Genomic DNA, 109,463 nt, shown 5'->3' on the forward strand with positions numbered 1-109,463 from the left:
TTTATCAACCGCTGACCCCCTCGTGACCAGTGAACAACATGAGTAATGTCACTATATCGAAATTATAATCCAAATCTAACCCGCCGCCTAACAAATTAAGCCAAGAAATGTCGTTTCCCACGGCAGTCGAGATACAGGAATTAAGCGCAACCTTTTATTCAAAGGGTGCTGGAATTTAAGATAATAAATTAATAATCAGAACTGTAGCTCATTTATTTGGGAGGTTGCCCAGAGAAAAACTGCATTCACTATTACAACCAGGGTTATCAAGGGAGGTAATCCTGGACTTTGGCTGATGTGCATTCTGAGGAATAGTGAGTGACTTAACATTTAAATCACATCAGCAATGTTGGAACTGCAACCATATCGTGACGAGTTTGAATATAAATATTTGATATAGTCAGGAAGAATAAATGGTGGTTGGAAGGTGTGTATGCGGTGCAGGGTGAATTGGCCGTTGAGGCAAGATTGTAGAAACGGCAGTATGGGGCTGTACATCTCCAGCAAATGAAGGTGAATCCTACATACTAGGGACCATGGGACTTACCGGTACCCTTGCAACCATGGACCTAAGCTGGATTTACCACAATGCCTTTAGTCGGTGGCGATTGGCCTCGAATTTAGCCGTCACTTAAAGAACAAATAAACGTCGATTAAAACTGGTAGATACAAACGTATCCTTGAGACATGGACTTACATACCTCTCTAGGGGAACAATAATTTGTGGTACTTCATCCCCTGTCGAGGGAGCATCGCCATGAACAATTTCGGTTAATAATCACATGTGTATGGAAACTGAATAAGAGCTTCACATACGTCAAAATTTATCAATTCAATCGATTTCAGTTAAAAGTGATTTAATGTGAACTAATACAATTAAAATAGAAGCTTCATTTGAAGATGAAATATTGACCCTTGTGATGGAAAATCAATAGTCAAGTAGAGATTATTCTGAGTGTAAACTGGATTTTGTCATGACTTGCATGCGGAAAAGGCTGAAGATGATTCAAAGGTATTGAAAATTGAAAATACATAGATATTCAGAACGAATTTACAATGTACGACGTTTCCCTTTATTGCTTATGTTACGCACTATCTACAGGTTTCAACGAAACCTCGGTATATGCATAAAGCTTCATCAAATAAACATATCTACCTGGAACTTCCAACAGAGACACACCTATAGACGTAACTATTGAGAACAACTTTTTTAGAAAGAAGTAGCCTTGGTAAACCGTATGCCACTTTAGAAGTAGAAAACCGGAAAACAAGATGAAGAAAGTACGGAACATTATTTAACGAAACATAATGCTAAAACGTGTTACGATGGGACGCTTGATATGCTATAAATTTTAAACCAATAAAGATTACTAAAGTCTTCCTTTGACTATTTCAGACACATTGCCTAATTGATGGGATGATATCGGCAGCTCCGTGATGCCCCATGGCAAAAGCTTACATTGTACGCTTATACCAATGAATTCATTGGCATTGCAAATAAAACTGACCTTCCTCCAAATTATCCTGTACCTCATCAAAACGAAAGCATTCATTTGATTTACCGTGATAAGATACCTAGGAGGATTTATTAGAGCAATATAAAGAAAAAACGAAGAAAATTCTAAACTACGTTCGGTAAGCAAACGTTTGATAGAAACATCAGCAAATGGTGCTTCTCAATTATTTTCTATAGTTAACGCATTACATTATTATTGTAAAGGTAAATATATTTCAAATGGACTTTTCCTTAACACATAGTGACAACAGTGTTGCGGGACCATTATCACGTTCAATAGTCACACAGTCGTGATGCTATTTGTTGACGTAATTTGGAATAACGGAGTTACAGCATTTGTAGATTACTGACATATAATATCGGCCTTTCAATGACATAGAGCATTATTACTGTTCATTGAAGAGATGATAACACGAATGGCGACTCTTCATTAATTATACCTGAGTCCAATCTACCACGTATTAATGAATGATAGGATACCACTGTAATAAAAAGTGAAAAACTGGATTTAATCTCCCATTGAAAAGGCGGCACTAACATTGCATAGCGTCGTAACAATGGTCACTCTTCTCTTTATAATTTACTTCAACATACGTCCCGAGTGGGTACGTAAGTCCCAAAACTTTCAAAGTTAAATTTAAGCTGACCCAGATTTTTAAACGGAAGTAAAAATTCGGCTAAACTTTCCCTACAATCGCCAGTGGCTGAAGGGATGGGTGTATATCCAAGTAGGGTCAATGCAGGTAGTAAAGGCACTGTAAGTCCCCATGGACCTTACCGTATGGCGATCTCTGCTTCAGTTGCTTGCGATCATTGCCAGGTGAAAGCATTTTAGATTTAATTACTAGTATTCGGTATATATCTGTGATAGTTTAGTTGGTTTTTTACTGTCCTTTTCGTCGACAGCTATTTAAATTGATTACCTTTGTTTCATCGCTAAATGGCTGTAGTGTTGCTGATGCGATGTAACATTCTAACTCTACCTCCTCACTCTCTTCAACATACATTATGGGCGTACAACCTAAATACATATATTTATTTTGCTGGTATAATTCAAATTAATTATCGCATGATCAGTCTCTCTGTTGGGATATCGTTTTGTTTCAACTTTTAACGATGCATTACAAGCTTTTGATACAGACATACCTGATAACATAATGTCGCTGTATTTTCCTTATGTGTAACTACGATCTCCCTGTCGCCTTGTTCTTTGTCATGCGTAAAGTCGACTGACGAATTAACATCCTTGTCATTGTCAGTGAGGGAAAATACCCTGTCAGAACGAGGAAAAGGTATAGTTTTACATCTCACAATATTGTTCCTCCTTTGTTCTGATATTGTAAACAAGGTCATCGCCCACTACAAAAACTATTGTGGTGCTGAGAGGCGTTGTGACGGTGCCTAGTACATGCATTTATGTATTTGAGAAACCACAACTCCGAGGGTGTGGTAGAGATTGTGAACCCTTCTCTCCGAGGTCAGGGTTTAACCGACGATCAAGGGTTTTATAATCCCTACCACACCCGATGATGAGTGGTTTATCCAGCTTATCAACCTCCAAGGACAGGGTATAAGATAGAGGTATATCATAATAAATCAGCATTGCATGTCATTTCATTCGTAACAACTCGTGTCAATCCGGTCAACCGGTCTCGACAGGTGCCGATTTGCACTGCGGAACGCACGAGGCGATAATAGATTTTCATTCGCCTTTTACGGTCATGGAGGAGACAACATGGACTTAGATAGCGACAGAGACCTATTCGTAACATTATTGCAGAATTTTTAGAAAAGATTCCGGAGGATCTTTTGTAAGATAAATAGTAATAAATAAAATTAATAATCGGATAGCATTTATATAGCGCTAATCTCCGAAAGGACTTTGCGCATTTCTCTCACAAACATGGGACGGAAAGTACACATTAAAAGAAAGCTTGTTTAAATAAGAATGTTTTAAACCGGTCTGAATGAACTTAGAGAAGCGGAATTCGGCGGAGTTCATTTGGGAGAGCGATTCCAAACTGAGGGCGCACTGTAGTTGAAAGTGCACTGTCCTAAACTTGACTTTAAGTTGTACTTTGGGATTTTAACAACTTCCCACTGGAAGAGCGGAGTGTTTCATGGAGCTTTCCAGTAGGCACATCAACGTTGTTTCAACGTTGAAAACAGATTGAAAATAGGTTGTATATGAAGTTTTTGACGCGTAGATATCCGAGCGTGGAATCAACGTTGAAGTTTGACCGATTATCAACGTTGAGAAAAGGTATGTATGAAAAGATTTTCAGACGTAGATATCCGACGTGGAATCAACGTTGAAGTTTGACCGATTATCAACGCTGAAAAAGGTTGTATATGAAAGTTTTAGACGTAGATATCCGACGTGGAATCAACGTTGAAGTCTGGACATATTATTAACGCTGAAAAGGGTTGTTCCGGGTGGTTGTGTCTGGGATTACGCTTTCCTGTAAATAGACTCGCACTTCATCTTTAAACTACACTAAAGTAGCAACCAAACTCCTGCATCCCAGCTAAAATACTCCAAAAGCTACCTGCAATAAACAGTGTTCAAACAGAAAATTGCAGTAAAAATATTTTACCTGATAAATATTTGGTTAAAATTCCACATTCAATATAATGTTCATTTTAAGTTTTAGCATCAGTTGGACGTATAATAATGCAGTAAAGAAGAAAGGAGTATTCCAAATTAAGAAAAACTATTTACTGTTGTATTATTTATCTTGAAAGGTAGGAAATTGTCCCGAAGAAGACATTTCGTCTGAGTTTCAGCTATTAGACAGACCCTGAATGAAACACAATGCAATTATTTTCACAATGAAAGGGATCCAAGATGACCAGGAACTATACCTTAAAACAGCACATAAAACAAAGTCACTTTTCACTTGAAATCTTTATGAACACTTTTGCTTTTAACAGTGAAACGTAATGCATAATGCTGAGAACATCACGCACATGACATAGTCTGTAGGGTGAAGGCTGATCTGTGTTATTATAACACAATATCATCTGCATATAGCATCAAAGTGGACATTTACGCCACCAACCTCAATACCACAGTTCAGATTTTGCCAAACACAATTTACAACCCAAAAACATTAATTATCAGCTCCTCTTCTTTTCACCATACCTCCCAGCCTGGCGGTCAGGTGGAATTACTTTCAGAAACTGTCCCTATCTCTTGCTTGAAATTTGCTTCGGATGTATTCCCATCTCACATTCCCATGAGATAGGACACATTCTGAAATTTTATATTTTAAATACATGAATAGGACGCTAACTGGAAGATACTTATTTATCTTGAAATAATTCAAGTATTTGTTTAATCGAAATCACACTTGAAAGGTTCATTTCACTGCCTTAGTAACCCAGCATGTAACATACATAGCGAACACAGCATCAATACAAACTGTTTTTCAACCGAAGGAATGGAAGTTTTCTTAAACATTTCAAAGAAAATCTCTCTTTCTATGTACATTTGCATACTTTCCAATGCATTCTATTTATGCAAATATACATAGAAAAGTATACTAAACGTACATAGACGATATTATGACAAATAATGACGAGTAAGAGTCAGGTACTATCTGATTATTATTTACCACAATACTGAAGTTAATATAATTTGTAATAATGGAGTAATCGGAATTTAACTATACGTGGTACAATGCATGGGCATACATCGGGAGATATTTAAGGCTTCCGTACTTTAGGCTTCCGTTTTGAGTAGAATAGGTGTTTACTGGGAACACAAGATGTCTGCTCTTTAAATAAATGGTATGTGTAATTACAGTAAACAAAGGTCACACAGATACAACTGTAGATATACAATGTGAGTTTACAGTAAATATGGCAGGAGCAGGTTTCATCAAAGCGACAATATCAACATGGCTATTGTTCATACCTGTATATACCAAAGGTACACTATGGGTAGCTCCATACAAACACAATAAAAACATAGAGCTGTCCTGCAGCTAAAACGTGAGTATATAAGGACAAACAAGTACTAAGACAAACAAGTACCAAGTATTGAAACAACTGACAATATGTAAGGTTGATGGACAGAAGGTTGTACAATCTAGTCACTGTCAGAGCCAGGATCTTCAGGATAAGTAGGTGCATAAAAACAGTCAGTCTTAACGTGTCTCAATCCGCATCACACGCTAATGCCGTATCTGAAGTTATCCAGCTACATCACTGACTGTTGCATGAACAAATTAATGAAATAGGTAAATCAGATGTTTTGGTAGTCCGGAGTAGTTGTTGATCCATGTGTAGTATCTTCTTGAGATCTGTTCTATACTGGTAGAGTTGTTGACAGCAGCTCCAGCTGACAGACCGGAGTAAGTGGGGTGGTCAACAGACGCTGGCGTGTCTCTTTGTTTCTTCGGAGTCAGATCGTACCGACGCCTGCAAGGACAGATAACGTTTCATGTGAATTTCTTTTAAGCATTTTTAGGCAAACATCCTTTTGCGATTCCAATCTTTGATAAACAGTATAATCCCATTCTTGGTGTTCTCTATTGTGATTTTTCATCATGGACTTGCAAAAGTATAGTCACTCAAACACATCCCAAATGAGATAGACGTTTTGATGGACATCTTTTACGTATATCCTTCACTTGATGAACCCGGAAGAGTGAATGTGCTTTCCAATATACCTGATAACGAGGACATACACTGCAAGACCGATCAGGATGACAATAACAGCTCCGGCAGCCACCCCTCCCATAAACACATCAGCTGAAACAGCCACTGTGTATTGAGCAGAGATCAACTATAGTACTCTTTACTGACATTTGATTAAAGTAACATTTAACACAGGCCAGAACATGAGTCTTTTCTATGAACGTGATCATCAGTGTTTTTACTTCACAAGGCCAGCACTTTCATTATCTACAAAACAATCTTCAACTTTGTACATAGCTAAATCAAGTTGAGGTATGAAAACGCACATGTTATATTTTCAGTTGAATGCATTAACTATCTTCATGAAATTAACTTATTAACATTAGAATGCAGCCATTTGTCAAAAGTCTTAAACCACTGTGTATAGGTTTCCATACAGTGAATAATGCATACGTGGGAATCGTGAAGAGGTGGATATGGGAAGCCCATCCTTATTTGGCCGAGTTGTGTTCTCCCCTGTGGAAAATACATTTATTTCTATTCAAACTGTAACCAATATACAAATATATCAAATGTATCATAAAATGTAAATAGCAAATTACAAAAAATATTTATTTAAAACACGCCTTGTCACATCATACTTTGAATAATAAGTACCATGAATGTCATGTGATATCTACAAGAAAGTATGTGAGATTTCAGGACAGGCAAGATACACTGTACTATCTGTCCGAGGATTTGCAACGAGACTGCTTTGCAAGAGAATGCGTACCTCTCTTTTCTGTTGAACAGTTATGTTAGAAATCATGAGGTAAATACTACATACTTGGTGTTTTTGAAGGGGTGGATGCAGGAGACCTTATATTAGTTGATTCAGTGGTGATTCCTCCTGTGAAAAAGCGGACACATCTAAATGCCCTTTCTTGTTCAGCAATATGAGTATAAACTAGCGATAGAAAGCACACCAATATATAAGCTTTTATATGGAATAAACATTACGTACTGCATTATGCACATATTTGATGAGCTATTTATACACTAACAATCACATTTTGTGCCACCACAAGAGCAAGATCTTCAATAAAGCTGACCGTTGTAGGTGACAATGTAAATTTAGTCTTTGGACACAAAATGTGCTCCAGAGCAAGTTACTGAAGAAACAAAGTACTGGGGATTATCATGATAAAACATATTTTTGGGGTGTGCCCGATTGTTTTGGCCCAAATCCCGAAAAATCCAAGATGGCGTTAAAAAATCAAGGATTCCCAAATCTAACACTACGTGACTTTTCCCAGCTGGATCAAAGCAGAAAACCTCTCACAGTGTTAGGGAACTTCATGATAAAACATATTTGGGGGCTCCGACTTTGTGGGCCTTTTTTTCCAAAAATCCAAGACGGCCGCCAAAAATCACCCAGAATGGTCGCCGACTATAAAACATCTTTATTTGGTGCAATATGTGAGATATATTCGGCGTTCAAAGGGCAATTTCTAATACTTTCAAGAATTCTACGAAACAAGATTTATGTTTTGGTAGTCAAAGATATAATTCATCATCCAATTAATGAAAAGTTGCTGTTTTGATCAGTCATGTGACATCATTTTGTCAAACATCGATCTCTGTGATTCTGAAGTCTCCTTTAACAGTTCCCATTGCAGTCACAGAGCGATGTGCATAGCAGTTGAGAAGATTTACAAATGCACTTCTTTGAACATAGAAGTTGAGACTTGCAGAAACATTTGATAAAGTTGTTGATAATGGTACCAGCAGAAAACCTATTGGTGTTATTACTTGTATCATTGCACTTTTGATCTTTAGACAATTTCAAACCTGTTTTTAAAAAACGGGATTGATTAATTAAGTTTATCAATACACGAATTTGACTTTGTCTTGAACAACTCAAGAAATATATAAAATGGTGAACAACTCATGTGTTCGCTATCAATATGGCTGGAGGGCGGTGGGGTAGCCTAGTGATTAAGGCGTTCCCTCGTCACGATGAAGACCCGGGTTCGATTCCCCACATACGTACAATGTGTGAAGCCCAATGATCGAGATGGCTGACAGAGTCAAGCAGAGACAACTCGAATTCGGGTCTGCTCTTCCAAGTCGCAAACGAGTCTACAGAGAAATAGACAACATGGTCATGAGGCTCGAAGACAGGCTAAGTCGCGGAGAGTAGACTCCACTTCAGTACCTTGATGCGTTGGCCAACCTCATAAAACTTTCATAAATGGACATCAACTATATGATGCCAATTGAAAGCTACTGTACTACCCACTGATACTGTGCTACTACGTATTGTTACTGTTTAATTAAAGATAAATTATATCTACAAATATAGGTAAAATATTTCGATTGAAAAGTTGTATCAACTGGAAGCTATTGTAACTCCATTATACCGTGTTATTTGAAAAATATTATGTTAATCTTGTCATCAAATAAATATTTACTTGGCATTAGATATTTTTCTTGTGGTTTTCTATTTGGGTTATTCCATTTTAATGTGTAGGTAACAGGTAGTAGCTAATCTGTTCATTGAACCGTAAATGTTGTTGTTTTAAGGCGTCTGCGAACTACCTGTCTGCGTTATGGGAGGATACCATTTAGTTGTAAAGATGAAGGAAAACCACTGTTTATGGATAGTCAACTTCTTAATAGCAATAAATGCGACGTTTCGGTGAAGATGCTAACACCGTTATCAAGCAAATTACTTGCTTGATAACGGTGTGATTATTCTTTCTACACCGGACTGAGTGAGTGAGTTAATATTTAGCGTCACATCGGCAATAAAGTAGCCATATCGTGACGAGATCAATTTAATTCATGTCAATATTAAAATCAATAAGTTTAGAATGTAAAAACCTGTCATCGAATGACAGTAAAAATACTAGAGCATCTCAGATATGAATATGAAACTAGCATGTAAAACTAAAACATTTTAAACATAGAAGACAATTGAAGGTAGATCACCATACTATGGACAATGGCTTTCTACACCGGTGTAAGTATTCTTTACACTGTTAGTATTCTTTCTGCAATACAGAAGTTGACCGTCCACATTCAAGTCTGAGAAGGAGACCCATATATCAGAACAGAGAATGCAATAAATGCATCTTACTGGAAAGTTAACAACCATCAGAGCGTGGGAATGACAAGTCGTTATAGATGCATATACCGTTTTCAAGCATATCGAAAACGGTATAAGCATCTATACCGAAACGTCGCTATTATACAATAAAGGAGATGATCATGCATCATTCCTATTACTCGCAACTTCTAGAATGCCTCTAAAACAGTTCATCTGAGAGTGTTTTGTGTCTGTCTTAGCCAGTCAGGTTTGTATGCACATGATCAGTTTTGTAAAATGCTGATAGATACGGACACATTTACAACATAATAGATACCCTTGACACATTCATAAGAAATCTCTGCTAAAAGCAGAGTCGATTGCTCAATTGTGACTATGAGCATATATTTGTTTAAAGAGGTTTGATACCGTGGTTTGTGCGCATACCGTATGAGACGGGATGTGACAGTAGGAGCGCGTATTTGTGTTACGCAGTTATTTCCCTTTATCTTTTCTTCTAATTATACTTCATGATATTTTGGCCACACAAGCATTTATCCTGAGGTAAACCAGGGCAAGAGTTATCCCCCCTTATCAAATTTCATTTGGGTATGCTGCTTTAATTGGTGATAATGTTGATTCCCTCTGGTAACATATTTTTTTTAATTTTTGAATATTAATCTAGTGTGAATTTAGCATCTAAAAATTCATTTTATAAAAAAACCTTGTTATTATAAAAATCTTTTTTTCATTCATGAATCAATTTTTTTGGTTAAATTCCTGCTTTTTTTAGAAGTTAATTAATGTGTCAAATCCTACATAAATTGATTTTCCTGCTTTATTTCATATCAATACTGTAATATCTTCATAAAAAAACACATATTGAACTTTTATTGACATATTATCTTTTACAGACGGTGCAACAAGGGAGCACATCTTGTCAAACAAATGCCGTGGTGACTTGCTAAGTTTTATTACATAATTATATTCGGGATACATTTTGTATACAAAATGATACCACATTTAGCAATTTCTTGACATTTTGATATTTTGAATCCAACCTCCTTAAGCAACATTACAGCTGTATGATGTTGTTTGTAACACAGGAATAGATTTGATGGATTTGTGTTCCACAACCTTGTCTCCGTCCACGTATACTTACATCTTTTCAGTATAATAAAACTAATAACAAAGACAAGATTTTAGTCCAAACTGTACTATATACTTACCTTCAATACACTGGTATTTCACAACAGAGAATGTACCAGTTGCACCTCGCCCGGGAGCACGATACACGCACTGACTCTTTGTTGAACAGGTTTTGTAGAGGGAAACCAGCTCGGTGTTGTTGAACCTGTGATATCCATGTTCTGTGACACTGACTGGATTGAAATTGCCGCAGCTAGAGAGACCTGTCTGTGTACACTCGGTGTTGTCAGTGTAGTAGGCGTCATAGATGGCGATCTTCTGGGTGGAGTTGCAACTGAGGTCATGCCGAGTACAGACTAGATCCATAGCAGGCCTTACTGGTGTATGTTGTACCTACACGAACAAGAAACATCACAGATTCAATGTATGAAGATTTACAGTCGAGTTATTTACGATTGTACTATCAGTTACCTCGTAGTCCATAACGCGTCGTTTTCATAACGCACATATCGGATGTTTCATACATATGTCAGTACAATTTGGGAAAATGTAATGGACAATGAACAAATACATCCCTGACACTTATCCTATCGGTCTGGTAGTTGACAATGGAACCTCCTCATCCACATGAGAAATACGGAGCCAACCATGATACTATGGGACGAGGAGAAACTATGGAATCTATATCACTACCGGGGGTCTGGCAGGAGATCGACTAAACATCATGGAGAATCATATTAAACTGCAAGTACTGGGAAGTTAGACCTTTCATTTCTGTACATTGGTAATACTGAAATCAAATTCTTCATGGAAACGGGTAAGAAAAGATCTTAAGTAACCCATGCTTGTTTTTAGAGGCGACTAATGAGATCGGGTAGTCGCACTCGCTAACTTGGTTGACACATGTAATCGTATCACGATTGCACAGACCGATGCTCATGGTGTCAATCACTTAAATGCCTCGTTATTTATTGGTTACAGGCCGCCGTCATATATGTGGGATATTGCTGACAAAATTTAGTCATCAAGTTTGTATGATATTTGTTGGCGATTCAAAGAGCCTCAATTTGGAGTCATGGTTGGGGTTTTACTATTCTAGACTACATCCTATATCAGAGTTCATTCTACCCAAGTTCGTTGCACGTCTATTCCTTCTATTACCGATATTTGTATAATATATACGAACTACACATTAGATCTACTGCCAATAGCATATTAACATATACGTGTCTACTAGAACGAATACATGTTTATATTACTGTGTCGACTGTAGTTCATTAAACCTTTTCAGGGACACTCGGTGTCATCATTAATGTCCAGGTGTCCATTCATACAGTTTTCAAAAGTATTTTGCCCATAACACCAAAAGGAATCTGTTTTAAGGCTGTTATTATAATTTGTTGACTGGTCACGAGGGGGACATTGGTTGATGTACCCTCAATGTAAACAAACATCGAGGGTACATCAACCCTTGGGCCCCAAGGGACCAGTGAACAACGTATTTATCTTACCGCACACCTTAATGTTAATTTTGAATTGTTTGAAGCACGGGTACAAATCTTTTTGTAGCCATCGCTAGATTTTGCTGACAAGGAGAACAGATTTAGAGTTATCTCCCTTCCATCGATTTGCATTCGCAAAACATCGGTAATTTCCGTACATCATACGTGATTCAATGTTATTCGAGGTAAAGAATTACTACCACGAAGTACCAAGTGAGTTGCCATTGACAGCGGGGTACATTGAAAATAATAGATGAGCGCTCAGCCAATCAGAAAGCGACATTTATGTGTGAGGTAAGATAATCTCTGTTATACCATGGAATAATATAATGAATAATAATAATGTACACATGAAAGTCTTAACTGTATAAACTGGCTGAAGAATATAGCCGAAAATGATGAAACACTTCCAAACGTTCACAGACCTCGTCATAATGAAACTTCAACTAATGCTGAGCTAACCTTGACAGATACAAAATGGACGTCAAATAACTTACTTCCTACTTACATACCTCGTGTACATCTAGGTCATGTTTTACAGGTATACACGATATACATAATATATGTGTGGTGAAAGGTATTCTGCTTAGAGAGAATAATCCTACAGGACAAATTAGCACGAAATTTGTACGGTTGAGTCACGCACAAATACAAAACACCTTAACCTCCACATCAAGTTACGCAGTGCATTGTGTATATTTACGTAAACATGTTAATTTCCACCTCTCAGCTACGCATCAGACACCGGGGAGAAGATCTACCGTGCGAAATGTCGACCAGTTTCGACAATGTCCTTGTTACAGATATAAGACTACCTTGTTTAATTAACCATACGTAAAGGGACAAAACAATTGACCACCTTGTATTTACATGGATACGATAAATATCGATATAAATCGATAGGTTGCGCATGGACTCCATGTTACCTGTCGCGTTAAACTACATTCAGATTATCAACAAGGAAGTAAATTTGGCGTTCGCTCAGGTCGCCTTGTTGAACCTGGTTTATCATTGTCCCTCAGGGCTGTTTGTCCCTGGCGATTATGCAAACTCCACAGGTAATCAAGGGTCATAATGGTTTTTGTGACTTGAGAAATATATTACTGCAGTGCAAAACCCCCAAAGAAGGAAATCTACAGGTAATTCTGAAGTTCAGAATCTCTGACTTCACGTTCCTTCTATCAAAATGATAACATATTTTAACTACTCGTTAGTCAATAGAATCTCTTTCGTTTGAGTCCTTTAAGCATCATGATACGTGAATGTTACAGAGCTCTACATAGAAAATGAAGAATGTTTTCCTCCTGAATGGTGGCAGTTTAAAGTTACCACATTGCTGTGTTTCACATACTTGTTAGCGAAGTGAATAGCGGTTAGTAAAAGTAAACCGCTGGTCGTCGATCACAATACACTTAACTGCATATACAATACAGACAAAGTGAACTCCGCTTTCTTTGCTGTTACAGATGTTCTTCGTTATTCGACATTGTATTTCTTGTTTCTCTATCACTGATTGTCAGTTATCAACGTGTCAGGTATTTCATTTAAACTAATCATGTTCATGATTTCATTGCTAAGATTATAATTAAACATTTCAACGAGGTTTCAAGAGTAGTCTGACTTTATCCCTCAACGGTGTGTATTGGCAAATGTTTGTAAGTATTAAGTTGTCATTTTGACATTCGTTTGTAGCCTCTTTAGTTGTCGTGTACGGCGTTAGGTTAGCAGATATTGACGCCTAATATGTGTCTACTGGCAAAATATGACACTGTACACGACAACTGAATACACCGTAATGAGTATCCTTTTACGACATGACAACGCCAAATCCCAAACAGCCCGAATAGTATTGAAATTCCTTGCAGGAAACAACGTTAACGTGTTGCCATGGCTTGTACACTCCCCAGACAAGTCGCCCAAAGAACACTTTTGACATGCTATGAATCGTCATGTTCTACATTCTTGTCACTATATGGCTGATATATTGTCGAGGTGACGTTAAATATTATCAGTCACTCACTCATGTTTTACATTGATCATAATTATCTTCCAGTTAACTGACTGAGTTTGGTTTTACGCCGCTTTTAGCAATATCCCAGCAACATCACGGCGGGGGACACCAGAAATGGGCTTCACACATTGTACCCATGTGGGGATTCGAACCCGGGTCTTCGGCGTGACGAGCCAACGCTTTAACCACTAGGCTACCCCACCGCCCCTCCAGTTAACTGACACGAATAGAACAGTTGCAGGCCCACCAAGAAGGATGGAGACATCCTACCAGACGTCATCAGACAGATGACTTTATTCTGTGCACCAGGACATTTTGCATGTCCTGCAGCAGGATTGGCCACATACGCTATGAAAGTAAAGAGTTATTTCACTTGAACGATTTTAGATGTGTGTGACCCTTGGCCTTTACGTTGAAAGCTTGTTTTTGTCGCTCCACCTCAGTTTGCTCAACTGGCACACATCGGTTGTTTTATGTCATTGTAAATATTTATGTCGTTGAGATTGTGATCAATACATTTGACTTCAGACGTCACCTTTATGTGTTTTAAAAGAAGGGTGATTTAAAAGTAAAGGTTAAGTTCGTGTTTGGTGTTTAACGCAGCACTCCGCAAAATTACTTATAAATACAATCCAGTTACTTTGACACACCACACTTTGTCACCACACCCAAACCACAGACCCATCATGTCGACTTTTACGACCAGAATGACATAAGCCTTTTATGTCCAGACATAACTGATAGCTTGTACAGAAGGAAGAGCATCTATTCTTTTTGAGTAAGTATTTATCCTCAAAACCTTAAAAAATGTTCAATAAAATACCTGCAACATCTATATGTGCAGTATATGGGTTAAAAGTTAAAAAGCAAAATGTGAATAGACCTTACATATCAACAAGTCATATAATCACATAAGCAGCCATGTAACTGGATATTTCCCAGATTCCTCCTAGCCGCATGTTAGCATTCATGAATAGTATGCACATTCATCGAATCATTTTAGTTTTGGCACAACCTGAAACTGTTCATTCACATCGTGAGCTCCTTACATTACAAATGAAAAAAGGAAACATCTCCAGCCTTCTCATTTCAAGTCCTCTAAAAACGAAAATGATGACTGTGAATGATATCGGAAGGAGACGTGACTGTGTAAAATTGAAACACATTGTAACATAAAGAATTCAACTTATCAACTGTGGTTATATATGATATGAAATGCCGTGTTGAACAAAGGCACAACAGATGGTTGTTTCACATGGATTACATCAATACAAAAGTGAACTAGTCTAGATGCTGAAGTAGTCAGAAAGGCTTATACATTGTCTAAACATCCTGTGACGCCTGATTAAAATCGTTTCAAAGAAGGATTCAATCATCTGTCTGTGAGTGACCAGCATTTCAGTCCTTGGATATCACGCGAAACTGTGATGATCAGATAAGCATTGGTTTCAGACGTATGGTCAAAATGTGCTTCCCCTCATATATGAAAGTTTCAAACATTTATTTCTGATATAAAACCAATTAATGTGATAAGGAACACTGTAAAGGTATCTGATATTTAGTAACATGTACCTATACTACCTCCATGTGAAATACGTTAATTTCATTGTTCAATGACACTTTAACAAGCTTCCTACCGGTTCGGGTTATACTGCTACAAAGAGGCGTACATCAGACCGTATTACCCACGAGAGAAGCATACAATTGCAACTTATAGTGTTCCATAGGAAGCAGAACATACGCACATATTCCAATTTCGGGATATGCTCATTTCATTTTTCCTGCAACAGAATAATCAGGGTTATTTTCCACTCCCGATGTAGTACCATACGGCGAGCTAACAGTGTCAGAAGCATTGGTTCCCCTATGAAAATGGTCATAGTCGTCTTCATCTGTGTTCCTTTCGGTCGTACTGATTTCGGCCACTGCCTTAGTTGCAGAGGCAGCAGTGTCGTAGTCATTCTGGTGTGTCTGAGTGTTGGCTTTCTTTTGGAAGTGATTGTAACCATAATTATCTTCTCCAACATTTTCTTGCTGGGCTATTGAAGCTGTTGTGTCGTAGTCACTGATCTGAAGGGATGGCGTGTCTCCAATGTGATTATAGTCACCTTCAGCTGCAGAGACTGTTGAATTGTCTCTTACAGTTTGATTCCCAGCAGGTTCGATGGTGAAGTAAGTATTTGTAGTTGGAGGAAGACCCATGACATCCGCGGTAGCGTAGTCATGGTCACAGTTCTGTGTCTTCAGGTCCTGGATTTCATGGTAGTTGTTCTGTTGGATCTTACCGGCCAAACTGTAGGTCATGTCTGACTTTACATCTATAGAAGATGTCTTCGCTTTCGATTCGCTGTTCGCTCGTCTGGAAGTCAATTTAGAGACTTTAATGATAATAAAAGTACAATAATAGTTCATTGCAGTCATAAAGCTGGTAAGCAATTCAATTCTGTCTGTGTGTACACTTGTCAGAGGGGTACACACAGTACGTGGTCTACAGTACCAGTTGTCCGATTTTCATTTTTGTGGAAGCCACGGTGGCTGAGAGGGTTAGTCGGCTGTGCTTGCGATTAGGTACCTGACTCTGAGGGTGTGGGTTCGAATCGCAGATGGGACTCAACCCAACAAAAGTACTGGAATCTGTACCTTACTGAGAAACTGTAATCCCAAATATAACGTATGTTACATTTGCCAACTTTCTAAATGGCATTGTGTATTCATATATTTACAAATATGTAAAATGGAATGCATCAGTACTAACCTCTGCCGTATGATCCACGCTGACACCAGTGTTACAACCAGTACAGCTACGACTGTGGCCACAACTCCACCAGCTATTGCACCAGTGTTATTTCCCGTCTGTCCTAATATCAAAGCAAACATTATGTTAACGTAGTTATCATATATTTTGGCGGCCAGACAATCAACAATCTGAATTTGTAAATTAATGCTGGACGAGTTAAGTCAGTGATATATATTCATCGTTGCTTCAGCCACCCGTGCTTGTCGTAAGCGACGACTGAGTGTTGCTGCATTTTATTGTATCCCTGTTGCGGATATATTCTTATGGGTGTGGAAAGGGCATTGTACGTCCAGACTCGAGTATTTAGAGACTGTCGTCATATAGATGGAATATTTCGGTAACCGACATGGATATTTCCTCTTGCACCTCTTGTAGACACAGCTGAAAAGAACGTTACTACGATGGTCTGATAATTGTTTTCCTGGCCAACAAAATACACTGGAATGTTATGTAGCGGAGCCTTAGAAGTTCGTAGGAACTTGATTATAGTTTAAAGAATTTGGTCGAAAGAATTATTCTTCAAATACTAATTTATGTCCTAGGAAAAGGATCAAAGAAGTCTTTTGAAGTCACCAACCCCTCCACATGTTCCTAGCTGCATGCAACACCTACACTACTGCCTAAAAGGTCATTCCACTTAGACGCGCGTGCAACGCGTGACGCAACCCGTGTGAGTCGCGTTGGTCACTCATATGGAACACATGAGCCACGCGTATGACACCCGTGTGACGGGTTGGTCACTCGTGTGCAAACCGTGACACACGCATTTCGGAGGAACACCGTTTTGACCAAAGGAGGACCCATGTTAACCTAAAATTGAAGGTCGTAAAAGAGAGATCAATTCTGAATTTTTCGATCTTGCCTTTTTCACACACACACACACACACACACACACACACACACACACACACACACACACACACACACACACACACACACACACACACACACACACACACACACACACACACACACACACACACACACACACACACACACACACATACATACATAATGATGAAATTCACTTCAGGTGTCGGCATTGGTTACTCATATATCATCTATGTTCATATACAGCTTTGTGTGTATATAACTGAGCCTCCCACAAACATACGGTGTATCAAATGTATCATGCAAATACATATTTGTTACAAGCTCTTAGGTTAAAGGAAGCTGAAAAGTAGGATGTTTGCCTTTCGATGAATTTCCTCAAAATTGGGATTATCATTCGCAATTAGATATAAATTTGTGAGAGGGGATATTACAATACAAGGTGCTGGACTGAGGAAATGTGGTGAAATCGATATGAGTGATACTGACTCCACTAATTGTCCATAGTAAAGCATTTACATTACCTGGTGAAGTGGTGTTTTTTGTTGAGAAAACTGTATTGACGGTTGACCCCGTGCTTGTAACTGTTTGAGGAGAGATAGACTGTATATTGAGAGTCACAAGTTCCAATGACAATGGAACATGATAGAAGTGATCATACATCAACTACATGTGGGCAACATAATGGAAATATTCAATGGTTACGTACATGTGGTTGTCAGAACCTCAGTTTCACACCCTATACTGAACGGGTCTGCAGCTATTATGTTTTGACACAGTTACGCATCTATCATAATTCTGTTGAAAACAAACAGCGGTTGAAAGTGCGCAAAAACTAAGCTATTGTCCACCGACATTTACCTTGAACATTTTGACGCAGGGACTAGTGTTGTGTAAGCTTTATCTTCAATGTCAATACAGTTACTTTTCCTACATGATATGTAGAGAAGTTACGTACACATTATGTGTAGAAGAGAGTATCTGCAGTGTATGAAATAAGCCAAAAACCCAGCCAGAGATCAGGGCTGGTAACTTCAAAATGTCACCAGCCCAAATTGGATTTAACCAGACCAGACAATCCAAAGGGAAGAAATCAATTGTTAGTTACAATGAAAAATTTAATGAATCTGAGTCATGTATTTATTGTCTAACAATCTATTCACAGCAGTCATTTTCAGAGAAATCAGACTAAAATTTTATCTAACTTTTTTACCAGACCATCAAGCTGGCTAGCTGTATATTCAGACCGTCCGTCAGAAATCTAGCCTGTCTTGGTCGGTCGGAGGGGCCTTATTTCATACACTGGTATCTGTTGTCACTATTCATTCTTACCGTTGATCAGAAGCCAATTTGAACACCGCTGTGACAAATCTAAGTATATCGGAAGCTCGATTGTCACGTTAAGTCTCTCAAACGGTTCAAACACAGTCGAACAATTAGTCGTTGTGACATGGGTTCCATGTAGAACAGACAGCTGTGATACGCATTGTCCTGGAGGTCACATACGCATTTGAATTATAGAACAATCCATGACAGTAAAACCTTTATATGGAATGGTCTATGTTCCGACACAGCAGAAGCTTGAGAGTAAGCATTTTGCCCATTGCATGTCCTTTGTTAGTGGACAGCGAATGGAACCAAAAACCCAGTATTCAAAGCGCTTGCATTGTTACTTCACGAAGCCGATGCATGCATGGAGATCCGCATCTAATGATCACTTCTAAAATCGCTAAGTAGCATACGTTTGTTATCAACAGATAAAGCAATAAATGTCCCTTACAAATAGCGAATCGCTCTGTTTGCCTCACCAAATTAGTCATTGGCTGATAAATCAGTTCGTAAAACGGATGTAAATGACGACAGATATATTGATATATACTGAGCACATATGCATGATTGTAGTGACCACAACATTCTGAACACGTTATCGTAAGATTAAATCTGTCTCTAAATATAGAAATAAAGACAGCCTCTTATTCAGCTCAAACAACATACACTTACCTTCAATACACTGATATTTGACAACAGAGAATGCAAGAGCAGCACTCCGCCGGGGAGCAGGATAGCTACACTTTGTCTTTCTGGAGCAGTTGCTGTAAAGGGGGACAAGCTCGGTGTTGCTGAAATTGTGATAACCATGTTCTGTCACATTCGCTGGATTCACGGTGCCGCAGTTGGAGATACCTGCACCACACTCTGTATTGTTAGTGTAGTAGGCGTCATAGATGGCGATCTTCTGGGTAGAGTTGCAGCTGACGTCATGCCGAACACAGAACAGACCACCGGATCCATAGCATGCCTTACTGTTGTATGTTGTACCTACATGAACGACAAGACGCATGAATGAACATTTGCTGTGGAATGAAATGCAGTTTGAATGCAGTGTTTCGGATTATTATGCTCTTGTCCTTTTTGTCCCTAACAAATGCGCTTATGTCTTTCTATACTAGCCACATTAAGAAACTGTGCATTGTCAAAATATTATCCCAGTTGATTAGTACGAGTACAATGTCAAAGGTACATATAAACTTTAATGGAGGGATCATGAGACCATAACAAGTCGGGAGAATTTCAATTGAAAAGTCAATCACAATGACGTCACGAATCCACAAGCCGGGCAGGGGTCAAACGACCATGTCACAAGCTCAATAACGGGTATGTCCACCATCGGCATTGAGAACAGCAGTGCATCTACGACGCAGAGAGCCTATCAAACGTGCAAGGAAGGCTTGTGGGATGTCACTCTAGATTCTCTTAAGTTCTGTTGCAAGGTCAAGGACGGTATCTAGCGGACGAGGAAGACGGCGTAGACGTTGATCCATCTCGTCTCAAACATGCTTTATCGGGGAAAGATCCGGTGAATTTGCAGGCCAAGGCAGTAAGTCAACGTTGTGGTGTTGCAAGAAATCCATAGCAACCCTTGCCGTATGAGGGCGGGCATTGTCCTGTTGGAATGTTAACCCAGGGCCATGACGTTGCAGAAAAGGAAATGCCACAGGTCGAAGAATCTGATCCCTGTAGCCCACACCGGTTAAGTTGCCCTGAACAATCACCAAAGGAGTTCTTTGGCGTGCTGTTATTCGATCCCAAATCATCACGAAACCACCACCAAAGCGATTCCTCTCCAAAACACAGGCCTGTGCATAACGTTCTCCCACGTGTCTATAGGCACGTTGACGTCCATCTCTATGGGAAATGTTAAACCTGGACTCGACCAAAACAAGGGTCTGTGGACATGATTTCGGCACCACATTCGGCGAGCTTGTCGATGACGTTGTGTCAGAATAGGCCGTATGGCGGGACGTCGTGGTCTGATCCCGTGATGACGTAATCGTTGTCGAACTGTGTTCGGGTGGATACGCGAAGTCCTGGGATGGGTTGGGCAGTCATCACTGCAGTCTGAAACCTGTGGCGAAGATGGGTCACCCTTATCCATCTGTCCTGTCTTGGCGTTGTTACACGTGGACGTCCAGAACGTGGCCGATCGATGACGCAATTTGTGTTCTGGTAGCGTCTCACCAGTGCAGAAATGGTGTTCCGGTGGCAGTGGAAATGTGCAGCCACTTGTCAATGAGACATTCCCCACGGACCATCCCAATGGCCTCATGACGTTGTGCAGACGTGAGCCTTGGCATGCTATGCGTTTCAATAGCCGTTGAATTTTTTGAACGATCGCAAGGGCAGGGGTTGAGCTTTCCAAAGTGACAGTATTGTGTGGCATTCATTTGCTCTGTTTCTCTTTCCCGTGCACGTGCAACAACGTATTGCACGTCTCAAGGACGAACCCACTGACGTCACGGAACGTGGCACGTGCATGCATGTTGGATACATGGCACTAATCTCTGAGTTTAAATCCTTATGTGTCTACACAGGTTTGATAAATCTAGATTATAAATTTTTGTATACACAGTTTCTTTATGTGCCTAGTATAGATATGCTCATATGCACCACAGATACAGCTCTATGTACAATACATTTCCAAGCTTGAGATTCTGAATGCTGTTTATTAGACTATTTAATGGCGGCCTGATAATCGAAACTGTCAGTAATAATCATCGATTCAGTATTTCGGCCAAATGGTACACAATAACTAGCTTCACAGAACTAAGACTCGCTAAGATACATATATACGTGTTAAAATATAACACTCGTTTAATTAAGTTAGATAATTCGATGATGAAAACTTTGCCTTGACTGTTGAACTCATTACAGGATATATGCGTATAGGCTATCCTTAAGAATAGTCATAGTCGTTTTAAGCCAAGTTATATCTTAACACACATTACACTTTGGACTAAAAAAATGCACGGTCTTGCACAATTGCTGCTATTCACGAGAACAGTGACGTCTATGTTGAAGATTTGTTTTGGGGTTTATCTTATGATATCCAAGTTTATTATACCCAAAGTCGACACGCTTCTATAATTAAATAGAATCTAAGTATTCTATATTGTGATATGGATTTGTGTCAGTGGTAATCATGATAAAACCGTCGAAGAAGTTGTTGTTCGAACTGCAAGAAAAATGCAGGAAGCATTGCATTTTCGAGGGAAATGACCAGCTTTGTTCACTTAAAAAAAGGACTGAGAACTAGACACTTATAATTTCAATGCACTCAGTGCAGCCTTGAGAGCAGTAAAAGTGCAGATGTCAGGAAAAGACTATTCATTCTGGAACTAGTTCGGCATACCACGAAAATGACCAACGGATAGGTATATGACTGCTTCAGTGTGATACCTTGTAGTGTGACTTTGGAAACACCGTCCACAGAACGTCCATAAAAACTCAGTTTAGCTGTTTAGACATTTTCAGCAAAACTTTCACATTATAGGCCGTCTTGATAGTGGCAGCCCACCATAAACAACCCCACGTCAAGACAGATTCACCTCCAACACCACAGGCAAATGAGGGCTATCTAAGGAGAATAGTTCGATGACGTCTACGTTATCCATGTGGTGTCCTAGACACCCAGCCCAAGTCAAGACATCGACGTCGACGTCTCCGGTGGAACAGACTGCACTTGTGATGGAAAGTGTTCTGTTCACTGATGAGGCACGTTTCCCTTTTCACTGAGCTGACGGCAGGACACGTGTCTACAGACGCACTGGTGACCGTTTCATCAAGATAAGTGTTCTCGACTGGGATCGTTTTAGAGGTCAGGTTATTTCGATCTGAAGCGGGACAACAGTTTCAGCAAGGACGCCAATGCTGTGACGTTCCGCGACGAGATTGTACAAATAGCCACTTTACTATTTTTGCAACAGAATGGAGGCGGAGTCAAGTTTTAACACACGCACAGCACACATTTCAACACGGTCATATGTTGCTCCGCGGTTTCTATATCAGTAGTAACTTAGTCATGTTAATGTTAATGTGTTATCCGTCCCCAGCAAGATCCCCTTGACAAGATTTGTCACCCACTGAACATGTCTGGGATGAAATAGAGAGACGTCATCCGAATCCTCCAACTTCAGGAACTCCACGAAATCCTTTCTCGGATATGTAATGATCTTCGCGAGGACTTCCATGGACGTCTAGTGGCTTCATTGAGACGGGATTCCAGGCCTGCATCAATGTACAGGATGGACACACTCGTTATGATTCTGGGAACTTGCTTGTGAATCCATATTTGTGTTTTCGCTCATTTGTATATGCTCGGGTTGTAATTCCATCAACACTGCATTTGCGGCTGTAAAAGTGTGACACTTATTCTGTTTCTTGTTTTGGGTCTCAATACCTTTGGCCTTTGGGTATAGATCTTAGGTAGCAGTTGACAGATATACATTGCATGTACTTGCACCAAGAGAAAAGTATGCGTTCCAAATGTCGCTCCCAGTATATCTACGCGAAACGCAAAATAAGGTTACTGTTCCTGTATCTCCTAGAATAGTTGCTATACTTGCAGGTATCTGCATAAAAGTACCTATGCATAAATGCATCAACAACATCCCTGTCTGTTCTTATCCATACACGGAAAGCTCTACTATTTTCGTATGCTCACCATTCGTTCCATATGTCCATATACATGTATATCTTACCTGTACGCACTGGCTGAAGAATGCAGCTTAAATAGGTGACATATATCAAAACGACCACAGACTTTCCCATGACGTTGACTCTTGAACTCGTTGCATTAGCACGAAACGTTCTTCCTGGTTAAACACCGCCTGCACATGAAGGACATGCAATACAGATAACTATGCACAGGTGACGTGGTACAGGTGAGTATCAGCACGATATGAATGCTGCCAACTTTATAATGCGAGAGACAGGCTGGAGTGAGAGGTAGCCCGCTTAATGAAAATATATTCCACACGACTTGTTTTCTACTTGTTTGGATGGGACGTTAAAACGATATAAAAGCTATGAAATTGTTAGTACTACTAATCAATCTCTTTTGGAAAAGTCTAGTGGTCAGAACCGCGCTCGTTATACTCGAGACCCGGCTTCGATTCCCCAGAGGTATATTATTATTATGCTTACATTTGCATAGCGGCGATATCAAGCTCAGCTGAGCTGCCCAAAGGCGCTTTCTTTTACCCTCGATCACTGGATGTCAGTCTCAACGGCACGTCGTATTATCAATCTCAGCTCCCATGGGAGCATGCAACTCTTGCAGCCACTAGACGCACCGAGTTAGTGTGGCTTTCTCATCACTGCGAGGTACCCATTCACAGCTGGGTGGACTGGGATAGATAGTCACACTAGGGTCTGCACACAAAATTGACTCCAATGTTTTTTACACCCGGTCATAGGTGGGCTCGATCCCGTCACCTCAAGCTCGCTGGATCACCAGCCTGGCGCCATAGCCAGCTCGCCCACCACGCCCGCAGGCATATAATCGGTATAATGTGTAAAGTCAAACATGATATTCAGAGAAGATTGCCAGAAAAATAACTCTTCACTCACCAGTTGTTGTGTTGTGTATCATCTAGAGGCTTGTTCTATCTCATCCTACCAAATATCCCTTGGCTGTTGTGTGAGCTAGTACATATTGCGAACAGGTCACTTGTCAAAGAGGACACCACTTTGTACGGTTCCCTATTCACCAGCTTTGTGCGACCTAAGTTGTTGGATATACACTGTAGTTTGACTGTTGTTGCTGTACACAGTCTTCACAGACTCTAGACTAGTAAGAGTTATCAAAGTATTCATCTCAAACGTTATCTGTGTGGAATGTGTTCAGGTTGCCTACAAGGAAGTTGTGGGGCGTTTGTGAAAGCCATATTGATGTCATACTGTGTGAAACACTGTCGCCTGACTGATCATCCTCAACGACACAATAATCTGTACAGTGATTCGTTGTTACCACCTTAGTACACGACCACATTGCATGGTTGTAACTACTGCACTAACTAAAACTCTTAGAGATCTAATGTTACACGAAATCATTCTGGAAAACACCTTCTAGCTATAGACTACTATTTGACGGACAGTGGTAAAACGGATAGGTCATATTGGATGGATATTAACTACAACGCAAGCAAGCGTGATAACAGATCCACCTCAAACTCAAAGCTCTGTATCTATCGTCTTTGTTAATGGGGATTTGGCGGAGGACGTCTGGACGTGTGTTCATATTCATTTAGCAGGGCAAATTTGTATGATTTACACTCTCTTGATACATCTACATATAAAGACAGGGTGTTAATGCTTTTCAAAATAATAATTGAACCCTATGTATTCCGTCTTTAGTAATTAGTGCCTTTTTGAAGAACGTCGGATGACTCGAGATATTTACGCAGGTCCATTCAGCTTCGACACAACGGTGGTTGACTGCAGGTCAGTATATCATGTCGTCTAAGTTGCCGGATATTGTTGTGCAGAGTTGAGCCAACATTTAACTATGATCAAGGGTTGCGTGTAATAATATACCTGTGCGGGTGAGTATCACTAATGAGGTAAAAATCTAGGGTCCGCAACACTTCGGACTTCACTCCTCCATTACGCAGGCCCTTAATACAGAGTCCTTCTGACACAAGTGAGAAATCAAATACATTGGCTGCTGATGTAAATTTTCCGATAGAAACTCAAAATTCAAATTTCGAGATAATTTTGAAAATATTCTGATTGTAACAACCTGTTTTGAATATACCCGTGGAGCCGATATAGAATAGCAATTTGTATCAGGTGTCATTTTCCTCAGATAATAAGTTCCGAACACGTGGCAAAATGAAAAACAAAATCGTTTACTTTCATAAATGATTGTAAAGGAAAGCTGAAGTTATTCTAACTGAAATAGTGCGATTATCGCTGAGATAGTAAAGAAGTTGTAGTATTACTGAACTTGTTAATATAACATAACCGTTGACGTGGATCACTCTAATTTCTCATAAATTCTATTCTGTACAAAGGTTCTTGGAAGAGATATACACAAACCATCACAGACAGTAATCAAGTGGTATTTGATTTTAATTAACAACATAAATGAAATTAATATCATTTGAATTAACGGAGTAAACAGAATGACACCATACATGAAACACTGCATGGACATACGATATTATAGGAGTAATAGTTGTTAAGTGGGAATACAGTCTCTGCTCGTCAAAGGAAAGACATGCAAATTTACAGAAGGGCCACATAGATACAACTGTAGGGATAACATTTGGCTTGATATTACATATTGCAGTTTTCATATCAAAGCGACAATATCGATCTGAGTAATTTACACAGTAAAATGTACACATGTATCTGTTATTCCTATGCACGCCTAAGAATAGTTCTATCGAAGTAACAGAAAAGCAGGTATGGACCTCAAAGATAAAATATGGAAAATAAAGTGCTGAAAGATTCGTGCTGTTTGTTGTTTAGCAAAACGACAGGTATATAACAGCGCGGTATGTTAAAGGTCGAGTGTAGATCAGACAATCCAGTGATTAACTTCATGAATATTGACCAACGGAATTGTCAACCATGTCAGCGAGCGTGACCATCCGATCCCGATAGTGGCCCATTACGACAAGCATGGGTTGCTGAAGATCAATTCAACTAACAGGGAATATGTAATCGTCGGTAGACACTAAATTGTATGAGATCTGGCCACTGTCAGAGTCAACACATTCAGGAAAGTATGCATCAGGAGCAAGTTTATCGTCATCGTTATCGTCGCCGTCGCCATCGCCATCGCCGTTGTCATCTTCATCAGAGTCACAGTCTGAAGCCGCACCACTCACCAGTTTTGGATCCGTTATCCAACTACATCACTGGGATGGCTATAAGATAATAATCACGATTTTCGATCATGTTCTTTTTACATTTACAAATTCGTGACTGATAAAATGGATGAAAGAGGTAAATCAAATGTTTTGGTAATCTGTGGTAGCCGTTGACCCATGTGTAGTATCCTCTTGAGATCTTGAGGTCTGCTCGATAATGGCATAGTTGTTGACATCAGCGTTTGCAGCCAGGCCGGAGTAAGTGGGGTGTTCAACAGAAGCTGGCGTGTCTCCTTGTTTCTTTGCTGTTAGATCGTACCAACGTCTGAAAAGACAGATAATTTGTCCTGTAAATGTCTTTTCTTTGGTAAATAATCTAATCCCATTCTTAGTTTTTCTGTACTTTGGTTTGATAGGATGGATTTCCGAAGTCATTCATACACATCCCAAATGAGATAAACGTTATGACAGACATTTTGTGAATGCTTTCCAATATACCTGATAACGAGGACGTACACTGCAAGACCGACCAGGATGACAATAACAGCTCCCGCAGCCACCCCTCCCATAAACACACCAGCTGAAACAGAAAACTGCCACTGTTTATTGTGCAGAGATCAACTAGAGCACTCTTTACTTATATTTGAGTAAAATAACATTTAACACAGGCCAGAACATGAGTCTTTTCCATAAACTTAATGGTCGGTGTTTTGACTTCACAAGGCCAACACCACTTGAAATAGAGAACAATTTTGTACATAGCTAAAACAAGTTGAGGTATGAACACGCAAATGTCATATTTTCACTTGAATGAATTAAGCTATATTCACGAAAGCAACTTGTTAACATTAGAATGTAGCCATCTGTCTGCAGATTTAACCACTGTGTATAGGTTCCCATACAGTGAATAATGCGTACGTGGGAGTCGTGATATGGGGAGCACATCCTTATTTGGCAAAGTTGTGATCTCCCCTGTGGAAAAAACACGAATATTTTTATCAAAACAGTAACCAAAATACATATATAAAAAAAATGATCATGCAATCGTAACGGAGGAACAAGTCAATGTCAATAGTAAATCACACGCACACACAAAAAAAATGAAAGGACCCTTTTCACATCACAATTTTAATGATAAATACTATTGATATTATGCGATGACTACAAGGAAGTATGTGAGATTTAACGACATGACAAGCAGCATTGTATGATCCGTCCCGGGATTTACAACGAGACTGCTTTGCAAGAGAGTGAGTACATCATTTTCCCTTGAACAGTTATGTTAGAAATCTTGCTGTAAATACTACATGCCTGAGATTTGTTGAGGCGTGGCTGCAGGAGACCTGTCATTAGTTGATTCAGTAGTGAATCCTCCTGTGAAAAAGCGGACACATTTAAATGTACTTTCGTGTTCAGCAGTGAGTATAAACAAACGATATAAAGCACACAGATATATAAGCCTGTACATAGAATACGAAATTAGGCATTGCTTTGTGAACATGTTTAAAAGCTATTTATACACCAAAAAACACATTTGTGGCACCACAGGAGCAAGATCTTCAATAAAGATAAGAAAAGATCAAGTTAATAGGTCATAGACTCTGGGCACAAATGTCTTCCAATGCAGGTTAAATAAGACATGTTCATTTTTTTATATTTTGCAAATATACGTTTTGATTTTAGAAATTCCTACTCAGTAATGGTTCCCATGTGGGTTCTCTAACCTGGTCCTAGGTTCATCGCGCATCCAAAACATTAACTACGTCAATAACATCTACATGAAAGGACATATAGAGGGAAATAGCTATGAGATTTGTATGAGTGGATAACCGAAAATCAGTGATGACACCAGGTGTTTAATCCGTTGCATCAGAAGGTTGTAGGGAGATAATCCACAATACTGAGTTTAGTTTACGTCGGCGGGGAACACCAGAAATGGGCTTCACACATTGTGCCCATGTGGGGAATCGAACCCGGGTCTTTGGCGTTACGAGCAAACGCTTTAACCACTAGGCTACCCCATCGCCCATAAATCCACAATATGATATAACAAGTTAGTATTCAAATGCAACATTGGCAATACCTGTGTATACACTTTTGATTTCATTTTTCAGCTACATACAGCACTTGTTCTGATATCATAAGAAATTTAATCGAGAAACTCTTTGGAATACCAAAGAGGACATGTGATACACTTCAATAGCACTTCTGTACATTAATCTCTTCCAAGGACTGCATTGAAGATGTATATAGTGCATCTAGTTTGAGCATCTAGTTTGAGAAACTTATATGGTGAACTTCTGAAGATGTTATATGGTGAACTTCTGAAGATTGCCTACCTGTGCTGGTCACTGGTTGACATCTTACATCAAAAGGGTCGGATGCTGCAATATGAAACACACGTATTGCCATACAGTTATCTCACAAACGTAGCTCTTAATATAACTGAAATATGTCAAGGAACGACTGGGAGTTTCGTATTTCATATTTTGCTAAAGACAATACTATAATCCATTTTGTGTGTAACTTCCTACATTCAACGCACACATCGTTGAAAGTGCATAGTTACTGTGAATTTCATGTTTGCTCAATAACATATCATATGATAGATCCCATTCGCACCTTTACTCGGAAGCCAAATGAAGGCTTATGACGATGAAGTTTCTGCTGTTTAACACAGTACATTGGGTGTACCGCTGAAAACTTGTTGTCCGTGTACATTCTTACCATTGATCAGGAGCCAAATTAACGTTGAAGACACACTTGGGATAGCTAAGTAGATAGATATCGGGAGCTTCGCTGTAACGTTGAGTCTCTCAAACGGATGGAACACAGTTGAACAATTATTCACTGTTATGTAGTTTGCAGGTAGGACAGTGAACTGTGATAAGCACTGCCCTGGAGTTCGTCGTCTGATTCTCACGTCAAGAGAATACACTGATACAATTGTGGTTGGGTCATCAGATTTGAAGCTGCACACGTAGGTGTTGTTTTGTATTGTAGAATTAGCCATCGCTCCAACTGTATTGAATAGTGAGACTTGAGATAATCCCTCTGCAGAACTCCCACTGATGTTCAAAGACGCGTCGTCTGCAAAATGAGTTTCAGTTGTTAAAAGATTCAGACTTGAATGTCTTCCGATCCCGATGTGCTTACCACGTCAGGAGAGCGGTTGTTAAGAGCAATTCTAGATTCAAGTGCAGTTTCTAAACTGGCAAGTTCAGTATACATTCTACAATTGTCAAGTAACGCACATTTCTTTGAGAGGCAATTTAGAGGTTAGATCCTAATTGACAGACTCGCTTGAGAAAAGGGGAGGTGCACAATTCATTTTTACCGGAGTTCAATGGTCATTTAATTAACTTTCAGGACAAGAGGGGGGGGGGATGGGGTAGGGGAGTGCGCACCTCAGCACCCCCGCCCACTTCTGGATCCGCCAATGAACCGCACGCTAAGTCTCCACTTCTGTACCTTGATGCGTTGGCAAACCTCACAAAACTTGGATAACTGAATATGATGTTCGTATATATACTGAGTCCAAAAAGAAACTTCACAACATGTAATTTGAAAAATAATGAATAATTTTTCTCTGATGATACATCTATGTATCCGAAATGGGATCCCTATCTTTCGACTCTAGAAAAAACGTTAGCAAAACCCACTCAAACCCATCCATTCCTCGTGCAAATGACGTTAGTGCCAAATCAGCTTTTGCACGTGCAGTCGATCACGTGATCTTCGCATCGAAGTTTTCTTCATATGCACGTGTTTGCATTGGCCTCAAGAATTGAAAAAACACTTTTAAACCACAGTTCTAATGGTACTTGAAATGCCACGATTGTTAAATGTGCAACGCGAACGTGCCGTTGGCATGTTGCAAGCGGGAAGATCAGTTATTGACGTCGCAAGAGGAATGGGATGCAGCCGTCGTACTGTGTATGACTTGCGAGGTCGTCTACAACAAACTGGCACCACTTCTGATCGCCAAAGGTCGGGTCGTCCACGTGTGACGTCACGAGCAGAAGACCGTCAAATCGTCCTTCGTCACCTACGTGACAGATTTCTGCCGGCTACACGAACCAGGGCTGAGATGTTTAGAGGTCGACTGTCCTCACAGACCATTCGAAATCGGTTGCGGGCTGCCAATCTCAATTCTCAACGTCCATATCGTGGGCCAATATTGATGCCGTTTCATCAACGTCAACGTCTGCTGTGGGCCCAACGTCACCTCCGATGGACCCAGAGAGACTGGAATCGAGTCGTCTTTAGCGATGAATCCAGGTTTACCCTCAGATTCGCGGACGGCAGGCATAGAGTCTGGAGACGACGTCGTGAACGGTATGCCCAATGTTGTGTACAGGAAGTCGACAGATTCGGGGGCGGAAGTTGCATGGTGTGGGGTGATTTCTGTGGGAACAACCGTTCCCGACTTCTGGTCATCCGTGGAAACCTCACAGCTGCTGCTTACCGCGACCAGGTGCTCACCCTTGAACTCGTTCCTTTCATGGCGGCTCATGGCCCAGGTCTACAGTTCCAGCACGATAATGCTCCGCCGCATACCGCGATGCTGACACGAAATTTCCTTCAAAACGCTGGAATCAACGTCATGGACTGGCCATCGAGGTCCCCTGACCATAATGCAATAGAGCACGTTTGGGATGCACTTGGGAGAAGGCTTCGTGGTCTTAGGAACCAACTTCAGAATTTGCAGGAACTTGGCGCTGCCTTGCAAGAGCAATGGCGCAGAATCCCCAACCACGTGTTCACAAGCATCAGGCAGTCGATGGGGAGACGGTGTTTGGCAGTGGTGAATGTGCGGACGGCCATACAGATATTGAACTGAGAAATTTCGCATTTTTATTCTTGTGACTTGACATTCTGTATACCCATGTTTTGGAACGGCGGTGTAGCCTCATGGAACTGATTATGGCACTGTCAGTGTATCGAGTACATCACACAGATCTCAGCTATGAAATAATAACAATTTAGCCATCTTACACTCTCTTGTTCTTTTATAGTGCCCTGAAGAAAGAATGTGAAGTTTCTTTTTTGACTTTTATGATGACAATTAATAGATACTGTGCCTACCTACTGATACTGTTAGTGCTTTAATTAAACTATAAGATAAATTACATCTATGAATATAGGTGTAATATTTCGATGAAAAAGATATATTTACTGGAAGCTACTGCACCTCCATTATACCGTGTTATTTGAAAAATATCATGTTATTCTTGTCATGAAATAAATATCTACTCGGCATTAGATATTTTCCTTGTGGTTTTGGTTGGGCTATTCTGTTATCATGTGTAGGTAACAGGTAGTACCTAATCTGTTCATTGAACCGTAAATGTAGTTGTTTCAAGGCGTCTGCAAACTACCTGTCTGCACAATGGGAGGATACCATTTTAGAAGTTGTAAAGATGAAGGAATACCAAGTTCTATGGATAGTCAACTTCTTTACTGCAGTGAATGCCACGTATTATCATGCAATATGGCGGTGTTAGTATTCTTTCTACACCGGTGTTAGTATTCCTTACGGTGTTAGTGTTCTTACTGCACCGAAACGTCGCTTTCATTGCAATAAAGAAATTGACATTCCATGGAACTTGCTTTTCATTTAACGGACACTTGTTATTGACAGAAAGTGTATTTCTATATTTAAGTCTGAGAAGAAGACACATATTTCAGAACAGAGAATACAATGCATATTATTGGAAAGTGAACAACACCTGAGAATGTTTTGTGTCTTAGCCAGTCAGGTTCGTATTCACATGATCAGTTTGTACTATGTTGATAGATATGGACACATACCGCATAAACACATAGGAATAGCTTTGATGATGTTAGGTGCGACAATCTCAGAGTCCATCTTTTCAATATAACGACAGTGATCATTAAGTGCAATGTTAAGTCTAAACTACACTGTTACCTTCAGTACACCGATACTTCACAACAGAGAATGTCCGATGAGCACTCCGCCGAGGAGCAACATCACACCGACTCTTTGTTGAACAGTTGTTGTAGAAGGAGACCAGCTCAGTGTTGCTGAACCTGTGATAGCCATGTTCTGTCACACTGTCCGGTTTCACACCGACGCAGTTAGCGACACCTGTACCACACTCTGTGTTGTTAGTGTAGTAGGCGTCATAGATGGCGATCTTCTGGGTAGAGTTGCAGCTGAGGTCATGACGTGTGTACAGCGGGGATTGTTTCCATAGCAAGCCTTACTGGTGTATGTTGTACCTACATGAACAAGACACATCACAGATTCAATGTATGAACAATTACCGCTGTGTTATTTACGATTGTAATATCAGTTACCTTGTCGTCCATAACGCATCGTTTTCATAACGCACAGATCGGATGTTCCATACATATGTCAGTACAATATGGGACAATGTTATGGACGATGAACAAATACATCACTAACACTTATGTTATCGGGTCTGGTGGATGACAGACGACGCTCGTCATCCACATGGGAAACTATGGAATCTGTTTAGATCACTGCCGGGGTCTGTCAAGGGCTCGACTAAACATCATGGAGAATCTCTGAAATATTGAACTACATGTACTGGCAAGTTAGAGCTTTCGCTTCTGCACATTGGTGATACTGAAATCAAATTCTTCATGGTTTCTGTATATTTATAGGAGATACATGATATGCTTAGAGATACATGATATGCTCTGTTATAGTCTAAACCATCAACTTTGGTCCCAACCGTGAAGATATGGGTAAAGAATATCTTCAATAACTCATGCATGTCCTTAGAGGCGACTTATGAGATCAGGTTGCCAGGCTCGATGACTTCATTGACACAAATTATCGTATTGCAATTGCGCAGACAGATGCTCATGATGTCAATCACTGAATTGCCTCGTTATTTACTGGTTACAGGCAGCCGTCATTTAGCTGGAATATTGCTGATTCCGGCGTAAACTAAACAAAACTTTGGTCATCAAGTTTGTCTGATGTGGGTTTTTTTATACAAAGAGCCTCAATTTGGAATCTTGGTTAAGGTTTTAATATTTAGATTATATCCTAATGATATCCGAGTTTGTTATATCCAAGTTATTTGTACTTCCATTACCGACCTATTGGTGATTTTGAATACAATGTATAATATATACGAATTACACATTAGATCTACTGCCAATAGCATATCAACATATACATGTCTACTAGAACGCATACATGTCTATGCTACTTCATCGACTGTAGTTCACTGAACCTTTTCAGGAACACCTGGTGTCATCCTTAATGTTCTGGTGTCCATTCATACAGTTGTCACAGCTATTTTGTCCATAGCACCAAACGGAATCTGTCTTAAGGCTGTTATTCTCTTGCATGGATGAATTGTATCATCGAATAATATTATCAATAATAATACTAATGTACACATTGATGTCTTACCTGCACAAACTGGCTGAAGAATATAGCCGAAACCTATGAAACACTTCCAAACGTTCACAGACCTCGTCATAATGAAACTTCAACTGATGATGTGCTCACTTCGAAAGATGCAACATGGGCGAGGTTTGCAACAATACGTCAAACAATTTACTTCCTTCTTACATACCGCGTGCACATCAAGGACACATGATACAGGTGAGTATCAAAACGAAATCGATGCTGACAATACTGTTACTGAATACTGAATGTCAACACAATATAAACGCTATCGATACGCTATCATGAGAAACATGAGTGTCTGTGGTGAAAGGTATTAAGGACAAAATAGCACGAGGCCTGCCAGACTTCACAAATGAATACAAAATACCTTGACCCCTTGGGATAACAGGAATGACCACCTTGCATTTATACGGACATTATACGCATATAAATCGATATGTTGTACTAGGGCTTCATGTTGCCTGTCGCGACAAACTGCATACAGATGTCAGCAAGGAAGTAAATTGAACGTTCGCTCAGGTCGCCGTGTTGAACTTGGTTTTTCATTGAGTCTCATGGCTGTTTATTCTTTGGGATAGTGCAAACGCACAACAAGCCAAGGCTTGATTCGTTCAGTCTTGCTTCCTCTGTAGACAACGGTATTATATGTTCGCGATGTCCTACTTTTGTAATGCATATGCACCTGTGTGATGCACTGGCGAGAAATCTAATACCATTTATGCATAGCAAGATGCAGATGGCATATGAAAATTATTAACCATTCAGGAGGTAAATAGTCTTGTAATCTGACACAGGACTTACCCGCACTCCCTTACATTCTATCCAGTCTCGACCGGGCATGTGAGGTGAGGTGGGGTGAGGAAAGAAGGAACTCTGCAACTAATTCTGAAGTTCAGAAACTCCGACTTCACTTCACCTACTTTCCTTCAGTCAAAATAACAACACCTTTTTAGCGTCAGTCAATAGGAACAATATTCGTATGAGAATGCTGTATGAAACAAACAAAACACGCTATTAATTTTGTTCTAAAATGACCAAGCTTTCACAAACAATGCAAATAACTATACACTGTTTTATATTGACTTGCGCTGCCACGAAACAATATTTATCTCAAATAATGACCACATAATAAAAAGCATTTGATCATCGTTTTGAAGAGGAATTTAGGTTTTGATCATTTATGATATATTTGTGCGGCACACGTATAGGTCTATCATATACATATAAGGGGTAAAACAAAACTGATGCAAACGTCCATTGATTAAGTTCATACAGCGCATATATTATCGGTGGTTCCTCAAGTCCAGTCGTAAACTATTCACTAAAATAGGTAACCTGACACTGGCATCAAATGCTACCAAGTCATTATCTTAACTCCATATCATCGCGTTTATGTTTTTCGACGGCTGAATGAAGCAAAGATATGCATTCTATTGAGATATGCATACTTGTGCTGTATGTGTATCAGGTAATACAAACCTGCAATCTAGAAATAACCAGTCTTGATTATTTCACTTGGGATGACCGGCTTAATAGAGGTGACACCAGGTGTTCGATAAAGGATAGACATGACCCACCAGCTGAACATTTGCTTTGAAAGTCTTTTAAGCATTGTAATACGTAAATGTTACAGAGCTCTAAATAGAAAATGAAGAATGTCTTCCTCCTGAATGGTGGCAGTTTAAAGTTACCACAGTGTTGTGTTTCACATCCTTGTTAGCGAAGTGAATATCGGTTAGTAAAAGTAAACGCTGGTCGTCGCTCATAATACAATTAACTGAATATACAATACAACCAGAATGAACTCCGTTTTTTTTTCTTCTGTAGACATTCGTTATTCGACATTGGTTGTCTTGTTTTTTTTTTTACACTGAATGTGACGTGTCACGTAACTGCATATACAATACAGACAAAGTGAACTCCGCTTTCTTTGCTGTTACAGATGTTATTCGTTAATTCATTACTAAGATTCTTATTGAACATTTTATTGAGGCTTCAAGAGTAGTCTTACTTTATCCATCAACGGTGTATATTAGCAACTATATATAAGTGTAAAGTTGTAGTTTTGACATTCGTTTTGTGGCATCTTTAGTTGTCGTGTACGGCGTTACGTCACCGGACGCCTAATGTGTCTACTGGCCTAATATGACACTGTACACGGCAAATGCATTCACCGTAACGAGTGTCCTTTGACAACGCCAAATCCTAAAAAGCCCGAGCAGTATTGAACTTCCTTGCAGGAAACAATGTTAACCTGTTGCCGTGGAATGCACACTCCCCACAAATGTCGCATATAGGACACTTCTGACATGGCATTAACCGCCATGATCTACAATCTCGTCACTATATGGCTGGAATATTGCCTAGGTGACATTAAATATAATGTCACTCACTCACTCACTTACTCATGTTCTACAGGGACCACATCTCCCAGTCAACTGGTAAGAACAGATCCAGACCCGCCAAGAAGAATGGAGACATCCTTCTAGACGTCATCAGACAAGTGACTATTCTTTGCACCAGGGCATTTTGCATGTCTTTCAGCAGGTTTGGTCACATACGCCATTATAAAGTAAAGTGTCATTGCAGTTGAACGATTTTAAATGTGTGTGTCCATTGGCCTTTAAGGTAAAAGGTTGTTTTTGCCGCTCCACCTCTGTTTGCTCAACCGTCACACATCGGTTGTTGTATAAATTTATTTAGATGAGCTTGTGATCGATACATTTGACTTTAGGCTTCATCCTCAACTGTTTTCAAAGAAGGGTGATTTGAAATTAAATGTGTATTTTCGTGTTTGTTGCTTAACGCAGCACTCCGCAAGTTACTTATAAATACAAATCAGTTTTTTTGTGCCAAGTACCAATAGCCAAGTCACCACGTCCAAACCACCGATCCATCATGTGGACCTTTTTGACACATAACATAGATTGTACAGCAGGAAGAGGGAACGTATATTCTTTGTTAGTACAATTTCAGATAATCCGTCACCATCACCTTCAGTACATTACCTGCAACATCTACATGTGCAATGTTAGGGTTAAAGTTAAGAAGCGAAATGTGAATATAATTCATGAAAATAAAAAAACCCAACAAATATCCGAATAATCTTTTCCCACTGTTTTCCTCTGACGTTTCGTCTTTATTTACACACAGGCAGGTAACTACTATCACATATCAGCAAGACAAATGATCACAAAATCAACCATGTAACTGATATATCGAAGTTTCCTCCAAGCCGCATGTTAGCATTCACGAATAGTATGCACATTCATCGAATTAGTTTAATTCTCGCGAGCTTCTTCCTTTACAAATAAACAAAGGAAACAATTTCAGTCATCTTATTTCAAGTCTTTATTCAGGAAAATTATGAATGTGTGTGATATAGGGGAGGAAACGTAACGGTGTAGAATTGAAACACAACATAAAGAATTCAACTTAAAAATATATAGTTAACGAACAACAAAACTTTCACCTGGAAATAACTGGCCACAATGTGTGTTACGTAAATTGTGTAATATATGTGGTGGTTGTACTATCAATGTGAATAATCTAGTTTACATAAAGACATACTAATTGTAAAACCTCGACACAACCTGATGCACCTGTCAAGACAACAAGTAAAATGTCTACGAGGGGATACGTTGAGTCTAATCATCGACTACACCAAAACCAAAACAATTACTTACAGAAATAAATCAAGAGATAAGTTCATATCTGTCACGATAACTCATTTCCAGCAGAATGGTATATCCTGTTGACGGATGCACATTCAGTTTGAGTTGGAAAACTGCCTAACAGAATACATGTAAACATAATTATGTATAGTAATGCACATCAGTTGACTGACGAAGAGCCAACCACGGACAGCACGGACAACAGCCTTGCCTTTGATATGGGTTTCTTAATGTGATGACTCAAAACCAATCAACTCAGACTATAAATGTGAAATATACGATGTGAAATTATGTACATGTAAACATAATTATGTGTAGTAATGCACATCAGTTGACTGACGAAGAGCCAACCATGGACTGACAAGAGACAGCAGCCTTGCCTTGGACATGGGTTTCTTAATGTGATGACTATAAATGTGAAATATACGATGTGAAATCCTGTGTTGAACAAAGGCATAACTATACAACAAAACATTGATTGCTGATAAACAGGAAAGGATGTGATAAGGAATATTGTTCAGTGGCCCAAATGAGGGCATTGTCAAGTTCAAGGTATCTTGTTAATTACATACGTGGACATGTACAATACGAACCAGAACACACAAACACAATTCATTTTCGGGATATGCTTATTTCAAGTGTCATGCAACAGAATAATCAGAGTTATCTTCTACTCCTGATGTAGTATCGTACGGCGAGCTAACAGTCTCAGAACCATTGGTTCCCCTATGAAAATGGTCATAGTCGTCTTCATCTGTGTTCCTTTCGGTCGAAATGATTTGAGCAACTGCCTTAGATGCAGAGGCAGCAGTGTCGTAGTCATTCTGATGTGTCTGAGTGTTGACTTTCTTTTGGAAGTGATTGTAACCATAGTCTTCTTCTCCAATATGTCCTGGTTGAGCGACCGAGGTTGTTGTATCGTAGTCACTGGTCTGTTGGGATGGTTTGTCTCCAATGTGATCATACTCGCCTTCAGCTGCAGAGGCTGCTGAATTGTCTCTTGCAGTTTGCTTCCCAGCAGGTTCGATGGTGAAGTAAGTGTTTGTAGTTGGAGGAAGGCCCATGCCATCCGCAGTAGCGTAGTCATAGTCACTGTTCTGTGTCTTCAGTTCCTGGATTTCATGGTAGTTGTTCTGTGGGATCTTACCGGCCAAACTGTAGGTCATGTCAGGCTTTGCATCTGTAGGAGAGGTCTTCTCCTTCTCCTTCAATTCGTTCTTCGCTCGTCTGTAAGTCAATTTAGAGATTTTGATGATAATAAAAGTACAGTATAGTAGTATTGTGAACACATTTCATTGCAGTCTTAAAGCTGATAATCAATTCAATTCTGTGTGTGTTTATTTGTGGATATTTAAATGACGTTCAAAGCCAACTTTAGACTTAAAATGTTGCCATGTGAAATTCTAAAGGATTTCAACATGTTGCATAAAAAATACAATGTATAACTGTTTGAACGGGAATGCGCATCATCAGCAGTGTAACCGGTTTCAAACGTAAGCAAGGTAATGTATAGTGTAGTCGAAAGAGAAAGTGTATTGACAGTTTGTCTCTCTCACGTTTTCACATTTAGTAAAATTGGTAGTTGAAGAGCAATGCAGATTTTAGTACTCTTGTTGGGTTGAGTCCCATCCGAGATTCGAACCCACACTCTCAGAGTCAGGCAACGAATTGCCAGCACACAAAGTCAGCCGCCTTACCCGATCACCAAAGTGTACAAATATATGAAATGGAATACATCAATACTTACCGCTGCCGTATGATCCACACTGATACCAATGTTACAATCAGTACAACTAAGACTGTGGCCACAACTCCACCAGCTATTGCACCAGTGTTATTTATCGTCTGTCCTAATATCAAACCAAACATTATGTTTTACGTAGTTATCATATATTTGGGCGGCCAGACAATAAAGAGTCTGAATAGGTAAATTAATGTTGGACGAGTTAAGTCAATATTACAAATTCACTGTTGCTTCAGCCACCCGTGCTTGTCGTGAGAGACGACTGAGTGTTCATGCACGGTATCAGCAAAGGTACTGTAAGTCCCCATGGTCCCTAGTATGGTGAACTACCCTCAGTTGCAGGTGATCTATAGCCTATTTATATATTGTGTTGTCTTCTATAGTTAAAATGTTTTAAATGTAATTACTAGTTTTACATTTATGTCTGTGATATTCTAGTTGTTATACTGTCCTTCGTTGACATGATTTTATACTTTATCTTTAATTATTGTTAATATATATGTTGTTTTAGTCACGATATGGCTGAAATATTGCCACAGTGACTTTAAATTTTAACTCACTCACTCACTCATATATGGTATCGTACCGCTGTTGCTGTTATTCATGACACTTTCATAATCAAACAATCGAGCAAGCAGAGATTTCTCATGGATGTGTAAAAGGTTTTGTCCATTGGTATTTAGAGACTGGAATATTAGCTTTCGGTAATCGACATAGATATTTTCAATTCTCTGTGCTCTTGTTTTTGTGTTTTATATTTTACAACAGTTACAATGTAAAATGTTCCCATCAGAACAACTTTTGGACTACACCTCTTGCAGACACAGCTGACAAGAACTGAACTACGTTGTTCTAATAATTGTTTTTTCTTGCCAACAACATACACTGGTATGTTATGTATCGGAGCCTTAGAAGCTAAGGGGAACTCGACTATACTTTATACCCTTTGGTCGTAAGATGTATTCTTGAAATACCAAGTAATGTCCGAGGAAAAGGATCAAAGAAGAATCCATTGTAATTCAGTAACTCACATACATGTGCCTACTTGCATGCAACACATACCTACAACAGTCAATGCATAATACCTGCTTTATGCGTATTGATGTCCTTAGTCCTTGTTGAATCTACATCACGGGTCTTTAATGCAGTAGTGCAATGCACGCAAATATTTAGCTAGAAGGAGGTGCTATTTGTACAATATTTAATTGTGTTTTGTCATCAAAATGAAAAGATGTGGCGGTATTGGATACGCATATATCATCTATGTTCATATATAGCTTTGTGTGTATATACTGAACCTCTCACAAACTTACAGTTGTATCTATCAATTTAACGTGCAAATAAATATTAATTACAAGCTCCTCTGTTAAAGGTAGCTGACAAGTAGGATGTTTGCGTTTCGATGAATTTCCTCAAAAGTGGGATTATCCTTCACAATTAGATATGAATTTGAGAGTGCGGATATTACATGATTAGAAGGTGCTGGACTAAGTACATATAGTGAAATCGATTTGAGTGATACTGACTCCTCTAATTTTCTCTATGAAGAATGTACATTACCTGGTGATGTGATGTCTTTTGTTGAGAAAACATTATCGACTATTGATTCCGTGTTTGTAACTGTTTGAGGAGAGACACACTATATATTGTGATTCACAATTTGCAAGACAATGGAGCATGGTAGACTGACTGACTGAGTTTAGTTTTACGCCGCTTTTAGCAATATTCCAGCAATATCACGGCGGGGGACACCAGAAATGGGCTTAACACATTGTGCCCATTTGGGGAATCGAACCCGGGCCTTCGGCGTGACGAGCCAACGCTTTAACCACTAGGCTACCCCACCGCCCCGAGCATGGTAGAAGTAGTCATACATCAACTATATGTGGGCAACATAATGGAAATATATAATGGTTACGTACTTGTGGTTGATAGATCCTCAGTGTCACACCCCATACTAAACGGGTCTGATGCTGCAAAACATAATACAGTTAAGCATCTCTCATACACCCTCTTACATAAAAATAAACAGCGGTTGAAAGTTCGGAAAAATTGTACACCAACATTTACCCTGAATCTTTTGATCTTTTTTACTTAGGGACTTGTGTAAGCATTATCTTCAATGTCAATACAGTTACTTTTATTACATGATGTTTACATAAATTATGTGTAGAATAGCGAAGGTGTTGTCAGTGCATATTCTTACCATTGATCAGAAGCCAAACTGAAGACCTCTGTGGCAAATTTAAGTATATCGGGAGTTCAGTTGTTACGTTAAGTCTCTCACACGGTTCGAAAACAGTGGAACAATTAGTCGTTGTGATGTGGTTCCCAGGTAGGACATACAGCTGTACCAAGCATTTTTCTCTCAATCTCCCGTCAAGGGCATACATTGATAAGCCACAAGTTTGGTTGACAGACTGGAACGTGCACACACGTAAGTGTTGTTTTGGATTGTACAATTAGACATCACTCTGTCGCCCTTGGAGAGTAGGACGTCTCCCCTTGCATTGATCCTCGATAAATCAAGCTCTGCAAAATCCACAGTTTCGGTCATAATAAACATTCAGATAAACATGAGTGTCGCGAGGGTACTATGTCCTAGTGCTCTTTGTTTTCACATCAGGGGAGTTACAAGTCTTATTGTCGAGTGATATTTTCGTTCTTTCCAGAATTAGGTGTAGATCTTTTTGTTCTTTGCCCTGCATCGTATGTCCTTATTGCTAATGTACCTTTAGAATACAGCACCACAAACTTTACAAATTACATCACAATACCGTATGACATAATTTGTGAAACTTTGTTACCATAAACAATGCTCGGTTCAGATTGTTGCTGGATTATCGCGTATTCGTAAGCTCCTCTCAGAGGTCTGTCCAAGCCAACCTTCGTAATTGTCCGAGACCTATTCGACACTTTCCGTTCATATTCGTATCGTCACAGGAATGACAAGATAAATTTGCATATTGTGTAACAATGTGGACGTAGCTCAGTCGGTTAGCTGTTGGGCTAATAATCCGAAGGTCGCGGGTTCGCGTCCGACGGATTCTCACAATACTGGTTGCTTGTCTTTGTGACACGTGAGCTACGAAAGAGACCGTAGATCTAAGGATGCTCGAACTTTAGAGAATTACCTTTGCATTAGAAAAACGTATAATGCAGTTTGTAAACAAAAACGAAGTGAATTTTTGATATTGATGCAACAATGTTAACAGTGTTAACAATTCTAAACAGTTTTGGTCTTCGCTGAAAAAATTGAATGGGAAAGCCATACAAACAAATGAGATTGAGATTAACGAATGGTATTCTTTTTTTAGATAATTGTTTTCTACATCTGAAATTAATGATGCCATGAATAACTATACAGCCAGCCAGTGCGATAAAAATAATCATCAAAGATGTGATATAAATCACTCAGTGACAAATGACATACATGATGCTCCAATAACTCGAGAAGAGATCTGAAATACTAGTAGACAATTGAAGCTGAACAAATCAGGAATAGATGATACTATCTCCGAATTTTTCTTACACTTATCAGATATTATACCCTCATATCTTCAATTATTGTTTAATGTCATTCTTGGAAATGGGGCTGCTTTGCCACATTCATGGTCGATTGGTATCATTGTACCTATTCATATGCATGGTGATAAAAATCAAACTGAAGCTTATAGAGGCATTTTTCTTCTAATATTCACTGCTATCATAAATAAACGTTTAGTATTCTGGGCAGAATCCTTTGATAAGATAACCGAATACCAAGCTGGTTTTAGAAAAGGATATACATGTACTACTACTCACAACATATTTGTTGTACATTCACTTATACAGAAATACTCAAAAAAGGTACCAAAGTCTTTGTTCTATCTATCTATATCTATATATGTAGATTTTGCAAGGGTTTTCGACTCTGTTCAAAGAGAAAAGTTATGGAATCTTCTAGATAATCATTCCTTAAGCAGTAAACTGAGTAAACTTTTAAGAAGTATTTATGATACCGTAAAGATGTGTGTGAAAAACAATAATTAAATACCTGAAACTGTTGAGAATCAAATAGGAGTAAGACAAGGTTGTAACTTGAGCCCATTTATTTTCTTTCTCTGTCAATGAACTAGCAATACAGATTCATGAAAACTTCTCAAAAATGGTATTAAGTTACATCCAGATATAGTACAGCTATTTCTTCTATTATTTGCTGATGATATCATACTTTTCTCTAGCACTATTCGCGGATTACAAGCAGAAATGAATGAATTAGAAAAATGCTATAACGAATGGAAACTAACGGTAAATAGAGATAAAAACTAAAATAATTGTGTTCACGAATGGAGGTAAACTTGCTGCAAAAGAGAAATGGTGTTATCAAGGTGAAATGATAGAAACAACTACGTCTTACAAATACTTAGGAGTTTACTTTACAAACCACCTATCGTAATCCTTACATGTCAGAAATGCATCGATGCAAGCAAAGAAAATACTACTTGGCATTAGTAGATATATTTTATTTTAGGTGACTTGTCAGACAAATGATTTTTTTAGAATCTTTGATGCTAAGATTAGTCCCATACTTCTATATGGCTCTGGGATTCGTGGACTCCAAAAATTTGATACACTACAAAAAGTACATTTGTATTCAATTAAAAGATTCTGCGGTGTGAAAGTTACCACTTCAAATATAATGGTTTATGATGAATGTGGAGGGATTTCTATTATTTGTTGAATCAAAAATGAAAGTAGTAAAATATTGGTTACAAATCTTAAATATGCCATCTTACAGATTACCCCCAAAATGTTTTGTACGATAGAAATGGAAAACGTAATTGGGCCACAGATGCTAAACATTTACATTTTCTACTGGTTTCGGTAATATATGGCTAGAATAGTGCACAGACTCGCATCCAAATTGTCTCATATCCATTAAACAAAGGTTACAAGATATACTGAGTCAAAAAAGAAACTTCACATTCTTTCTTCAGGGCACTATAAAAGAACAAGAGATGGTAAGATGGTTAAATTGTTATTATTTCATTGCTGAGATCTGTGTGATGTACTCGATACACTGACAGTGCCATAATCAGTTCCATTAGGTTACACCGCCATTCCAAAATATGGGTATACAGAATGTCAAGTCACAAGAATAAAAATGCGAAATTTCTCAGTTCAATATCGTGTATGGCCGCCCCGCGCATTCACCACTGCCAAACACCGTCTCCTCATCGACTGCCTGATGCTTGTGAACACGTGGTTGGGGATTCTGCGCCATTGCTCTTGCAAGGCAGCGACACGTTCCTGCAAATTCTGAGGTTGGTTCCTAAGACCACGAAGCCTTCTCCCAAGTGCATCCCAAACGTGCTGTATTGGATTAAGGTCAGGGGACCTCGATGGCCAGTCCATGACGTTGATTCCAGCGTTTTGAAGGAAATATCGTGTCAACATCGCGGTATGCGGCCGAGGATTATCATGCTGGAACTGTAGACCTGGGCCATGAGCCGCCATGAAAGGAACGAGTTCAGGGGTGAGCACCTGGTCGCGGTAAGCAGCAGCTGTGAGGTTTCCTCGGATGACCAGAAGTCGGGAACGGTTGTTCCCACAGAAAGCACCCCACACCATGCAATCTGTCGACTTCCTGTACACAACATTGGGCATACCGTTCACGACGTCGTCTCCAGACTCTATGCCTGCCGCCCGCGAATCTGAGGGTAAACCTGGATTCATCGCTAAAGACAACTCGATTCCAGTCCCTCTGGGTCCATCGGAGGTGACGTTGGACCCACAGCAGACGTTGACGTTGATGAAACGGCGTCAATATTGGCCCACGATATGGACGTCGAGAATGGAGATTGGGAGCCCGCAACCGATTTCGAATGGTCTGTGAGGACAGTCGACCTCTAAACATCTCAGCCCTGGTTCGTGTAGCCTGAAGAAATCTGTCACGTGGGCGACGTAGGACGATTTGACGGTCTTCTGCTCGTGACGTCACACATGGACGACCCGACCTTGGGCGATCAGAAGTGATGCCAGTTTGTTGTAGACGACCTCGCAAGTCATGCACAGTATGACGGCTGCATCCCATTGCTCTTGCGACGTCAATAACTGATCTTCCCGCTTGCAACATGCCAACGGCACGTTCACGTTGCACATTTGACAATCGTGGCATTTCAAGTACCGTTAGAACTGTGGTTTAAAAGTGTTTTTTCAATTCTTGAGGCCAATGCAAACACGTGCATATGAGGAAAACTTCGATGCGAAGATCACGTGATCGACAGCACGTGCAAAACCTGATTTGGCACTAACATCATTTGCACGAGGAATGGATGGGTTTGAGTAGGTTTTGCTAACGTTTTTCTAGAGTCGAAAGATAGGGATCCCACTTTGGATACATGGATGTATCATCAGAGAAAAATTATTCATTATTTTTCAAATTACATTTTGTGAAGTTTCTTTTTTGACTCAGTATATTTATATCTAGACTTGGCTTGGCCAATTATCTGTATAAAAAAATGGTTTTTTTACAGAACGTTTAAGCAATCTATATATACTGAAAGCCATTAAAATGCAATTTGACATTCATACTTTCTTTACTCACACTAATTTCAACATTTATAAACCTAACTGGCAGATATGTTTTAAGTGAACATCTGTGAATAATTTCATCTGAAAATGTCCAGTCAACAACAACATCAGTGACGCAACAACGACATCACACAAAGGAGGAGTCACTTGCAGTCAATATCGTGTGTGTCCACCGTGCGCTGCAAGACATGCTCGCAGTCTTTGGGGCAATGAAAGACACACATTTCTCAGGAACAGCTGTTGGATGGTCTGCAGCCTCTGATGGTCTGTGGTCTGATCATGACATCACCCCCTCCAAAACGATCATGTTCAAGGACACAGTTTGGCGCAAGTCTTTCTCCTTTACGTCGATAAATCTGTTGACGTCCATCTGCAAAGGATAAGTTAAACCTGGATTCATCTTAAAAAATGACATCTGGCAATGTCCTGTTGCCAAGATAGGCCCCATTTGCTGCCCATCGCTGTCTGGCAAGTCTATGGCGATGCAATAAGGTTGGACCACGATACGGGTGACGACACCAGATGTTGAAGGCAGCAAGGCGTGAAATGACGTTGAATTGTCCCAATTGTCCTCCGTGCCTAATCATCAGCTGTTTGGAACTGATTTCTCAAGTGTGATACTCGGATATTGCAGTTTTGTCGAGCTGTTATCACAGGTGGTGCACCAGGTCGCGGTCGATCAGCAACACTTCCGGTAGCCCGAAAACATTGTCTCAGTCGAATTACAGTGGATGGATGCACATTAAAGTGCCTGGCAATCATCACATCTGAAGCACCTTGGCTGACCATACCGATAACCTGATTCCTTTCGTCTTGTGTCAAGTGTGGTATTTTCTCAAAGTGATTGAGTTCCACAATTCCTTGTGCTTTTACAGGGCCTGGGTGCAGGTAATGCATGTACACAAAGTGTTTCATGAATGTGGTTGTGTTTACGAGAAATGTCAAAGGTTCAGTTTTAAGTATCAAAGTTCATGTGAGAGGAATGCTCCGGGACTCGAACTCGAAATGGGCCAGAATAACAGCCTTTTATCCCTGCATCCTCTGTATCGCAGGAAAAGATCTTCAATAGAACTTTTGTAAGTTACAGGACAACAAATACCAATTTCGTTTTTAATGGCTTTCAGTATACAATGAAACATATTTATCATCTTTAAATGTTAGGATCATGCTTACAAAATTTCGTTGCTCCTCCCATGATTGTTAATAGAAACAGGTAGATATAGTAGAATAAAAAAAAGCTTGGATTAAGCACTTACTTTCAATACACCGGTATTTGACAACAGAGAAGGTATAAGCATCAACACGCCGGGGAGCACGGTACCGACATTGAGGCTTTCTGGAACAGTTCTTGTAAAGCGAGAACACCTCATTGATGCTAAACCTGTGATAACCACGTTCCGTCACACTGTCCGGATTCACAGTGTGGCAGTTAGCAAGACCTGTCTGTCCACATTCAGTGTTGTTTGTGTAGTAGGCGTCAACGATGGCGATCTTCTGGGTGTCACTGCAGTTGATGCCATGCTGAATACAGTGGCGACCGGATCCATAACATACCTTACTAGTGTATATTATGCCTGCATGAAAGACAAGTCACAACTTGAATGCATGTCATTCACTATGCGATGACGTGCAGTTTTGAATGACTGAAATTTCGAATGATGTTTAAGCATGCAAATGACCACACTCACTCATGCAAATGTAACATGAACTTCCGAGTCAGTATAAGGGTCTGAGGGTGTATGTGGACATACACATATAGTATATGTGCATGTAGATAGTTGATGCAATACTGAATACAGTTGTCTTCCAAAGATTGTGAGTAGTGATTTAGTCCGTAGTATTACGCTATTTAATCTTCATATATATACTAGCGTATAAGTAACTGTTGAAAATGTCTGGCAAAGTGTCAAACAATAACGTGTTCACACGCCATTTCCTCCTCCAAATGAGGAATGGAGTGGAGGAGGAGAAAGGATTACCAATGCCGAGGAAGAATTATAACTTTTAAAGATACTATTACTATTAAAGATAACTAGAACTTTATATTGATCGTTACACTTATTCCAGGGTATATGTTATATAGAATTGTGTGTATGTTCTTCTTTAGGCAGATTACATCTTTTTCTAACTGGACACATATTTAACTTGGAACTTGAACTGCAAGGTAGCGGTCACCCAGTCCGTCATATACAGTCTCTGTTATCCACAGGAACAATGGCGTATATGTTGAAGATCTGTTTTGGGTTCGTTTTATCAGACACATCCCTTTTCCACGTTTGTTATACTCAAAGTTGACAAAGTATTACGAATGACACATATTGCTATTCTGAATCTAATGTAGTCTAGTCGTGCACTGGTAGGGGAGAACTTATTCAGCCATTGAATATTGCCTGTGAACCTTTTCGCGTTGGGTAATTTAAATATACTTTTTCTCCTCATGTGAATATATTCGTACAAAGGATACATATGTATAATTGCATACACTACATCCTTGTTATTATGCATACAAGGAAATTTGTACTGTTTTTATGTGTTCATTATTTATTCCGCATGTCTATATAAATGTATGTGTTACCTGTACAAACTGGCTGAAGAAGGCAGCAAAGACATGTGATATATATCCAAACGCTCACAGATTTCGTCATGACGTTGACACTTCACTTCAGAATAAGCCAACCTTGAAAGATCACAATGATGAAAGTTTGCATTATCAGAAATAACTTACTTCCTGGTTTAACATGCATATGCAGGTCACGCCATACAGATGACTATGTACAGGTCAAGTAGTATACACGACAGGGGTACGAGATCACTTCCAACAGAAGACTCTGTGAAGCTATATTTAATAAATAGAGCTTTTATCAGGCCCTTTTCTTTCTCCGCTAGTGTTCATACCACTTTTGAATCCCCAGCCAACTTCCTGGTCACTATGACCGCGAATTGGCACTTTCCTGGTCACTCGGTTATGTTGTTTTCATGTCAGTTATATAATGTTGATATGGTTTTATATAAAATGTCGACTTTTGAAATCCTTATCGTGTGTATTTTTATCTCGCTATGTTTTGTGTGCATCGGGTATTATATTATCAGAATTAAAAATCACTGGTTACATTATAAGATAGAGTGCAACGAACTGCTCGAACAAATGTTGGTGTCGCCGGATGATAAGAGCGATGACAAGCGAGATAGACTGGTGCCGCTGGCGGTCGGTGGCAAAGCCAAACAATACTTCAGTACGATAAAATTCAGAAAATGCCTCCCGATGAGATCGGTAAGCTGTACGCGAGATACGAAACCCGGCTCGGGGCCGAGATGACAAAAACTATAGGGTCGACCATGATGCAGATCTACACCGGTTTAGTGCCGTACTTCCTTCCCATTCCCCCGGAACGTCGACTTTACCTTTGGGAAGATCTCGAGAATGGTCCGTTCATCGAACACGCTTTGAGCGACGTCAGCTGTGTGTTGTACCACAAATATGGTATGTTTTTAGCTCCAGTGACGGCGGCGATCATCACAGCAAAGCATTGCCAATTTAAAGAGGGAAATAATAATAATAATAGTATACAAGATGGAAACTGCCCAGCAAGAGATGACTCCGACTCCAACACAGGAGCAGGGGAAGGAAATACTGACACAAGTCACCAAGAAGAAGAACCCTAAAAGGGTCGCCGCCGGTAGAAAAGGTGGTTTAGCTAAGCACCACGAAAAAAATTATACTCTGTGGATTGCAGGCACAGCTGCTGCTGCCTTGACAACATGATTTATGTTATATAATAAACCACAACCAGCACCAAAATCCACACCGCAACCACAATTAGAGGTCAACCCCCATATTATGTTATAATTAAAAATATATTTTATATTATATATATAATGTTTGAAGGAAAAACATTCGTTAACGATGCATACCACGCAACCGTGGTCGCCAGTCTAGCTGTAGGGTACGCTCGTTTAACCAAAATGGTTCTCAAACAACCGACGATCAAACTCGATTTCGACCTGCAGGATATGGCCATGCTCATCATGAATTTAGGGATGGCGATGGCCAGCAAGGACGTCCTCGTAAAACAAGGAATCATACCAGAAAATATTTTAAAGTAATATATAACATATATAGAATGGCTATGATCGCTATGATGGTCGGCGGGGCTTTAGTCAATGCCTGGCATTTTCCGGGAGTAATTACCCGTTCTCGAAATTACGGGAGTCGAACACGGCCGAGGTAGAAGTGGAACGAAAATGGCACGATATAGCCGTGGAGAAATTACAAGCCGTGCAAACCGAGTACGCGAAAAAACGCATCCAGAGACTCGATGTCATTAACGATCAACTCGAGCGTGAAAACCATGCCTTTCGAACGTTGAAGAATATCGATGATGCCGCGAAAGAATATTACCTACTAACCGGTAAACATCTTGAACCACGCGATGAACCCACACTCTCCCAGTATTATGAGCCTTCCCCGGAACAAAAAAATCGAGAACTGATCTTTGTCTCACTGGGCCTAGCAGCGACCGTGTTAATTGTGAAAAAATTAGACTAGATATTCATATGGATATAACAAAGATGAGACCCGCTTGTGGTAGGAAATGCAGGACCGAGGGGTACTGTTGTTTTCATATGAGGAGTATAAGAAATGGTTTGTGAACTACACGTACTCCGTGTTTGGTATTGGAGTGAAATGCCATTACTGTTGTTTATGTAGAGCCCAGGGGCGAACGTGGTCCGAAACCAACTTATTTATGACAAGAAAAAAGATTATTTGAACGAACGTAAGCGCCTCCTCAGAATGGAAATTTTTAAAGGCTTAATTTTTTTGCCTGGCAGATAAGGCTGACGGAGTTACCTCCCTTACATAACTGGAGGCACAATTAGAGATTGGCTTGCATCTAAGTATAATAATGACCGACCTACAGTTTGCGCGATCAGGTAGAACCTCGAAAGGTTATCTGAGCAGCTGGCGGATGAAAGTAGCCAAAATTATACCCGTCACCGATATCAAACCTCTGATCACTAGCAAACTAGAAGAGGAACTGAACGACCTGAGAAGGTAGACGCGTCCATCGACACCTCTTTGCAAACACTATGAGAATACCTGGAATGCTACATGCACAGTGGTTAGTGGGTGGGTCGTGGACAGAATCGATAAGGTCTATCTAGACATAGCTAACTACATACCGTTCAAAGGCGGATCGTATCTAGACTTGCCCCCCTACTACAAGAAAAAACAAGCCATGGTCAACGTCAAAAACAGAGGTAATAATTGTTTGAGGTTAGCGATCAGATCCACATTGTTTCCGGCCGATGTTAATTCGAACAGACCTTCGAGCTACCCCGAAGATGACGGACTGAACTGGGACGGTATAGACAAACCCACCCCCATATCTCAGATCATCAAAATCGAAAAACAGAACCCCATAGCCATCAACGTCTTTGGGCACGAAGGCAACAAAACGATCGTGCCTAGGGTCAGCCCAGTGACCGAGGGCCACGTGATCAATATTTTCATGATCCAGCCAGGTGACAAGTACCACTACGCGTGGATAAAACACTTCAGCAGGCTGTTGTACTACCAATAGAAATACAGAGAGAAAAAAACACTTCTGCGAACGGTGCCTGCACGGCTTCACCCGGGCCGACCTGCTGGAATCACACCGGGAGGATTGCCTAGGGGTGGGACAGACTGCCATACGAATCGACAGGCCCAAGGAAGGCGACAACACACTAAAATTTGACAACCACAAGAGCCTGATGCCTGTACCTTACATCATTAATGCCGACTTCGAAGCCCTCGTCAAACCCGTTGACATCGGGCCGTCCATGGACAAAAACACGTATAAAACGCAGGAGCACGAGGCCTGTGGGTTCGGGTACGTGGTCGTCCCATCGCGGCCGAACTATTTCTCATGCGTTTGCAACAGGAAGAGAAAACCATCAGGAAAAGGCTGCATACCGCCGCTCCCATGAGTATGACTCAAGCCGCCCGGCGAGCTCACGACAGCACTCACGTATGCCACGTGTGCGATGAACCGCTGAACGGCGATTCGGTGAGAGATCACTGTCACATCACTGGTGAGTACAGAGGTGCAGCCCACAAGGCGTGCATCCTCAAGCTCAGAATCAACCCCAAAACAATCAATATCCCCGTGGAAAGGGTATGACTCTAACTTGATCATGCAGGCCATCGTGAAGGTCGACAGAAACCTGACGTGCATCCCCAACAACATGGAGAGATACATCTCCTTCTCCTTGAACGACCTGAGGTTCATCAATTCCATTCAGTTCCTGCTGTCGTCTCTCGACAGTCTGATGAAGGCCAACGGTACCTTCCACATCACCAATCGATACACCGACGCCGAGACTCGGCCCCCTGCTAATGAGAAAGGGTGTTTACCCCTACGAGTACATGGACAGCTGGACCAAGTTCGACGAGACCCGACTGCCCCCCATCAACCGATTTTACAGCCACCTGACCGACTCGTCCATCTCTCAGGACGATTATGACCACGCCCAGAACGTGTGGGAGAAACTGGGCTGCAGGAACCTGGGTGATTACCACGACCTGTACTTGAGAACGGACGTGCTCCTGCTGGCCGACGTGTTCGAGACGTTCAGAAAGACGTGTTTCAAGCAGTATCAACTCGATCCCGCATGGTACTACACCAGCCCTGGTCTATCGTGGGATGCACTGCTGAAGAAAACCGGAGTTCAGCTGGAACTCCTCACTGATTACGACATGCACCTGTTCATCGAGAAAGGCTTGCGAGAGGCGGGATTTCCATGGTTTCCAAACGCTACTTGAAAGCCAACAACGAGTACATGAAGGGCTGTGACCCTAGCAAGACCACCACCCACATCCTCTACCTCAATGCCAACAACCTGTACGGCTGGGCCATGAGCCGGTATCTACCCTCCGGGGGGTTCGAGTGGGTGCCTGAGATAGACGTCATGAGTATACCGCCGGATTCGGGGAAGGGTTCCATACTCGAAGTGGACTTGGAGTATCCAGCAGCATTACACAAGTCACACAACGGCTTACCCTGGCTCCAGAACGTTTGATGGTGGACCCAGACTGGATGTCTGACTAACAACAGAACTTGCCGGGTGGTAATAAGCCGGCCAACGTCGAAAAACTCGTACCCAACTTGATGAACAAGACCAAGTACATCGTTCACTATCGCAACCTGCAGCTGTACCTGTCACTGGGTATGAGGCTGACTAAAATTTATGGGGTGCTCAAGTTCGACCAAAGCCCCTGGATGGAGCCCTACATTAGAATGAACACCGAACTGAGAAAGCTGGCCACCAGTGACTTTGAGAAGAACCTCTACAAGCTCATGAACAACTTGGTGTTTGGCAATACAAAGGAGAACCTGAGGAAACGTGTGACTGTGAAGCTGGTCCGGTCGAAAGAGGAAGACAAGCTCAGGAAACTGATAGCCAGCCCGGCATTCAACTGGAGCAAGATATTCACCGACGATCTGGTGGCCCTGCACATGAGGAAGAGCCACATCAAATTCAACCTGCCAGCACCACGCCACGTGCCTAGACGAAAGTTCGGCATTGATGTACCCAATAGCCTCCACCAGGCCGACCTCCTGTTCCTACTCCACGACAGGAGGTACAAGTATGCCCTAACTATTGTTGACGTTGCCAGCCGCTACAAAGAAGCCAAGCCCTTAACCGCGAAAGATTCGACCCAGGTAGCCTGTGGGTTCGAGCGCATATACAAACGCAGTCTGCTGACGTGGCCCACAGAGCTGCCAGTCTACCCAAGATGGGAGTTCATGGGTGCCGTGTCACAACTGATAACCAAGGTCAGGCGTGGCACGGCCGGGGCTCATAGCAGCCCAGCCATCATTGAGAGATTCAATAGTACTTTGGCTGAGCGTTTATTCGGACATCACTATGTGAGAGTAATGGCCAACCCGGGGAGATGATCGACGGAAAAGGTAGCGCTTCGATCCCAGATCAGTTGCATGCGGGAAACCATCGATTGAATCCTCTACCAAGGCACCACGTTGGCTGACAGGATCCGAATTTTGTTTCGAGAGCAAGGGATCACCATCGCAAGCGTTCTCACGGCATTGGGCTTCATCATATTGACTGGCGGCAGTGGCATACCAACACCAACACCAACACCAGGTGGTGACGTCAGAGACTGGGTAAAAAAACTCTGGGAAGCCCTGGCTAAACTTGCGAGTAGGCCGCCGAAGCCCTGCCCGGCATCCTGGGTAGCGTCGTCTCGTGGTTACTGACTACGCTGTCAAAAACTGTCACGTGGCTCAGTCAAAACCTGTGGGCGTTCATCATTGCTATGGCCGGGCTGGTGTACGTGGCCGCTAAGGAATTTTTAACCAAATGAGGCAAAAGCCGACCGCGATCCCAACCACTAGTGCTGTTTTACGATCGTGGTGTTCTTTATTTTTAGCCACCTTGTGTGGTGGAAGGGGCTGTGGGGGTGCTGGTCGAACCCTTGGCTCCGGGGATGACGCCACTATACCCGTTTCACCGGTACTCATTGGTGTGACGTTCAAGACGTTGATACCCGGGTTGATACCCAACTTTTGATCGGTGGTGGCGATGACTATTTCGTTGTTGTAACCCACCACTTTATGGATTCTCAGTTGCATTTCGTTCGGGGCCATGTACGGTCCCACTCCGAACACGTAGTCGACTTTCGACCGTGCATATTCCAACACGTTTTGGTAGCGTTGGATAGCACTCGGTAGATCAACTGGATCATTGATAGCATCCTCAATGTTTGACACGAATTGTTTCTGCGCGTCATAAGCCGTCCCTTTACACATGATGTCGGAACGCGTTTTCGTCTGCGCTCCCAGCAGCGCCCACACATACATTCGAATCGAGTCGTTCAAGCATTCGGTGCCGGCACGAGTGAACCCTCTCGATGTGCCCAGCATGAACATTTTCCAATCGTCCACGGAGTCTTTGGGCTGCTCCACTTTCTGGACAGTGAAAGCAACCCCACCTTTAAAGTTCATACGATCATCTCGCCATTCATTTCTCGACAAAGCAAAGTCCTGACGTAGTAAATCTCGTTTTAGTAGATCATCACTTACTTCTTTCACGGATCGCACCCCATCGTATTGAATACCCAACCTGTGGTTCGGCCCCGGCAAACGCCAAATCCGTCTTCAGGTCGAGTTCGAATTCGTTGCAAACGCGTTCGTATGCCCGTCGGTCGTACGGATTGTTTACCGCATCCCATGCTTTGTCCTGTGGGAGCGGAGCGCTGATCTCTTTGAGGATACGCCTGACTTGGTACTACACGTGGAGCGTGAACACAGACCGACCCAGCAGGCCACGCAGAGTGTCGCTCAACGTCACACCGCACCCCGTTGTAGCGCACCACACGACAAAATTGAATTGATTCTGCCAGAACTGCATCGGGTTGTTAAACCAAGCGTGTACCGTCTTAAGGTACTGAAAACTTGTAATTTTTAAACACATCGATAAATGGTGCTTTGAAATGCAACCCATCTGCAACCACGATCTTCATGTGTGTGAAATCGGAAGTATTGCTTTTACAATAAAACACTCCCGGTTTGTACATGTTGAATTGTTATATAATATATACTATATACTTCCAATATGTACGTGACGCTTCTGGGAATAACGAGCGATGAGGCCGTTCAACTGCTGCACGTGATTGATAACACGTCCGGCCAACTCGAAGTCGCACTCTGCGATGTCACCTACTACCCGCAATGGACCAACATCAACAGCAAAAACAACAGGCTGTTTGTCAATAACGCCCGCAACCAAATAACTGACGGCTACTACAGCGTGTGCTCGCTCAACGAAGAAATCTCCAAACTCGTGGGAGCCGAACTCAAAATGAACGACTCGAACGGCACAGTCATGTTAGCCAACAATGGGGGAAAACGACTTGAGACTCAGTAAGCCATTGACTTAAACGCTTGGGTTTACTTCGAACGACATTCTGCCAAAAAACACTGTGACCGGCACAAAACTACCAGATCTTGTTCCGTACCGTGAACTGTCCATTCATCTCGATCAGCTGAGCACGACTGGCAACGTTCAAGGTGAACGCCCTTCCACGCGGTTGAGAGTCGTACCCGTGACAACGGAAAAGTATAACGATGGCAAAACCAATTCGTTTTCGTCAAGGCAGTACAAGAAATTAACCCAAGGCACCATCTCGGAAACAAAAGTATCTGTTTTAGATATAAAACATAATCATGTGAATATAGGATACCTCAGCTTGACGCTGCACATATGATAATAACTAGCGCCCAAGGTCCCGGAATACGATTGAAAAAATGCGTTAATATAGCGGTCTCCGACCTCGGGGACACGCGCGGAATCGACGAACCAGGAATAGACGGTAAACTGTATGCCTTGCAACTGAAAAACAATATTTACAAACGCGTTGAAGTCCCCACCGTCGGCGGCGGCAGTAACTTAGACGATATCGTCGATACATCAAGAGCTGTCAGCAACACTCGGTACGACCTAGTCCACAATGACGAGGATGAATGGATGATATACCCACCGTTCGGCGGCGGCAAGCTGTTCGACTTAAACGACGTCGAGACCACGGTCGTCGTTCAAAAGAAGCAGTATGCCCTCATCTTCACCGACGACAACAAATGGGTTTTGACACAATCTCGAGTCGACTGGTTTCTCAACATCACGCTCGGCTCTAAGACCACTACCTAAACAAAAACGTGAACAACGGAACCCTGCTCGTGGCTTACGTCCCGACGCATAGGGGCAGTGTAATCATCAGTCCACTCTCGAGTATGGCAGCCCACATGCTATCGAGTACGGTAAACCCGGGGAGCAAAACGTGGGGTTGCAGGTGGTGTCTGATTCCACGCAGGTCTTCCAAGCCTACCACGGTGAACCATCATCACCAGTCGAAATCGTGAAAGGAATCAAAATCCGGTGGACCAAACAACAACAATACAACGTTTGCTCTGTTTACGTGCGGGTGAACGTCGATTCCCACACCAGTCTGCAGTGAGTCACTGTTACCGTGGATGACACGATATCACTCACCAAAATTTTCCTACCCGACAACATACATCTCATGGGGTTGAAGTGCACACCTGAGAAATTATCAGACAAACAATTGGAAACTATTTTATAACATTTTTACAAAGACGATGAACAATCATCAACCCAGGTCACGCTCGGTGATCTAGGGGACACGGAGGGATTCGATCTGCCTGGGGAGGAAAACACCTTGTACATCCTACACTTGAAAGACAACGTGTACGAGCGGGTGCCGCTAGCAGACTTTAAAGAGCCCGAATCAACATAACCCTCTCCGCACCTTACATCTCTTTAAACGAATATAGGCATGTATCCGAAATTAAGAACAATGGTGCCCTTCTTGCGTCTTTCATTCCGGATTCTGATTATGTAAGAGTTCTCCAAACACCAATTGGCACGAGAAACATATTATTTTCACCCGCGTCTTCAAAATTAAGGGTCGACTTACCCGATTACGAATTGTGTTATATAACTATGAAACCAGACGCCACACTCTTCATAGAAGTCTTTCTCAGAGCCCCTGAAGAGGGTTCAGGCCGACAACTTTTACCTGGGTTGACAATACATTGGGATGCCATGCAAACAGCCGCACGTTGTCCTATCGTCATACAACTGGGATCAGAACCCTTACTGAGATTTACACCACCCTCAACACCCCTCCATGGGTTTCGTATCGTCCAAGATTTACCTATTAAAATCTCACCTATTTTCCTCTACGATAATCTCAACTTATAAGGCTCAAATACATTAATAAGAAATTAACGAAAAACCAATTGAATTTTATCTTATAACATATAATGCACTAACACAGGATGGGGCTGTACCAAGTCATAGAAGAAGTAGCAAAAACAATGGAAACTGTAGAAGGGTTTCGTTTGAGACAGCTATGCGACATAAAACGTCAACTAGAACAAGATCAAGACATACGGACAGCATTATGTAAGAAATACCATAAAGCTTTCAATTTCGTGGATGGGGCTGATACCACCCTTATGGCAACCAGCATGGGATTAGGAGCAGATGGTGTCGGTTTGTTGACCACCATCATAGCCGCGCCCTGTGGCTAGGTATTGAAATAACAGCTGGGGTGTCAGGGTTGGTGGGGTTGGTGTTTAAGTTTGCATCCCGCAGATCGTAAAGCATTGAAACAGGACGAAATTAGGATTCTAGCCAAAGCAAAGTTAAACACAATAGACGACCGTATTTCCACTACACTCACTGACAGTAAAATCTCAGAGGAAGAATTTCGTTTGGTCCTCTCTGAACTCGCAAAATATCACAGAATGAAACAAGATATTCGGTCCAAGTCTCGTAAAAGCACTGCCATCAGTGAAGACGAGAAAAAAAAGTACATAGAACAAGGGATACAACAAGCCCAACAAGCTTTCATTATGAAAACCAAAGAAATCATAGGAGATTCACATAAAATTGTTTCGCGGAGATCAACATTATATAGGTTGATCACAACAGTGTCACGTGACCAGGGAAGTGTTGGTTTGCGGTCATAGTGACCAGGAAGTTGGCTGGGGATTCAAAAGTGGTATGCACACTAGCGGAGAGAGATAAGGGCATGAAAAACAGAGTATTTTGTTGGAAGTGATCTCGTACCCCTGTTGTGTATACTACTGGTCACATTGTACGGGTGGGTATCAACACGATATGAATACTGCCAACTGTCTAGCATTAGGCAGTGAGAGATGTGGAGGCCCAATGTGAATTTATCCATCACGAATTGCTGTCTACTTGCCTGGAAAAATAAAATCACAAGCAAGACAAGACTATTGAGATAACCACAACATGACAGTAACCGAAATGTATCACAGTGACCTGAAATCAGAATACCACTGCGCTTGGTGTCTCCAGCCAATGCTTGGGGTTTAGTCTCAGTTTTCATAACTTCCAGACAATTTTCCCCTTGCCAACTGATTAATCAGTTCTTTTCAAAACAAACCAAATTGCTGCTGCTACAACTACTACTACTCTTACATTCCCGTGAAAATCCGGGTTAGAATTGATTTTCAGTTAGCCATGCTTGTCGTGAGAGGCGACTAACAGGATCGGGTGGTCAGGCTAGCTGACTTGGTTGACACATGTCATCGTTTCCCAGTTGCATAGATCGATGCTCATGATGTTGATCACTGGATTGTCTGGTCCAAACTCTGGTTATTTACAGACAGTCGCCATATAGCTGGAATATTGCTGAGTGTGGCGTAAAACTAAACTCACTCACTACTCATACAACTACCACTACTTCTACTACTCTGCTCTGAACGCTCACTCAATCCCTCACCAGTTGTACTGCGTCCTTCCATATTAGATATTAACGAGAAGATTGACACCCAAGTACCTGTCATTCTACCAGGTATCTAATCGCTGTTGTGTGAGCATGTACATATTCCGAACTTGTCACTTGTTTAAGAGGACAGCGCACAGTACGATTCCATATCCAACAGCTTACCGCGACCTCAGTTGTTAAATGTCGACTGATAGATGACTTTTGTGCTGTACACAGCATCACCTGTCTCCACAAACTCTATGCTGGTAATAGTCATCAAAGTATTCAACTGAAACCTTATCTGTGTGGAATGCATTCAGGTTGTCAACGAGGAAGTAGTGGGGCGTTTGTGAAAGCCAGCTTGTCGTCATACTCTGTGACACTGACGCTTGACTAATCATTCACAACGACACAATAATCCGTATTGTGCTTCTTTGTTACTACTTTAGTACACGACCATATTTCATGGTAACTGTAAGTACTGCACTAACTAATACTGACAGAGACTTAATGTTACACGATATATGTCTGGACAACGCCTGTGCATATAAGCCACTTCTAGACTTTATCTGTTGGACCATGGTCACACGGAGAGGTCTATTGGATGGTATTAACACCAAAGTCAATTAAAACCTGCCGCGCAAATGCATCTACAGCGCATGCATGTGTGATAACTGACACAACCTCAAACTGAAACATTTGTCAATATTTTCGTCGTAATTGAGGATTTGGCACGGGACGTTTGGAGGTGTGTTCATATTCATTTAACAGGTGGAATTTGTATCACTTACACTTTGTTACTGCATCTACATACAAAGTTAGGGTTTTGATGTACGTGTATCTCCACATAATAATTGAGCCCTGAGAATTCCTTCTTTAGTCATCGTTGTGTGTTTGTGAAGAACGTCAGATAACTCGAGGTATTTACACAGTTCTCTTCAGCTTCGACACTATGGTGTTTGACTGCAGATCACTATATCAGGGACCATGTCGTCTAAGGTGTCGAATAGGATTGTGCAGATTTGCGCCAATATGGCATATGACAATGGTTATCTTTGATCGTGGTTTGCAATCCGAAATTTGCCTGAAATATACCTGGGTATAGCCAATGTGGTAAAAATTTAGGGTCTGCAACACTTCGGACTTCACTCCCCCATTAAGCAGACCCGAAGTGATGTGACCCGAAGTGTCTTTAATACAGATTGTTTCTGATGCAAGTGAGAACTTTAATGTGAAATGAAATACAGCATCGCTTCACAATAGGCAGCCGATGTACATATAGAAACTGAATGAGTGAGTTCGTGAGTTAATATCTAACGTCACATCGGCAATATCTCAGCCATATCGTGACGAAAACAATTTATACAATGAAAAATGAAAACATTTGGAGAGTAAAACCTGTCGACGATGGACAGTAAAAATACTAGAATATCACATATATGAACATAATACTAACATGTCAAACTAAAAGATTTTAATTAAAGAAGACAATACAATATAGAACACGGCTATAGATCGCCAACAACTGAAGGTAGATCACCATACTAGGAACCATAGGGACTTACATTACTTTTGTTTCCTGCATAGACCCTAGCTAGATTTACACTATCCCTTCAGCCGCCGGCGATGTATGAAGATTTAGCCGAATATCAAAATAACAGAAATACTACATGACACACTACATGGACATACCAGGTATGGACACACCAGTTGCTAAGTGGGAATACAGAGTCTCTGCTCGTCAAAGGACGAACATGTAAATGTAAAGAAGAAAGGCCATACAGATACAACTGTAGAGATAATATTTGGCTTGGCATTACATATTGCAGGAGCAGTTTTCATAACATAGCGACAATAACGATCTGAGTAATTTACACATTAAAATGTAAACATATATCTGTTATTCTTATGCATAGCTATGGATAGTTCTATGGATCTAAAGATAAGGCATGATAAGATATGGAAAATTATGTGCCGGGGTATTGAGTAATTCGTGTTTGTGCGTTGTTGAACAAAACGACAGGTATGTAACAGCGTGGTATGTAATATATCGACGAGTACAGTTTATAATCATATTAAAGATCAATAAAGTTAGAAATTAAAAACCTGTTGACGAAGAACAGTAAAACTACTAGTGTATCACATATATCTATTTAAAACTAGCAATTAAATCTAAAATATTTGAGTGAGTGAGTGACAATACAATATAAAAAACAGGCTATAGATTGCCAACGACTGAAGGTAGATCACCATACAGGGGACGGCCACTCTCAGAGCCAACACTTTCAGGTTAGTATGCATCAGGTGCAGGTTTATTGTCATCATAATCGTCGTCGTCGCAGTTGTCGTCATCATTAGAGTCACCGTCTGAAGGTGTGGCCGCATCACTCACCAATTCCGTATCTGAAGTGATCTAGCTACATCACTGGGATGGCTATAAGACGATTTCCAATTGAAAGATATCTGTCTTGGCTGTGTTGCATTTACAAATTCGCGACTGATGAAATGGATTAAAAAGATAAATCACATGTTTTGGTAATCTGGGGTAGCTGCTGACCCATGTGCAGTATCCTCTTGAGATGATGAGGTGAGTTCGATACTGGTATAATTGTTGACATCACCTCCAGCTGACAGGCCAGAGTAAGTGGGGTGTTCAACAGACGCTGGCCTGTCTCCTTGTTTCTTCGGAGTCAGATCGTACCGACGCCTGAAAGGACAGATAACGTGTCATGTGAATTGCCTTAATTAAGCAAATATCCTATTGCGATTTAAATCGATGGTAAATACGTTAACCCATTCTTGTTGTTTCTCTGTTGTTATTTGCTTGGATGGATTTGCAAAAGTATAGTCATTCACACACATCCCAAATGAGATAGACGTTATGATGGACATCTTTGAAATATATTGGTCGCTAGAAAATCCGGAAGAGTGAACGTGCTTTCCAATATACCTGATAACGAGGACATACACTGCAAGATTGACCAGGATGACAATTACTGCTCCGGCAGCCACCCCTCCCATAAACACACCAGCTGAAACAGAAAACAGCCACTGTGTGTTGAGCAGAGATCAATTAGAGTATTCATTACTGACATTTCATAAAACTAACATTTAGCACAGTCCAAAACAAGACATACACAACTTGATCTACAGAACAATCTTCAATTGTGTACATAGCTAAAACAAGTTGAGGTTTGAAAACGCACATGTTATATTTTCAGTTTAATACATTAAGCTATCTTCACGAAAGCAACTTATTAACATTAGAATGTAGTCATCTGTCTGAAATATCAAACCACTGTGTAAAGGTTCCCATACAGTGAATAATGCATACGTGGGAATCGTGAAGAGGTGGGCATGGGAATTTCGTCCTTATATGGCCGAGTTGTGATGTCCCCTGTGGAAAAACGTTTATTTCTATTGAAACAGTAATCAATATACAAATATAAAGCATGTATCATGCAATTGTAACTGATGAACAAGTCAATGTAAATAGTAGTAGTATATACAGTAGCGGTACGAGATCAAGTCCAACCAGAGACTCTGTAAAGCTTCATTTATGAAATAAAGCTTTTGTCAGGCCCTTATCTCTCTCCGCTATTGTATATATACCAGGTTTGAACCCCCAGTTAACTTCCTGGTCACTATGACCGCAAACCAACACTTTCCTGATCACGTGACACTATGATAGCTCTATGTCGTGTTGACCTCGAGGAAACAGTTTAATGTGACAGGATACTATTGGGTTCACTCGACAAGGTAAGTGTGAAATATTTTGCTTGGGGGGTAACATTGTGCCGTATGGTATGATCAATAATTCCTCTGAGGAAACCTCTCTCTGGCCTATCTTTCAAGTAGTACAAGTTCGGCTCGTCTGCTTTGATGTCCACTTTATCTATGTTGTAAGTTTTGACTGACCATGTCGGATCCGTGGCTCGTTTCCGAGTGTCCCCTTCGTGTTCCCCCGGCTGGTAGAGGTACCTCACGAGGGCCCTATCGGGGATCTGTTTCTCCTTCCCACGCGATGGTGCAGCCGGTTCGGCTATCACTAATTTCAGTTTGATAGCGTCGGCCGGTTTCTTGCCGGTGAGACGGGTGGTTTCGTGGTTCATAGCCGACACCACCTGAGGTAGCCGCGTCGATCGTTTTTCTGGGTCTACCATCTCTCTCGCATACTGGTGTCCGAATAAGCGTTCGGCCAAAGTCCGATTGAATCTCTCTACTATGGCTTGACTGCAATGAGCCCTGGCCGCGCCACGTCTGACTTGGACGTCGTGCTTGGCTAGCAGTTGTGACACGGCACCCATGAACTCCCGCCCAGGGTCGACTTGCAGCTCTCAGGCCCATGTTAGCGTACTGCGTTTGTATATGCAATCGAATCCGCGGGCTACTTGGGCCGCATCTTTCGCGGTTAAGGGCTCGGCTTCCTTGTAGCGGCTGGCAACGTCAACAACGGTTAGAGCATACTTGTACCTCCTGTCCTGGGGTAGGAACAGGAGGTCGGCCTGGACGCTATTGGGTACGGCAATGCCGAACTTTCTTCGAGGCATGTAGCGTGGTGCCGGTAAATAGATCTGCCACAGGGCTTGTTTTTCAAGCCACGCTTTGGCCTCGTCTGGGGGTACTCTCGCCATTTTGGCAAGCTTGTGTATGGCGCTAGCTCCTTTCCAGTACCCACGCTGGTTGTAGTAAATAGCCTCAAACTTTCTTTGGTTCCGTGACATCGTATATATTCACCTATGTTCTTGGTTCAATTTTCTCATGCCTGTACGCGTACGTGTTTATCCCGTCAATGGCTATCCAACGCTTCGTGTCCATCAGTGATAGGGACGTCTTGTTTATCGTCAGTCCGTATATCTTGTGTCCATCGCTTCTCAGCGTTTTCATCTGATGCCTGAAGGTACGGGTCTTGTACAGGGCTTCCTTGAATCTGGCGTGCTTGATTTGTTGTTTCACCACGTACTTCTTGACACCCTTCGCCTTTCGGATCTCACCATTGTCGGCCTTCAGGATAGAGTACACATTAGGCCTCAAGCCTATGTACTCGGCGATCGGAGTGCCGGCACACTCGTCCTTCATCTTACCGAGGACCTTTTTGTTAACCGTGCTGTGCATGGCATGGCCCTTGGGGTAGTCACTGGTGTCGTATAAATGGATGTGTTTTGCCATGTCCTCGTACACGTCTTCGGTTCGAATCTCGAAGACACTGGTGGCCAGCTTTCGCAGGTCTGTGTTCATTCTGATGTAGGGCTCCATCCAGGGGCTTTGGTTGAACTTATGCACCCTATGAATTTTAGTCAGCCTCATACCCAGTGACAGGTACAGCTGCAGGTTGCGATAGTGAACGATGTTTTGGTCATCAAGTTGGGTACGACTTTTTCAACGTTGGCCACCCTTCCACTCAGCAGGTTCCGTTGGTAGTCAGACATCCAGTCTGGGTCTACCATCAAACGTTCTGGAGCCAGGGGGCAACTGTTGTGTGACTTGTGTAATGCTGCTCGATACTCGGTATGCTCATGACGTCTACCTCAGGCACCCACTCGAATCCCCCGGTAGGTAGATACTGGCTCATGGCCCAGCCGTACAGGTTGTTGGCATCGAGGGAGAGGATGTGGGTGGTGGGCTTGCTAGAGTCGTAGCCCACGTACACATTGTTGGCTTTCACGTAGCGTTTTGCAGCCATGGAGATCCCGCCTCGCAATCCTTTCTCGATGAACATGTGCATGTCGTAATTGGTGAGCAATTCCAGCTTAACTCCGGTTTTCTTCAGCAAGGCATCCCAAGAGAGACCCGGGCTGGTGTAGTACGCTGCGGGGTCGAGTTGATACTGCTTGAAACACGTCCTCCAAAACGTCTCGAACACGTCGGCCAGCAGGAGCACGTCCGATCTCAAGTACAGGTCGTGGTAATCGCCCAGATTCTTGCAGTCCAGTTTATTCCATACGTTAATCGTGTGCGAGTAATCGTCTTGGGTGATTGTGGAGTCGGTCAGGTTGCTGTGAAAACGGTCGATGGGGGGGTAGTCGGGTCTCGGCGAACTTGGCCCAGCCATCAATGTACTCATAGGGGTAAACACCCTTCCTTATCAGCAGGGGCCGAGTCTCGGCGTCGGTGTATCGATCAGTGATGGGGAAGGTATCGTTGGCCTTGACCAAACTGTCAAGAGACGACAGCAGGAACTGAACTGAATCGATGAACCTCAGGCCGTTCAGGGAGAAGAAGATCTCCATGTTGTTGGGGATGCACATCATGTTGCCGTCGACCCTCGCGATGGCCTGCATTATCAAGTGACAGTCGTACCCTCTCAAGTTGTGGAAGACCACGGGGATGTTGATCGTTTTGGGGTTGATTCAGAGCTTGAGGTTGCACGCGCTGTGAGCGGTGCCTCTGTACTCATCGGTGACATGGCAGTGATCTCTAACCAAATCGCCGTTCAGCGGGCCATCGCACACATGGCAGTGAGTGCTGCAGCCGTGGGCTCGCCGGTCGGCTTTGGTCATACGCATGGGAACGACATTGTACAATTTCTTCCTGATGGCTTTCTCTTCCCATTGCAAGCACTTTAGAAATTTTTCAGCCCCTGTACACTACGGGAGCTTCCGTTTCCCCATCACATCGGACGACCACGTATCCGAACCCACAGGCCTCGTGCTCCTGCGTTTTGTTGGGGGTCGGCCCGATGTCAACGCTTTTGATCAAGGCTTCGAAGTCGGCGTAGATGACATAAGGCACCGGCATCTGTTTCTTGTGGTTGTCGAATTTTAGTACATTGTCGCCTTCCTTGGGCATGTCGATTCATATGGCCGTCTGCCCCACGCATAGGCAATCCTCCCGTCGGGATTCTAATAAACCTGGGGCGGTGGGGTAGCCTAGTGGTTAAAGTGTTGGCTCGTCACGCCGAAGACTGGGGTTCGATTCCCCACATGGGCACAATGTGTTAAGCCCATTTCTGGTGTCCCCCGCCCTGATATTGCTGGAATATTGCTAAAAGCGGTGAAAACTAAACTCAGTCAGTCAGTCTAATAAACCAGCTCGCGTGAAGCCGTGTTGGCATCGTTCACAAAAGTGTTTTTTCCCGTCGTATTTCGATTGGTTGTGCAACAGCCTGCTGAAGTGTTTTATCCATGCGTAGTGATACTTATCACCTCGCTGGATCATGAATATTTTGATCACGCGGCGACCCTCCATTGGGCTGATCCTGTGCACGATCGTTTTGTTGCCTTCGTGCCCTAAGACGTTGACGGCTATATCATTCTGTTTCTCGATTTTGGTGACCTGGGATATTGGGGTGGGTTCGTCTATACCAGCCCAGTTGAGCCCATCATCTTGGGGATAGCTAGAATTAATGTTCGAATTAATGTTGGCTGGAAGAAGGCTGACCTGATCGCTAACCTCATGCAATCGTCAACTCTGTTTTTGATGTTGACCATGGCCTGTTTTTTCTTGTAGTAGGGGGGTAAGTCTAGGTACGACCTCCCCCTGAATGGTACGTAGTTAGCTATGTCTAGATAGATCTTATCGATTTTGTCCACGGCCCACCCAGACCCCCTGTGCGTGTAGCGTTCCAGGTATTCTCGTATATGCTGAAAACTGACATCGATGGACTCGTCTATAGTCTCGGCATGAGTCACAACTTCTTGTTTACCCCGGAAGTAAGGCTGAACGTACTCAATGGCACCATTCTGCTGTTTATCGAGCGACATTTTCACTGTGATTTGAAACTTTAGACTTCCCAAATCGTTAAGTTCCTCATTAACTTTGTCATGGATCAGCGGCTTGACGTCGCCGATGTCTATGTTCTTATCCACATGCATGTGCCAGCCTCTCAGATAGTTACCTACAGTGCGTTCAGTACGCACAAACTCTAGATCAACGACTCTGTGCTGATGCAACAGTTTGACGAGCTCGGGCTTCCTCATATGGGAATAACCTACTAACCCCAGCTCTCGGGCTTCCCGTTTGAGTTGTTTCACAGTGTGGGGAGGTTGCACGGGGTCGTGCAACAGTGAGACTAGCCCGGCTTTCCTCATACGGGAATAACCAGTCAACCCCAGCTCTCTGGCTTGGCGTTTGAGTTGTTTCACCATGGGAGGGGGTTGTATGTTGAGTAATCTAAACAGCTGGGGTCTCTTCATTCGGGAGTAACCCACTACACCTCGTTCTCTCGCAATCTGATTGAGCTCTCGGACAGTAGGCATTGTTATACCCAGGTGTATACAATCTCTAATTGGGCCGCCAACAAGGGAGGTAACTTCTCCAACCTTAATGGAACTTTGCTGTGAACAGATGGAGGGCTGGCGCCAGTAGGTCCACTTTAGCGCCATAATCAGCTATACTTAGGTAGACCGTTTTGGTCACATACCCCTGGGGTATTCGTATTGTCTTGAGGTTCTTATCTATCTCAGGTTGAGTCGCGATTTTTCGCCCACCTGTGATGGGGAAAGTATACCTGACGCCATCCTTAGCCCATGTCATTTTCCAAATTTGAAGCGCCCCAGGCTATTCAGTTCCTCTTTGAGTATACCAGCGATGGCGGTAATTTCGGCTTTGTTCATCCGCCAGCTTTTCAGGTAACCTTTCGGGGTTACAGTAGTTCGTATCATTATACCTAGGTGTACACAATTTCTAATTAGGTCTCCATACTAAGGAGGCGCCTACATTCGTTTATGTAGTCCTTTTTCTTCTCGTAGATAAGCTGGTGCCTGACTACGTTTGCCCCATGGGCTTTACATAAACAGTAGTGACATTTCACTCCAATACCGCACACGAAACACGTGTAGTTCGCGAAACACCTCCTATGAAAACAGCAGTACCCCTCAGTCCTACATGTCCTACTGCAGGTCTCGGTCTTCCACATAAGTATGTACTGGCATCGGTACGGGGCAGGTCTCATCTTTGGTATACTCATATGGGGACCTAGTTGAATTGCTTTATGATCAACACAGTCGCTGCTAGACCCAGCACGACGAAGGTCAGTTCTGCCCCGGGGATGGTGTGTAGTACTGAGCAAGTGTGGGCTCATGGAGTGATTCGAGCTGTTTACCAGTTAGTAGGTAGTATTCTCTCGCTGCGTCGTCGACGTCATGGAACGTTTTAACGGCATGGTTCTCACGCTGGAGTCGTTCGTTAATGTAATCGAGTCTCTGCATACGTTTCTTAGCGTACTCGTGCCTGTGGGGGTGGGGTTGGTGCTTGTGGCCTATTATAAAGCATGAAAACCGCGGCAACCGCAGCAGTTGTGCCTACAATCCCTATATAGTTACGCTTATGTTGCTTGGCTAGACCACCTTTTCTACCGGCGGCGACCCTTTTAGGGTTCTTTCTTCTGCTTGGTGACTTGTACTGGGGCCTCCTGTGTCGGGGTTTCCTCTATCGTCACTGGCTGGGCAGCATCCATCTTGTATACTATTATGATTATTATTCCCCTCTTTAAATTAACAATGCTTCGCCGTGATGATTGCCGCTGTCACCGGGGCTAAGAACATGCCGTATTTATGGTACAGCAGGCAGCTGACAGCGCTCAAACCGTGTTCGATAAAGGGGTCCTTCTCGAGGTCCTCCCACAGGTAAAGTCGACGTTCCGGGGAAATGGGGAGGACATATGATGCCAAAACGGTGTTGATCTGCGCAATGGTCGATTTTATAGTCTTCTCAATCTCGGCCCCGAGCCGGGATTCATATCTCGCGTACAGCTTATTGACCTCATCGGCGGGGAGTTTCTGAATCTTATCGGGAGTGATATTGTCCCCAAAGTATTGTTTGGCCTTGCCGCCGACCGCCAGCGCCATTAGTTTCTCTCACTTGTCGTCGCTTTTATCATCAGGCAGTTTCACTCGCTTATCGCCCTCCATCAACAGTTGTTCGAGCAGTTCATTGCACTCCATCCTATAATATAACAAGCAATTCTTAACTCTAATGATGTAATAACCGATACAGGCGAAACACAGCGAGAGGAAGGTTAAATTGCACACGACGAGCACTTCACAAGCCATATAGTATAGAAACTTTTAATTGCTAAGCCATTGCTCAGCATTGCTAAGCATTTGCTTGGCATTGCTTCGCATTTGCTTGGCATAGCTTGGCATTTCCTCAGCATTGCTTAGCATTGCTAAGCTAAAACACCCTATAGTCCCCGTGTTGGTCGGTCTTGAGCGAGCTTAGCATGCTTCGTCTCAGCTAGCTGCCTCTTCACCCATTCCCGTTCTAGTTTGCTCATCACATCGTTCTCTCTCAAGCACTCCTCGAACGAATCCCTCTCCTTGCAGAGGAATAAGGCCACCTTGCTCCCTGAGGTCTTTCAACACCGAGTTGAACTTCTGCGTTAGCACCCAGACGATGTGCTTTGCGTGCCGGCCGGAGAAGGCCAGGTACGATAGCATGTCTCTCTTTTTTGTTATCTGCTTGTTAGTGCTGCAGTCGTCCAGGATGAACAGCGTCGACTCCCCTTGAAATTTCCCATGATAAGCCTTCAACCAGTCCTGCAGACGTGTTCCGGGTCCGTCATCACCCAAGGTCTTTCAGTGTATGTTCTATTCATGTGCAAAGTAGGGCACATGATAACGATGTTATCAAACACATCCTGGTAGTACCCCTCCAGCATATCCAGCACGAAAACAGTCTTCCCACAGCCCATCTGCCCGCACACTATGGCGCAGTGCGGTTCGCAGGGTAGATCAATAGATGGCTTGCACGAATCCCATTGTCTATATTAAGTTGTGCATCCATAATCACGTACAGATATAATTTCAACTTACCCGTGGGTTGAGTCTTCTTGGTAATCTGGATGGTTATCCCCTCGCTGCCGTTGTCGACACGACGTCCACTGCCGTGCAATTGGTCGTCATCCGTGGATCGCATGTCCAACTATAGCGCGTACTTCATGGTCAGGTATTCACCGATCTGCACGGAGCTTACTTCCAGGTCCTTGATGACGTGTTGGTGTCGGGTCGGTAGCATCGTTATCTCATCACTATGCTGGTGTGCCCTCATACCGGCGCTGAACAGCTGGTTTGGCACGCCCTCGATGGTCACTTCCACCTTTTCAATCTCGGGGTTCAATCTTCGGAGGGGCTCGTCATCCTCCACGGGGACGATCAGGATGCCTTTTATCGATCGCGCCAGCATGTTTAGGTTGATATTCCACAGTGTGTCGCTCTTATCCTGTACTGGTTTCGAACCTGCCTGGCCAGCTCCGGGCTAGTGACCATGTCGAACTCCAGAGAGATGTTGTCGATGCCATAACTGGCTTCATCACCGTTTAGCATACGCACGACCTTGCTGTAGTTGTTAAACCTGAGCTCGTATTCAAGCCTATCACCCAGCGCGGCCTGGTAAAACGGCGCGTGCGTCCAGTGAACAACTCAAAGTCGAGCGGCACGCAGAACCGGCTCCCGTACGCTTGGGCGATGGCCTTTTCGCCCGCTGAGATCTTGTCGAGCTGGTCTGCCGTGAAGTCGTACCCCATGCGCAACCGAGTCGATTTGCTGATGCCTTGGTACACGTCATTGACGCGTTCTCCCTCGCTTTTCCATCGTAGGTCATCGTAGCAGTAAAATATGTCGCTGCCGTCGATGCTCGATGCTCAACACCTCGATGCCGCTGATCTTGATGGAGGTTTTCTTGATGATGGCCCGACTTATGTTCCGCACGAGCTCGCGTTTGTCGTTGTCGGAGGTCAATGTAATATTAAACGCCAGTCGAACTGTGCCGGGCACGATGAGGTCGTTCTCACCCAGGTTGGGGAATCGAACCAGCAGCGTTTGGTTCTGGTCTATCTTGCCAGGATTGTTGATGATGGTCACCGACTGGCGCACAACTCTAACACCTAGAGGCTCCCTTGATCTCGGAAAGGGTCTAGCTTCCTACCATACATTGTTATATACATAAAATATAAAAGTTTAATATAATTAATGGCTGAAGGCGGTCATGAGGACATCCAGATGGATGATATGGGGGATGATAGTGCCCAGACGTTCGGAGAGGAGGAAACCTCATTCACGAGACGAGACTATTCCAAGTTCACCCTCATTGAGAATGGCCCGCTGCGATTGAAGGCTCATCCAGAGATCGATCTCATGCACAAACACATGAGAGAACCGTTTGCCTTGTCTACGCTAGCCAATCTCCGTAGTGGGAGGAAACTGATCCGTGAAGAATTAAACATGCTAGGTTATGGTGGCGCACAGCCCAAACAACTTCCACCGAAGGTCACCCAAGATCTGCAAGTTACCAGGGCCGAACTCGACGATGAGCCCCAAAGCCCTCGAAAAACTGTTGGATAAGTTCCATAAAAAACCCTTACCCGGGTTCGAATTTACCGTTCGGGAACTGCGGGGGCTGGACAAGGCCAGGCAAACCATTCGTGGGTCACTCGTGGACAACACAGCCAAACTGGACGTGATCCATGAACCCGTGAAAGAACCAAACTCAGTCAGGCTGATGAGTCTCTGAAAGCCGCCATCGAGGAACGAATACGTAATTTGGAAGAGGAAAGGTCGACCCGGTCGGAAGCGGCGTCCTCCTTCCGAGAGCAGCTTCGATCCCAGATCAGCCGTGGCGGGAAACCATCGATCGAGTACTCTACCAGGACACCACGCTAGCTGACAGGATCCGAATCCTCTTCCGAGAGCAAGGGATCACCATCGCCAGCATTCTGATGGCATAGGGCTTCATCATATCAACCCTGGTCGTATCGCTGAGAGGGTGTCCCCCAACTCAAACGCCAAGCCCATCAGGCGACGTCAGAGACTGGGTAAAAAAACATCTGAAATCACTCGGTGAAGCCCTAGCTAAACTTGCTGGTAAGGCCGCCGAGGCCCTGCCCGGCATCCTGGGTAGCATCGTCTCGTGGCTGCTGAGCATGCTGGCTAAAACTGTCACGTGGCTCGGACAAAACCTGTGGGCAGCCATCGTTGCCGTGGTCGGTGTACGTCGCGGCTAAGGAATCTTGAACCAAGTGAGACCCAAGCCGACCACTATCCCCCTGACAACCAGCGCTGTTTTACGGCTGATATGCTGTTGATTTTCAGCCACCCGGTGTGGTGGCAGGGGCTGTGGTGGTGTGGGTTGAACCCTGGGCTTCGGCGGTGACACCACCCGTGGGAGGTGGGACGTGACTCACGTTGATGCCTGCATTGACACCCAACTTCTGGTCGGCCGTGGCTATGACTATTTCGTTGATGTAGCCCACCACTTTTTTGACTCTCAATTGCATATCGCTCAGAGCCATGTACAATCCCACGTCGAACACGTAGTCGACTTTCGACCGGGCCTATTCCAATACGTTTTGGTAGCGTCGGATAGCACTCGGTAGATCAACTGGAGCATTGATAGCATCCTCGACGTTAACAACGATCTGTTTCTGAGCGTCGTAAGCAGTCCCTTTACCGAGGATGTTGGAAAGCGTTTGCGTCTGCGCACCCAACAGCGCCCAGATGTACGTTCGAATCGAGTCGTTCAATCTGGTTACACCGGCACGAGTGAACCCTCCCAACGTGTCCAACATGAACTTTTTCCAGTCATCCGCGGGTCAAACCTCCAGCCCTTCTCAAACCTCCAGACTCGTGATGTGATGATACGACTTGTACCCCCATTCTTTCATCTTTTCGCTGGCTTCCATGAGGGGCATGTTGTGAACGATGGGGATCCCCAACCCGTGGTTCGGCCCCGGCAAACGCCAATCCGTCTTTGGGTCTAGTTCGAATTCATTGCAAACGCGTTCGTGAACCAAGCGTGGACAACCTTGGCGTTAGTCACCGAAAACCTATACACGTCAAACACATCTATGAACTGGGCTCCGAAATACAACCCAGCCGCGACCACGATCTTCATGTGTGGGAAATCTATGTCCAGTTTAGGGTAAAACACTCCCGGTTTGTACATTTTTAAAGTATTATATAATGGGTATATATACTCTAACATGTATGTAGCACTTCCAGGAATAACGAGCGGTGAGTCCGTTCAGCTGATGCGCGCGATCGATAACACGTTGGGCCAACTCGAAGTCGCACTCTGCGATATCACCTACCTACCGCGATGGACCAACATCAACGCCAGCAACAATAAGCTGTTCGTCAGTGGCGCCTGCAACCAGATAATCGACGGCTACTACAGCGTGTGCTTGCTAAGTGATGAGGTCTTCAAACCCTTGGGAGCCAAACTCAAGATGAACGACTCAAATGGCACATTCCAACAACGGAATAAACCCCTTGAGGCTCGGCCGACCATTGGCGAGGACACTCGGGATGTCTCCGGACGAGATAAAACCCACAACTACCGTCACAGGCACGAAGTTACCCGACCTAGTACCGTACCGAGAGCTGTGCATTCATCTCGGTCAGATGAGCACAACGGACAACATTCAAGGTGGCCACCCTTCCACGATACTGAGGGCCGTACCGGTGAAAACGGAGAAAAACAACGATGGCAGAACTGAGTCGTTTTCACCGCGGCAGTACAAGAGGTTAACTCGGAGCACCATCCCTGAGTTGGTAATATCGGTTTTAGATATAAAGCATAATCCTGTGAATATAGGATACCTCAGCATAACGCTGCACATAAAATGACTAGCGCACAAGGTCCCGGAATGAAGTTGAAAAAAATGTGTCAATGTGGGGATCTCCGACCTCGGGGACACACGCGGATTCGACGACCCTGGAGTAGATGGTAAACTATACGCCTTGCAGCTTAAAAACAGCATTTACAAACGCATTGAAGTCCCTTCCGGTAGAACCCTAGGTGATATAGTCGATACATCAGGAGCGGTCCTCAACACTCGGCTCGACTAAGTCCGCATCGCTGATGATAGATGGTCGAGAGCACGACCGTTGCTCGAAACAAGCCATATACGCTCGTTTTCACCGACGACGACAAGTGGGTGTTGTTACCCTCTCGAGTGGATTGGTTTCTCAACATTAGTCTCGGCTCCCCCAACGTGTTCACGGAGAACAAAGACAACTACCTAAACAAAGTCGTGAACAACGGAACCCTGCTCGTGGCTTACATCCAGACGCAGAGGCGTAGCGTAGTCATCAGCCCACTCTCCAGTATGGCAGCCCACATGCTATCGAGTAAGCCCGGGACGCAAAACGTGACATTGCAGGTGGTGTCTGAATTCGAAGGTGTGGCCAACATCCTGGGGAGTCTACCGGCGAACTCCATGCTGGCCATCCAAGTCTACCTAGGTGAACCACAGCGCGAAGTCGAAGTCGTGAAGGGGATCAAACTCCAGTGGGTGAAACAACACCAGTATCAGGTTTGCACTGTTTACGTGTGGGTGGGTGTCGACTCCCACACCAGTCTGCAGGGGGGTCACCGTGACCCTGGAAGACACGATATCACTCACTAAGATATTCCTACCCGACAACATACACCTCATGGGGGTGAAGTGCACCCCTGAGAAGTTATCAGAAAAAGAATTGGAAACTATCTCGTGATAGTAATATAACAATGACCAGTCATCGGCCCAACGTCGCGCTTAATGACCTAGGGACACGGAGGAGTTTGATCTACCCGGCGAGGAAGACACCTTGTACATCCTACACTTTAAAGACAACGTGTATAGGCGGCGGCAATGGCCGATCATTGGCCCAACATCACACTCGGGGACCTAGGAGGCATAGAGGGATTCGATCGGCCTGGCGTGAACGGCACCTCATACGCCCTGCACTTAAGAGGTGACGTGTACGTGCGGGTGCTTCTGGAAGACGACTTTAGAGAGCCCGAATGGTTGATCAACAGGACCCTCACCACACCTTACGTCTCTTTTCCCAAGGATGGTCCTATCACTAGTCATATCACCGAAATTAAGAACAATGGTATCTTGCTCGGGGGTTTCATCCCCCCGGGCCCTCAGAGTATAAGAGTTTCCCAAATACCACATCGCCCAGGCTACATGTTAGATGTAACCGAGGATACACATTTATTATTTAAATTATACGCTGGCCTACCATATTCTATGGTTATGCCTCCAGGCTCCTGGCGACTTTTACCTGGGGTGAGAATAGATTGGCCAATAACTTCATTTAGGGGCAGCCATTGTCGTATCGTCATACGGCAGAGCTCGGACCGCTCACTCGGGTTGCTGCCCCCCTTAATAAAAACTATGAAATTAGAATAGAACAAGAGTTACCTATTGACCTTTCTTTTATTCACCTACACGCGCTACAAGGCCTTATAAGCCTCAAATACATTGATCAAGACTGCATCCCACAGACTGCATCGTAAAGCATTGAAGCACGACGAGATCAGGGTTCTAGCTGAAGCAAAGCTGAACACGGTAAGGGGCCATATCTCCACGGCACTCACAGACAACAAGATCTCGGAGGAGGAGTTTCGTTTGGTCCTCTCTGAACTCACCAAGTACCATGAGATGAAACAAGAGATTCGAACCAAGTCTCGTAAGACTACCGTCAGCTAAGCCGAGAAAAAAAAGTACATAGAACAAGGTATACAACAAGCCCAACAAGCTTTCATCACGAAGACCAAAGAGCTCATAGGCTATTCACATGAAACTGTTTCCTCGAGGTCAACACGACATAGGGCAATCACAATAGCATCACGTGATCAGGAAAGTGTTGGTTCGCGGTCATAGTGACCAGGAAGTTAACTGGGGGTTCAAACAGTGGTACATACAATAGGGGAGAGAGATAAGAGCCTGACAAAAGCTTTATTTCATTAATGAAGCTTTACAGAGTCTTTGGTTGGAATTGATCTCGTACCGCTACTGTATATACTACTAGAGTAAATCACAAAAAAACACAACAATTATTTAAAACATGCCTTGTCACATCATAGTTTTAGTGATAAGTACCATGAATGTTATGTGATAACTACAATGAAGTATGTGGGATTTCACGACATGGCAAGATACACAGTACCATATATGTTCGGGGATTTACAACTCGACTGCTTTGCAAGAGAGTGCATACATAATTGTCCGTTAAACATTAATGTTAGGAATCATGAAGTAAATACTACATACTTGGTTTTGTTGAAGGTGTGGATGCAGGAGACCTGTCATTAGTTGATTCAGTGGTGATTCCTCCTGTGAAAAAGTGGACACATCTAAATGTGCTTTCTTGTACAGCAATAAGTATAAACAAACGATAGAAAGCACACTAATATATAAGCCTTTACATAGAATAAGAAATTAGACAGTGCGTTATGAGCATATTTAATCAGCTATTAAAACACAACAAAGCACATTTTATCTCACCACAGGAGTAAGATCTTCAATAAAGGTTGCAAGATATTCAATAAAGGTTGCAGGTGGCAATGAAAGTTTAATCGATCATTGACTTTGAACACTTTATGTGCTCCATAGCAGGTTACTGAACAAAGCATGTTCTTTTTTTGTACTGGCCACTGGTTCACACTTTACATCAAAAGGGTCGGATGTTGCAATATCAAACACATGTAATACCAATAGGCATATAGTTATCGCACAAACGTAGCTCTTCATATAACTGAAATATGTCAACTGAACAAGTGGCTGAGGAACGACTGGGAATTTCGTATTTCATCTTTTACTACTGACAATACTATAATCCATTTGTGTGTAACTTCCTACATTAAACGTAAACATCATTGAAATTGCATAGTTGTTGTGGGTGAGTGAGTGAGTTAATATTTAACGTCACATCGGCAATATCTCAGCCATATCGTGACGAAAACAATTTATACAATAACAAGTATAAAGATCTGTAAAGATTTGTAAAAAGATCTTTGACTGTTTTTAAATTGAAATATGTATCCCTTATGATAGAGAATACAACACAGTCAAGCAGGACTCTCTCATCACAAGGGATACAAAACGGAGGATCTTCACCTTTTAACAGGTATTTGTGAGTATAACGCGTATGGCCAGTGCGACACCGTCGCATAATGACCTCTTCAAATCTGGACTGACAAGGTGTAACCAATATAAGGTTTTATTTCATGTAATTTACTGATACCTACTTGGGTGTCCCACTTCTTCTGCATCAGATCATGGATGTAGGTTCTAATGCTAGCTTTGTATGGGAGAATGGGATAAGAATGGGAGTATGGGATCAGAGTATGGGATAAGAATTGGTGTCACAGATTGGCAGCAAGATCGGCCATTGTGTTCACAGAAATGCTAACATGGCTGGGTAGCCAACAAAAGACGATGTCAAATTGGCCAGTAGCAAGCTCATTATACAATTCAACACTAAAGGTTTTTAATCGCCTGAAGGCACGAAAGAGAGTCGGAAAAGATTATGTATTGTTTATATTTACGGCGTTATTAATATATCTAAGAACTGTTAATAGGGCGTGAGCTTCTGCTGTGAAAATAGAGCTGTTATTTGGTAATCGAGAAGATATTGTTCTGGATCCAATGACAGTGGCACAAGCAACTGCGCCACCATCCTTGGACCCATCTGTAAATAAAGATTTGTATGCATTATATTTAGTTTTTAATTGATTATATTCTTCTCTATATTGTAATTCATTAGGTAAATTGTAATAACTTAAGCTGCGGTAAATTGTAATAACCTCTGCGGTAATATGTAATAAAATACATTTCATTTCCTATTATGCAAGGAAATCTTCATCATGTTAAAATGTGAGGCTAAGCTTTATAAAATTCAAAACCCGGACTTTGAAAACATCGGCATTAACCGAAAACGGTAACAAACTGCGGCAAATTGTAATAACGAGTGCGGTAAATTGTAATAAACTGAGGAAAATTGTAATAACTGGTGCGGCAAATTGTAATAACATCTCTGAATCCTTCTAATTTCCAAAGAAAGTCGAATTCCAGTGTTTGTCTAGCTTCAGCGTGGTCAGATCCCATCAATGGGATGTTAAATGAATGAAAAAAGGGAAATAATTTGGATTATTTCGATGATTCGAACTGAGCAGGAGCCGTAAATTCTAACAAACTGCGGAAATAATTTTGGATTATTTCTATGGCTCCATTATTCGAACTGAGAGGCAGGTGCCGTAAATTGCGGCAAATTGTAATAACAAACTGCTGCTGCAAATTGTAATAACTGGTGCGGTAAAATGTAATAACATCTCTGATTCCTTCTAATTTCCAAAGAAAAGTCGAATTTCAGTGTTTGTTTCAGCAACGTCAAATCCATCACTGGGATGTTAAATTATGGTCAGATCCCATCAAACTGGGATGTTAAATGAATGAAAAATGGAAAAATATTTTGCTTCATTATTTCATCATGGGATTCGAGCTGAGACACAGGTGCCGTAAATTGCAACAAACTGCTGCAAATTGTAATAACTGGTGCGGTAAATTGTAATAACATCTCTGATTCCTTCTAATTTCCAAAGAAAGTCCAATTTCAGAGTCAATTATTCATGGTCACATTCCACCGTGGCTTGTTAATGGCAATATTTTAAATCATGAGCTGAGACACAGGTGCCGTAAATTGCAACAAACGGCAAATTGTAATAACTGGTGCGGGTAATAACATCTTGATTCCTTCTTAAAAGTCCAATTTCAGAGTTTGTTCGACTTAATCATGGTCACATTCCACCACTGGCTTGTTAAAAGAATGAAAAAAACGGAAATATTTTAGGCTATTTCTATCATTCGAACTCAGAGACAGGTGCCGTAAATTGCAACAAACTGCGGCAAATTGTAATAACTGGTGCGGTAAATTGTAATAACATCTCTGATTCCTTCTAATTTCCAAAGAAAGTCGAATTTCAGTGTTTGTCCAGCTTCAGCGACGTCAAATCCCATCACTGGGATGTTAAATGAATGAAAAAAACGGAAATATTTTCGGCTATTTCTATCATTCGAACTGAGACACAGGTGCCGCAAATTGCAACAAACTGCGGCAAATTGTAATAACTGGTGCGGTAAATTGTAATAACATCTCTTATTCCTTCTAATTTCCAAAGAAAGTCGAATTCCAGTGTTTTTCTGGCTTCATTATGGTCAGATTCCATCACTGGGATGTTAAGTGAATGAAAAAAAAAGGAAATATTTTAGGCTATTTCCATCATTCGAACTGAGACACAGGTGCCGTAAATTGCAACAAACTGCGGCAAATTGTAATAATTGGTGCGGTAAAATGTAATAACATTTCTGATTCCTTCTAATTTCGAAATAAAGTCGAATTCCATTGTTTGTTTGGCTCCATTATGGTCAGATCCCATCAATGGGATGTTAAATGAATGAAAAAAACGGAAATATTTTGAACTATTTCCATGATTCGAAGTGGGACACAGGTGCTGTAAATTCTAACAAACTGCGGCAAATTGTAATAACAAGCGCGGTCAACTGTAATAAACTGCTGCAAATTGTAATAACTGGTGCGGTAAAATGTAATAACATCTCTGATTCCTTCTAATTTCCAAAGAAAGTCGAATTTCAGTGTTTGTCCAGCTTCAGCAACGTCAAATCCCATCACTGGGATGTTAAATGAATGAAAAAAACGGAAATATTTTCGGCTATTTCTATCATTCGAACTGAGACACAGGTGCCGCAAATTGCAACAAACTGCGGCAAATTGTAATAATTGGTGCGGTAAATTGTAATAACATCTCTTATTCCTTCTAATTTCCAAAGAAAGTCGAATTCCAGTGTTTTCCTGGCTTCATTATGGTCAGATCCCATCACTGGGATGTTAAATGAATGAGAAAAACGGAAATGTTTTGGGCTATTTCTATCATTCGAACTGAGACACAGGTGCCGCAAATTGCAACAAACTGCTGCAAATTGTAATAACTGGTGCGGTAAATTGTATAACATCTCTGATTCCTTCTAATTTCCAAAGAAAGTCCAATTTCAGAGTTTCTTCGACTTAATTATTCATGGTCACATTCCACCGCTGGCTTGTTAAAACAACGAAAAATGGCAATATTTTGGATTATTTCTATCATTCGAGCTGAGACACAGGTGCCGTAAATTGCAACAAACTGCGGCAAATTGTAATAACTGGTGCGGTAAATTGTAATAACATCTCTGATTCCTTCTAATTTCCAAAGAAAGTCCAATTTCAGAGTTTCTTCGACTTAATTAATCATGGTCACATTCCACCTCTGGCTTGTCAAAAGAACGAAAAAAGGCAATATTTTGGATTATTTCTATTATTCAAACTGAGAGACAGGTGCTGTAAATTGCAACAAACTGCGGCAAATTGTAATAACTGGTGCGGAAAATTGTAATTACATCTCTGCTTCCTTCTAATTTCCAAAGAAAGTCGAATTTCAGAGTTTGTTCGACTTAATCATGGTCACATTCTACCACTGGCTTGTTAAATCTAACGAAAAAAGGAAATATTTCGGATTATTTCCATCTGTCGAAGTGTGAGGCAGGTGCTGTAAATTCTAACAAACTGCTGCAAATTGTAATAACAAGCGTGGTAAAATGTAATAACATCTCTGTTTCCTTCTCATTTCCAAAGAAAGTCGAATTCCATTGTTCGTTTGGCTTCATTATGGTCAGATCCCATCAATGGGATGTTAAATGTATGAAAAAAAGGGAAATAGTTTAGGCTATTTCCATCATTCGAACTGAGACACAGGTGCCGTAAATTCTAACAAACTGCGGCAAATTGTAATAACAAGCGCGGTAAAATGTAGTAACATATCTGATTCCTTCTCATTTCCAAATAAAGTCGAATTCCATTGTTTGGCTTTTTTTCGTTCTTTTAACATGCCAGTGGTGAAATGTGACCATGATTAAGTCGAACAAACACTAGAATTCGACTTTCTTTGGAAATTAGAAGGAATCAGAGATGTTATTACAATCTATCGCACCAGTTATTACAATTTGCCGTAGTTTGCTAGAATTTACAGCACCTGCCTCTCACTTCGACCGATGGAAATAATCTAAAATATTGCCTTTTTTCGTTGTTTTAACAAGCCAGTGGTGGAATGTGACCATGATTAAGTCGAACAAACTCTGCCATACCATCTGTTAAGAATGCAAAGAGTTCTTCTTTGCCCTTTGATTCTTTTAGAAAAGAAGCGAAGATCACAGGTAGTCTAGTATCACGGGAAACCTTTCTGCTACTGCTTTTCTTCGCTTTTTGCGTGTTGTCTCGACAGTCAAACGGATGGTGGCCACCGGTGGTTTTCATGAGAAAAGAATTTATTTAAATCAGATTGACGTACCTGCCAATAAATGTTTGCTGCTTGATTTAGACTGAGGTTTTGTTTGTGGTCGCTTGAGAAAAGGAGGTGAGTTTTCTTGACATAAGTTGTTGACTTGAGTCTTAAATGTCTGCTGTGTAGCAAAATCTTTAATTGCTTCTTGTATCCATCTTGTCATCTTGCATCTCAAACTCTTGCATAATTCATGCTTGTTCTGGTCCAGATATTGTCCATCTAGTTAAGGCAACAGTTTCTGTTAATCCAACTGCACCACCTGAGTGTTTTACAACTGTGCTGTTTTGTTCATGAGCTTGATCCGAAAGCATGGCAGAAAATCTGTCATGAGCTTGATCTAAAAAGCATGGCAGAAGATGTGTGTGATGTTTTGGGGAAAACCCAACCTCTCTGAGGTACGCTCTTCTGTCAACAGGAAGGGCTTTCATATCTCTGATGTGAACAGGCAGCCAGCGTGCATAGTTGGTGTGATCAAGAGCAAATAAATTAAGGGACAAGTTGTTCCATTACCTCGACGTACAGATGAGCATGTCTTTGTAAAATGAGACGCCGAAATGAAACATTCAGCTGTTCCACTTGAGGCAATACCCGCTTCTGTTAGTTGCTGAAGTCCACCAGAATCTTCCAACAAGTCTCCAACCATGTTCCATAAAGCTATTTCAATGTGAAGACCTCCAAGCATGATAGTGTACACGTCTAGTCACATTAGTCCATCTCCATTGAAAATGGACTTTGTCAGCGCAAAAAGTGGTCTACAGCCATGACTGGGAGTTGTCCTGGATTGCATTGTTCTGTGACGGTCTTGACGCTAGACTTGTTGCTTTGTCCTTAAAGAGAGGACGGAGAGAAATTATTCTTGCTGCAACCTGTTCCTGGGATTGACGAGAAGCATGAAATGCACCAGGCCTATAAACTCATCCTTTTCCAAATGTTCTTTAGCATGATGGTCAATGCAGTGCTTGATCCAAGAGTCTTCTTTAGCTTTGGTGATGTTGTCCTCGACTTGATGATGTGTTCCAGGCACATTAACTCTCTCTCCACATTGCAGGCTACTGCAGGAACTATACAGTAACTGCCTGGAAGTGTAGGTTTGGAAGAGCTTGAAATAGTGTCTATTGAAATAGGTTTTCCGCTGGTACCATTATCAACAACATTATCAAATGTGGCTGCAAGTTTCATCTTCTATGCGCAAAGAAGTGCATTTGTAAATCTTCTCAACTTCTATGCACATCGCTCTGTAACTGCAATGAGAACTGTTAAAGGAGAATCACAGAAATCGATGTTTAAATGATGTCATGTGACAGATCAAAACAGTAACGTTTCTCTTATTGAATGATGCAAATTTATTTTCTACTAAACATACATCTTGTTTGTTAGATTTCTGGAAAGTATTCGAAATAGCCCTTTGAACGACGAATATATCTAACATACTGCAACAAATGAAGATTGTTGGCGACCATTTTGGGTGGACTTTAGAACTCTTAGATTTTGGCGTCCGTCTTGGATTTTTTGGGAAAATAGGCCCCCCCAAAGTATGTTTTATCATGATGTTCCCCAGCGCTGTACAAGGTTGTCTGTTATAATCCAGCGGAGAAAAGTCACATTGTGACAGAATTGGAAATCCTTGATTTCTGGTGGCCATCTTGGACGCCAAATTGAATTTTTCTTAAAATGGGCCCCAAAGATCGGGCCCAAAAATATGTTTTAACATGATGTTCCCTTGCACTGTGTAAGTTTTTCTGCTATAATCCAGAGGGGGAAAGTCATATAGTGTTAGAACGGGAAATCCTTTATTTTTGGAGGCCATCTTGAATTCCATCTTGGATTTTTTCGGAATGGGCCCAAAATACAGGGCACCCCCGAAAATTATGTTTTATCATGATATTCCCCAGCACTTTGCAAAGTTTCATGCTTTAGTCCGCCCAAGTATCACTGCACTACTATAAACGTATCCATTTTGCATCACCTGATGATATTACGCTTGAAGGAACACGTTACAATCGTTCTTCAGCAACTTATGCTTGTCATAAGAGGTGACCCACGGAATAGGATAGTCAAGCTCTCACACTTGGTGATGCGTGCTATCGAAACCAAAATTTGAACAAGAATCAAACCTGATAATATGCTGTAACCTGTAAAGGAAACATGGTTGAGTGTTGTCACGGTGATTGTACCTGTTTGATCAGAGACACACGGTGGCTTAGCTCTGATACAACAATTACAAGGACACTGGATCATACAAGAAGGGATACATGGGCAAAATAGAATGGAAATATGTAGTGGTTGCCTACCAATGGTCGTCTGTTCCACAGTTTCACACGTCACATTAAAGGGTTCTGATGCTGAAAATAACATAACAAGTTGTTTGTAACATATAGGTTGGTTATGATATAGCTAAACATCTATAACTCTAATCGCAATTCAATAAAACCCCAAACAGCAACAAAAAACAACAAAAGAGAGAAAAATAACAGCGGATGGTACAGTGCGGCCTCAAACACGCTGAAACTTTTCTTCTGGCCAATGAGCATTCTCCTTGACAGGTATGATCTTATTCTGTAAGGACCAATGAATTGTACTCGAAAATATAGTGACCATTCACGGAAATGAAATATTCCGGTTTGTGTACAATAATTACTATATGACATTCACTGAAGTCATTTATACACTGTGTATATAACAGCATACATGATGTCCCTGTACTTTCTTACCATTGACCAGAAGCCAAATTAATCCCGAAGACAGCCTTGGGATATCTTTGGAGTAAATGTGTAGGAGGGATTCCAGTGCTACGTCCAGTCTCTCAAACGGTTGGAACTCTGTTGAACAATTACTTGTTGAGATGTAGCTCTCATGCAGGACAGATAGCTGTGATAAGCATTGCCCTGGAGTTCCTTGTCCCAACCTCGCATCAAGGACGTACACTGATATGCTTTCAGTATTGAGGTTAGACTTGAAGCTACACACATACGTGTTGTTTTGTATTGTAGAACTGTGCAACACTTTGTCTCTGTGGATGAGGGAGACTTGACCTAAACCCTCTGCAGAACCCCCGCTGATGTTTAAGGAATCACCGTCTGGAACATTGATACTTTTAGTCATTGAATACGTTTAGATTAACCTGGAAACCTTGACTAAAAATGCTAATCATCTTCGGTATTATACAAGGAGGCGATTAATTAAAAAATGATTGAGATTTCACCTTTTAATGTGTTCATTATTGCTGTTGGGTCCTGTGCTCACGCAGAACTGTGCTTTAGAACCTCTGTTAAAATACATTTGGGACTTTTGTTTCTTCATACACAACACTAATTTCATGAAAGAAGATTACGAAAATCGGAAAATTTATGCTGAACGTGATCCGTGGTATTAGGACCATTCGCACCATAACCAGGTACAAACTAGCCCTTACGTGAGCCAAAGGAAACCATACATAATATTTGCTAGATATTCCAAACGTCTGCACCTTCATACGGGAATGTATTGTGTCAAAATATGATGTATATAACTTTGCAGACAGGGTTATATTCTAACAATAAATAATCTCTAAATAATCTGAGTGAGTGAGTGACGTTTCACGCCGCCTTCAGCAAAATCCAGCAATATAACGGTGTGTGTGTGGTGTGTGGTGTGTGTGTGTGTGTGTGTGTGTGTTAGCTGAAGTTAAAAATGAGCTGAATGTTGTGTCACAATACTTATCAATATATTTTCATTAATTTACAACATTCAAGACATGAATTTTGAGGAAGCGTAAATATTCTCGCCCATGGGCCACTGTCTCAATTTTATGTTTTCGAAAGCAATACTCTTTTCATTCTTAGCATATATTCATGATAACTACATATTGGATTTTGTCGAATTCTGTGTCAGAATCTGACCACTGTGCGGAGAGTTTTAACTTAATTTGTGACGTGTTAAGTGTAATTACCAGAAATCAAAACTAAGACAGGTGAAAATACTCCGATACCATTGTTTTCGTACATTTACGTTGTAATTTCTTTCTTTCTCTTTTTTTTTTAAGTGCAATTGACGTACATATGATATAAAATACCATTTTGTTTCCTACGATGTGACACGTTACTAAGAACGGAACACAAGATTGTACTTAGAGAATACATGACATGCATCAAACGACATTATACTAAGTGAAATTGTCGTCAGAATATAATTAAGGCATAAACTTATCCGAGTAACTTTCCATTACTTAAGCATCTGTGACTGCACTGTTTTCCCTCCCGACGTCTAAAGTTCAATAATATAACAGAACCTGACACGTTCTCGTTCTGGTGCGTTCAGTTGTCTCGAGATTTATTGTGGTGTGATGGAGCGAGTGAGTGAGTTTGGTGTAACTACACATTGAACAAGATCCCAGCTATATCACGGATTGTAGGCTTGATGAGGCCGGAAGCCCGCGGTGTAAGTATGAGACGTTTATAACTTTTGTGTTAATATAGGACCGGTATACGAACCTACGGCCACGTATTTTTATAGAATAAGAAAGAAGTCACAAAGTGAACACCTTTATTTCTGGCACTGCTTCTAATTTATCAGGAACTGTTCACACACCCTTGAATTGGATCATCACACACACTTTAGGAAGCGTATGATTCAGTATTCAGTGCACAGATTGTTGCATAATGACATTTAGCAATATTTAGCTAAATGGTGTTATGGGCTGCGTTACCATTTCGTTCCAATTTCTAACCTCTCCATTGTTTTGATTTCGTCCACCATCTTATTCCCGCGCTTGGATTCACTTCCGCTTACGTCACCAACTTGCCTCACGTGCAGCTAAGCTTAGAGACACGTAATATCCGCCGGCATTACGTCACACTTTTTAATAGCACTTCACATGCTCACGCTACCTGCTGCATAAAAAGTCCGTTTATTTGCACCGCTCTACAGAAGTTCGACCCTCATCTACTTAATATGCCTCCAAAGCGCAAATCAGCTCTGAATCACCGTCTTGTGTCGGGGAGAGCAAAAGCTGCTCGCTTGAGCGCTTCGCGGGATTTGCGAGGTGACAACACCCCCCAGGGTGCCGCTGACAGTCAGCACAGCGCCAGCTCCAGGGACCAGCCGGGATGATACAGAGACAGGTAGGTCGTTTACTAATGCTGCCAATAGTATACTTATTCAGCCGGGTGTGTTACTCCCTGATGTTTCACCTCCCTCCCCACGCGCTCCATATCCCGCTCATTCACGTGTTCACTCTCTTGGTCATAACCTAGATCTGCAGCCAACTGTCCAGCCCACTGGCTACCCCGATACGCTCCAGCAGCGTTCCTTTCCCCCCAACGCCGGCTACCAGCAGCTCCATGTGCAAACCGAGCACCTTGGCTCCCATGTTAGAGCGTCTATACGGGACAAAATATATAAGGGGGGAATTCGTAGACCTGCGCCAATTGCTGCCACCCCAAAAAGAGGCGTCACAGGAAGCCGTTAATTTTTCTATGGAGCTGGACAGCTCCGGTCAGGTGGTATTTAGGTCGAAGCAGCAACCCTCACGGCCTCTGACCATAGGCCAGTGGACGTCAGCTTTCAATACCTTTATAAGTATTTATGTTGAAAAGCACCAGGATACGAACACTGTGCAGCATTTGCTTGCATACATGGAGACGGTAAGGGGGGCAGCAGCACGCTTCGGGGGGGATTGTTGGGCACAGTACGACATTCAATTCCGACAACGCATGGAGCGTAACCCTACACGGCCTTGGGGCACCATTGACGGCCAGCTGTGGCTTGCGTTAATGCTCCCCAACCAGCGTCAACCCCCGCAATCTGCCAACAGATCCCCTAGCAATAATCAGAACCATAACCAGCGTGCCTACACTGCTGCACCCGTATGTTGGGATTTCAACAAGCAGGGTTGCCGAAGGCAGAACTGCAACTATGTGCACAAGTGCCAGTCATGCGACAGCAGGGGACACGGAGCCAGTAGCTGCTTTCAGCATAAAGGCTCCAGGCCCAAACATGGCACATTTCCAGCGCATGCTAACAGTAACCCCATCAGCAACATACGCCAATCTTGAACTAGCACCCTCACCAATCAAAGTCTGCAACCTCACCCCATGGCTAATTTCTTATCAACACATTAATTCAAATGACAGTACTATACTTCAGGCAGGTTTTAACCAAGGCTTCAGCTTACAATATATAGGCCCACCCGGTCCACGGGATGCACGAAATTTATCTTCTGCTAACGCTAATCCTCATATCATCTTGCATAAGCTGACAAAGGAAATAGAAGCAGGTCGCATTGCTGGACCATTCTCGTCACCCCCTCTACAGACCCTTATAGTTTCCCCACTTGGCCTGGTTCCCAAGAAAACACAATCCACATCAAACACAGAGGCTGCCTTCCGCCTCATTCATCACCTATCTTATCCATCAGGCCAGTCAGTCAATGATTTCATTCCGCAAGAATTCTGCACAGTACAGTATAACAGCTTCGACCAGGCAGTCGCCATGGTACAAGCCTTAGGTAAAAATGCATACATGGCCAAATTTGACATAAAATCAGCCTTTCGGCTTCTACCTGTATCACCTAGTCAATTCTTTCTCCTTGGCATGCACTTTCAACACCAATTCTACATTGACAAATGCCTCCCTTTTGGTTGCGCAATTTCTTGTGCTCTTTTTGAAAAATTTAGTACCTTTTTGGAATGGGCTATTAGGAAATACACCAGCAGCAACAATGTTAGCCACTACCTTGACGATTTCATCCTGGCTGACCAAACCAGCCAAAATTGTGAGCATTTACTCACATCATCATTGCAGCTATTCAATCACTTGGGCATTCCAGTGGCCTCGGACAAAACAGTTCACCCTTCAACATGCTTAACATATTTGGGCTTAACCATCGATACAGCTAAAGGCGAAATTAGGCTGCCACAGGATAAGGTAGAACAGCTGACACAACAGCTCAATCACATTTTGACAGCACACAACAAAAAAAAGTGACATTGCGCAACTTACAATCAATTGTTGGTAAACTCAACTTTGTTTGTAAGGCTATACCCATGGGACGGCCATTTATTCGGCGCCTCATCGATGCCCAAAAAGGGTGTTCTCAGCCGCACCATAGAATCAGAATTACACAGGGTATCCGGGCTGACTTAAAAGTATGGCTTCAATTTCTTGCTAGTCATAATGGCACCACTTTATTCTTGCACCCTCGATGGTCAAACTCGCAGGAGGCACAACTCTTTACAGATGCAGCCAGCAGCCAGGGATTCGGTGCTTACTTTCAGGGCCATTGGACTAACGGCCGCTGGCCAGCACAGTGGCATGAAAAGGGATGGATGAAGGATTTAACCATGCTCGAACTTTTCCCTATCGTTCTCGCCATTAAGTTGTGGGGCTCTGTTCTCTCCAACAGCCGGATAATGTTCTTTTGTGATAATCAGGCTGTGGTCCATATAATAAACCGTCAGACAGCAAAGCCTCCACGGGTCATGTCACTCCTTAGATGCTTGGTGCTTTTATGTCTCAGACACAACATTCTGTTCAAAGCGAAATATATTGACACCCACGCTAACATTATAGCAGATTCTCTTTCGAGATTTCAGTGGGCACGATTCAGGTCAGCAGCGCCTCATGCGGACAAGGTACCAACCCCCACTCCCAACGACATGTGGGACATCTGATGTCTGAGGTTAACCGTCTCATCACTTCATCATTGGCACCAAGTACATGGCGCACTTATCAGGCGGGCAAAACAGCGTTTGATCAATTCCGCGCTGCATTTGGTTTACCGTCTCTTTGGCCTATACCGTTGGACCAATGGCTACAGTTTATTGCTTATTTATCGGTGTCAGGTAGGTCGCCTGCCACAGCCAGGTCATACGTATCGGGGCTGGCAGCACTCCACAAATTGCATAATATGTGCGATGTGTCACACCACTTCCTTGTTCAGAAAGCTCTTTCAGGTATGTCTAGATTGTCTCATCGACAGGACACCCGACAACCAATAACAACTCACCTTCTTGCAGAGATCATTCGTGCCTTGCCTTTGGTCTGCAGCCAGTCCTACGAGGCAGCGCTGTTTGCCGCTGCATATTTGTTGACTTTCTTTGGTTTTTTCAGAGTGGGCGAGCTGGTAGCAGCCTCAGCAAGGGACAGCACTAACAGAGCTTGCCTGTTTTCAGATATAACCGTCGCAGGTGACTTATCAGCTATACAGGTACATTTGCGGAGCTCCAAAACAGATCAGGGTGGTCTGGGAGCATACATCACCATCCAGGCATTGCCGAACTCCTCATTATGTCCTGTCGCAGCAGTGCAGCGTTTCCGCTGCATCAGACCTACTGGTACGGGGTATTTTTTCACTCATTTTGATAGCTCCCCACTAACAAAATTTCAGTTTCAGGCGGTGCTCAAAAAGGCTTTGGCGTCAATCCCGGAGCCCATTAACCCTAGTTTGTACTTCCTCACATTCATTTCGCATTGGGGCAGCCACCACAGCAGCATTACAGGGCGTCAGTTCACAACAGATCCAGGAACTGGGGCGTTGGAAGTCGGCGGCTTACCAGACATACATCCGCATACCATCCATCCTATGATCTTTAAATGTGTTAGGCCAAATGTTATGCAAAAATCCCACAACTATCGCCACGAGTTTCAGATGCAGCCTGGTTCATCGGGTCTAGCTACTTGGCCCGGCTCCTTCACCATACAGAGACAGGTCAGCAGTTTCCAGTCAGTGGGAAGTGGCTGGTAAAAGGAGGGATGAGATGGGCCCAGTTCAGGACCTATATTGATAGGCTTATCGAACAGGAGGCGCAGCCAAAATTCGTGGTCATCCACTTGGGTTCTAATGACCTCTGCGCTACCGCATCTAAGCCGCTTTTTGATGCTATATACCTTGACTTGCTTTACCTGCATCTGAGGTGCCCAAAAGCTACCATCATATGGTCATGTATGCTGCCCAGGCTAGCATGGAGGGGGGCCCAGAACCCGCGGGCCATCGACATTAAGCGGCGCAAACTCAACAGGCGCGTTGCCAATGTCGTCCGGGAACTAGGTGGGAAAGTGGCTCGGCACCCGGACATCACTGACACCCACATCAGTGCCAGAGACAAGGTTCATCTGAACGGGCAGGGCATGCGAAGTTTTCTTTTCACTCCCTGAATCAGGCCGTAATGTCATAATTGTTCATGGATTATCGCCTAAATTCCCGCAGTGTATGAGTCCGTCACGCGGTGCAGGCATTAACCAAAATGGTCATCTCTGTGACACCTCATTTCAGCTCATCGTGATGCAGGCCGGTTTCAGTAGTAGCCTGCATTAGCCTGTGCTTGCCATCATCAGCGATAACAGGTAGCTCGATTATAGCGGCACTGGTCCGTATTTCTTCGCGACGGACCACCTCAGGTTAGCTGCAATATTGCTGAGCGAGGCGGCTAACGAAATTATTTCTAATTAAGACCCAGGTTCGGCTTTATGCTGTAACCCATGCTTGTTGTTAGAGGTTACTATTAGGTGCAGGTGGTTACCCCAAATCAGGCCTTAATGTCGTAATTGTCCATTGATTATCGCCTAAATTCCTGGCGCGGTATGCGAGTCCGTCACGCGGTGCAGGTATTAACCAAAAATGGTCATTTCTGTGTCAAATTCATTTCAGCTCACCTACGTGATGTAGGCCAGTTTCAGTAGTAGCCTCGCATTAGCCTGTCTTGCCATCATCGGCGATAGCAGGTAGCAGGACTATAGCGGCGCTGGTCCATACTTCTTCTCTTGGACCATCTCATTTTAGCTGCAATATTGCTGAGCGAGGCGCTAACGAAATTATTTCTAATTAGTCCCAGGTTCGGTTTGTATGCAGTAACCCATGCTTGTCGTTGGAGGCTACTATTAGGGTTCGGGTTGTTACCTGAAATCAGGCCTTAATGTCGTAATTGTCCATTGATTATCGCCTAAATTCCCTGCGGTGTACGTGTCCCGTCACGCGGTGCAGGCATTAACCAAAAAATGGTCATTTCTGTGTCACATCATTTCAGCTCACCTACGTGACGCAGGCCGGTTTTAGTATTAGCCTGTGCTTGCCATTATCAGCGATAACAGGTTGCACGGACTACCTCAGGTTAGCTGCAATATTGCTGAGCGAGGCGCTAACGAAATTATTTCTAATTAAGACCAAGGTTCGGTTTGTATGCAGTAACCCATGCTTGTTGTTTGAGGCGACTACTAGGTTCAGGTGGTTACACTCACTCATTTGCCCGACACACGTCATCGTAGGCCATGCGTGTAGATCGTGGTTGCACTGTCTTTCAGAAGGATTGTCTGGTCTCATGAAGATCCGGGATAGAAAGTGCCTTTAGTATCCCGTGCTTGTCGAAAGTGGCGACTAACGGGTTCAGTGGGTCAGGCTCGCTGACTTGGTTGAGCCATGCCATTGGGTACCCAGACGGATGCACATGCTTCGGATCACGGGATTGTCTGGCCCAGACTCGATTAATTACCGGCCGCCACCAGATAGCTGGAATATCGCTGAGTGTGGCGTAAGACTAAACCCACTCATTATTTGCTGATGGCCGCCACAAAGCTGGAATCTGTCTGAGTGTGGCGTAGAACCTGTTTCATTCTGAAATGTCATTAGCAATTGTTGGTATTGCGCATCGTCTCCCTTCCTTTGTCTCTTCCCAACACCACCCCTCCTTCCCCTCTTGCCCCCTGCACACACACACCATGCATACGCTGCAGCACATTATGCAGTGCGTGGATGGCGCAGCCACGCCGCTTCTGCAGCCCTCACCCATCCGTGGCGCGGGGCTGTTTGGTATGGTACCGGCGGGACTCGCACCTCTAAATTACAGCTTGCTTGCTTGCTCTACCTGATACTCGGTACCGCTGTTACAGCGGGAGCCCAAAGCTCCCACCTGCTGCTTCCGCGGGGAGTGTTGAGTTTTCCCAGCAGTTGGGCTGCCATGACACGGCGGATCAACTTTGTGCACACCCGTGCGGGTCTGCAATGCTTCTGCTAGCCCGTGTGGCTTTTCCATGCTTCGGTGCGGTTTCCGTCCTCGCCATCCCTCACTGCGCCCATTTGAATTCCATACTGGCTTTCTGTCTTCATTTATCGTTTGGACGCTCAGGCTTCCCTAACAGTCAGTTTCATAATGACATTTAGCAATATTTAGCTAAATGGTGTTATGGGCTGTGTTACCATTTCGTTCAATTTCTAACCTCTCCATTGTTTTGATTTCGTCCACCATCTTATTCCCGCGCTTGGATTCACTTCCGCTTACGTCACCAACTTGCCTCACGTGCAGCTAAGCTTAGAGACACGTAATATCCGCTGGCATTACGTCACACTTTTAATAGCACTTCACATGCTCACGCTACCTGCTGCATAAAAGTCCGTTTCCACCCTCCCGTCCCCATCCCTTTCACAGCGCTTCCGCAATGATTTTGTTATCATTAATAATGTTACCTTACCCGTTTTCACTTGTTTGATCGCAATATGGTTGAAAGAGTGCGTATGCGATGGAAAATCTATATCACTATATGTTGCTTTCATTTGTTTCTTAATTTGCTTTTGCTTGCAGTCGGTGCCCCTCACCCAATCAGGCGGTATCCACCCAGTAAGACTTTGCGCGGTAAGATCTTGTCAGGTCGGTTTCTTTGTATCTTTTCACTGTTGTAAATAAACTGGTACAGTGTGGCATGGTACCGGCGGGACTCCGCACCTCTAAATTACAGCTTGCTTGCTTGCTCTACCTGGATACTCGGTACCCGCTGTTACAGCGGGAGCCCAAAGCTCCCACCTGCTGCTTCCGCGGGGGGAGTGTTGAGTTTTCCCAGCAGTTGGGCTGCCATGACACGGCGGACCAACTTGTGCACACCCGTGCGGGTCTGCAAATGCTTCGCTAGCCCGTGTGGGCTTCCATGCTTCGGTGCGGTTTCCCGTCCTCGCCATCCTCACTGCGCCCTTTTGAATTCCATACTGGCTTTCTGTCTTCATTTATCGTTTTGACGCTCTCAGGCTTCCCTAACAGTCAGCTCATAATTTGCAATTAATATCAATGTCAGTGCCATATGTGACAAAACACGTGCTAGAGGAAAATATAACCTTTTCATCGAAACCAACCGGTTTGACTGAATACGTAAACATCAAAACATACTTACTGTCAATGCAGTGATATTTCACAACAGAAAATGCACGACCAGGCAGCCGTCGGGGAGCATGATACACACACCGAGTCGCTGTTGAACAGTTCTTGTAGAGGGACATCATCTCGTTGTTGTTGAACCTGTGATATCCATGTTCTGTCAAATTGTCCGGAATCACGGTGACGCAGTTAGAGATACCTACCAGTGTACACGCTACATTGTCGGTGTAGTAGGCGTCATAGATGGCGATCTTCTTGTTGCTGCTGCAGCTGATGTTATGCTGAGCGCATGGGAGACCATTCTGTCCATAGCATGCTTTACTTTTCGTTGTTGCACCTACATGGAGGCATAAACATGTATGTTTGAGAATGAAATTTGTTTTAAAGTAGTATTTATGAGTATACGATAACTATATTGTTTATATTGACAGTCCTACGAAAGTAAAGATAGGGAATATGCAGATGTTTGGGATAACAATAATTCGCGAGTGGCAGGGAAGGACGGATTATCCTTCCTACGGAAAAGGTAATCGGTCCTTCATCGTCACAAGCAGTGTTTTTGTTTTATTACCCGTCCTTAAATGTAACCATAACATGATATACAGTTTATTGCATTCACCCTTTATGCTATAAACCATACGATGGCCATGATCCATAATCATAATCACTTAAATAATTCCCTTGAGGTGCGACTTTAGTAATACTCCGAACAGTACGACTCCTAATAACGGTAAAGATCGATTAAGAGGCATACGGGCTTTATGAAATTGTGCTCTCCCCTAGCATTTCTGATTGTAATAAATCCAATTCTTATTCCAACACTGACCATAACGTTAGTGACTTTAGTTCCACAGTCCAGTATTTTGTAAACGAGAACTGTTACAGGTTGCAAGTAAACGTTTTGTTTTGTATAGTCGAAGAAACACTGCGGAAGCTATATAGTCCGTATGTTAGACCTTTTGGTGTAGGGAAAAATCCCTTGATGTTGCGACAACGATGTTTTTTAAGGGATTAAAACACTGGTTTACTACAAAATGTAAAATGTGGTGATTCAGGAAACGAAATAAGACACATGTAACAATATGTGAGTGAATCCATGTTAGTGAGTAACTTCACTCAATGACTTGGATTAAGTGAGCGAGTCCACTCAATGACTTTGATTAATATAATGAACATTTGGTTCACTCAATCCATCAGTAGTGAGTTATTCAATTCCTTACATCATCTTGAATTCTATAAGAATGTTGGAAATGACAGTTTTCATCATCATTTCAACTACTTCGGTTATGGCAAATGCACAATTAGACTTCAAGTTTCTTCCTACTTTTCGTGGTGGATGATACTTTTGCCCAAAAAAAAGAGGAAAAGGGAGAATTGATGTAGTGGAAAATGCCTTCAGAAAGACTGCAGATCAACAGTCTCAACTGTGAACGACATAAATTCTAAAATTATTGGAGACCATAAGCATGGACCTCTACACAACGAAGTCAAGGTAATTCTTTTCGACTGTAAAAGACGATCATGTTTTAAAAAGATAACAAAGTAAAAGCATCATCAATCTTAATTATATTGTGTATTCCTCATAGCCTGATATAAGGATTACTTTAATACATATTGATACTATGTACATTTTAATGTATGGTTTAAACATATTTATTTCAGTAATCATGGCGGGATTGGCAAACAAGCATAAACATGCTTATATCAATGCCGCTCCATAGCAATAATACAATATCATAGATAGTGACGTACACTGTGTGCAAAACATAATGGAATTCTACGAGTAGGGCAATATTGAAAAGATAATATGTGACAATTTACAAAGAATCGTTGAGGGCAAATAAACTCAGTTTAAAATGTAGTAGCTGTTTTGATGTCATGATATCAGCATATTAGAGAGAACTAAGTTAGGTAAATTGCGAGAATGTATGCAAAGATATGATAAAGTTATTTAATTTAAGTGAAATGATCAATCATATTCAAAAGAAAAGGGTCATTTGTAGTGCTATAGACTTTTATGTAAATAATGTTAGATTATGTAGTAGTAGTTGTTTGTTTATTTTAGTCTCATCTTGTACATACATATAATGTATACATAAAGTTATAGCGCTGTGCATGCACAAGCCGCCAGAAGGCTATTATAGACTTAAAGAGCATTAAAATACGTGAGATGGACAGAATGATTAAAATAAATTACATAAAATTATACAGTTGAAACAAAACATGGCACACCCACACTCACACACACACACATGCACCCATAGTATCAGTGGTAAACACAGAGACGCTCACACAAAGATACACGTGCACAGGTATTATCTTTCTGCATTCGTTTTCAGATTCACCACTAATACTTACACTGCAGTGTATGAAATACGGCCCGTCCGACCGCCCGAGACGGGCTAAATTTCTGACGGACGGTCTAAATTTACAGCTAGCTAGCCCGATGGTCTGGTAAACATTTTAGATGTTCCATACATCTGAGTAAATTCACCATATTTGGTCTGGTTAAGTCCATTTTGGGCTGGTAACATTTTGAAATTACCAGCCTTGATGTCTGGTTGGATTTTTGGCTTATTTCATACACTGCTTACAATACAAATACATACACCCACAACCACAGTCATGCCAACACATACAAACACACACGTCCACATCCACAGTCGTATCCACATGTCGTACCATCATGAGCAAAAATACATACACCCACAACACATTCAGACCCACACATACAAACACATATACCCACAGCCTCACTCGTACCAATACATACAAGTACACACCCACAACCATATCCATAATCATATCCACTTATAACCCACTTATAACACACACCCTTATAACCAAACCGCACACACCAACAGCCACATACACACACTCACACAAAACTACAGATACATAATATATTTTCTATAACCAACCGTCGAGACAAAAAAATTGTATGCTACTTCGCACAGAAAATATTGACTTGTTGTTTAAGCTAGCCCTTGTGTTGTACCACATACTTATGTTGAGAGAAAAAATGTAAATTGTGAAAGGGTGTTTATGGATTTATTGATGTTCCTATAACTCACGTATTTACAGGTTGCGCATAAATGCACTGTTATTATTGTACACATGTACTATTGGCCTCAGGGCCACATGTACAAATAAATATGTCAGTCTGTCTGAATAAGTGAAATATAATGTCTTTTAGCGGCATTTAGAAGTTGTATATAGATGTCCAATATATTTTTATTAGGGCTGGATATTGCCCTGATTCTCATATTGCGATATATTGCTATAATTTAAGAGATATTGCAATATATATTGTGATATATTGAATGGAGGGTTTCTGCCCAAGTGCGTACATCATAGATTCATAATAGCTCTCTGTGTGCAACATCATCTTCTTAGTTGCTGTTACACCATACTTTCAGGCTCCCAGTCCTCATTGTGCATGGCTGTATGACAATGGTTTACAGATAAACAAGCATTGTCACTAAGGTGACATAATCCCCCGCCGCAAACTATCAAATCAAACTTATAAAGTAATGAAAGTTTAAGATGAAGTTAAATGTCAACAAAAACATGACCAGTCAACCTCTCTTGATATCTTGCTCTTTAGTTGTTCAAAAACACACATATTTTCAAAACTGACTTTGACCTTGACATGAATGTCATAGTGTATGAAATATGCAAAATAGTACTAAAGAAATTGCTTATTGAAAAACATTCAAGGGAAGTCTTGAAAGTCTATGAAGAAAATCCAGTGAACCGGTCTTGAAATATCTTGCTGACAATTCAGGTTAACATGCTGAAATCTTCAAAGTGTCGTCGTGACCCTGAAAATTATGTGAAGGTCACCAAAATTGACTGAGCCCTGGGCCTTCCCTAGATGAAGCTTGGTGTCACATATGAAGAAAATCCAGTGAATATTTGTTGCGATCTAACTAACTAACGATCTTATCATGCAATTTAACATGCTGAAATCCCCAAAGTGTCTGTGACCTTGAAAATAAAGTGAAGGTCACCAAAATCGACGGGGCCCTGCGCCTTCCCTGTATGGAGCTTGGTGTCAAATATGAAGAAAATCCAGTATACGGTTCTTAAGATAACTTAACATGCGGGCTAACATACTGAAATCTTCAAAGTGTCGCCATGACCTTGAACATTATGTGAAGGTCACCAAAATCGTATGGGCCCTGAGCCTTCTCTAGCCAAAGCTTGGTATAGAATATGAAGAAAATCCAGTAAACGGTTCTTGAGGTAGCTTAACATGCAGGCAAAACGTTAAAGTCCCCTTGAGCCCTTGCAATGAAGGTCAAGGTCACCAATCCTGACTTGGATCTTTCTTATACTGTGATGAACCTAGGTACCAAATATGAAAGGAATATACAGTCCGTTTGAGTCAGAAACGGACCCATGAATTGCAAATGTTATCATTGTACAAAATTGCCACATATATGTAAAGAGTAAACATGTTTATCATTTACTAATACCCAACAACTTTCTTATATTTGAAAATTTTCCGGACTCCACCAAAAAAATTCTTTAAGAAACTATCATCATTGAAAACGCAAAAGTTATCTGTCGCGGTGGGGTGAAACCGCAGAAACGGAACAGCCACTATCTCGTCGTGCACGGGATACACATGCCTGATGAAAAATGAAGTTGAATGCTGACGTGAAACAGCTGATGATTATAGTGTACGATTTTTTCTGTGCTGAAGCCGAAAGGGGCAAACCATTTTATGCCATTAATAAATTCCGTAAGCGGGCAGCAAAAGCTTTAGGAGTATCAGCAAGGGTACTGACAAATGTTCTGGAACACAAACATCGTGAGGGTGATGCGAAGCAGGTAGGGGTCGTGTCAAAATCACACAAAATAAAACATTTGGACAACTTTCAAAAGAACCTTGTAAGGCCATCTGACGCCAAAGAGACGCGCCGCTCTGATTGTTTGAAATTTCGTTCGCCGGCGAGAATTGTGCACTGTTGTCAAAAAGGTCGATTTAAGTTAATTAAAGATCGAAATGAGTAGTTTTAATGACGGGGTTTCATTTATAACGATGCCAATTAGTGACTTATGTATTTGTACCTCCTTAGAGTATATGTGATCTTTAATAGACAACCCATGTTGTTCTTGTGTATATCAGAGTGAAAACGCCCTACACTATTTCCTAACTTGCGGTAACTATACTCAAATAAGATTTAATATGTATTTTTACACTACCGGATATAACCTGGATACTATTTTGAATGGAAACAAAGAATTTACTCCTTGTGTTAACCAGAAAATAGTTGAATCCGTCCACGATTATATCATCAAGACACAACGCTTCAAATTTTCTCAGGAAAATAATTAAATTTACTCAACAACTTTTTCATGATTGATTTCTACAATGGCTCGTTAGACACACACAACTGTAACTCTCTAACTTATGACTACTTAGAGAATAGTTGTATTTGATGTAATCTCTATATATTTATATATATTTAAAAATATTTTATTATTGCAATAGTCAATTTCGATGACGTCAAATCCTCCATTTCATGTTGTATTATATGTTGCATGGGAGCGGTGTTAACATAAGCAGTGATGCTTGTTCACTAATCCCAGTTCACTTTCATGAATAAAAATATGTTTAAACCAAATAGATTTAATCCAACCAAACCTGAAACGATTTTATTCTCCCGCAAATTAAATCCCTATGTATGTTTACCCATAGAAATGCAAGAAACTCAAGTAAATGAAGTACATTTCCATAAACATTTAGGTGTTTATCTTCAAAAAGATCGTTATTGCAAAAAGACAAATAATTATTGAAGAAATAGTAAAGGTTGTAAGTCCTAGTAAACTGTTTAATAAGCTTTAAATATATACAGCTGGAACTTAATTAAGCACCCCCTGATCTATTTCATGATAGTAGAGCAACTGTTAACCATCGTTAAACATGAATGATATCTCTGTATTACAACACATCTCTAGTGGTCTAAAAAGGTGTTTCAGTTCCTTTGCACTCGTCACAACGCATCCCTTGTGCACGTGAAGCATACAACCCACACTTTTCCCAAAATTCAGTTTCTCTGATATGCAATTTATGGGTATAAAAGCAGACAAATTTGTAACTGTCTCCATAAATAAATACTGAAATGGCGAGGAGATGACTTTCTGAAGCACTCAGGTGGCAAATTGTAGGCATACATGCAACAGGCATGTCCTTCAAAGCTATTGGACGACAACTGGGCTTCATTCACTCGGTCATCAGCCGACTTGTCCGAAACATCAGATGACAGGAGATGTGAGAGATCGTTCAAGGCCTGGACAACCCAGGAAGACAACGGCCCGTGATGATCGCAGCCTGGCACGTCTGGTAAGGCGAGAACCCTTTGCCACAAGTTCGGGTTTGAAGCGCCTGTGGTTACCCTACAGACAATTATCCACCAGAACCATCAGAAATCGCCTTAGGGCCCTTTGTATGAGGTTCAGAAGAGTCATCAAACGTCCTGCTCTGTCTGATCTCCTTAATAGACGACGTCTGGAGTGGTGTATGGCCCGTCGGCAGTGGAACCTGAGGACATGGAGGAGGGTCCACTGGTCAGATGAGAGCAGGTTCCTTCTCCATGTTATAGATGGTCGAATGGGAGTGTGGGGGCATAAAAACACTGCTTACGTGCCCAGGAATATCCACCCTACTGTTCCTCATGGTGGAGGATCGGTTATGATCTGGGTTTGTCTTTAACACTACTGTAAACTTCAAATGGTGACTGTCCGAGGACATCTTAATGGTCAGCAGTACATCCGGGATATTCTCCATCCAGTTGTCGTGCCTCACTCTGACAACCATCCGTTGGCTACTCACCCGATATTCATGGACGACAACGCCAGGCCGCATCGTTCACGTGCTGTGACCGCACATCTCTAGAATGAGGCTATCATGGCATTACCTTGGCCAGCAATGAGCCTCGATTTGAATCCTTTGGAGCACATCTGGGGTTTTCTTGGACCCCGTGTGAGGTTGAGAGAACCCCCTCTCCAGAATCTTGCACAGCTGGAAGCTGCTTTGCATGAAGAATGGCGTCAATTGCCACTTGATCGTATCAGAAGGTTTACCAGTAGCATGAGGAGAAGGATTCAAGCTGTCATCCAAGCACGTGGGGGATACACCCGATACTGATGCCAGACGCATCAGATGTAAGCATGTGACATTCCTTGTGCATCATTTCTTGTAATAGTCAGCCATTGACAATGCTACGACCATACTTGTTCAGTGACTATTTTCATCAAAAATCAATAGTGACCAAATCACATTGGTTACGCTATTAAAACAACACGAATTGGAATCATTGTCTTGTTTTTCATTTGCCAATAGATCGTATGTTTCACAATAGCTAAGGTTCCACTATCTTTGCAATAGTGAGAAAGTTACAGCAAGTTTTGTTTCTCATCATCCAGAAAATAGGGGGGGGGGGGGTGCTTAATGAAGTTCCAGGTGTATAGATTAACTAGACATACATTAGAATGTATGTATACCTATTATATACTTCCACACTTCGATTATTGTCGTCACATATGGGACAACTGTACGAAAGAACAGTCTATGATTCTAGAAAATGTACAATTAGACGCTCTAAGAACGATTTGTGGAGCCGTGAGAGGAACTAGTCATGTAAAAATTAACAAGGAGACCAATTTCCTACCATTAGTCAAGTGTAGAGAAATGAAAAAACTTACTTTATTCTACAAAATGAATAATAACCTTACTTCAAACTACTTATCTGATTTAATTCCAGAACATGTTTCAGTTTTAAGTACTTACAATTTGAGAAATTCTGATAGTATTCGCACAATTCATTGCCATACAGACTCGTATGCACGCTCCTTTTTAACAGACACCATACGTTTATGGAACAATTTACCAACCGAAATAATTAAACTCAATCAGTAAATTCGTTCAAAACACGATTACAGGCCAAACAAGGAAATAGTCTCTTTGATAAAAACTTTGGATCTAGATTTTGTCAAATAATCCATGCTCGTCACAGGTTGGGTTGTAGTGACTTGAACGCTCATTGTTTTGATAGACGTATTTCAAGTAATCCGAATTGTGCATGTGGGATTTATGTTACTGCGACCTGGCACCTCGCGGTAGACTGGTATACAGAAACGTAGCTTTAGGCAAACCAAACTTCCACACAAAAGGACGTTTCCACAATGAAACTAATATACTAAGAGTCAAAGATGAACAAACACAGGTTGGGTGAGAATGACATTATATTGTAAACTTCAATCATAGAAAATACCAGACACAATGGTCGCTGCCAGACAATTACAAATTGTGGAACGGGGTGGATCAAACACACAAAAACATATTATGGGCTAGGGAAGCACGGACCGGGGATAAGTCAAGGAACTAGCTATAATTCTTCATATGGCTTAAAAGGAAGGAATAAACTTAGACATACTGTCTTGAAGTCTAGTCAATATAAATCCTTACAGTTGGCTTATTCAAAGCAACCCCATAGAGTATATGAAGAAGGTGTACCATAACTACCCATGTCCGGCTTCCCGAGGTCCTCCCCAACGTTCCTTAGCGCAGTGGCGATGTTCGGCCCTGATGGGCTTTACCATGGTCTAGATAAGGGGAATGGGCGGACGTCGGAGGAAACAATTAACAGGACAACCCTCTCAGACCCGCCAGTACCCAGGAATTGTGCTTTTTCAATTCTGAAAACATACGACATTACTTACTAAAGTGATTGTAAAGTTATAAATCCATACGCGGATAGCAAGCTGAGAAACTTCCCTATCAGCCTGCCTGGGTATTATAATCATTATATGAACTTAATATGAGATATAGGGATTTTAACTGATGAAATTGAGCTACAGGGAGTAGGTTGGTATACTTTGTAGTGAAGTCATTTTTACAAGATTATAGATATAACAAAACAGATTACTCACTAAGAAAGGTTAGAACATGATCTTTCAGATGATACCTAATGTTATTGCTGAAAGTTGTGCAGACATGAATAATTAAGGAAAAGGGGCGCGTACATAAAAACACCAACACTAGTTACTCTCACTGGAGTAGATATTCCCACAGGAATGGCATGTTACCGTTACAGTTTCCATGGGAAGATTTTCTCCATTACTTCTTTTCTTGCCCTTGATCAGATGAATATTTTCACACTAATGCGTTTGACTTAAATTAAATTCTCCATGGGAATCAAACTTCAAGCTACATCATAAATCAACTTATTCTTGACTCTGTTCAGTAGTATATACAATAGTGGTACGAGATCAATTCCAAGAAAATCCTCGGTAAAGCTTTATTTATGAAATAAAGCTTTTGTCTGGCCCTTGAATCGCTACTTTGGGGGTAACATTGTGCCGTGGGGTATGATCAATAATTCCTCTCTGACGAAACCTCTCGGTAGCCCATCTTTCAAATAGTACAAGTTCGGTTCGTCGTCTTTGATGTCCACTTTATTTATGTTGTAAGTTTTGATCGACCATGTCGGATCGGTGGCTCGTTTCTGAGTGTCCCCTTCGTGTTCCCCCGGCTGATAGAGGTATCTTACGAGAACCCGGTCGGGTATCTGTTTCTCCTTCTCACGCGATGGTGCAGACGGTTCGGCCGTCACTGATTTGAGTTTGATAGCATCGCAGGTTTCTTGCTGGTGACTGAGTGGTTTTGTGGTTGATAGTCGACACCACTTGAGGTAGCCGTAGGCTACCCATTCGTCGATCATCTCCCGGGTTGGCCATCTCTCGCATACTGTTGCCGAATGCCGGCCAAAGTCCTATTGAATCTCGACGATGGCTTGGCTGCTATGAGACCGGCCATGCCATGCATGCTTGGACTTGATGCCGGCTAGCAGTTGTGACACGCTACTTCCATGAACTCCCTTCGGGATCGACTTGCAGTTCGGTGGGCCATGTCAGCAGGCTGCGCTTGTATATGTGTTCGAATCCATGCGGCTACCTGGGCCTTCGAGTCTTTCGCGCTTAAGGGTTCGCTTCTTGTAGCGGCTGGCCACGCCCACGACGGTCAGGGCATACTTGTACCTCTTTGTTGTGGGGTAGGAACAGTAGGTCTTCCTGGTGGACGCTATTGGTACGGCAATGTCAACTTTCTTCTAGGCACGTGGCGTGGTGCCCATAGGTAGATCTGCCACAGGGCTTATTTTTCCAGCCGGCTTTGGCTCGTCGTCCGGGATACTCTCGCCATTTTGGCAAGCTTATGTATGGTAACCACGCGGGCTGTAGTAAAGTTTTAGCCTCAAACTTTTCTGGTTCCATAACATTGTATACATATGGCTATGTCTTTTGTTCAATTGTCTCATGCCCGTATATGCGATCGCTTTGATTCCATTGGCGGCTATCCAACGCCGTCCATCGGCGACAGGACGCTTTGTTTATCATCAGTCCATTATATCCTGTGTCCTTCTTTCTCAGCGTGTTCATCTGATGCTTGAAGGTGCGGGTCATGAACAGGGCCTCCCTGAACCTCGCTGTGTTTGATGTGTTGTTTCACCACGCACTCTTCTTGACACCCTTCCGGCTCCGGATCTCGCTATTGTCGGCTTTCAGGATGGAGTACATCTTGGGTCTCAAGCCTATGTACTCCGCTATGGGCGTGCCAGACACACTCGTCCTTCATCTTACCGAGGACCTTTTTTGTTAACCGTGCTGTGCATGGTATGGCCCCTTTGGGGTAGTCTCTGGTGTTGTACAGGTGTATGTGCTTCTTCATGTCCTCGCATTACCGTCCGGGTTCGAATTTCCATCAGCTTCAGGAGTCCGTGTCCGTACAGCACTGCGCACCTGTCGCCGTGACGGCTTCTTGAGCTCGTTGTAGTAGAAGTCGTATTATCAGGTGCTGGAGAGATCGAGGATGCTCATCCCAACGTAGACGGGCCTGTTGAACTTGATGTGGCTCTTCCCTCATGTGCAGGGCCACCAGATCGTTGGTGAATATCTTGCTCCGTTGAATGTCGGGCTGGCTATCAGTCTTCTGAGCTTGTCTTCTTCTTTCAACGGACCAGCTTCACTGTCACGCGCTTCCTCAGGTTCTTCATCATTATCTTTACGAACACCTGAAGTTGTTCATGAGCTTGTAGAGGTTTTTTTCTCGAAGTCACTGGTGGCCAGCTTTCGCGGAGGTGCGTGTTCATTCTGATGTGCGGCTCCATCCAGGGGCTTTGGCTGAACTTTGAACACCCTATGAATGTTAGTCAACCTCATACCCAGCGACAGGTACAGCTGCAGGTTCGCGATAGTGAATGATGTACTTGGTCTTGTTCATCAAGTGTTTCAACGCTGGCTAGCTTATTCTTCCCCACCCTCCATTGGTAGTCGGACATCAGTCCAGGTTCACCATCAAATGTTCTGGGGCCAGGGGTAGCCGCTATTGTGTGACTTGTGTAATGCTGCTGGATACTCCAAGTCAACTTCGAGTATGTAACCTGCCCCCGAATCCAGTGGTATGCTCATGACATCTATCTCCAGGCACCCACTCGAACCTTCTCGTGGGTAGATACTGGCTCATGGCCCAACCGGCAGTACAGGTTGTTGGCGCCGTGATAGAGGAGATGATCGGTGGGTTTGCTAGAGTCGAGTTCTTCAATGCACTTATTGTTGGCTCTTTATGCACCGCCGTTTGGCATCCATGGAGATCCCACCTCTAAATCCTTTCTCGATGAACAGGTGCATGCTGTAATCGGTGAGGAGTTCCAGCTGAACTCCGGTCTTTTTCAGCAAGGCATCCCAAGAGAGACCAGGGCTGGTGTAGTACCACGCGGGTCGAGGTGATACTGCTTGAAACACGTCTTTCTGAACGTCTCGAACACGTCAGCCAGCAGGAGTACGTCCGTTCTCAAGTACAGGTCGTGGTAATGACCCAAGTTCCTGCAGCACAGTTTCTCCCAAACATTCTGGGCATGGTCGTAATCGCCCTGGGTGATGGCCGAGTCGGTCAAGTTGTTGTAAAATTCACTGATGGGGCATAGTTGGGTCTCGGCGAACTTGGCCCAGCTGTTCATGCACTTGGAGGGGTAAACACCCTTCCTCATCAGCAGGGGCCGAGTCTCGGCGTCCGGTGTATCGATTAAGGTGATTGGGAAGGTATCGTTGGCCTTCCTGGACCAAACTATTGAGAGATGACAGTAGAACTGAACTGAGTCTATGAACCTCAGGCCGTTCAGGAGAAGGAGATGTATCTCTCCATGTTGTTGGGGATGCGATCAGGTTGCCGTCAACCCTCGAGATGGATGCATGTTGATCAAGTGAGAGTCGTACCCTCTCAAGTTGTGGAAGACCTCGGGGATGTTTATTGTTTTGGGGTTGATTCTGAGCTTGAGGTTGCGGGCTGTGAGCAGCGCCTCTGTAACTCCCGGTGATGTGACAGTGATCTCACCGAATCGCCCGTTTCAGAAGGGCCAGCGCACACATAGCAGTGAGTGCTGTTGTGAGCTCGCCGGGTCGAAGCATTGGGTCATACGCGATGGGAACGACGGTGTACAACCTCTTCCTGATGGTTTTCTCTTCATGCTGCAAGCACTTTAGAAACTTTTTCACCGCGTCGTGGACCCCTGTACACTATGGGAGCTTCGTTTCCCCATCACATCGACAACAAAAGTATCGAACCCACAGGCCTCATGCTCCCTGCGTTTTGTGCGTGTTGGGGACCGCCTGATGTCAGCGGGTTTGGCGAGGGCTTCAAAGTCGGCGTGTATGAGTGATGTAAAAGGTACGGACATCTGGTTCTTGTGGTTGTCGAATTTTAGGACATTAATGCGCCTTCCTTGGCATGTCGATTCGTATGGCCGTCTGCTTACACGCCTACGAAACCTTATCCTCCTGTGTAATGATTCCGTCAGGTCGGTGTGAAGCTGTGCAGGCACCGTTCACAAAAGTGTTTTTCCGTCTTATTTCGATTGGTGGAGTGCAGCAGCCTGCTGAAGTAAAGTTTATCCACTGCATTAGTGGTACCTTACCACCTCGGCGCTGGACCATGAATATATTGATCACGCCAGTCGACCCTCCATTGGGCTGATCCTGTGCATGATCGTTTTGTTGCCTTCATGCCCAAAAGACGTTGATGGCTATGGGTTCTGCTTCTCGATTCTGGTGACCTGGGATATGGTGGTTGGTTCGTCTGCTTACCGTCCCAGTTGAGTCCGTCATCGCGGGGATATTTCGTAGTAGGTCTGTCCGAATTAACGTCGGCCGGGAACAAGGCTGACCTGATCGCTAACCTCATGCAAACTTCTCCTCTGTTCTTGGCGCGTTGACCATGGCTTTTTTTTGTAGTAGGGGGCAAGTCAAGATTACGATCCACCTTTTAGATGATGCGAAGTTAGCTATGTCTAGATAAAGACCTTTATCGATTTTATCCACGCTGACCGAACCCCTTATGCGTGTAGCGTTCCAGGTATTCCGTATTTGCTGAAGCTGAGGTAGGTACGATGGACTTCGTCTACCATCCACCGGGTTGAGTCACGACTTCTTGTTTACCGGGAAGTAAGGCTGAAGGTACTCAATGGCACCGTCCGTCTGCTGTTGCTTCAAAGCGACATCTTTGCCGTTATTTGAATCTTGAGACTTCCCAGGTCGATTCAGTTCCTCATTGACTTTGCCAGCGATCAGAGGCTTGGCGTAAGCGCGATGTCTATTTTCTTGTCTACATGCATGCGTAGAAGCCTCAGAGTAAGTTACCTACGAAGCGTTCAGTGTGCATCGAACTGTAGATCGACGACTCTTTTTGCTGATGCAACAGTTCGACCAGCTTGGGTTTCCTCATAATGGAATAACCCTCTCGCTTGGAGTTTGAATTGTTTCACCATGGGAGGTGCCGTTGTATGTTGGAGGCGTGCAACAGTTCGACTAGCTCGGGCTTCCTCAGCACGGAATAACCCACAGCCCCAGCTCTCTGGCTTGGAGTTTGAGTTGTTTCACCATTGGAGGGTTGTATGTCTAGTAAGCCAAACAGCTGGGGTTTCACCTTCAATCGAGTACCCCACTACACCTGGATTCTCTGCAATATGCGCCAATGAGCTTTCGGACAGTAGGCATTGGTATTATACCAAGGTGTATACAATCTCTAATTGGAGTCACCAGCAAAGAGTAACTCCTCCAACCTTAACTAAAAAATTAAGGAGGCAATAAAATCCTTAGTGGAACTTTGCCGTGAGCAGGTGGAGGGGTTGGTGCCGAGTAGGTCTACTTCAGCGTCGTAATCAGCTATGCCCAGGTAAACTGTTCTGCACTCAACCCTTCCCGGGAAGCGGTCCAGGTATTCTTGTATACCTCTAATGAGGTGTTGAGGTACTTGTCTAGCACAGGTTGAGTCGCGATCTTCGCCCACCTGTGATGCGGCCAGTGGCCTGACGCCCCTCCCCATGCCAATTCCTATGTGAACCAGGAATTAAGGGCCCCTCTCCGGTATACAGGTAATCAGAGCATTGATGGCGGGCGATCGCGTATGCCTCGGCTTTCCAGCTTCTCAGGGTTATGGTGACGCATCTGACGCAGGCATTATTATACCTAGGTGTACACAGTCTCTAATTAGGTCACCGGGGAGGTAACCTTTACACTACCATCCTGAGGAGGCGCCTACGTTCGTTTATTATGTAGTCCTTGTTCTTCACCAAAGAGTAGATAAGCTGGTGCCAGACTACGTTTGCCCCGTGGGCTTTACATAGAGCAGTAGTGGAGCGCGTGTAGTTCATGAAACAGCTCCTGTGGAAACAGTAGTAGCCCTCAGTCCTGCATCTCCCTACACGCGGTCTCGGTCTTCCCCATACGGCGTGCTGGCATGGATCACGGAGCAGAGTCTCATCGTTATACTCATATGGGTACCTAGATTAATTGCTTTGGCGATTAACGAGTCGCTCGCTAGGCCTATCACGCACGCGAAGCCAACTCTCTCGGTCCTTTGCCCGGGCTTGCGTGCGTAGTACCGGAGAGTGTGGGTTCCTCAAGTAGTTCGAAGCTGTTTGCCGGTCGTCAATGGCGTCATGAACATTCGAGCGGCATGGTTCGCCATGCTGAAAGTCGCTCAAGCACGTTAATGTGTCGAGCCTCTGCATCACGTTTCTTGGCGTACTCATTGCGCCAGCTTTGTGCGTTTCTTTCGATGGCTATGTCGTGCCGTTTCCGTTCTGCTTCTACCTGCATTTCGTTAGAGCTCCGTAGTTTGAGTAATCAGGTGGTGCTCTCGAAAAATGCCAGGGCATTGACCAAAGTCTGACCACTAATAGTAATCGTAGTAGCCATCCTCTATATGCCTTTATCACTTCAAATATTCCCCGGTATGATCCCTTTACTTCCACGAGGATGTCGCGAGGTAATGCATCGCCATACCCAGGTTCATGATGAGCATGCCCATATCCAGCAGTATCGAAGTCGAGAAAGCGATAGTCGGTTGTTTGAGGACCATCTTGGTCAACGGTATCTATGGCTAGGCGGGTGACTCTGATGGCGTGGTATGCTTCGTTAACAAACGTTTTCCCCTCAAACATGATGGTATATGATATAGAACATATACAATTACAAAATAATGGAGGTTTACTCTACTCGTGTCTGTGGGCGTGGGGTTGGCTTTGAGGGGATTTACAATGTAGCATGAATAATGAGAGAGCCGCAGCAGTTGCGCCTACAACCCACAGTATAGTTACTGTGATGTAGCCAAACCACCTTTCTGCCGGCGGCGACTCTCTTAGGGTTCTTCTGCTTAGTGACTTGTGCAGGGCCTCCTGGGTCAGGGTTTCCTCCTCTGTCAAGAGTCACTGGCTGGGCAGCATCCATCTTGTATGCTATTACTATTATTGTTCCCTGCTAAATTCCCGGGT

The 109,463-nt window shown here is 42.6% G+C and overlaps 3 protein-coding genes and 1 long non-coding RNA gene across 11 annotated transcripts; all 4 read right to left on the minus strand.

The window, feature by feature from the left end:
* Positions 1-5,349: 5,349 nt before the first annotated feature.
* Positions 5,350-59,853, minus strand: LOC124273454. Of its 8 annotated transcripts, none has more exons than XM_046708726.1 (9): positions 59,486-59,853; positions 48,665-48,766; positions 47,346-47,663; positions 29,406-29,768; positions 29,018-29,062; positions 6,987-7,049; positions 6,614-6,676; positions 6,193-6,274; positions 5,350-5,941 (listed from the first exon to the last, which is right to left on the minus strand). In XM_046708726.1, exons 2-9 carry the CDS (start codon positions 48,732-48,734, stop codon positions 5,749-5,751), a joined length of 1,197 nt encoding a protein of 398 aa, XP_046564682.1. In that variant the 5' UTR covers positions 48,735-48,766; positions 59,486-59,853; the 3' UTR covers positions 5,350-5,748. The 8 variants fall into 8 exon arrangements, with proteins under 8 accessions (XP_046564682.1, XP_046564684.1, XP_046564687.1 ...); XM_046708728.1 differs by lacking the exons at positions 6,193-6,274; positions 6,614-6,676; positions 6,987-7,049 and adding exons at positions 27,177-27,258; positions 27,597-27,650; positions 27,990-28,052; XM_046708729.1 differs by lacking the exons at positions 5,350-5,941; positions 6,193-6,274; positions 6,614-6,676; positions 6,987-7,049 and adding exons at positions 25,915-27,003; positions 27,177-27,258; positions 27,597-27,650; positions 27,990-28,052 and having other exon boundaries at positions 59,486-59,851.
* Positions 8,267-12,600, minus strand: LOC124273458. The gene is made up of 3 exons (XR_006897655.1): positions 12,585-12,600; positions 10,460-10,772; positions 8,267-8,281 (listed from the first exon to the last, which is right to left on the minus strand). It is a non-coding gene; the product is annotated as an uncharacterized LOC124273458 (long non-coding RNA).
* LOC124273456 lies at positions 15,370-24,691 on the minus strand. The gene is made up of 6 exons (XM_046708732.1): positions 24,430-24,691; positions 23,559-23,687; positions 19,522-19,839; positions 18,045-18,104; positions 16,648-16,750; positions 15,370-16,251 (listed from the first exon to the last, which is right to left on the minus strand). Exons 2-6 carry the CDS (start codon positions 23,626-23,628, stop codon positions 15,660-15,662), a joined length of 1,143 nt encoding a protein of 380 aa, XP_046564688.1. The 5' UTR covers positions 23,629-23,687; positions 24,430-24,691; the 3' UTR covers positions 15,370-15,659.
* Positions 59,854-61,574: 1,721 nt separating the features above from the next.
* On the minus strand, positions 61,575-94,027 carry LOC124273457. The gene is made up of 7 exons (XM_046708734.1): positions 93,644-94,027; positions 84,226-84,591; positions 76,770-76,810; positions 76,395-76,461; positions 62,748-62,810; positions 62,364-62,445; positions 61,575-62,120 (listed from the first exon to the last, which is right to left on the minus strand). Exons 1-7 carry the CDS (start codon positions 93,750-93,752, stop codon positions 61,937-61,939), a joined length of 912 nt encoding a protein of 303 aa, XP_046564690.1. The 5' UTR covers positions 93,753-94,027; the 3' UTR covers positions 61,575-61,936.
* Between the last annotated feature and the right edge of the window lie 15,436 nt (positions 94,028-109,463).

This window comes from Haliotis rubra, unplaced genomic scaffold (genome assembly GCF_003918875.1).
Source record: "Haliotis rubra isolate DU_JTF1 unplaced genomic scaffold, ASM391887v1 Scf1802, whole genome shotgun sequence".
Classification (NCBI taxonomy): domain Eukaryota; kingdom Metazoa; phylum Mollusca; class Gastropoda; order Lepetellida; family Haliotidae; genus Haliotis; species Haliotis rubra.

Coding starts and splice junctions, on each gene's coding strand:
- LOC124273456 (XM_046708732.1), bottom strand. CDS start 23,628: ATGGGAAAGTCTGTGGTCGTTTTGATATATGTCACCTATTTAAGCTGC. Junction 19,840..23,558: donor TCTTCAGCCAGTGCGTACAG/GTAAGATATACA, acceptor TCGTTCATGTAG/GTACAACATACAACAGTAAG. Junction 16,252..16,647: donor GCGTGGATCATACGGCAGAG/GTTAGTACTGAT, acceptor ATTGACTTCCAG/ACGAGCGAACAGCGAATCGA.
- LOC124273454 (XM_046708724.1), bottom strand. CDS start 48,734: ATGACGAAATCTGTGAGCGTTTGGATATATATCACATGTCTTTGCTGC. Junction 41,134..41,435: donor TGAGGATCTATCAACCACAA/GTACGTAACCAT, acceptor CTCCTCAAACAG/TTACAAACACGGAATCAATA. Junction 39,620..40,598: donor CATCAATACGCATAAAGCAG/GTATTATGCATT, acceptor GTTTGATATTAG/GACAGACGATAAATAACACT.
- LOC124273457 (XM_046708734.1), bottom strand. CDS start 93,752: ATGATGTCCCTCTACAAGAACTGTTCAACAGCGACTCGGTGTGTGTAT. Junction 84,592..93,643: donor GAAATATCACTGCATTGACA/GTAAGTATGTTT, acceptor TCAATGTTCCAG/ACGGTGATTCCTTAAACATC. Junction 62,121..62,363: donor GTGTATGTCCTCGTTATCAG/GTATATTGGAAA, acceptor CTGTCCTTTCAG/GCGTCGGTACGATCTGACTC.